The following is a 121,680-nucleotide window of genomic DNA, read 5'->3' as shown; positions in this document are numbered from 1 at the left end:
GTTATGAGTCCTTTTTAGCTTACTCTTCCCATTGGTAACAACCACAAACCCCACGCCCACCGGAAGCCCAGAGCCCAGCCACACCCACGTGAATACAGCCAGTGGGGTTTCCAGCAGAGGGTTTATCAATTAAGTCAATGAGAAAAGACCCTCTTGTGTAGCAAGTATTATCACGTAACTGAATAGCCCCCTCCCTCACACTGTATCACAGGAAGTAAAATGTAAAGTTACAAACTTTCTCAAAGACAAAGCAGGAAAGCTTGGTGAAATACATAAATGCAAATGGTGATGAGCTGTCACCCCAGACCCGTCCGAAGGTGTGGATGGGTAAGACTGGCACGCCCACACACGACGAGTGTACAAGACGTCTGGATACGAGGTGTTTGGAAAACAGTTTGGCAGTTTCTTTAAAAGCTAATCATAGATCTGCCATTGGAGTCAGGCCTGCCACACCCCAATCCTATACCCAATACGAACTGTCTACACACAGGGTTACTGGTACAACCATGGCTGCTTTGTGTGCCACAGCTCAACTGATTAACTGAAATCGCCAAGAAGCCATCAACAATCTACATCACGTCTATGGAACGGAATATTACGTGACGAGAGGGAGCAAACTATCAGTACCTAAGACAGTATGACCAAATCTCAAAGTCATCCGTGCTGTGTAAAAAAGATAGATACCTCCTCAAAGGAAGAACCCATGCTAGCAGAGTCCATGCATAGAAAACGCAGAAGAAAACCCAATGGCAAAAGCAAGGTAGTGATTTCCTGGGAACTAGGATGGAGAGAAGATGGATTCCTGAGGGGGAGAAGGGAAGTTTAGGAAGTGATATAAATGTTTGTTATTTTGCTTGGTATCTTGGTGAGAGTTTCATGAGTCATTTGTCAAGGGTCATCAAATTATACATTTTTAATTTATGCAGTTTTTTATACATTAGCGAAGTTGCCTGTAACACACACACACACACACACACACACACACACCTTTTCTTTTTTTTTTTTTTTTTTTGCCAGTCCTGGGCTGGAGCTCAGGGCCTGAGCACTGTCCTTGGACTTTCTCAAGGCTAGAGCTCTACCACTTGAGCCTGAGCACCACTTCTGGCTTTTTTCTATGTATGTGGTACCAAGGAATTGAACCCAGGTCTTCGTGCATGCTAGGCAAGCACTTTAACCACTAGGCCAAACTCCCGGCCCACACACACACACACACACACACACACACACACACCTTTTCTTCTCAACTTCTGGTCTTTGGAGCTACACAAACCACTGTAGTACTGACACCCAATCTGCTAGTTGGCTCTCCCTCAAACAGGAGCCTGGGCTCACACAGCAATACTGACCACAGGCTTCTTTCTTGTTCTTTACCTTATACCTGTATTGCTCATTGGTAGATTTTTGGCACACATGTGACATAAGGATCACGGCATACTGCCAGGCATGGTGGCACACACACACTTGCAATCCTACCGACTCAGGAGGTTGAGAGAAGCACCATGGTCTGAGGCCAGCCAAGCACACAGCGTAAGACTCTACCTACCTGAAAAAAGTCAACTAACAGCCGAAAGGTCTGGGAGTGTGGCTCAAGTGGCACGGTGGGTAAGCTTGAAGTCCTTAATGCAAACCTCCTGCCACCAAAACCGAAAAATGCGTGTGTGCACACAGGCAATGAAGGAAGGTAATTACGGTCGCTGAAAGAGAGAAAGCAAACACTTGCATGCGTGCTCTTTGGCAGGACATGCAACTGCCACTTCCTTCCACGAGTGAGCAGGGGAACGGGGGAGGGCTGCTGCCCCTTTGCTTGATCCCAGGACTCCCAGGTCTCTTATTTTAGGAGAATCTCATCCATTGAATGGAACTTCTAGTGTTTACAGCACATTATTTTTTTTTTCTTTAGTGAGTCATGGGGCTTGAACTCTGTACCTGGGCGTTGTCCCCGAGCTCTTTAGCTCAAGGCTACTGCCCTACCCCTTGAGCCACAGCCCCACTTCCCATTTTCCAGTGACTAATTGGAGATAAGAGCCTCCCATTCTTTAGTGCCCAAACTGGCTTTGAAACCTGATCCTCAGATCTCAGCCTGCAGGTAGGATTACAGGCGTGAGCCACCACTCCCGGCTAGCACATTACTTTTAAACAACACAACTTCTAACTGCAACAACAACCAAAAACAAGTGCTTTCATTCAAGGAAAGAAACAATAGACCCTGTCACGGAAATGGAAGAAGTCCTGGTTGTGTTGGGCTGAAGGATCAAAGGGTAAATATGTCAAAATACTTTCTGTCTGAAAATGGACCACTGAAGCCGGCTGAGACTGGGGGGAGGCAGGGAGGCGGGAAGAAGGGTCAGTGACAGAGTGCAGTCAAGGCGCTTTGCAGGCATCTGAGGACGGTTATGTTAACACGAGACTCCCTTGGAGGGGTGGGGGAGGGAAATGGGGACAAAAACATGAGAAGGGGCACCAGTGTGTGGGAAGTAATGCACCTTCTATCTGGCTAATATAACTGTAACCCCTCTATTAGTTACAATTAGAATATGTGGGGGGAAAAAACAAAACCCCTTGGTACGACTGATGGATGCGAATAAAAGTGTGGAGGTGGCAAGACACTTGTCTCCTAGGCAGAACCAACTGCGAGAAGGATAATTTCATCATGTTTTATTTTCAACGTAGGTGTTGAGCTTAGAATTTCCATGTGAGATACAACGTCAGTGCACCCTTCGAGGCTTCAGAACCACCACACTTGACAGGGGAGGAAACGCCGCCCGGGTCCGATTGTGACTTGCTGGTTAGACAGCTCATTTTAAGAGCTCGGCTTCACACTGCAGAACCCTATCACCACCTCCTCATGCTGCCATTTTGCTTATCAGACAAAGACATTACCCCGGACGAGGATTTTCCTGAGTCTCGAGGACAATTCTCAAGGCAACAATGATGTATGTTCAGAACAGGAGCGGAGAACAGGCAGGGGTTTCACTTAAAACAGAGAATACACCAGAAATGGGGAGGTGGGATAAAACGACCTATCAGATAACTGTCACCCTAAAAGCCCGTCAATGCTCAGGAGTATTGGGGAGCTCCTGGCTCAAATGCTTCCACTCCAGTCGCCTTCTTCTTCCTGGCAGGGCCGGGCCCTCAAAGTGGAGAAGGGTCGGGCCAGGGTCCTGAGGCAGACCTGAGACAGAGCAGCTTTGAGGAGGGAGGGTTTATGCGTGCTTCCCACCCCAGGGGTGTCAGTCCCCGCCACATGCTCCATTGTCTCTGTACTTCTGTTGGCACAGTGTGCCATGTTGGTGCAAAGGAAGCCGAGGTGAGCTGCTCACCTCATGCAGCCAGGAAGCAGAAAGAGAGGAGAAGGGGCCTGGGCCATATCCCAGCCACGGGCACGCCCCCAGCGGCCTGCTCCCTTCCTGGAGGTTGTGCCACGCTATGCAGCTCCACACCCTGGTGACATGAGGGTCACTTCAAAGGGAAGCCTGGGGAGGACCTTCCAGCCGCAGTCAGAATTCATATCCCAGAGTCCACCAACCACCTCCAGATCGGCCAGGCCAGTCCCTTCCCACAGCAGGAGTGCTCTGTGTCTAGCGTTTACCTCTCTGGTATTCCACAAGGCTCTTTAAAACATGGTGTGCATGGTAGCATTAACAAATAATGGCTGATGTGGGAATCCATCTCAATGCCTCAAGATTTAAAAAAAAAAACCAAACGATGTTTCTTTTTCTTATAATACAAGTTAAATTTGTACAAGTCTGTAGGACCATGTCATCGATGCGTCTGTTTCTAATGGACACACAAAGTCCTCAAATACCCAGGAAATGGTGCCTCTTAGAGAAGACACTGCTTCCCGATGACATCACGCGACTGGGACCGGCTCAGGTGAGCGGGGGGCTTCCCATCTCTACTGATCTGGAAGACCAGCAGCCCTTGTGGGGTAAAGGAATCATTTTTTTCAGCAAACTATCTGCTCCTCCAACACTGTTTCAGTGGGTTTGATATTCAGTTCTTGGGCCTTTCATTGCCCACGAGCCAGAAAACCCTTCAGCTTCAAGTAAGAAGCTTGGTTCTGCGAGAGGTGGGTATCCGGTGTTCCACTGCTCTTTACCCTTGCTCCTGGGTTTGGAAGCACCAAGTGGGCTTGCAGTCGTACCCCAAAGCCCACACACAGTCTTCCCACTTTCCAAATGCCTGTCATACACTAAGGTCTTCTTTAAAAGTTAGCACCTCTCCCGCTTATTCTTTCTCATCAAGACATTGCTGGCCCTTGGCTCACACACGCTTGTAATCCTAGCTACTCAGGAGGCTGAGATCTGAGGATCACGGTTCAAAGCCAAGCCAACACATAAGTCCATGAAACTCTTACCTCCAATTAACCACCAGAAAACCCAAATGGCTCAAGTAGTAGAGCGCTAGCCATGAGCTGAAGAGCTCAGGGACAACACCCAGGCCCAGAGTTCAAGCCCCATGACTGACAAAAAGAGAGAGAGAGGGCCGGGAGTTTGGCCTAGTGGTTGAGTGCTTGCCTAGCATGCATGAAGACCCAGGTTCAATTCCTCGGTACCACATACATAGAAAAAAAGCTGAAAGTGGTGCTGAGACTCAAGTGGTAGAGCTCTAGCCTTGAGAAAGTCCAAGGACAGTGATCAGGCCCTGAGCTCAAGCCCAGGACTGGCACAGAGAGAGAGAGAGAGAGAGAGAGAGAGAGAGAGAGAGAGAGAGAGAGAGAGAGAGAGAGAGAGAGAGAGAGAGAGAGAGAGAGAGAGAGAGAGAGAGAGAGAATTCAGTCATTATCAGTAAACTCTTCATAGCGTCGCCTTCCGGCCCCTGATTTTAACCCTATTCTTGGTACTCCCTGTTCACTGCGCAGTCGTCAGGCACACAAACCCACCAGCTATCAAAAGCCTTCTCCAGATGACTTCCTGCGGCCAGTCCATCCTCTGAAAGGGTGTTTCTGTTAGCACCAGAAGCAACTGCACCCAGTCAGATACCATCAGATCTGGGGAGGGGCTTGTGCCAAGTTCAGCAGAGCTGGAGGCCCTGGGGTGACTCGACAACAGGGGCCCCCAAGTCACGCAGCACCATTTATGGAGAAGCAGCTGGATGTCAGGGCTCAGCAGGCCTCGGAACTCGGTCGTGAGGGTGGGACCAGCGGCAGGGCTAATGTGCCAAGCAAAGCCAAGCACTAGTTGCTCACCCTTGCAGTCCTAGCTGCTCAGGAGGCTGAGATCAGAGGACCGAAGTTCAAAACCAGTAGAGGCAAGAAAGTCTGTGAGGCTCTCGTCTCCAGTAAACTACTCATCAAAAGCCAGAAGTGGTGCTGTGGCTCAAGTGGTAGGGTGCCACTGCAGCACAAAGCAGCTCAGGGACAGCGCCCAGGCAGGAAGTTCAAGCACCAGGACTGGGGAAAAAAAAAAAGTCAAGTAATGGTGGAAGCCAGAGAATGGAGACTGAACGCACAGCAGTCTGCGCTGCAACACACCTGCCCCAGTGGGCGTCTGCTTTCCATTTAAATGGAGGTGGGGAGCAGCGGGGGCAGAGGGACCAGGGTGTGTGGTTATTAAACAGCCCAGGGGCAGGTCTGCTCCGTGGTAAGTGGCGGTTTGGCTGTTGTGGGTTTGGCTGCCTGACTAGAGGTAGCTTTGTCTCCTGTCACAGGGTGTTTGCCCATTCAGCCTGTCTTTCCTTGACTTAGAGCAACTGCAGAAGAAAACCGCTCACAGCAAGGAACACACATACAAAAAAAGGGTGTGGTGACAAGCCTTTATCCTGCCTTCCATGTGCCATGTCCCAGGCGGGGAGCTGGTGCGGTTTTGTGGGTATGGGTGAGGGAATCCTCGGCCCCGGGGAAGACCTCGTGCCCAGGGAGAGCTGGTGCATGGGCGGCTGTGCCGGGACAGTGCGGCCCAGTGCCACCACACAGCCTTGCAGGGCAGGGGGGCTCTCAGAAGACCCCCGACCGGTGGCCTGGGTGACGGGGCCACACACAGACTGAGCCACGGTGGCATTGGTTGTGTGGTGCATCTCATCACTCCCAGGCTTCGGGCCAAAGGGATGGATTTGGCGTCAGCAGCCAGCTTTCTGTTTTGGGTGTTATGCCCAGGCCTCTCTCGTTTGGAGTCTGCCCTTCCTCGGGGCTGGCTAGGGTCTGTCCCCCCACACCCCGCAACCCCCATCCTGTCCTCTTTGGGCTCCACTGCAGACCTGCTAAACTGAAATCTGAATTCCACTCAACAAGGCCCCCTCCCCTGGGCGACGCACACCTGCACTCCACCACCCCCCAGTAACGAACGGTTTTTATAATCCATTCAGGGCTTTAGACGATGTCTGGTGTATCGAGAACATCTTCCGGGACGAGGGGAAGTATGGGTAAGAAGATGCAGACACGGGCCCCATCCAGAGACAGACAGAGTTCCAGCCACAGATGGCATCCTCTCAGAGGGTACAGAGGGTGAGCCTTGAGCTTGTGCCTGGAAGGAGAGGCAAGGGAGACGGAGGCACCGGGGCGGCTGCAGGATGCCCTGCCGTCCCCGCTTAAGAGCCCAGAGCTTCCCTGGCAGGAGCTCAGCTCTTTCCTCCCCTTGGAGGGAGGCCCAGTAGGTGATGTGCTTGGGATGGACCCTCTTCATATCGGCAAACGCTCATCGCAGGAGCATGAGCCAGGCTGGGCCTGCTCCAGAGATGACGACAGCCCGGGCAGGCAGCCGGGAGCTGGCCATCCTCTATGGAGGGCTAAGTCCAGGGGTGCTGGCCAAAGGGCTCTGTTTACGTCACCAAGTAAGTTGGAGGGGAAGGGGCACCCGGCGCAGGGTTTTCCGGGTGTCGAGACACGCCCGGCCCCAGGACCCCTCTCACTTCCCTGCGGCCAGCCAGGCGTATGGCCCTTCAGGGGCGGAGGTGGAAAACTGGTTTCCGTCACCATCCGAGTATTTTATATATAAAGGGAATTTGACAGCCCCCAAATCAGTATCCCGTTTTAGAAATGAGCAAATTGGTCTCTGACTTGTCTCTGAGTAATCTTCTGAAAGGGCGCAGATCTTGCTTCCTGACATTCATCTTGTTAAAGGAGCGGCACGCTGGTGTCCCCCATGTGTGCACCACGCTTTACGAGTTCAGCCGTGAGTGTGTAGATGTGTACAGACATGTAGATATGTATATCTCTGGCCCTGTACATGTTTTCATACATGTTTGCCACTCATAGATATAACCTCCAATATGAGAGAAAACAGGAGAGACCTGAAGTGGGAGATTTCTGAGTGAAAGGCGAGGGAAGGGGGCAGACAGATGGAGACGTTCTGGGGCCCCGCTGGGAGACCTGTTGTCTCACAGCCTTGCAAGAGTCATCACAATCTCATCAGCACTTGCGAGGCTATCCTGAAGTTGGTTTGTCAAGACTTTCTTTGCAGAGTACAATGGATAGTAAAAGACACAGGCTCTGTGCTCTTCTGAAGCTAAAATGAGAAGCTCAGAGGAGTAAGATTGTACCTAAGAAGGCAGGCCTTGCCTGGCACACAGCCGTTACTTAATATTGGCCACAGGAGGGATCCGTCCTTGCAGAGATCTGGGGATACCTCCAATTCAACAGCACCGGGAGGGTGGAAGTAGAGGACTACTCTTTCCTCCTTATCGCATAAGTGGGTGAATGAACGAAACAAAGAAGGCATCGTTCTGTACTGGCTAAGGAGCAAGAAAACCCATCAAAAGCAATGATCCATGTTCAAGCAATTCTGTTTTATAAGCAAAAGCCATGGTGGATTCTTCCTGGGATGCAAAGCCAAAATGGTGTCCTTCCCGAGGCAGTTTGTCACAGAGGGCCCGGGATCTCTGCCTGCAGGTGCCCGAGCGCTCTGCAGAGCATGGCCAGGCCTCCCGAGGCCCTCTACCCTCACTGGCCCGTGGGACCCGACTTGCCTGAGCACATACAGTGTTTTCCTTGTCCTTGGCAGCCTTCAGAAAACAAGTATGTGAGTACAAAGCAGAGAGCTCCTTTTGAAGGGCCCATCAGGGAATGGGGTGCAGGCTCCGGAGAGCCTTCTCTTTGGATTGTGACAGCTGCTCTCTTTTGGGGGTAGGTTTCTCCCACTTGGACGCTTCCCAGGACTCCAGTTCACAGGCTTTCTAATCCCCTCCTGCCTGCCAAGCCGCGCTCTGCACAAAGGTGAGGAACAAGGGAGACATTGAGACACGCGCTCCCCCCGGCCGGCCGCTGGACGAGCAAAGCCTGCCCACGCAGGCCCAGTCTGCTCCCTCCTCTCCAGGCAGCACTGGGGCGCTTCCCCACCTCTGACCCCGAGGCTGAGCCAAGCCTGGGCACAAGTCCCGGGGGAGGCCCAGGCTTTCACACCTCCCGCTTCCCGCATGAGGAGCTGGTCAGGAGGGAGAGGGTAAGGGCGCTTTCCCAACGACCCACTTCCACCCTCTGCAAGTCATCATCCTTTAAAATTACAGAACGGGGCCGGGAGCTTGGCCTAGTGGTAGAGTGCTCGCCTAGCATGCACAAGGACCCGGGTTCGATTCCTCCGTACCACATACATAGAAAAAAGCCAGAAGTGGTGCTGAGGCTCCAGTGGTAGAGCTCTAGCCTTGAGAAAGTCCAAGGACAGTGCTCAAACCCTGAGCTCAAGGCCCAGGACTGGCAATCAATCAATCAATCAATATTACAGAATGAATGAAAGAGGAAAGGGGAGGAAATGCAATCATACAGCTTGAGGTATAAGAAAACTGAATGAAGAGGTGAGGTTGGGAGGGATGGGGAGAAAGATGAAGGGGAGACACTGAGGAAGACCCGTTTGACTCACATACTACTCTGCTGGCTGACTCCTTTGTAAACCTGAGTAAAGGTATATATTTAAATCCCAGAATGAAACAGGGACACATTGGGAGAAGGTGTTCTGTGTGTCTGCTCTCTGAACTCAATCCAGCCACTGAGTTCCCCAGTCCTTCCACAATTGACAAAGGAACCTGACTGTCTCTTTGCCCTGTCTCCAGGGACCCTGCTGTGTGCACAGGGCTCCATCCCCGTTCCAGTGACAGGCAGACACGGTTGCAGAGCTCTCGACTCAGACGGAGTTCCCAGCTCTCAGGTGGCTCCTGGACCCTCTGGGAGAGCTAGACATTCCAGCACAAAGTGGGTCCCCCTGAGGGGGTGGTGGAAGATGGATGAGAGAGAGAGAGAGAGAGAGAGAGAGAGAGAGAGAGAGAGAGAGAGAGAGAGAGAGAGAGAGAGGGAGAGGGAGAGAGAGAGAGAGAGAGAGAGAGAGAGAGAGAGAGTACACAAAGTAGTGCCCACAGGTCTGGGCCCTCCCTACACACGCAGCACGGCAGCTGTCACATCGTGATTTCGGCAGTCCCTGACTACCTGTCTCCTCAGAAGGCAAAGAGTATAACAAAACCCAACTGGCTTCAACTGGCGGGCTGAACAGGTGGTTGCTCAAAACTCGCGTGTGGAGTATGCCTGTGCACGTGCACGCGTGTGCCGTGTCAGTACCGGGGCTTGAGCTTGGGACCTAGGCACTGTGAGCTTTCTGCTCAGTCAAGGCTGGTACTTCTCCTTTGAGTCACAGCTCTACCTCTGGCTTTTCCCTTAGAGACAGGGAAGTCTCATCGCGGGCTGGCTTTGCACTGTGATCCTCAGAGCTCCGCTTCCTGCATAGCTAGGATCAGATGTGAGCCACTAGCACCCATCTGTGTTCGAAAGCCACCTGAAACCTTTGAATATATTTGGATATATTCCCTAGGTCAACTCCCGACTGACGCCTGCATTCGGCTATCTCTACATAGCCTTCCATGGTAGCAGACATCCGGATGTCTGGCCCCAGAGATGACCACGCACCTCTGGGGAGGCTCACAGTGAGAGTGTGGGTATGCAGGGAGAGAGGAGGGGTGGCAGGTAAGGAGATAATTCATACTCCTTATCTTATCTGTCAACACACTTTCTGGTCTCAGCTACTCTACCAGGAAGGGGGTTTCTACAACCTGTTTCTAGAATCCAAGAATCTCGGGCCTGAGACACTTTGCAAACATAGTCTTCTGTGGCTCCCCTGAGCCCCGTGGGGAGTGAGAGTCTCAGAGCAGCTCCCAGGTTAAAGAAAGTTTTAGGAGGCTGAATGTTGGATCGCTGGCCTGGTCTTTGCCACAGTAGATGGTCGGAGTGATTGTCCGCTGAGCTTCTCATCTATGGCCCTGACACCTTCGGGAATTCAGAACCAACCTGAATCTGCAAGTCTGGTCTCCAGGTGATCCCCAGCTAGCTTCAGGATCAAAGAATCAACATCAAGGAATAAATGAGGAAAGTATCCTCTGCATACCCCTGCTACAGCAGAAAACAAATCTGATGCTCTGCAGATCTATAAAAGTTTGTTTCAGCCTATTGCTCATACATACACACACACACACACACACACACACGCGCGCGCGCACACACGCACGCACTCACACATGCATACATGCATGCACACACCCTGAAATGATGTAAGGAAAAGGATAATTTCTTACTCATCATGTTCCCCAAAGCCCTTTACTCACAGGAATGTTCAGAAAGTGTCCATCTGGGGCCCTCCGCTGCTTGCCTCCCTTTTCTGGGGTGGACATGGCAGGTTCCTTCCTTCTTTCCATCCTCATTGCCACAGGCTGTCCACACCTCCGGGGAGGGCCAGGGCCCTGGGGCCTGCAGCCTCCCCAGGCAGGTCAGAGGTCCCGGGAGGTGTTTTTTCACTGGGGCTTGTCCAGAGTTTGGGCCAATCCCACTGCGTTCCAGATTCCTTAGCTGAATACTTGTGGAAACGGAAATGTTTCTACAGGGAAAGGCAGCATTCACTCTCTCTCTGCAATAACGCTGTCTTCTCTGGTACACTGACGGGGTGCCATTTCTGCATAAGGTAACAGGCTATCTCCCCCAAAGAAACATGGATTTGAAATGTACTAGGGTAAAAGAGATGTGCGATAAACCTCTTCATATTCTCTAACGAGAGCTGGAATCCATGAACCATCGGAGTAAACCAAATATCACCTTTTCCCTTAAGAAAAGAATAAATAAAAGTACCATTTTGGCAAAACAAGTAGGATACAGGCTCAGAGAGAGGAAAAGGTCGTCTTGGATTAAAGGCCATGAGGACAAACATAAAGGAAAAGAACAAAGACTCTGTGTTGTTGAGGTAAATAACCACTCAAATAACCCAAAGAACGAACTTCAACTCTAACTTCCCCAAAGAAAGGCAAACCGCAAAGACCTTGGCGACTCATGGAGAGAATTCCTTCGTGAATGCGAGGCCTGTATGAGCTTCATCTTTACACAGAATAAACTCCAGGTCTGAGAGATGTGTGCTTTGACGGCAGACTCAGAACACGGGTACACTTCTGCTCTGTCTTTCCAGCTGTCCTTGGTTTGCCCTCCAGGGCCAACAGCCCGCTGACCATTTTTCTTTGGCCAGACAGAAACTCTCCAATCCTAAGAATGCCCAGGAACCAACAGTCCTGGGTGGTTCCTAAGCTCATTTCCTGTGTTCAGATGCTGGAGTGGAATCCCAGCCTGGCCTTGCTACAAAGGCTGGAAGGTAGGAAAGGTGAAAATATTCTCTAAAATGGTTCCAGGTTTTCTATTTACTGGGTAGACAACAAGCCAGGAACTGGGGGGGGGGGGAGCTAGCTGGCTGGCAGCGATTTTCTAAGAATTTCCAAACGGTGGAGCAGGGCCCCAGGGAGGGAGATACCCGGACTGGAGAGAGAAGGGGGAAAGTAAGTGAGGATTTATGGGTGCCCTTGGCAACTTGAAGTTGGAGGAAACAGTACAACCAAAACTAGCTTGCTGCTCCGGTAGGAAAATTAGCCAATGATGGTGCCAATTAGAGCTGGGAAAGGTAGAAATTCCATGGGAGAAGCCAGCTAGAGGGAGAGGGCAGAGGTGCCGATGGATCCTCCAACAGCCAGCCAGGACCCACGTGTGGGGAGAGAGACAGGGAGGCAGGAGGAAACGGCTGGAAGGCTGAGGAAAATCTCCGTTCTCTCTGGTTTATGGTGTTGAGGAGGAAAAGTCTTTGTCTACAGGAGATAAAAGAATATGTTGGGAATCTTATAGAGCAAGGCTTTGAGAAGGTAGAGCCAGAGGTGAGACACTGCCAGTTGAAATAACCCAGTATAGAAGAGGGAAAGAACTTGGGCTCTGACACTGCCTGTATGGGCACCATTAGTAGAGCCTGATGGCGTGTGTAGGCGTGTGGATCACTGAAAAGATACACAAGCGTAGACCATCGACCAAGGATCCAGAGAGAAACCCCGAGAGGTGGGGCGGTGTCAGGAATCAGAGAGGCAGTGACGAGATTCACAGAAGACCCTGGGCTCCAATGAGCACAAGGAAGAGCAAGGCTTACCTTGGTGTCGAGTAGGGAAGATGACAACAATTACCTCTGAGCGTGGCTAGGAGGCTTCAGTGAGCTGGCATACAAGGTGGCCAGCATGGCCCTGTCAGTGAGGACACCGTCACGGCTGAGCACATAACTACAAGAACTGCCAAGGGAGACAGCAACCCCATCTCCCGGTGCTGCTCTGGGAGGAAACTCAACCAGACAGTCACATCTTGTTTGATTGGAAAAAAAGAAAATTCTATATCACAGTCAGACCTATTTTGAAATAAAGAAGAGTAAAATCCCCGGTACCGGATATTTCAAGTATAGCGTAAAGGACATCTATGAAGTGGAATTGAGCACTGGGTTAAAATATTAGGGCATCACACTGCATCTCACGACGGGGAGGCATCTTCACAAGGTGTGGTTTGGGTTTTTTTTTGGCTGTTTGGGGTTTCTCCCCCCTTCTTTAGCTAACAACTTAACTCTTGAAGACATTTGATTGCTTTGCTTTCCCCAGCAAGTCAGTGAGAAGGAATTTGCTCGATGACTCCCCACCTCAAAACTCCACAGCTGTCAAAGGTTACCAGGAGCATTACAGAAGCATTTAAATAAAAGAAGGCCCCTTAAGATGAGACCACTGCGTTAGCATCCCTCAGCCAGAGGAGGCGAGACCCCACCCATCCTCACATGGACAGAATGGGGTGCTTTCCAAAAGTAAATTCTATTCTCATCGAAACCAGCCGAGATGCTCAGCCACATTTCGTGTTTAAATAATCCCTTGTGCACATTCCCTCACTCGCTGTGGAACCCAGCCTCGCCAAAGCATCCGACCCCCTCCCCACCACGCCCTGCCAGCTTCTCAAACATCAGATGCTCTCCTTCCTATGACCTACCCCCCCAGGAAGAGACAACTTGAGGGACTGTGAGAAATAAACTTGACCAGTCAGGGGTCAGTCTGCAGCCTGTGCCGCAGGAGGAGCAGTGGAGAGAGAGCCCCGGTCCTGCCTTCAGTGAGAACTGGGGCTGGCTGTGGCTGTCCCCGCCCTTTCCAGACGAGGATGCCCAACGAGCTGTGATGAGAGGTTCCTCAAAGTCAATGTGACCCCGGGTTTGGAGTCCTCAGTATCCATGGACTGTGCTGGGGGCCCCTCACTTTTCCCTGGGACCTGACCAAAGGGCAAGATGGCTAGAGAACCCAAAGGGACCCTAAAACGCCCATGGCGATTATGGCGAAGGGATGACAAAGTGATGAAAGCCCCACGTGAGTCGGGTGGATGGAGTCCTCTCCGCCTGGTCCGTTACCCTCGGAACTGCTCTGACGCAGAGCCGCTGGCTCAAGAGAAGCTCATGGGCGACCACAACCCTGTGCTTATTCGACAGACACTCTTCAAGCACTTGCTATGTGTCGGGCCTGTCCTGATGGCTGCAAAGACACACAGCTCGGCACTGCCCTGTGGAAATGATCACATCTAGACACTGCCCTGTGGGGATAAGATGCCAGATTATCCCGAGCATGGGCCCAGCGTACCTTGTAGACAGAAGCAGAGTCGCGGAGGCACCAGGCTGTGGCAATGTCCACACCCCATCTGTTCCCAGGAATGCTAAGAAAGAGAAACACCAACCACAAACATTCCTGCAAAACGATTACCAAGAGCAACTGGAGAACACCCACCGGCGTACCAGTTCAACCTCCCTTCCTCCTCAGCCAGAAGGAGGACAACACCAAGCTAGAGAACCAAGGGGATACAAAGTCCAGTGAAGATTTACTACTTCAGCTTGCATAACAGCTCTCTGACTTCATCCACGGCTCTGGGTAAAACTGCAAAGCAAACAAAGCTGGCCTCAACCACCCCAATATTTGTGCCACCACAACCTCCGGGACACCGCATGCTCTCAAGCTCCCTGAAATCTGTCCCAAATCTTGCCATAAACCTCTGCATGCCACTAGACTGCTGTCTGATCATGAATGCAAACAAGGCCCACCCTTACCCAGGAAGCCTGGGCGCCCCTGGCAGGTTTTCCACTGAGACAGACTGGGGTGGTAATGGAAGCAGCAGGGTTTGGGGCCAGGGCGGCCTGGTTTCCCAGCCCAGATCCACCACTTAGTGATTTGTGACCGCAGGCAAGTTACTTAACTTCATTTAAGCCTCAATGTTCTTGGCCACAAAATGTGGGTTATAATCCTTGCCCAATTGTCTTTTGAGAAAGACTAAGCACAAACAAGCTCTTCACTCTTATCCTTCCTCATCTTGCAAGGGGAACCGAGAAAACACAGGGATAATAAACTCTAATAAAAACGGGCATTGGCGGGAACCCCTCAAGGAAGGGAAGAGGATGCATCCCCGGCAGGTGGCCGTGGACGTGGCCTCGCTGGACTCCCGGGCCAGGCACAGAGCCCCGGGACTCCTGAGGAGGGCAAGCGTGGCCTAAGAGCCATCGCATCTTTCCTCTGGTGGAACCGGAATTTAGGCCCTGGGTCCTGGAGTGTATGTGCTGGATAAATACTTGACCCTGGGAGACACACTTCCACCCTTCTCCCTTTCACTTTTTTTTCTTTGAACTCAGATAAGGTCTCCCACTTTAGCTTGGAGGGGAAAGGGCACGTTTCAGATCACCACCCCCCCGTTCCACCTTCCGCCTCGTGGGGATTGCAAGCAGGTGCCACCAGGCCCAGCTTGGTGTTTGCTAGTTTGCTTTGTAGATAGTGTCTCGCTAACTGCTGCCTGGGCTAGCCTACATCCGTGGCCACCCTCTCTCCACCTCCCGGACGGCTGGGACCACAGGCATAGCCACCACACTCAGCCCAGCCAAGTATGATGGAATTACTTCTAAAAACCCCGAATTCTAAATAATCTGTCTTAAGCATTAGATTATTGAAGAGGGGGAAAAAAACAGGAGGTGGCTTTATTTGCGGAGTGCTGGGATTTACAGATTTATTATTTTGTTTGGTCAGTCGTGGGGCTTGAACTCTGGGCCTGAGCACTGTCCCTGAGCTCTTCAGCTCAAGGCGAGTGCTCCACCACTTTGAGCCACAGCACCACTTCTGATTTTCTGGTGGTTTACTGGCGCCTCACAGACTTCTGGGCTGGCTTTGAGCCAGGATCTTCAGGGCTCAGCTTCCTGAGTCACTAGAACTGCAGGCATGAGCCTTCAGACTGGCTCCCCACAGGGATACAGCTATTGTCCAAGGCCCCAATCCATGTCCTAACTACACTCCCCTCAGCCTTCCCACTTATCCACGCCCCAGCTCTTACAGACCCTCCGCAATCAGGAAGAACAAATAGCAACTCGAGCCCCGGGTCAGGATCGGTGGGCCACGGGGCCTACCGGGCAGTACAGGGGGCTGGACTAACTGATCCGAGACACGGACCCTCTCTGGACCATGGCTGTCAATTCAGGAGCTCTGAGAAGCACACAACCGCCACAGCACCTCCAACCCCACGTCCCTCCTGGAGGACAGCCATGTCTGCAGAATCCAGACCCTGCACTTCCAATCCTAGGACCAGGGCAGAGCTAAGCCCCACTGCCCCCCAAAAACGACTTCCCCATACAAGAAAGTGGATTCTGGTATCACCTCAAAGTCTTTGTAAATATGTTTGATGCAAAATAGCACAAATGACTGCAGTGGGACAATCGGTGCCTTTGCAAGCCAAAGGGGCCAGGTAATGAGTCACTTGGGATGTTCAGAGATGTGTCTCTAATAAGGGAAGCAAAGGTAGCTGGGAGAAAACCATGGCTTGGAAATGTTCTGGAGACAATGGAATCTCTGAAGCAACAGGCAGAAAGGTTTTCTGAAGGACGAAGACCACAAACACAATGTGATGCCTTGTTTTAGAAAGGGCAGCTGCAGGAGACGAGAACGGGAATACAGCACGTTTCAGCTTTCTGGACTTGGGCGCAGCATTTCACATAAAAGCTCGTGCGATTTTAATTGCTAACGTGGACTGAGTTGGCAGAGAGGGCCAGTCCCGTGGGCAGAACGTAACGAAGGATGATGAGGGAAAGGGGAGGTGCCTGGCCAGTCTCCAGCAAGAAGAGGTGCTTCGCGGCCTGCCCTGGGGTCAGGGCTGGCTCAATCCACATCCAACTTCACATTCCAATTAATAAAATGTGCCAGGGAGAACAAAAGACCCCTGAGAATTATCTCTAACGACGACTTGGAAAGGTGAGCATTGGCACACCCCATAGAGAAGAGCAGAGCAAGAGAGAGCTACGTGATTTGACCTCTGAGAAACACACACCTTTAAAAATGAGAACTCTACATATGCATGCATGTGTGTATGTATATATATATATATATATATATATATATATATATATATATATATATATATGCAAGGGCAAAGCACAGCCCGTATAAATGCTACCATTTCTTTTAGGAAAACAACAGCTTACAAGCGTACTCGTGCACACGAGTATCTTCTGCCAAGAGAGTGGAAGAGCATAGCCAAAAAGCCCAAACTAGTAAAGCCCAACCTAAGAAGGAAAAGGGGAAGCGGGGCTGGTGGGTCAAAGGAAGGAAGGAAGTTCTGTGCCAGTGTCTTGAGTGTCTGCTGGACACAGCCCTGCGAGGCTCCAGTCCACCACAGTGGCAGCAGGGACTTGGAGAATGTGGCCGGCTCTGATGGCAATGCCTTGAAGCTGCGTAGCTGTCAGAAATGTCCACATAAAGGGGGGGGGAGAAAATGATGGACAAATCTACATGAGCCTGGGTGGTTCACCATCCATCCAACACCTGTCACAGGCAGAGCGGCCCAAATTCTGCCATGAGAAGAGTGAAAGAGTGACGTGGGGATTAGAAAAGAGATGGGGCCCTCCAACCATGCACTGATGTCATCCCCACTGACCAGAGGGCTGTGGTGATGTACACATGCCTGGAGCTGGTGAATTCTCCCCGTATGTCGAAGACAGAGGGCTCTCCACACAATCTGCAGTGCACACCATGGAAGAGCGGGCGCATCACAGAAGGCCCCCCCAAGGAGACTCACAGGATGAGGCCCCGACGTGCCCAGCCTCCAGAAGAGTGGGTATGTTTCTCAAGGTTCTTAAAAAATGCAGGTACAAAGGCCTCACTTCCCAGGCTGTGATGTCCCATGGCAAGGCCCAGAAATTTGTTTCTTCAGTTTCTCTGGGTAATTTTTAAAGTGTTCCTCGGTTTACCCTTCAAGGGACAGCTCTATGAAGCGTATCTGGATGGCATCCTTAGCTGGTCCCTCGACGCCCAGACCAAGGGACCCCTCGTCTCCAACATTAATGGATGGGGCCGGGAGTGTGGCCTAGTGGTAGAGTGCTCGCCTAGCATCCATGAAGCCCTGGGTTCGATTCCTCGGTACCACATACACAGAAAAAGCCAGACGTGGTGCTGTGGCTCACGTGGTAGAGCTCTAGCCTTGAGAAAGCCCAAGGACAATGCTCAGGCCCTGAACTCAAGCCCCAGACCAGCAAAAAAAATTAAAAAAAAAATACTGGGTGCCAAGATCAATCTACACAAAAACCCCACCCCAGCTGAGCCTGGGAGGGAGCTGACCTGGCGAGGTCAGGGCCCACGGATTCTGATCCCACATTCCTGTTACAGGAAGGCGGAGCTGATGCATCAGAGCCTGTGTCACTCAGAGAAAATGAAATTACTAAAAAAAAAAATAGAGATTTTTTTATTGCTGAGTTTTAGAAAGAGCATAAAGTGAATCCCTCTATTCTTATTAAACAGGGATAAACGCTTGTTTCGTGTATGGTAAAGCATCTTAAAACTTGAATCTTGTCATTGGCTCGATTCTCATGATGAGTGCTGGAAAAAATGAGTAAAAAGGGTGGCTTCTCTGCGTGCTCTGAGGGCATTTCAGAGTGGAGGGCCAGGCATATCCCTTTGAGGATGAAATCCGAGATACCCAGAACTGAGCTCAGGACTCAGCTCCTCCCTGGCAGAAGCACAATGCCTCGCCAGGTGCAAGGGAGAAACCGAACACGGGATTACGGATGACCTGGCCACTTTAGCTCCCACCTTGAGTCCAACAAAGTGAAATGCAATCTGCGCATCCAGGCCAAGGAAGTGGGGCAGCGTGGGGGACGGGAGGCGGCGGGCCACTCCGGTGCAGGAATCCCAGTCTTTCAGCATCAGGCTCGGCCCTCCTTCTTCCTGTGCCAGTCTAGTCTTTGAGAACGTCGGTGCCTACTGCATCTCTCAGAAGTGTGGATCCTATCTTCCTAGCAGTGGTTGTGCCTCCAAACCATGTCCAGTCTCTCAGCGTTGCCAGAGTTGGAAAGATACCCACAAAGTCCTCTAAATGAGATGGGGCGCTGTGACACACCTGTAACGGGAGTACCTCAGGAGACGGCGATGGGGAGGACGGCCGTCGAGGGCCAGCCCAGCCCAGGGGAGGTCCTGCCAATGAAGACCTGAGCACATGCACAGGAGGTACCCACCGAGGACTGCTTACAAACCACGATAGCTCAAATGGTTCTTTTTAAATTTACTGTTTAGGGGTTAAACACATTCCCCCCACCAAAAAAAGATAGTGTCATAAGTGACCGTGTCTTATTTGACATATTTGTAGAATCACATAGAGGTGCAACGAACATGTGGGACAAAATTCACTTCTGTTGCACTAGCTTTAAAAAGTAATTTAAATAAGATCATGGAAATCACCGTCTTCGGGGAAAACAATGCTCCAGGAAATAACGCTTCACTAGAAATTTTGCCCGAATGCAGTCATTCACACCTGTAATCTCAGCTGCTCTGGAGGCAGAGGTAGGAGGATCTCAGTCTAAGGCCAACTTCAGCAAAAGCACAATACCCCATATGAAAAAGGCGCTAAAAACAGACAAAACAGCTAGGGTGGGGCTCAGATGATAGAGCACTAGCCTTGAGGAAGAGAAGCTCAGGGACAGAATCCAGGCCCTGAGTTCAAGGCCCAGGAATAGCAAAAGGAAAAAGAAAAAGCCATTTTTCATTCAGAGCTTACATGCTTCGTTAAAGGTGGGTATGGTAAATCAGGAAAGACACTGTCCCATGACACTGAGTGTCAGAAGTGGTTACATGTTCAGTAGGTATCACGTAATTAGTACGTCGTTTCCACTGTGCCAAAAGTCCCAGTGGTCACCCTGTGTCATCTCCACGTCTGGGTTTCGTTGCATTCCCTACCCACTGGTCTGGGTAGCCACCAGACAGGCAAGGGACTCCCAGGGCGCTGGGAACATGCTCTTGCTGGGTATGCCTGCGCGTGTTTCTGCAAGAGATCAGCCTTGGGTCCCCAGCCTCTCAGGTCAGTCCACTGAGGGCCCCAGGAGAACCAGGAGGCCACGCTCCTCTCTTCTGCCCTTGAACATCGGAAGTGCAGGCCCCTGGGCCTGCTGACTCAAGGACTTGTGGCAGCACTGCTCCAGCCCGTGCCCTCAGCTCCCCGGGACTGACACTGTGGCTTCCCTGCGGGTCAGCCTTTTGCTCTCAAATTGAATTACGTCACTGGACTCTCTGGTTCTCCAATTTACAGATGGAAGGAAATGGGATTCCTGGGCCCCACCGTGGTGTGAGCCAACCCCAAATACATCTTTGATATGTCTACACAGCCAGTTACTTCTGATTCTCTGGAAAGCCCTAATACATTATAGAAGGCAACTGTTTACCCTATCATGAAGAAAATGAAGTCATCTGAATCACAGTACTCCAAACAGAGTGGGCGTTCCCACCCATTATGGTCCTGTGGTTGGCATGTCTGAGGCATGAAATCATGTGGGGTACATGCTAGATGGCACTGGGGGGCCAGTACGACTGTCTGTACTGTGCAAATCACATCTGATGCACAACACTGATCTCCACTCACACGTGATCTCCTGGCTTCTGTAAGTAGCCAGAACATGCACTCAGTGAAACCAATTCCTTCATGTTGGAAAATATCCAAAATGGTTGTCTGGCATGTGATGAATACCCAATTGACTGAAGTCTGGGTTTCCACTAGTGAGCATTTAATAACGGATTTCTGAATAACTATAACACAGAAGTCATTAAAGTTTCAGAACATGAATATAAAAGAAAACATAAACAAAAAATATCCATGTATATTTAAGCAATAAGTATATAAAGGAAAACTTCCATGTATAACCAAGGAAATGTGCTGGATAGGAGAGGAGATCTGACTGGCCACGGGGTGTACATAATCACCCAAGACTTCCAGACTCCTAAAAGACGTGAGCAGCATAAGCTAACTCCCCGCTCTCACACTGAAGGCGCGATACCCGCTCAGATTTTAATGGAAGGAGCTTCTCAACATGCTGACACAGTGGTCCTGACAGCATGGCGTGTTGTCTGGCCTGTCTCTTTTGAGACAAGGATCTGACTCTGTAGCCCAGGCTGGCCTCGAACTGGCTGTCCTCCTGTTTTGGCCTCCCAGCACCATGAGTACAGGGATGAACCACTACACTTGGCATTGTGTGAGCCACCTAAGCACAGGGTGGAAATCCTGCCTACCCTGGCCTGGCCTGTCACTTTACAGGACCAGGGGCTCCAGACCACAGACGCGGGTAGAGACAGAGCCGGGGAAGCGGGGAGGCAGGGAAGGGTGGAGCTGGGCCCACACTAGAGGCTTTAGAACAGAGATGGGTGCAGGGAGCTGTTAGAGTGCTGGTAACAGGGAGAAGCCTGGATTAAATGAGCTAAGTTCTCCACACATATTACCGAGGAAAAAGTAGAAAAGATGAATAAGGTGGGGGAAAGGGAGAGAAGGAAAAGGAGGGGAAGTAGAGCGAGAGAAGGAAATAGGGGAGGAAGCGGAAGAGCTGCGGAGGGAGGTTGTGTGAAGGAGGAAACAGGAGGGGCGGCCAGAAGCACCAGGAGGTGTCCTCCAGCCGGGCTCTGCGTCATCAGGGCCACCACGGCCACACGCGGGTTTTCCTGCCTGTGCACTCGTTCTCTTGAATTAGGAAGAGGGACAGCCTTCTGGCTGGGTTCTTCAGGATCTCACCATGAGGAGAGGATGAGGATGAGGGGTCATCCCAGCTATGCCTGGTGTGGGAATCCCAGCTCTTGCTGGCTCCAAAGTCTGAGTTTAAACATAGGCAAAACTAAACTACATTGGTTGGAGTCTTGAGAGAGGCGGTCAGAGAGTGGCAGGAGGAAGAGTTTGCAGGGCTGAGAGTTTGCTATGTAAGATACACCAACCTTTCTGATTATGGCACATTCGTTTTTCTGCCTGCACTTTGTACTGAAATTAAACATGCAAATTAAAAAATGTCTTCCTAAAAACCCACTGTGCACACTTTAAGATATTATGGACTCTCCATCTGTAATAAACCAACCCAGGATGTGCTCAAGAATAACGTGCTTCCTAGTACAGCTCCTGGCACGTGCCATGGGGCTCCGGCAACCGGGCGCGCCGCGTCACGATCCTCCCCACCTCCCCGTCTGTCGGCTGACGGTTGTAATATAAATATATATACGTATTTTTCCAAACACACGAAGGCTCCGTCCGGCCTGCACAACGTGGAGAGCACTGGAACACCGACCCTTGCCCCGCGTCTCCACTGTGTCGGGGAGGATGGGGCCCTGCGGGAGCCCCCGCCCCGCCCAGGCCCCCGACAGCCTCCCCCCGCCGCCCCAGCCCGGGTGCTCCGCGCGGGCCGCCGTCCCGCTGGAAGGGCACCGCCAAGCTTCAAGTCCCTCGGGGCCCGGACGGGAGCGGGCGCGGGGCGGCGCGGGGCCCCTCCGGAGTGGTTTCCCGGAGGGCGCGCTGATCGTGGGGAGAGCGCGGCTCCGAGTGCGTCCCGGGACGGGAGCCGACGCCCACCGAGATCCCACAGCCGACGCGGGTCGGGAGGGGGGCAGGGCGTCCAGCCCGGGGCCGAGGGTGATTTGCGGCTCCCCGGGTCCCGGGAGCCGGGCGTCTGGTCCGGCCGCGGGGCGGGCGCGGCCGGGATCCGAATACGCGCGGCGCCCCCCAGCGCCGGCCGGCGGGAGCGAGGCAGCCCGGCAGGTGTCCCGGGCGCGGCCCGGCCACCAGGACGAGCCTCGAGGGTAGAGAGCCCAGCCTCCCGTCACCCCAGGCGCTCCCCCTGCCAGCGCGGGGTCCAGGCTGCGCGCGAGGCGCTGGGCGGGGAGGGGGGCGCCCGGGCCGGGGGCGCTGGGGGAGGCGGGGGGACGCTGGGGGAGGCGAGGGGGCGGGGGCGCTGGGGGAGGCGGGGGGCGGGAGAGCGCTGGGGGAGGCGGGGGGGGGGCGGGGGGGCTTTGGGGGAGGCGGGGGCGCTGGGGGAGGCGGGGGGCGGGGGGGCGCTGGGGGAGGCGGGGGGCGGGGGGCGCGTGCGCGGGCCCCGCGGAGCTCCCGGGCCCCGCCTCCCCTCCAGCTGGAAAGCCGCCGCCGGGGGGGCGGGGGGCGCCCCGCCCGCTTCCTGCCCGCTCGCCGCCCATTGGCTGCGGGGCTCCCCAGGAATGCCAGCGCCTCCTTTAAAGCCGCGCGGCTCCGCGCTCCGCCAGCACCGCCGCAGCCCGCCGGCCAGCGCGCTCTCCCGGCCCCGCCGCGCCGGCCTCCCGATCCCCGATCCCCGAGCAGACACCGATCCCCGGCTCACGGTAAGCCTCCCCGCCTGCCCGGCCCGGCTCTCCCGCGGACCTTCCTGGGCACCACCTGTGCCGGCCGCGGGCCCTGGCTTCCCGTGCGGGGTCGGCCTCGGGGGGCGGGCGGGGGGACGAGTCCCGCGGCCGGGGAGGGGGGCCGGGGCCCCGAGCCGGGCCCAGCCCCCAACCCCGCGCCTCCCTCCAGACCTCCCTCGCTCCGCGTCCCGGCTCCGCGCTCCCGCCATGGGCCCGGCCTGGAGACTCTGCCTCCTGCTCCTGGCGCCCCTGTGCGCCGCCAACCGCATTCCAGGTGAGCGGCGGGGCGGAGGGAGCCCGGTGCCCCCGCGCCCTCCTCCCCGGTCCTGACGCCCTCCCCTCCGCCCGCCAGAGTCCGGGGCCGACGGCGGCGTGTTCGACGTCCTGGAGCTGGCGGGGGCCGCCCGCAGGGGCTCCGGGCGGCGGCTGGTCAAGGGTCCCGACCCGTCCAGCCCGGCGTTCCGCATCGAGAACGCCAACCTGATCCCCGCCGTGCCCGACGACAAGTTCCAGGACCTGGTGGACGCCGTGCGCGCCGAGAAGGGGTTCCTCCTGCTGGCCTCGCTGCGGCAGATGAAGAAGACCCGCGGCACGCTGCTGGCCATCGAGCGCAAGGACGGCGCCGGCCAGGTGTTCAGCGTGGTCTCCAACGGCAGGGCCGGCACGCTGGACCTGAGCCTGCGCGCCCAGGGCAGGCAGCAGCTGGTGTCGGTGGACGAGGCCTTCCTGGCCACCGGCCAGTGGAAGAGCATCACCCTGTTCGTGCAGGAGGACAGGGCCCAGCTCTACATCGACTGCGAGAAGATGGAGAGCGTGGAGCTGGACGCCCCCATCCAGAGCATCTTCACCCGCGACCTGGCCAGCGTGGCCAGGCTCCGCGTGGCCAAGGGAGACGTCGACGACAACTTCCAGGTGAGGGGCTCCGGCTGGCCTGCCCAGCACCCAGGCTGGTGATGCCCCCCCGGTGGGGGGGGCCTGAGAATCTGCGTTTCTGATAAGCATGGTCCGTCCATGAGGAACGATTTTACTCCAGCCGCCTGTTAGTGCTCTTGAGAAAACTGTGATTTATTCCGAGCCTGGTCCACTGGCTCTCGTATGAGCAGGCAAGGGTGCTTTGGGTAGAGTCAGTCGTCAGTACCAGTCTGATGACTGGCCGGGGTGAAGGTTAACACGGCCACTAATCTGCTACCTTAGCTCCTCCTTGCCTCATCCGTAGCCGTGGCTTTGAACTCCCACATCCAGCCCTTCTCCACCGGGGAATATCGTATTCTTCACACTTAGCGTCCGTTCCGCTTCCTGTGCGCCCAGGCAGGCCTTTGAGAAGGGAGGTCTTGGTAGAATACGAAAGGCTTGGCAGGAGATAGAAGAGTTTTGAAGCTGTTTGGCACTTGATGTTGGTGGGCTGTTTTGGTTGTAAAGGGATCTTTTAAATGGTGCAGTTTACAGCTTCTGGGACATTTGCTGTGTGCTTTCTCCAGCACACAGTTTTCACACACACACACACACACACACACACACACACACACTCCATTTTACAAGCCGTGCCCATCCTCTGCCCACAGGGGGTGCTGCAGAACGTGAGGTTTGTCTTCGGAACCACCCCAGAAGATGTCCTCAGGAACAAAGGCTGCTCCAGCTGTGAGTACCCTGGTCGTGTTTAGTCCCTGGGAGGATTCTACCAATAGAGCGATGAGGAATGTAAGCGGACTTGACCTTGACCGCAGGTAGCATGGTTAAGGGGCAGACAGGAGTGACTTCAGAGTTACACACACACACACACACACACACACACACACACATCCTTTACCACACGAGAAATGTCTTTTATAACCCAGAACTGGAGGGGCGGCTGGCCGACCAGCTGGAGGGATCGGGGGTTTGACGTCCCCCGTCCCCTCTCCTGTTCACTGCCCAGCAGCTGCCAGTGTCCTGCTGACCCTGGACAACAACGTGGTGAACGGGTCCAGCCCCGCCATCCGCACCGACTTCGTGGGCCACAAGACGAAGGCGCTGCAGGCCGTCTGCGGCCTCTCGTGTGAGGAGCTGTCCGGCATGGTCCTGGAGCTCCGCGGCCTGCGCTCCATCGTGACCACGCTGCAGGACAGCATCCGCAAAGTGGTCAGTGGCCCCGCCCGCCCGCCCCCACTGACGGCCCCGGCCAGGCGGACCACTGACCAGCACGCTCGCCTTTTAGACGGAGGAGAACAAAGAGTTGGCCAATGAGCTGAGAAGGCCCCAGTTCTGTAAGCACAATGGCGTCCAGTACAGGAATAACGAGGAGTGGACCGTGGATGGCTGTACCGAGTGCCACTGCCAGGTGAGAGGCCACCTCACACACACAGTAATGCTTGAACACCAACCAGAGACAGCAGAGGCTGGCAGACGACATCTGTTCAGTCCCATCCTTATCCACCATGACATAAAGCCAGATCTGCAGCGGAGAGGTGAAAGTAGCCACACCACGCTCGATGTGCCACAGGCTGCCACCACAGTGCTTTTCTTTTTCTTGGATGTGTAATTAGGACATTTACAAACTCTTCTTTAAACTCTCACGTTTATTAAAGGCTTAATTTCCCCCCTCCCCCGCCCCCAGCTAAGTATCTTAAGAGAACAAATCTACTTAGACATCTGAATAATTGACTCGCCTTAGTTCAAAGACCAAGTGTTGAATGTCAGGTAAATCAGACCTGCTCAGAACATGCCTTTTGTTTCCCCACCCCCGCTTTCTATTCAGCCCTGGCACGGTGGCTCTTCTAACACAGCGCTGACTGTTCAGATGGCTAGGGTGTCACTGTCCACCTAGCTCAGGTGACAGTGCCAGGGGGTGGGGCTCCCGCCACACCTGTGAGCCGAGTTGGGTATTATCTGGCTAATCAGACAAAGAAAAGCTTTGCTGCAAACCACGGGTTACAAAGAAGGGCAGCAACTTCATTAAATTCCCGTCATTCCCCAGTGTAGTCTAAAGGCGATTCTAAGAGGAGAGAAAAATGCCCCTCTAAACTGTAAAAAGGTGGAGGTTCTAGCTGTTTCCTGTGAGTCTGGTTCCTGATGTAGACTGGTTCTTCTTGCATAACTTCTTCTCCGTGCTCTTAAGAACATGCCGAGTGCCTGGCAGGGGCTCTAGGAGAAGGGAGTGCTGTCACCAGAGCTCCTACACACACTGGCTATCCTGTGGCTTGTGATGGAAACGTGCCTGTCATTCGTAAGCTTGTGTCTGCAGTATGCCCACCTAGCCACTTCCTCCTCCCTCTCTCGCCTCGCAGAATTCGGTTACCATCTGCAAGAAAGTATCCTGCCCCATCATTCCCTGCTCCAACGCCACGGTTCCTGATGGAGAATGCTGCCCGCGCTGCTGGCGTAAGTGCCTAAACACGTACCTATGCTTCAGTGACTTGGTTTCACACACCCTGGACATGTAGGCACAGCACGGCTCCCACCCCATCCCCAGCATGTGTCTTCATTCCATTTCTTGCTTTAGTCAAAAAAAAAGCACATTATCCACAAATGTTAATTATCCATCTAGAATGTGGTATCCATAACACTGTTGATGGCCTGTGCTTAGGCTATTGTACTTTGCAGATAAGGGGTGAGTCTGTAGCAGAAATAGGCCTAAGTTGACAGCTTTTAGAACTAGATTGTGACAGTGCAAAGGGAAGAGAATCTGCCCAGCAGAAGGAGTTGGAAGGTTTACAGTGTGAGCACTGGACCTGACTTGGGACCTGGAGGTTCTGCCTGTGTGGTAATCAGAGAGGAAGACTGTAGCATCACTGAGTGTCGGGGGACTGACAGAAACTGGGCATTGCCTTGTCACGCGGTGCCCCAGCCCTAGGTCTTACACTGAGACAATATTCAGTGTAGTAGGCACAAGTCATAAAAGTGATCTGTTACAACAGACAATAGCACACGCATGCACACACACACACGCACGCCTATGAGGTGTTGGATATGACAATCACCTTGGCTAATAGCCACATCATGTTTATTAGTATATGCAAAGCATCTTCATCCAACAGTGTTCACTTGTTAGTCTACTTCAATAAAGGTAAAAGGGATGTCAGTTTTCCATGCTCTGGCAAGTGCAGGCCTGACGGGGCCTCCGGTGACCCTCCTGTCTCCCCGCAGCCAGCGACTCTGCAGATGACGGCTGGTCTCCTTGGTCTGAGTGGACCTCTTGCTCGGCGACCTGCGGCAATGGGATTCAGCAGCGTGGCCGCTCCTGCGACAGCCTCAACAACCGCTGTGAGGGCTCCTCTGTGCAGACACGAACCTGCCACATCCAGGAGTGTGACAAGCGATGTAAGCGCTGTGGCTGCTGCCAGGAGGAGGGCGGGGGGGGGGCAGGGGGGAGTAAGGACTGAGCGTGCGGGTTCTGGAACCTCTGCGTCGGAATCCCGGCTCTACCCCTCAGCCTGCACCCTTGAACGCAGTGTCCCCCACCGCCCCTCTTCTGTGTAGTGTGCTTTTGTGCGGGTAGTTCTTGGTGAGATTTTAATTAAGCGTTTTATAGATCGTGCCACGAAAGCAGTGAGCACAGGAGGTGGCTTATGTGGAACCTGCAGGTCGTCTTCTGCTGGTGCTGGCATGTGGACTGGCCGTGAGCCCGTGTCCACGCACGCGGGGCTCGGCTCTGTGGAGCAGGTTGAGGGTGTTTCCAGAAGCTTCTGGGGAGGGCTTCTGTGTGTCTCCGGCCACACCCGCACCCTTGGTGACCACCAGCTTTATGTGTTAGTCAAACAGGATGGTGGCTGGAGCCACTGGTCCCCCTGGTCATCTTGCTCCGTGACGTGTGGTGAAGGCGTCATCACGAGGATCCGTCTCTGCAACTCCCCCAGCCCCCAGATGAACGGGAAGCCATGTGTGGGCGACGCTCGGGAGACCACAGCGTGCAGGAAGGAGGCCTGTCCCAGTGAGTGAGAGCCTGGCAGGGCGGTGGGAGAGGGACGGAGGAGAGGCCCTGCCTGCTCGGCCTCCTCGAGTGGGACACAGAAAGTCATCTCAGACACGCCGCGCCACATGTCAGGGTAGCGGAGCTTTCAAACCCCTCGGGGGAGTCCTCCTGAATTTTTGCATGGCATTAATTTTCCTGCAGTCAATGGAGGCTGGGGCCCCTGGTCGCCGTGGGACATCTGCTCCGTCACGTGTGGAGGAGGGGTGCAGAAACGCAGCCGGCTCTGCAACAACCCCACACCCCAGTTTGGTGGCAAGGACTGCATTGGTGATGTGACAGAAAACCAAGTCTGCAATAAGCAGGACTGTCCAATTGGTGAGTCACGTGGCCCTGACACTTGATTTCACTGAGTGATGCAGGTGGGGTGCGTGTGTGTGTGTGTGTGTGTGTGTGTCTAGATCCCCAGTGGTGGGATGCCTGTGAACGCAGGTAGGCAGCACCATCTCAGCCCAGCCTGGCAGAGCTGGCAGCCGGGACCAGTCCCTCACTGTCTCCCACCTTCCTCAGATGGATGCCTGTCCAACCCTTGCTTTGCCGGGGCCAAGTGCACCAGTTATCCTGATGGCAGCTGGAAATGCGGTGCCTGCCCTGCTGGCTACAGCGGAAACGGCATCCAGTGCAGCGACGTGGACGAGGTGAGGGAGGGCTGTGACCTGGAGATGGAAGGGGGGCGAGCAGGCCCTGGGCGCCTCCACGCTGCAACGCTCGCTGAGCACTGAGCACACTCTTGCTTCCTCCCTAGTGCCAAGAAGTGCCCGACGCCTGCTTTACCCACAACGGAGAGCACAGGTGTAAGAACACAGACCCCGGCTACAACTGCCTGCCCTGCCCGCCACGCTTCACAGGCTCTCAGCCCTTCGGCAGGGGCATCGAGCACGCCATGGCCAACAAACAGGTAAAGCAGACTCAGCTAGCAGGCACCAGAGAGAGCCGTCCGTGAGCGAGAAAGCAAGCAGCTAGGGAGGCAGCGGCCACCCCTTCACAGAGCAAGGCAGGGTGCACATGCACGGCGTAGCCCGAGAAGCATCTGAAGGAGCCGTGAGTGGCCAGGCGCCGGGCAGTCGCCACCTTCCATGCCCAGCCTGATAGTGCCGTTTCACACGGGTCCTCAGCTACCTAGAGATGGAGCAGTGCAGCCCTCTGGTTCTCCTGGTGTCTGGGGACATCCATGGGCTGCGTGCCAACAGCAGCACGTTGTACCCACAGGTGTGCACTCCCCGCAACCCCTGCAAAGACGGGACACACGACTGCAACAAGAACGCCAACTGCAACTACCTGGGCCACTACAGCGACCCCATGTACCGCTGCGAGTGCAGGCCGGGCTATGCCGGCAACGGCATCATCTGTGGCGAGGACACGGACCTTGATGGCTGGCCCAACGAGGACCTGGTGTGCGTGGCCAATGCCACCTACCACTGCAAAAAGGTAGGCGTACTCCCAAGCCACCCGTCACCCGGTCCTGAGAATATGCCAGGGCATGTTCCTGAGAGGTGGCATCTCCAGAAGGCAACCGGCGCCAGTTCTCAGCAGTCGCCCATCATTTGGCTTGCGGAGTCTGTCCCCGTGTCACTGCAGGCCTAACAGCTGTCACGTGTGGCTTTTCTTCCCCAGGACAATTGCCCCAACCTTCCCAACTCAGGGCAGGAGGACTACGACAAGGACGGGATAGGCGACGCCTGTGACGACGATGACGACAACGATAAGATTCCAGACGACAGGGTAAAGACCCAGCACCCCACCTCTGCCCTCATAGCCCGGCATTTCAGCAACAGCACTGTGGGGGCTTAGCAAACAATAGACCCTACTGACACCCGGGAGGGAGGGTTTCTCTCTGCCAGACAGCTACCTTGCCTAACACCTGCATAATTCCAGCCACTGCAGGGGCTGAGACCGGGAGAATGGCAGCTCTAGGACACAGATGTTGCCGAGAATTTTTAAAAGCTTTTTCCTTTCAGTCTTTTCCTCCCCTTGTGAGAGAGAAATAACAAGTATGTTCCAATGACCCTGGGATGATAAAATGACATTTTATACCTCACCGATTCATAGCCAACAGCCATCCACTTTCTGTCATTTAACATAAAGTGTCAGCCAGGTAGAAAGCGGTTCGTGCTGGACACACTGTGCATGTGGTTGGACATGGCAGCCGGTGTCAAAGACAAGCAGTGCAGGGTCTCCATCTCTCTTCCCTGCAGGACAACTGTCCATTCCATTACAACCCTGCCCAGTACGACTACGACAGAGACGACGTGGGAGACCGCTGCGACAACTGCCCCTACAACCACAACCCAGATCAGGCGGACACCGACAACAACGGGGAGGGGGACGCCTGTGCCGCTGACATCGACGGAGATGGTAAGGAGCTCCCAGGCTCCGCAGGCACCGAGGGCCTGGAACACGTGACTGTGCGGTCTGCCGGAGCTCTCCTGCTCACGAGGCCAGCTCTCACATGCCCTGTTCTCTGCAGGCATCTTCAATGAACGCGACAACTGCCAGTACGTGTACAATGTGGACCAGAGGGACACAGACATGGATGGGGTTGGGGACCAGTGTGACAACTGCCCCCTGGAGCACAACCCAGACCAGGTGGGTGATTCCTTCCACACTCTCAGGTCAGCTGCTGGAATATCCTGGCTGGCCTTTACGACAACTGGTCTAGGAGTGGAGTCCAAACTCCCCAGTGACCGAGGCACCCATGTCCCCATACCAGGGACTGTGTGAGCATGTACTGGGCTCAAAATGTACTCTGTATCTGCAGCATCTCATAGATCCTGTCCTCTCCAAGAAAGCCTACTTGACTCAGTATGACCTACCATTGTTGAGATAAATCTCACAAAGCAAAGATCTGTAGTCACTGCAATCATATTAACCATGTGTAGGACTAAGATGGATGATCCAGAAGCAAAATACCCATTTTCGTGGCTAGTGTTCAATCTAGCCACTAAGAAATCACCCAGCAAAAAAGAATTCCAAGTGCACATTCTAAAGCTCATTTCTCTGTCATTCTCAAAAAATGTCTAGCATTACTGACAGACTAACCTTCACCATGCCAAGGAATGCATCAGACAAATATCACATGAGAAATCCAGTTTCTCCCTGCCTCTACCTGCTCTTAAAACGTGCATCAGGTCTGGGGAAAGCTTTGTCGACCTTGAGGATCATATGACCTCATCTATTTTGGGTCTGAGTCTTACCACAAATTTTTCAGTATCATTTAATCTCACTAGATGACTCTGGGATTCCTCAGATTATAATCAATCTTGCAACAAAATTCAACCATCCTGTAAATAAAACTACACACAGTATACACACGTCTTACAGAGAGCACAAATACCAGCAAGAAAACAAAAATCCGGTCTATAGATATGCATTCTCTAAGCACCCCATGCATGCTGAATAATTAAGCACTACATTAGATGGAAATACCAACGTCTCCTTACACTTTTCACATCAAACAGGCCCTCACAGTTGTGCTGGTCAACACTGGCGGCTCTCTTCGGGAGCCCAGAGACCCCCATGGGGCTGGGAGCTTCCCTGGTGGTGTGCCTACGCCACCCTTTACACGAGCCGCTCCACCCCTGATTTACTCTGTCTCCCTCTGTCTTCCAGCTGGACTCAGACTCAGACCTCATTGGGGACACCTGTGACAACAACCAGGACATTGATGAAGACGGGCACCAGAACAATCTGGACAACTGTCCCTATGTGCCCAATGCCAACCAGGCCGACCACGACAAGGACGGCAAGGGGGATGCCTGTGACCATGACGACGACAATGACGGCATTCCAGATGACAGGGACAACTGCAGGCTGGTGCCCAATCCCGACCAGAAGGACTCTGACGGTCAGTCCCTGCAGCCGCTCCTGAAAGCAAAAGGTCTTTGGGAGGTTGGGACACATGACCTTCGGAGGGAAGAAACCAAAATAAAGGGAATATCTCCCAGGGGACAAAGTGACTGAAGGTCAACTGTGATAAGGCAGTGGGCACCGACCTCGGACACGATGGCATTTCAGAGTTCCACTCAAGTCTCACCTTTCTGATCTTAGGTAACGGTCGGGGCGATGCATGCAAAGATGACTTTGACCATGACAATGTACCAGACATTGATGACATCTGTCCAGAGAATGTTGACATCAGTGAGACTGACTTCCGCCGATTCCAAATGATTCCCCTTGATCCCAAAGGGACATCCCAAAATGACCCTAACTGGGTGGTACGCCATCAGGGCAAAGAGCTCGTCCAGACTGTCAACTGTGATCCCGGCCTCGCTGTAGGTGAGTCGTGAGTGCTTTGATCCGGTGGCGAAGACCTGTGGTGAATGAGCCAGTCCCTGGACTGCTGTTGAATCCGCCTCTGTGGGCAGAATGGAGAAGTGCCTAAAGGCTGCAGTTTCTAACGGGGCTCTGGCCTTGTCTTCCAGGTTACGATGAGTTCAACGCCGTGGACTTCAGTGGCACGTTCTTCATCAACACCGAGAGGGACGACGACTACGCCGGGTTTGTGTTTGGCTACCAGTCCAGCAGCCGGTTCTACGTGGTGATGTGGAAGCAGGTCACCCAGTCCTACTGGGACACCAACCCCACCAGGGCCCAAGGTTACTCAGGCCTGTCCGTGAAAGTCGTCAACTCCACCACGGGCCCAGGCGAGCACCTGCGGAATGCCCTGTGGCACACAGGAAACACCCCTGGCCAGGTAAGAAGGGCCGGGCCGGGCACAGGTGTGACGGACAAGCGGGGACACTAGCCTCTGACGAGTCTTAGTTATGAAACTCCCAGCATCCCCAGCTGCAGCCTGAAGCTGAGCTTCGTAAAGGGGAGCTCACTGTGACCCAGCTCCCTTCAAAATCCAAGGCCCTTTCAGCCTCTTCCGACAAAAGCCTTCCTTTCCCTTTGTTTTCTGCTGTACAGTCATTAAATGGCACACTACACACAGGAGGAGCCTTAGGGGAAAAACCATCCAGGTCTGCTGGTTAGTTTGCAGGGCCTGGTGTGCGCATCGTCTCCTGAGGGGACGCGTTCACCCTTCTTCTTTTCCCTCAGGTACGCACCCTGTGGCATGACCCTCGTCACATCGGCTGGAAAGACTTCACGGCCTACAGATGGCGGCTCAGCCACCGGCCAAAGACAGGCTTCATTAGGTAAGGCCAGAGTGGTTACATCCCACGTCCATGTCTCACCAAGGGGCAAAACGATGAGACCCAAAAGGAACAAGGTCACTCAAGGCATGTTTTCTTTTTGCTACAGAGTGGTAATGTACGAGGGGAAGAAGATCATGGCTGACTCCGGCCCCATCTACGACAAAACCTATGCTGGCGGCAGGCTAGGACTCTTTGTCTTCTCTCAAGAAATGGTGTTCTTCTCCGACCTCAAATACGAATGTAGAGGTAGGAACACGTATAACAGCGCTAAGTCACACTACTAATATGAAAGACGACAACTGCAGCCATGACTGACTGGAAGACTCCTTTAGAGATATCTGCACTTTGCATTGGAGGACACAATACTGGAAAGGAAATAATGGCTATGAATTGTGGCTAAAGAAATCCTGAGTCCTTATCAGCCCACTGAACTTGCTTAGCAACCGGTGTATTCTTCAGACCTAATGCAAAGATGAAAGACAAGCAGGTGCACAATTTAGGCCATGATAATGCTTTTCTTGCTCAGGCTTATCGTCCTAGCTATTCAGTAGGCTAGGATCTGAAAATTACGGTTTGAAGCCAGTCTGGACAGGAAAGTTTATGAGATGCTATCTCCAGTTAACCTCCAAAAAGCTGGAAGTGAAGTTTTGGCTCAAGTGGTAGAGCACAAAGCAAGCAGTTCAGGGATAGAGCCCAGGCCCTGAGTTCAAGTCCCAAGACCAGCAGAAAAATAAAAAGAGATTGTTACTATGTCTGGGCAATCTTAAATGTGTTCCTAGAAGAGCAGAGCAGACAGGCTGGTGATGTAGCCAAGGTCTGCACTTCCCTGGATTCTATCCCCAAGCAGCAGAAACAACAACAGAAGAAAAATCGTGGGTTTTTGTTAGTTGATATTAAGATTGTGCCCTCCTTACTTAGTGTTCACTTGTGTGTTTTTTCCTATTTGTTTAACAGATTCCTAATTGTCATGCGCTGATCAGTCCTGATCACACCCAAGGCTGGCATTGCACCTTCTAGAAGCAGGGACCTGCAGACTCCCCCAGGCTCGTGTCTCCTCACCTCCCTTCTCTGCTTGCATCCATGTGGACTCCAACGCACAGAGCCTGCCTCAAGAAAATGCAAACACAGAGACTGGGCCTTCAGCCTCTGGTGAATGAGAAGGCCTCTTCCAGGAACATAATTACTTTGGCTTGCTTTTGTGCAAACAAAAGCATCTCTCCTCTTTCCATCGGAAAGATGCCTTCTCCACTCTGCCCGTGTCACTGAGCTGCGTGTTCCCGAGAGGCCAGCTCTGAGCAGAGGACCCAGGCGTGTCCAGGCTCCTCAGAAGCAAGGCCTCATCAGAATTAGCAAACAGACTAGCCCCTGATCTTGACATCTCCCCTCGGGAACAGTGGGCAGGGCCAGAGCACTAAGGGGAGGATGATAGGAAGAGAACATGGAGGACCTGTTACTTGTTCGGTACTGAGTCATTCGGGGGAGACCGAAAGACTGGATATTATGATGCTGACTAGTGTTAGCTGACTATCCCATGCAAAGAGGCTCATAGAGAGAAACAAGGGAGGGAGGGAGGGAGGGAAAGACTGGCTTCAGACCTTCCTCCCAAGTCCCCATCTGTACCCATTGCCTATTGGAGTCAGATGATTATTGTTATCAGAAGACCAATGCAGAGCTGGGTGCTGTTCAGTGCCTGGTCACAGTGAATTATGGATTCTATTGCATATATACCTTGCAGATGTAGCAGGAAAGTAGGAAAACCCATTCCATCTCAGTGGGCTCAGCCACCTCCAAGAGGGGCAGCGTGCTCATGTTTCTATGGTTAGAAAGGCACAAAGTTATCATCAACCTAACTAAAACATTCCTTTTCTTTTTCTTCTGTTATCCTAGAGTTTCTGATTCTCTTCTGGACTATAGTGTGTTTTGTTTCTTGGGGGATTTTTTTTCTTGATTTTTAACAAACACTTTAACAGTATAAAATATTTATTTTCCCCCTATCCTGGAGGATCTAACTGTCTGAAGTATGTCATGGAACAGGAAGAAGTGTAAGGACTGTCCATATTGCCTTGGTTATGAGTCTTTATGACAGTCTTTATGACTGTAAGATTGTACATACAGATTATTTATTAACTCTGTTCTACCTGGAATTAGATTTCATATAGGAAGTGTGTATGAACTGGTACCTGGGTGGGATCAGCAAATCTTTTCAATGCCACCGCCTGGAAAACCAGCCTCCCCTCGGGCTGAGAGTGACCCCATTTTATCCCGTTTTGTCTTTGCCAGTGGAGCTCGCTGGTTGTCTGCAAGAGCTCCCGGCGGCTAACAAAGCCGTGACATCTTAGTCAGGTTTTGCCCATCCCTCACTCGTAGTTCCAGGAAGAAGAAATGCATATACACCTGTTGTTTTTTGTTGTTGTTGTTGTTTTGTTTTGTTTTAGTTCATTTTTCCAAAAGAGAAAAGAAAACAAAGGTGAAACTTACATACAAATATTACCTCATTTGTTGTGTGACTGAGTAAAGATTTTCTGGATCAAGTAGAAAGAGTTTAAGTGTCTTTAAATAGACTGAAAGCTACTGTAGTAACTCAAAAAGGCAATATTGTACATAGTATGAAAATTTCTGTGCAGAATAATATTCCCAGGAAAAAGCATTGAAATGTTAAATACAGTTTCTGAAAGATTTTTTTTCCTCTTTCTATCATCTTGTACACTATTGCTTGACTTTTATAAATTATTTTCTCATTGCTATTGGAATAGATCTCAGATTGTGTAGATATGCTATTTAAATAATTTATCAGGAAATACTGCCTGTATAGTTAGTATTTCTATTTTTATATGTTTGCACACTGAATTGAAGAATCGTTGGGTTTTCTCCTTTTTTGTGTGTTTTGTTATTTTTTTTTTTGCTTTTTACTCCCTGGTTTTTACTATTTGTTGATACCATTTTCTAGAAATGTGCTTTTTTGTACACATTTTTATCCATTTTACATTCTAAAGCAGTGTAACTTGTATATTACTGTTTCTTATGTACAAGGAACAATAATAAATCATATGGGAATTTATATTTATACTTCCTGTAGCCATGTCTATTTTGTTCTCTGCTGGCCTTAAGAGATATGATTTAATATTATTCTTAGATCAATAGAACACACACAAAATAAAATTACAGTAACATAACATGTAACAGTCACAATTCCAATATGATTTAGAAAGACTTAACTTGTTCAAAACTAGTCTTAGAGCCTGGGTATTGATGGCTTACTCCTGTAATGCTAGCTACTCAGGAAGCTAAGGCCTGAGGATTGTGGTTCAAAGCCAGCCCAGGCAGAAACGTATATGAGACTCTTATCTCCAATTAACTACCAAAAAGCCAGAAGTTGTGGAGTTGTGGCTCAAATGGTACAGTGCTAGCCTTGAGCAAATAAGCTCAAGACAGCGCCTAGGCCCTCAGTTCAAATCCCAGGACCATTATTATAATAATAAAAATCCTAGGCTTACAATAGACATTCGTCAGATTTGTAGAATAATCTACCGTAGCTAACACGTAGAAAAGAAAAAGGACATCTTAAGTTCTGAGTCACAAAAGAATATAACGGGGTGCGGGGGCTCACGCCTGTCATCCTAGCTCCTCATTCAGGAGGCTGAGACCTAAAGATCACGGTTCAAAGCCAGCCCAGGCACTAAAGAACGTGAGACCCTTATCTCCAATTAACCACTAGAAAAACAGAAGTGGGGCTGTGGCTCTAGGGGTAGGGCAGTAGCCTTGAGCTGAAGAGCTCAGGGACAGCGCCCAGGCCCAGAGTTCAAGCCTCCCCCACCGAAAGTCATGGACTTTCTGTCTCAGCTGGCCTCAAACTAGGACCCTCCTCATCTCTGCCTCCTCCACCACAGCGGGAATGACAGGCATCAGCCACCACTGTCCAGTTTGACATGTAACTCTGGGTCCTCTTCTGACCCATCCATGATGGCTCTGGCAGGACAACTCAACTGCATTCTGCAGAGCAGCTTAGGTAGACAGCATGTACAGGAGAAGAATCACCTTTGCAAAGGTGGTAACCGACTCTACCTCTGGTCAAAAGCAGATGATATGAGAAAAATGGGAAATTTGGAAGGCATGCATAAATGTGGATGTGCAATTAATTGAAGAGAAAGCTAGAGGGTTATAACGTCTGAATCGTTGAGTTTCAGATCAACTAATCGTGAATGCAAAATACTGGACAACTCATATCCAGTTTTAACTAAAACGAAACCTGTGAAAGTAGTTTTGCACGGTGACTTGGAGACCTGTTGGCATTTTGGTTTTGTTTTCAATTTTTGACAAAGGTCTGGCTTTGAGGCCGGTTAAACACAAGAAGAATCTTCCTCCCTCGCTGACCTTTTTTCTTTCTTGTTCTAGACACTTCTGTCTGGGCATGATCACCTATGAATGGAAATTGCCAGCTCATTTTGCAGGCCCAAAGTAAAGACTTAAGAACTAGAAAGTATCTGTACCAGTTGTGGAATTGTCTGAAATAAGACACCATTACTCTTAGAATAGTACAACATGGGAGTTCCAGGGAGAGAATTCTGATGAATTTTTACACAGAGCAGAGAAAGTGAGAGAATACACCAAAGGAGACAGTGTGTTCCAAGTGGCCTTCAAGTTAGCTGATGAACTGGCTTGTTAACAAGGTTATGTCATCACAATTTAAAACCTTTTTCCTCCTAAGGAAGTTCATTGTCGTGTGTCTCAGGACTGACAGACTGAAAGTGAGTAAACTAGATCCTAGGAGAATTTTCAATAAAGATGGAGCCATTAGGTTTGGGGGTTTTTTTTTCTGTTTTTTTTTGTGCCACTACTGGAACTTGAACTCAGGGCCTCACACTTTCATTGGCTTTTTCATACAAGGCTCAGTACTCTACCATTTGAGCCACACTCCCTATTCAAGTATCAAAAATATCAAAGAAATAAAATAAATGAAGAGAATTCAAATGTTAAACTCATATTTGAAGAATGGTCTCTACAACGTATTCACTGAACTCAAACAGTTCAGAAAAACAATGGAACTTCCAACTTTCTTGAGAGCACACCTAGTGAGTCTTTAAGAGTCTTCACATTCTTCCACCACATGTTTAGTCTGCTGTTCATCTGCATATAAAATAACCAAAGTTAAAATGTAATCAGAAATGTGCACATTATTAAGACAAATAATTCAGCCTACTAAGCATTAAATCCTTTCACACATTATAGCATAAAAGCTAGGCATGGTGACTTGTGCCTACAATCCTAGCTACTCTGGAGATTGAGACTGGGAGGACAGCGAAGACCAGTCAGGAATAAAGTACCCAAGGCCTCATCCCCAACAACAAAAAAGCTGGGTCTGTGTCATGAGTTTGTCATCCACGCTAGATGGTAAGCACGAAAAGGAGAATCTCAATTCAGGCCAGTCCCAGAAAAAGTGAGATCACAATAGCAACAACAACAAAAGCTAAAAATCTGGGGGTCACATACTTTAAGACTAGAGTGTAATAATAACAAGTACATTCTTTAATATTCATTAAACAGTCATCACAAGCTGCACATAAAGTTTATAGATAAGAGCTAATGTCTTCGTGGAGCTTTCAGCTCAGAGAAAACATGCTGAGGTTTTGTTTTTGTTTTTGCCAGTCCTGGACCTTGTTCTCGGCCTGAGCACTGTCCTTGTCCACAGCACCATTTCCGGCTTTTTTCTATGTATGTGGTACTAAGGAATCGAACCCTGGTCTTTGTACATGCTGGGCAAGCACTCCACCACTAGGCCACACTCCTGGCTCAACATGCTAAGTTTTGAAAGATAGCTATGCATATCAAAATTAGTACTTTACCTTCTACTAAGTTTCTGGGAAGGGAGTAGAACTGAAGTACATGTTTTATTTAGGTGAGGCAAGAGTTGATTGGCATTTGTCTCTCCAAAGAGGGAAGCAATACAAAGCCACACAGAAGTGGACAGGTGACCCTCCTACAGGAGACAGCTTGTCCTCCACTCGGCCAGGCCAGTGGTAAGACAGTGTATCTCAGCCCAGACACTGCACTGAACACTGATGTGCTAGGTGACTAAAACTTCCAACCAACAACTGGGCCTCCAATGCTCAAATCCAAATGCAGAAACACAAGCAATTCAGAGGAGGCAACAGTAACGAACACAACTCTACAGAAATGAACACTAATAAAAATGAGATGGATGAAACGTCAAACAATTTTTAAAAATGATACTAAATTGAAAGAGGACAAGAACAAATGCCTGAATAAATTCCAAGAACACTCAAAGAAGGAGCCGAACGAAATAAGGAAGATAATACAGGACATGAAAGAAGAATTTAGAAAACAGAAATTCTGAGGGGAAAAAAATAATTCTGGTAAGGTAAATATAAGCAATTCGATTTTAAAGACTTTTCCAGTAGACTGGATCAAAATTAAGAAAAATAGTATCAGGATTCAACAAGACAAAGTGGATGTGTTGGGATAGTCAGATGAAGATTTAAAAAAATGAAGAAGCATTCATGAATATGTAAGAATAGCACTAGCTTTGTTAAAATGTGACTGTGAGTCACTGAGCAGAGCATGGCCACATGGAATGGACCAGAACTTTGGGAGTGGGCATGTACATACATAAATCTGTGGGGCTATGGAGGAAAAGGGAAAGGGCAAGAAAGGGGAAAAGAGAGCCCAAAGGTGAATAATTTGGAAGACCGTTCGCATGTATAAAAACAGAACAACAAAACCTGCTGAACGAGTTTTAGATAGGAGAGAAAAGGAGAATCGAGGGGTGTGGGTGAGGCACACACTGTAAACACAGGTGGGAATGCCCCCTGTGTAACGAATGCATGCTAAGAAAAATAAACTGTACTTCATGGTAGAAAATCTCAACCTCGATCTTATAAGAACACATGGTCGTGTGTTTGCACTGCTCCTAATCCTTCTGCCTGTGACTCTGCGACTTTCATGCCTTACACCTTCCTGTCCTGGTGCACTTGAAACCATAACTTCTTCATACTGTGACAATCCCAAGAATTACTCCTCCAACACTGTCACCAGGCCTTACCTGCTGTTGCTTTCTCTGTAGGGCTGAACTCCAGGTGTTGGTCCTCTGAAAAAAGCCTCACAGGGACATCATACAGTGGGTCATCCAAGAAGGAAGGCCTTTTCAGTCTCCCAATGCCAAGAGTCTTGGACATAAAATAGTCTGGTGTGTTATCACTAAACTCATTCTTGGAAAGTGGGAGACAGGTTATATCCTCTGCTTCGCAGGCCAGAGCCTCTGACACGCACCCGTCCAGGGCTTTATCCAGATAGTAGCCCTTGCTGGCTGCACAGCGAGCAATCTCACACACGTCTGCATCTTCTCCCTCTGTGTGGGGGCCCGCTGCACCCGAGCCTTTTAAAAGCTTAGGGAGGATGGGCCGGGAGGCCTCGGGTGGGACGTCCTCCATGACTGTGTCTTCTCTTTCAGGAGGAGGCCCGGTGATGGCTTGTCGTATCCACGTGCACTCATCCAGGAGACACTTTAACTGTTGCTCAGAGAGAAGCGGTGTGGAATCTAACTGATGAAACAACCCAAAAGTTTTCATCGTCAATTGGCTGAGTAAACACGCTTATTTTCAGTAAGCTTCCAGTAACATAATTACTTGGAGAAGGCTTATATGTAATTACAATGACCTTCTGTGTAAACTAAGGACAATGCACGCAAGCAGGAAAGCCGTTCATGACAGTGCTGGTGAGTGCAGGGAAGATGTTCAGTCAGGAATCCCTGGAGAACAATGTGACTGTCACTGGTGCACACTTGCACCTGGAGTTGGGGCACAGTGCCACTGGAGAAACACCTTGCTAACACCTTCTTCCCACGTAAAAGTAACTTGAAGTGAAACGGAAACTGAAGAAAAGCACCTCTGACTTAAAATTAAAATCCTGGGAGAAGGGCTTTTCCAGAAGCGACGGTCTCTACGCACCTCCCAATGTGAGCCTCGCCACCACCCCAGCCTGTAACTCCACGTCTGTCCAAGCTTCCATCAGACAACGCTGCTGAGACCGAGGAGGAAGGGCGGGGGGGGGTGGGCATCCTGGCAGGAGCAGCTGCTTGGGGGCTCCGGCTCCAGACCAAGGCCAGGGGCATCCCAGGAGCAGGGCACTGGGAGAGGCACTTGCTCCACACATTCACCTCTGCTGGTAAATGCCATCAGAGCTGAATGTTTCAGCCAAGACCTTAAGGATTTTAAGTCATGAGTTCTTTCCAGTGATATTTTGTGGGGGGATGGGGGTGGTTGTTGTTTGTGGAGCTGAACCTGATCAGGGCCTGAGCACTGTCCCCAAGGCTCTTTTGTCTTCAAGGCTAGCACTTTCCCACTTGAGCCACAGCGCCACTTCTGGTTTTTAAGTGGTTAATTGGAGATAAGTCCCATGGAGCTTCATGCCCGGGCTGACTTCGAGCTGCAATCCTCTGATCTCAGCCTCCAGAGTGGCTAGGATTACAGGAGTGAGCCGCCAGCCCCCAGCCCCCAGCTCAAGTGATATTCTGAAGACAGACAAGAATGAGTCAAATGAGAACATAAAGCCAGGTTCTAAAAGAATCTTCCCTAATGGCAGGCAACTTGAGTTGTAACACCCTCCAACACCAGGAGTGTTAAATAGATGGAAAGATAGCAACAGTGATTTCTCCTCCTCTAACAGCATAGCATCTCCCTATTTGTTTGTTTGTTTGTTTGGTTGGTTTTGCCAGTCGTGAGGCCTGAAGTCCTGAGTGTCTCTGTGCTCAAGGCTAGCACCCTACCACTTGAACCACAGTGTCACTTCTGGCATTTTCTGTTTCTGAGGAATCAAGCCCAGGGTTTCACGCATGCTAGGTAGGCATTCTACCACTGAGCCAACTCCCATCCCAGCATCCTCCTTGATCTATGTGACGGGTGATCACCTGAAATTCTCCAAGAAAGCTTAATCATTGCTTGTAACACGCTGCTTGGAAACTACACAGTAAGAAATAACTAAATATTCTGCATATAAAAGATACTATCTTCAAAAAGCTGTCATTGGACCCAGTATAGTTAAGTATCCATTACCATATAATGGCTTAATGCAGCCGATAAAAACAGCACTGAAGTAAGTTTTGTGTTGTGTTTTCAAAATTATATTTCACTTACCTATGCTAAAACATGGAGACATGTGCTACTGTTGAGTTTGAAAATAATAAATTGAAATTGGGTTGGCGGGTTTTTTTCTTGGTGATTACTTGGAATTCACAATTTCAGGTGAGTCAACATAGACTTCGTACGTATGTCAAGAAATAGCAGTTAAATTACCTGCAAATTCTATGCAAGTTCTCACCATATTGTTTGGTAGTGGTGGCGCTGTCTTCTGGACTCACAGCTTGCACTGTGAGAGTAGGTGCTCTGTCGCAGCCCTCTGGGTTTTTGTCTAGGCTGGCCTGCCAGCAATCCTCCTATCCACACTTCTACATAGCTGAAGGAGAAGGAGTGCACAAGTTTTCTGCCTGACTCAAATCCTACCTGGAACCAGTACCCACTTCGGGCATTCAGGAGTGGTACTCTATCCATTATTCAAGAGCACGTCCAACACACTACAACATAGCCCCACTCAACGGAAAATGAAGTCAGACGTTGTAAGGCACATAGGTATTTAATACACTCAAAGGTTGCTTACAGCCCCATGGGATTTTAGAAAGCGCCTACTAAGTGTCATCCTCACCAAAGGCTCATCATGAAAAAGACACACTTGAAGAAAACAAAAAAAGGCCCATGCATTAAAGTAGAAGAGAAAGGCTCACGGAAGGAGTAGCATACCACTGTGAATTCTTTTTTCAGTGCTGACCTGGCCTGCGCTGGGGCTCTGACCACTGTGGCTCATTAAGGAGCCAGAAGCCACAGGCTTCGTCCAGAACGCGGCTGACACTCCTGAGCACTGAGTCCTGGAGGTGAACCTTTCACTGTGCGGCACTGTCCAGAGACCATCTGTTTAAACATGCTCCTTCAAGTCCAACTCGAGCCCCATCCATATTTTCTCTTTGTATGAAGTCTCCCTCCTCCCATCTTTACTTCACACCTCTTTCACAGACCTTCTTTCTTGTCGTGGCCAACCCACATGTGGTTTCACAGGCAAAGAGTAAATGTACAGACTTTCTTTCATCGGAAAAGAATACCGTTTTCATGCATTTGTGTTGGTCTTTCTGGCACTACAGTTGACGTACTTATTATTCTAGGCTAAACATTGCTCTATGCGTATTACCTGTGTTGACTTCATTATTGCCATGAATCTAAGATATCAGTATTCCTGTTATTGCCATTTTGTATGTGAAGAAAATGAGAAAACAAGAAAATAAAGAGCCTGTCTAAGATCTGGGTCCAGGGCCTATGTGCCAGGTAAACTGTCTCTCACTGAAACTGAGTTTTCCTTCCACTGTTTTCCAAGTGTCTTTTGCCCAACTGAAATTCAGTTTCTCTTTCTCTTAGAAATAAAGAAAAATAGCCAGGCATGGTAGCTCACACCTGTAATCCTAGCTACTCAGGAGGCTGAGATCTGAGGATCAAGGTTCTAAGCCAGCCCAGGCATAAGACTCTTATCTCCAATTAACCACTAGAAAACCAGGAGTGGCGCTGTGGCTCCAGGGGTAGGGAGATAGCCTTTAGCTGAAGAGCTCAGACAGCACCCAAGCACAGACTTGAAGCCCTATGACCAACCAAAAAAAAAAGAAAAAGTACATATGTGTGTGTGTATACATACATACATACATACATACATACACACACACACGCGCACACACATACATACATACATACATACATACATACATACATACATACATACATAAAAATAATTTTGGGCCGGGAGTTTAGCCTAGTAGTAGAGTGCTTGCCTAGCATGCAAAAAGGCCAGGGTTCAATTTCTCAGTACCACATGCATAGAAAAAAACCAGAAGTGGTGCTGTGGCTCAAGTGGTAGAGCTCTGGCCTTGAGAAAGTCCAAGGACAGTGCCCAGGCCCTGAGCTCAAGACTGGCAAAAAGAAAAAGAAAAAAATCTTTCCTGCAGAGTATTTCAGTTAACTATAGACTTTTTTTTACTAGTACTGGTGTTGTGGTTTATGAAAACTTACACAGTATCATCCCTTTCAGCTCATTAAAAACCCCACAGCTGTCACTTCATTTCAAGGTGCCCACTGCGGACATTCTCCACCCAGATAAAGGCAGGCTTGGTGGAGGAGCTAAATCTGACAAGGAGGGCAACGCGGCACTGCTGGAGATGGAACCAGACTGTAGAGTCTTGCAGTGCGCCTGCCTCCCGCCTGTGCAATACGTGAAGCTTCTTCAGTCATTGAAAGTAAAATCCCCAGGAAGTGGAACTGAGGCTCCAGGGCTAGGGCGGTAGCCTTGAGCTGAAGAGCTCAGGGGCAGCGCCCAGGCCCTGAGTCCAAGTGGAACTGAGGCTCCAGGGCTAGGGCGGTAGCCTTGAGCTGAAGAGCTCAGGGACAGCGCCCAGGCCCAGAGTCCAAGTGGAACTGAGGCTCCAGGGCTAGGGCGGTAGCCTTGAGCTGAAGAGCTCAGGGACAGCGCCCAGGCCCAGAGTCCAAGTCCCACAACCGACAAAATAAAATGAAATATAAAATCCCTAGTTACTTGAGCAACAGTTGTTGACAAGGCCATCCAGACTATGTCTGTAATGAAAACCACCTGAAAGGGCACAGCAACGAACCAGCAGAGGCACTTCTGTTCTTTGATCTTATGTCCAGTATTTCCTCCCTACACAGAGTTTCCAAAGATCCATCATACAAGTCTAATATGATTATCACAAGGGAGAAAGGGGTGGCACAGCAGACTGTCCCCAGCTATTAGGAATGAAAGCAGAAATGTGATCGTTTTCCACTGCTCAGCTCAGCCCCAGGATACACCAGGGCACTCGCGGATAGAACCATCTGAGATGTAGGTTTATGGCTCTCAGTCTCAACCACTGCTGGTGGCACTGACGTGCTCATTCATTTTGGTCAAGGGTTTCGGAACTCTTTTCTAAAAAAAAGAAAAAGAAATAGTAGGGCTAGGCTGTAAAAGGACCTAAGCGGTCATTTCATGGTCATTTCATACGGGAGATGAAAGTACTGACGGACTTCTTGGAGTCCAGAGCTGAAAGCTAGCGGGGAAGTGAAGTCCTGTGCTCCACCGCTCTTCTCGTGGCTCCCCGTGGCCTCCTGCACGCCCACCTGAATGACCTTCGCTGCTTTTCATCACTCCTCAGCTTACATAGCAACGTGGACTCCGGCACTGTGGGTGCTGGGTCCTCTAACAAAATAACTTCTACGGTCAATGCCAAGCTGATGGACCTACTATATCAGGTTGCAGTGACCCATCACCTAGGGTGAGAAGCACATGGCATCCACACGGCCACCCAAGCCCATGCTTCCCGGGGAGGTACAGGTAACGTCCCAAGAACGAAGCGGGGATGGGACAAGGACCACTCAGGAAGTCTCTCGTATTGCTAAATAATCAATGCAAGGGCCCTGTCACTTAATTAAGTTCTGTCATTATTTAAAGTACTGATAAACTTCACCCACCTCAAATCTGAGCATCCCTCTGAATAGCTGAGGTTTTGTCGTCGTCATTTAGTAGAACAGTTTGTCAGAAAATATTCACTTGTAGCTAGGCATAGAAGGCACACCTATAACACTGTCATTTGAAAGGGCAAGGAAGGAGGACTGGGAGTTTGAGGGCAGCTGGCCTACCTAACATGACCCCAACCTCAAAACAATGGACAAATCACATACACAAAGATTCACCTGTGAGCAGAATGATGAAGGCATTTCAGTTGGACTACAAAGAATCAGAAGAAGCCTTTAAAACCACAGTGGGCCAGACAACGGTGGCTCACACCTGTAATCCTAGTGATTCAGGAGGCTAAGATCTGAGGATTGCAATTTGAAGCCAGCCTAGATAGGAAACTTCATGAGACTCTTAGCTCCAATAAACTCCTCAAAAAAGTCTGGAAGTGGTACTGTGGCTCAAGTGGTAGAGCATTCACCTTGAGCAAAAGTAACCTGCAGACAGTGCCCAAGCCCAGAGTTCAGGCCCAAGGACTGGCAAACAAACAAAAGCCCTAGAGAGGTAAAATAACTGGTATGCATTTCCAAGTCTGCACCAATTACAAAGGATTTATAGAAATCACAGGCTGATATAACGAATGATTGTTGTCCTTAATGTACTATGTTGTCTCTCATCTCCTTTGCTGTCCCTTGGTTATCTCATATTGTCATAGTATCTCACTTTGTTATCTCATATATTGAATTTATTTGTATTTGGTTATTTGAAATTTGATAGGGAAGGGGGAAAACCAAGACGGGTGGGGGGTGTGGGGGGGGAGGGAAACGGGTACCAAGACATGTGAAAAGGTATCAATGTATGTGAATTAATGCACCTTCTATCTGGCAAATATCATGTAATCCTTTTACTAATTACAATAAAGAAAAATACATTTTAAAAAAAAATCACAGGCTGGTTCTTGCTTCTGGCAACTTCCCTCCCTACTTCATCTACTCCAGGCCTTCCTCCTCCCTCTGAGGCAGGTGCATGGTCTCAGAGCTCCACTGGGGACAGGCAGGGCCCTATGTGGCACAGAGCATCTGTCATACTCGTAACTAAAACCGTCAGTGGCCATCTGGCCAGAAGAGAAACTGACCTGCGTTCAAAAAGGAAAGCAAGGATCCTTGCCAGAGAAGCCATGAAGGCCTGAGGGCTGGCCGCGAGTATGAACGGATGGGTGAGCTGGTGCCAGGCGGGAGCTGGCAGGACCCGAGGGAAGACCAGCAGCAGGTGTGCCATGGGTGGAGGTGAGCAGCTCTGATGGGGGGTTGAAGGTTCATTAGCATGTGCCAGAGGTGACCACAACAGCAGGGCCAGACAGCGCCACCTTCGCCTGGCCTCCCTCAGCAGCGGGGTGAGAAGACCACACTGCCCTGAACCCACAGGGATGGTTCTCTGCTCTGGCCTAGGTGCTGGAGCTGGCATGGCCCGGCCAGGATGCACTCTCCACTGTGACGGGAGGGGTCTGCAGCACCCCCAGTGTTCAAGGGAGGATGCCCAGGGAGGAAGACAGTGGAAGCAGGAGGTGAGATTATCAGTTCCTAAAGCTCCCAATTTTGCCATTTGTGGGACCACCAGGCCCTGGGGATTGCTGGCAACTGGGGCTCTCTGTAAGCAGTGAGTCCACTTGAGCCAGATCCCCTTTGTTCTCAGGGCCAGAATGGCCCTTCTGTCACATGTCTACCACTGCCTTTGCTGCAGCTAGGCTGAGGTCCAGCCTGCAGCAGAAGGAGTCCAGCAGACCCCCATAAGCCCATAAAAAACAAGCTTGGCTGGGACATGAGGTGCCCAAATTTGCATAAAGAGACAAGGAAAGAGCTCCAGATGGCCTACCAGCCAGCACCCGTGGGGAGAAGCTCCTGCTTCCCGCTTTCAGCCTTCACTCTGCAGAGAGGGTGAGCCAGGGGAAGGCAGGACGGGGTCAGAATCAGGAAGGTGCTCAGTGAGGCACCCTAGCCCTGCTGGAGACCCAAGCCACTGCACCTTCTCTAGGGAGCCAGCTGACACCTGAGGAACTGCTGTGAGCCCACGGGGCTGCTGAGTCTGACTTGAGGTCACTCGCATCTTGCACTAAGGAAGAAGTGTCTGTGGAGTGACAACTGGGGCGCCATTTTGGAAGTGTCTGTCCTGGGGCTGGGGTGAGCACAGGACTGTCAAAAGGAGGACCTCATCTAAAACCACATCGGTGGAGTGCATCCAGCCCTTGTGTGGGAGGAAAAATGTGCCCAGCTGCATCAGGTCAAGAGTCATGGCGCAGACAGCCATTGGTGCCAAAATGGAGTAGACAACAGGACACGGCCTAGAAAGCTCAAGCAAGACCTGGCCTGCCAAGGACCCAGTACTTCTGAGGTCTGGAGACACGTGCCTCCGTGTACCATCAACGTCAGCCATCCGTGGGGCAGCTCCAAGAGCAGCCTTCTGGGACTGAGCATTATGGGGTGGGGTGATGAATGGCCCTGGCTTCACGCTCACGCACACGCACGGCTCTTTGCCTGCTCCTTGCCTCTCTCCTCTCCCCTCTGCCTAAGGCATCTGAAGACTTCCTGCTTCCTCGATGCCCTGTCCGTGGGAGCACTTCCTCCTCAGTAAGTACACGCCAACTGTGAAACACTTCCTGTTGCCCTCACGCCAAAACTCCCCTCCTAACACAGCTGTCCTCATACTCTCCCAGGGTAAGTAATCTAGGAACGAGCTCACATTTTACAAGAGCCCCTCTGAATCGTAATGACGTAACCCTGAGAGGGGGTTCCACGGTGAAGCCATCCAGATGGCAGCAGATGTCTGGGTAACACCCCGTCGAGCTCCTCAAATCAGGCCACTGTGGGTGGGGCTACTTCCCTAGCTCCACAAACCATCGGCACCGTCAACTCACATCAGATCTAGGGTTCCTAGCCAGTGTGAACCTAGTGCAGGGTCACAGTCCACATCTGACACGCTGAGGATGGAGTGACCTGCAGCATGTCCCGGGGCTGAGCGATGTTCCTGAGGCTTTGCCCTGTCTAGACATGTATCTGAAGCATCTAACTGCCCCATACATTGCGCACAGCACACAAAGCCCGACATAAACACGAGGTCCCCCTGTTAATATTGTTGCTCAGTGAACTGTCCTCTTTCATTTGCCAATCTCAATGTGAAATCATGCGACAGCCAAGAATAAAAATAATGTACTGCAAACAACAGGTTCCAAGTTATGCTATGATACAAATGTTGTACGTACCAAACCAAAAAAAAAAAAAAAAAAAAAAGCATTTGATAAACTGGATGTAGACCAGGAGGCTCTCAATCACGTGGTGTATATTCCTTCTCAGAAATGTCACACACTCCACTTCCCTTCCTCTCAGGAGGGCCGACCCTGGGCAAGTATCCAGTAGTCAGATGCACCGGGTTTAGGCCAGGCTGACAGCCCTGGTCTAACTACCACGGACCAAGATTGCTGACGTACACTATTCCATTTAACACACCCACCTAATGGATGCAGACAACTGGGAAATCATTCACCACATTGAGACGATAAGACAACCATGGGCCAGGACTGCAAAAAACGAAGGCAGAATACAAAACCAGGCCTCTTCCTTCTCCGCTGTCTTCAAAGCGATGTTTAAAGAATTAGTTAAGCTCGTTTCTTGTGGAGCGGTGCCTGACATGATAGCATGGTAGCAGGGCATCATGGTACCGTGACAGACCCTCTCCCACACTGTTTTACATGTACAGATGCTAAGAGTGGGGGGCACTTTGCCTCATGAACCTGAGGCAGATGTGTGAACAAGACGACCTTCCCACTGGGTTAGAGTCACCCTCCGTGTCCCCTAACTGGAGCTCCAGCTTCCCCCTCTGCAGCACTCTCTGCCTCTACTTTCCAGGGCTGATTCCGGGCTCCTCAGCACATGCGTACACAGATGGGTGTGGGTTCCTCGGTGCCCCCTGCCTTTTGCAGTGACACTCCATCTCCAGAACCTCAGGGGTCCTCATCTATTCCTTTACTGGCCAGTAGTCCAAAGGGCTGGTCCTGCTTGACCTAACAATGCCTTTCTCTCCTGAGGAATCCTCAACCACGGGAAGTCTGGATCCCAGTGAAAGCCAATACACAGCATGCTTGAAGAAACAGGAATTTCGGGGTACTCTCCACTCCACAAGCAATGTCTTGCCCTACTTCAGTTAACACTAGCAAAGATACTCCCCCCTAAGCTTTATGGAAAAAAATTCTTCCAATTCAGAAAAATATCAAGTGTAATTTTTTTTAAAAATACAGAATTATGGGTCTTCCACTGTAATATCCACTGTAAGTCTGACACAGAGGTTTAATTTGGTCTACTGGAAATAGAACTGAATAGGATTCATTCTTGATTGTGGTAAAGTTTAATTATGGAAATCCACTTGTGTATTCATACATAAAACCTCACAAACATGACAGAAAACCTTCTCTTTCCATGAGCATTTATAGGGAAAAGGCTTCTCAAAAGGTTCCTTATTAGTAGTTATTCAAATAAATAAAATAGGGCCCCTATCTTTCATGTGCATATTTTCTGGTCATGTTGTCTTAGTTTTCTCTTTAGATTTCCAATGATGGGCCAGGAGCAGCTCTAGACTCTGTACTGGACAGAGTGCTGGGATGCTCATTTAGATGGACAAGAGACAGTACAGACAGACGGTTCAGAGGACGCTTAGGACGGCAGCTGTTGGAAAGAAAAACAACATGACTATGCTAAAATACCCTAACTGAAGAAACAGACAAAGGACTTTAAACCTTCTGACTGTATAATAAGAAAAATATCTCTGGAAGTCAAATAACATATAATCAGCCTTGTTTCTGTTTAAATGCCAAATTAATGTTATTACTTCACGTATGTGTGGAATAAAACACAATTTCAGGGCTGGGAGTTTGGCCTAGTGAGTGCTTACCTAGCAGGCATGAAGACCTGGGTTCAACTCCTCGGTACCACACACACAGAAAAAGCTGGAAGTGGCACTTTGGTTCAGGTGGTAGAGCTCTAGCCTTGAAAAAGCCCGTGGATGCCCAGGCCCTGAGTTCAAGCCCCAGGACTGGCAAAAAACAACAATAACAACAAGAACAACAAAATTTCTCCCCAAATCAGGTAATAAAAATTAACTTATGGGTTAAAGCTGAAATCTAAATTGTAAATGGAAATACAGAGAAAGAGATGGTGCTTTTATTTGATAACAAAACCTCCCCTACTATGGTTAGTTTTTTATTGTCCTAAGTCTTCCCATACCAGCTAGACTTTCTAAAGGCTAAGACAGATGCTAAGCTAATTGGCCAATTTGACAAATCCATTCTAATCTGTTACTAAAATGTATTGTTGAGGTGAATTACCCAGTTAATTAATTAAGCTAATTACTTAAGTCAGGAGAACGCATGATCAATCTGTTAAATTTAATTTTACAGACAGGTACCAATGGCTTACACAAGTAATCCGAGCTGCTTTGGGGGCTTTGACCTGAGGAACACAGTTGGAAGCCAGCCCAGGAAGAAAAGTCTATGAGACTCTTATCTCCAATTAATCTTAGAAAAAGCAGAGCTGTGGCTCAAGTGGCAGAGCACTGGCCTTGAGCAAAAAGAGCTCAGAGACAGCACCCAGGCCCAGAGTTCAAGCCCCAGAGCAAAAAATAATAATAATAGTTTGACATTTATAAGTTACCACAAGCCTATATAATCCATAGTGAAGTGATTGTGGATTAAAACTAACAATCTTTAACTGAATTCAGTGGAGATGAAAATCCTTAGATAGACTTAATTTAATAAACATAAGAAGTCGGGCATCTGTAATCCTAGCTACTCAGGAGGCTGAAATCCAAGAATCTGGGTTCAAAGCCAGCCAGGCACTAAAAAAAAAAAAAAGGCCGTGAGATACTTATCTCCAATTAACCACCAGAAAACCAGAAGTGGAACTGTGATGGCAACACTGAGCTAAAGAGCTCAGGGACAGTGCCAAGGCCCAGAGTTCAGGTCCCATGACCAACAAAAAAATAAAATAAACATAAGAATTTGAAGATTCATTAGGGTCTGAAATACTGTTTTAAAACTCCAGCTATCATGTACTATCATCCTAAATTAACATTCATTTTATATTATGTCCTAAATACTAAAATGCTGGCTACATCATCTTTATATAAATTGAAATAATACTTGGTTGTCAGGTTGCCAGATAAGAGTATACAACAAGTAAAATAATGACAATAATGTGTGTGTGTGTGTGTGTGTGTGTGTGTGTGTGTGTGTGTGTGTGTGTCTCTGCTGGTGCTGGTATTTGAACTCAGGACCTGCATTCTCATTGGTTTCTGCCAGCATTCTACTTGAACCACAGCTCAATATCAGGCTTTTTGGTGGTTAAATGGAGATTTAAAAAAAAAAAAAAAAGTCTCACAGACTTTCCTGGCTTCAAACCACAATTTTTTTGTTTCTTTTTTTTTTTTTTTTTTGGTCCATCATGGGGCTTGGACTCTGGGCCTTGGCGCTGTCCCTGAGCTCTTCAGCTCAAGGTTACTGCCCTACCCCAGGGCCTGGGTGTTATGTCTCTGAGCTCTTCAGCTCAAGGCTACCCATTACGCCATTTCTAGTGGTTAACTGGCGATAAGAGTCTCCTGGTCTTTAGTGTCCAGGCTGGCTTTGAACAATTCTCAGATCTTGGCTTCCTGAGTAGCTGGGATTACAGGTGTGAGCCACCACTAGCTCAAACCACAATTCTTAAATCTCAGCCTTCTGAGTAGTTAGGATTACAGGCATGGTGCCTGGTACCTGATGCCTGGTTTGAAAAAAAACTTTTAAGCTGGGCTACTTGGCTCAGCCTGCAACCTAGCTACTCAGGAGGCTAAGATCTAAGAATTACAGTTCAAAGGCAGTCCAGGCACTACATAGCCCATGAGACTCTTATCTCCGATTAATCACCAGAAAACCGGAAGAGGTGGCACTGTGGCTCAAGGGGTAGGGCAGAACTTAGGGATAGCACCCGGCCCAGAGTTCAAGCCCCATGACTGACAAAAAGCAAAGCAAAGAAAAGTAAAGCAAAAAAAAACTTTTTTTTGCCAGTCCTCAGCCTTGAACTCAGGGCCTGAGCACTGTCCTTGGACTTTCTCAAGGTTAGAGCTCTACCACTTGAGCCACAGCACCACTTCTGGCTTTTTCTATGTATGTGGTACCGAGGAATCGAACTCAGGTCTTCGTGCATGCTAGGCAAGCACTCTATCACTAGGCCAAACTCCTGGCCCACAAAAAACTTTTAAAACCTGGATAAACCACTAATATTCCTAAAGGATCTGAAACCTGCAGGACCCCAGATTTGCGAAGACAGCCCCTTCACACAGGCCCCTGCCTTCCTCTTTATTCTCTCACAGCCACCACCATCACGTTCCCATGAGCTCTCCCAGCTCCTCCTGACAGCTCGTTCCTCTACCTGTACCCCAGACATCACCATTCCTGCGTACGCAAGGCCACTGCTTCAGCATTCTCCCCACTCTGCCTGACATCACCAGTCTATGTCCTCTATCATCATTCCACTCACGCCATGTTCTTCTCCTGAAGCATTTCTACTTCTTATTCCTACAGGATATAAAAGAATTCTGAGTATATTGTTGGGACTATGGTACAAGTTTTGATGGCTGATCAAAGAAACAACTAGAATCAATGCCATCCATTCATGCTAGTATATTGAATCCAGAGCCTCTGGCTAAGGGTCCCACCACAATCAATTCAATCCACCTAAAACTGTGTTTTTCTTTACTTGGCCTAGAACCTTCAAAATCCATTCTGATACATGTTCCTCAGACGTTCTGATCAATATTAATTGGCAAGCTTTGACAACTATTTTTGTATCGCCCCCGCCCCCCGCCACTTCCTGGCTTTGACTTTGTCACTGGTATTCTGAAGCTGAGAGCCAAGTTTAGTTATAGCTCTAGGGATGGGAAACAAAAGGCACAAGAGAACTAACTTGCCTTACAGATGATGGCAACTGCGTCAGGAGGGAAAAGTCCATCCAGACAGGGACAGGCTGGTCAAAGAGGCGCACTGCTTCTTCACCCAGCAAGGGTGGTGTGATGGACTCCAGAGACTCCGGGCGCACTGATCACCAAGGCCCACCAGAAGTACCCAACCTTCTTAACTTAGAGGGCCTGACTGTGAACTCAACTGACACCGGAATTGGACAACCTGCATGACAACATTGGTTTTTTGAACCCTTTCAACCCTGAGGTTCTTTTAATGTCGTCATAGAAAGTCCTTACTTTTCCATCCATGCCTAGAGAGGAGAATTTAGGAATCTAAGGCTTGTACGCCCCCCTTTTAAGCCATGATGGACTGTTAGAAACAGTCACCATATTGCCCCAGTCCTTCGATTCTTCCTCTCTTCACAGTTTTTGATTGGAAGCATCACATGGTTTCCAAAAGCCTTCCTACAAGGTGCTCTTTATGCTACAAGTCACCAAATGATTTTTGCTGATTTCACTGGACTGTTATAGTATGCCAAATGCTCATTTTTTTTTGCCAGTCATGGGCCTTGAACTCAGGTCCTGAGCACTGGTCCTTGGACTTTTCTCAAGTCTAGCACTCTACCCCTTGAGCCACAGCACCACTTCCAGCTTTTTTCTATGTATGTGGTACCGAGGCATCAAACCTGGGTCTTCATGCATGCTAGGCAAGCACTCTACCACTAGGCCACACTCCCAGCCCCAAAGGCTCATTCTTTTAAGCAGCTGGATTTCTTACTGTTCTCAGCCCTGCCTAAACCAGACAACCAAGTCTAGTTTGCCCAAATTTCTCTGCAGTTCTATTTCCTGCAACCATTCCCAGTGTCAAATTGCATATCCATCAGGATTCTCAGAGGCAACCACAACAACAAAACTGAAACTGGCTGCTCTGAGCAGAAATGGAATTGAAACAATGTTGGAGAGTTTCATATCAACAAGGAGGCTAAATAAAAGTACTAGAAAATGATCAGGAACAAAACAGGAGACACCCCAAGGACTCCCTGAGGAGAATCATGCAGATGAATCCAAGGCTGGATTCCACTCAGCCTTTGAGCTAGCTAGTTCAGCTGACATACCAAAACCATGCCTCCAGAAACAGAGCAAAGGAAATGCTGTCACCTGCCCCATTGCTGTCATTCTCCCAGTTGTACCCTCTGGTTCCGGCTGGGTCTCCCTGCAAGTCTAGGGCTGATACAGGTCCTATCCTACTGGCAGGTGGGATGCTGAAGAGTGGAACATCCCACTTCTAGTAAGAGGCAAGCACTGAAGGCTCCCACAAAGTGGGAGCTATCCCAAACAAGAAGAGGAATGAATCATATGATAGGCAAAAAGAAAAAATCTCCAATATCCTCTAATGGTGTTGTTTATATTTATCGGCAAGCATCATAGCAGAAGAAGGCAGAATATTAGGGGAGCTGAAGTTGGAAACATTTCCTTACTAAAGGAGAAATAGATGTTTCAAAAGTCTCACTTATGTGTACATCTGGCAACTATGAATGTCTTACAGTGAATATTTTTAATAAAGAAAGAACTCCTTGATTTCACCACAAGAAAACCCAAGGATGATACTCTAGATACTTTTTCTTTTTTTTTTCAGTCCACAATAAGGCCAGTTTTAAGAAATGTTAAAATATCTGTTAATATTCTCCCAGGAATTCCACAAAGGACTTGAGGAGAACATTTGTTCTCAATCTGGGTGGATACAAGCATGGACAAAGAAAGAAATTCTTACAATAACTTAATTCCATATTCCCTCTGAAGCATGTTTGAAGCACACTTTAGCAATGTCATATTTAACAATCTACCTTCTAAGAAGTGTGAGCAAGAGAAAAACAGTAGAAGCACAAAGAAGAATCTGGTGAGGACTTGGTGGTCTTCAAATATTTTGACCTTAGTGAGGAGCAGGGCATGCTTTTCTCTGCATTAAGAAAGCAGAGGGTGTTGTTGCCCGCAGCCCACTCCTATAATCCTAGCTACTCAGGAGGCTGAGCTCTGAGGACCAAAGCCAGCCTGGGCACAGAAGTCCATGAGACTCTTATCTCCAGTGAACCACCAGAAAATCAGAAGTGGTGCTGTGGCTCAAGAGGTAGAGCAGTAGCCTTGAGCTTTTGAAAAGCTCAGGGACAGTGCTCAGGCCCAGAGTCCAAGCACTACCACAAGGAAGGGAAGGAAGGTAGGAAGGTAGGAAGGTAGGAAGGTAGGAAGGAAGGAAGGAAGGAAGGAAGGAAGGAAGGAAGGAAGGAAGGAAGGAAGGATGGAAGGAGGGAGGGAGGGAGGGAGGGAAGGAGGGAGGGAGTACAAGAGGATTTCCAGCCTTCTGGTGCAAGTCATCTTAGCACCGTACTAAGTAATTTATCCTCATTTAGATAATTCATTCAACTATGTGCATTCTGATGATAGACATCTAAGAAACAAAAGTGCTTAACAAAAGTATGGCTATGTGTTATTATGTGTGCATATGACTTAAACTAGCAGATGCGCTCCTTATAGAAATTTTAAACTCCATTGTTATTTTTTGTTGTTGCTCTAAGTATAAAATCTAATACCAGATTAAGACCCAGTGTTACGTATTACCCAGTGTTACCCAGTGCTGAAAGATAAAATCATACCTTCAGATTTTCATTGCTGTTTATGAAGTTAAAGGGATGTTATAAAGTAAGAAGGCATACTGGGAAAAGACAAGAAAAATGGCTTAAAATAAAAAGGTTAAAAATTTAGCAAATTCTCTTGTTTCCAACTAACACCAAAGACCTAAGTGCACAGCTTTACCAGAGGCCACTGCCAAAACTACACAGCCTGTGGGGGGTCCACAGGAATTTAAGAGGAATGCCTCTGAGCATTGGAGGTGCTGAACCAGAAAAGGCATGTTTCTGACTACATATTTTAAAAATGTTTCTAACACAGCTCTCCCGAGTGTGCCTTGCTGGCCCTCACCAGCAAGCAAAAAGAAGGCTAAGAGACCACAATCCTGGTCTGTCATTGAAATAATCTCAGTTGAACTTAATTAAAGCAGTCAAAATAAAAATGAATTCGAAGTTGGTATGCCAAACTCTGCAATTATGTCTTTTAAAAGGTTGAAGGCAGGGACTATTGGTACTTTGCTACACAACTGAATTATGCTCTAAGGTTTCTCCTGAGCACTATAATTTTCAGGAATGTTTTTCCCTCCCAATGGTCCTCCGGTTCTTCCCTCACGTACACAGTGGTATATGGGGAGTACCTTTACCATTAGACTTAACTGTGTGAATGAGGGCACTAAGGTCTGATCATCCAATACCATGCTCACAAGTATACTGCAGGTATGTGTAGAAACTACTTTTTGTATTAATTCCTAGTAATTCATGACGGTGAAAAAATGAAGAAAAAACACTACAACTTAGTTACAAAACTGTCATTTCATATTCACCTAAAACTGAAAACAGCACGTCAGTATTACATTGCCATTAAATAGTAAGTGCCATCTGGGCACTGGCAAGACCAGTCCCTTGGTGTTTGCCATCCCAGGACCCGGGAGACTTCCAACCAAGAGAAGACGATTGAAAAAATAAATCCCACATGAAACAGCAACTCAATGAATGCTAAAGTGTCAACTTCATGTACAGACATACGGCCTCAAATTGAAGGCTAATTAAGAAATGGAGCCATACAGGAGGGAAGTTGAGATCTAAGGATCACAGTTCAAAGCCAGCTTGGGAAAAACGGCCCATGAGACTCTTATGTCCCATAAACTATTCAGAAAAAGCCAGAAATGGTTCTGTGGCCAAAGTGGTAGAGTGCTAGCCTTGAGCAAAAGAAGTTCAGGGACAGCACCCGGATCCTGAGTTCAAGCCCCAGCCCCTTAAAAAAAATAAGAGTGACAAAAGCATAGCTATGGCCATGGAAATATCACTTGTCCTTGGAAATTCCTATTAGCAGTTTATTCAGTGTTGGGGGCACTTGACTATTACCCTTCTACTGTTGGAGACCAGAGGAGCCTTCGAGGAGATAATTTTCTGCCTGTTCTGTCAAGCCTAACAACAGTAAGTGAGGTCTCACCCGGCTGTTGTTTTTGGAACCTGCAGTAATAGTACACACACAGGGAGCCTTGGAGCTGGGAGGAAGAATGTGGGCTAGTATTTAATTCAGCCTCCCAATGCACAGAGGAGGGATTTTCATAGGTTGAGGGTCACACCCCAGTGCACACGTCACCAGAAAGAAAACTTGGACATCTCTTCTGCAGAGCTCTGAGCTTTACCCAGTCAAGACATTTGTTAACTGCTATTTGACCGTTGCTTTAAATCACTCGTTAGGAACATAAGACTTCTCAATCCCTCTACCTCCATTCTGATGGCAATGTTTTCCTGGGCTGGCTAAGCTCCGCTGCAACACAAGAACGTAACAAGAGAGATAGAAACATACCTTGAGGAAATATTTGTATGGCCATCTTCTCATCTCCTATTCATTAGCTGAGCCTTCCTCCTCTCCCAGCCCTGACATTCTTTTACCCCAGTTAGGTACAATTAAGTGACACTTAATAAACTGTCCAAATGATGATACTTCAGTGTCTCTACATCCAACGGGTAATGACAGGAATTAAATAAGAAGAAAATTAGGTCTCCACCGCTACTCACTTCCCACAGGAATGCTCAGAGGGAGATTTAGCAAGTAGTATTAACAAAGAATACCCGGCATGAAACTAAGTCAGGAGAGCCCACTCTGTCCCCCCCTCTCCGCTCCCCCCCCCCCCCCCGCCCAAATCCCCTTCTCACCTGGAACCACAGGGAGCAATTTAGATGTCATCCACTAGGGGACTACAAAGAACTTTAAATTATGTATCACGTTGATCAAAATGTTTCAGTTCTTTTGGACAGGTATCTTTAGCGACACAGGCCTCCACCAGCCATAGAGGACAGATGAAGGAAGATCACACGTCACATGCACAGAATTCACTTTCTTGTAAGGCTGGAGGTGCGGCACAGCACCAGCCTAGCTAGTGCAACGCTCTGAGTTCAAAGCCCCTCCGCGCAAATGGGGTGCAATGCATATTCCCAATCCACACTGAAGAAACAATCATTCCCATCCTCCCTGGACTGGAGGAAGCAGGGGGTTACTCTCTGTGGTCCCCTCAGCTTCAGGCCCTCCACTGGGTCATCAGACACCGCTGGTGACTGTCACTGTCACCAGTGGGTAAGCCCACACAGTGCTCTGGATACCCAGCACCTACCTCATCACCCGCAGGAACCAGTTGTATAAGCAGGGGAAAAAATCACCAAAACGATTTGGCTATCGTTAATAGAGTATATGGAATTTGCAAGCAAAAAGCACGATGACTACTACCATAAAATATGACATAAAAAGATATAAAACCAATTTAGTCTTTCATTTGACTTTCCAATGAAAGTCATTTTCCTGGCATACCTGGTGAAATGTTATTTTAGAGGTTCAGTGAACAAGCCGTGAGTCGTGGCTCTAAGTCTCTGCCACTTCACAACTCAGGACTTAAAGCCAAAATCTTCACTCCTTCCTATGCTGTAACAAGTGGAGCTCCTGTCCTGTGAGCCTCCCGTGAGGCTCCTGTCCCGGAGCCTCAACAGAAAGCACAAATGCAAAAGTCTGGACAGATCATTTATTTAGCTTCTACTGTAAATTTCCTGCAGCCTACAGACCTTGTAATTTGGAAATATTCATAAAATAATTGAGCAGTTCTTGATTATAGGTTACTATAAAATGTAAATCATCCCAGGAACAGGATGTGGGCTGGAGCCCTGAAAATTAACCGTCATTTTTTTATTTTGGTATTTTGTCTAAAGCCTCCAGTTCTACTGTCACACTCGTCAACATGAATGAAACTGATATGAGTCACCCATGCACCATGACGCCATTGCTATGTCATCACTGCACAGCCCCGCGAGGGCTCCTGGTGGAGAGAACACCTTAACTTCTGATGGCTGTTACTATGAACCAGCACAACAAAGGATTTCATGCACGTCCCCCACACACTCCATTACTTCCCCATTTTATTCTTTTTAACTTGCTTGTGGTCCAAGAAATAATTTCTGAGCCCAGTGATAGGTATTTATGAAAGGATTTCCAGCCAGGCTGGCTCAGTGCCACCCTGGGTGGCTCTCACTAGCCTGTTTCTACCTGAGGTCTTCATGTTTAATTGAATTCTGTCATGGCAGGGATCTCCCAAAAAACGGATGCTGTGTGGTACGGGAGTGCACAGACATGCTTCAGCCCTGCTGTGACACAGCTTGCAAGTTGAAAGTTAGAAAGTCAGTTTTCATTTCTTGGGAGAAAACAACTCAGTAAAAGAAAACCAAAGAAAACCTAAAACCTTATTTTTAAAGGAGACATGGAAGTAATTTCCAAAATGACTGAAATTTTTGCTCGACAGTGGAAAAGAATCAGAAAGTAACATCAAGACCTACTGAATATAAAGTTAAAAATTATAATTACATTCTAAGGTATTCCTTTGGTAAACTGCATAAATTGGCATTTGTTGTCATTGCAGCTGTGAGCTCTCATGAAGCCTAGTACCCAGGCCCCAAGCTCAAATCCCAGAGCCTGCACACACACACACACACACACACACACACACACACACACACACACACACACACACACACACACACACACACGGGCACAGTGCAGGGCGTTGCTCTCTTCTTATAAGTCTCCAACCCTAGAACTCATCAGAGGAAATCAGAGTTGTGTTTTCCAGTGTTGGAGTAATCTGGAAAGTATTTGTACACCCCACTCCAGATAAGCATGCCCTCAGTGGAGCTGCACTGGGTAAGCTGGGTGGTGTCAAACCCTGAGGGACTCAAAAGAGGTGGCCTGGGAAACTTCATGAAAAGTAGAGCCTGCTTTCTGACTCAAAACAAGTCTGGCAACCACACACAAAAGACGAGCCAACACCTGTCAGTCTCAAATTTGCCTTACTTTATTCTAGAACTTCTGGAAAATCCTACGCAACTTGTCTACTCTGTTAAGAAACAACAGGCATTGGTCAGATAGATGCTCATCAAAGCTGAGCACATCCAGGGAGCAAATCCTGTAACTCACCACATGCTCTCAACATCACAGCACGCACACCCTCTCCAAGTCCTGCTGCAGTTTACCTTTCTGCAGAAATAGTCTTTTATAAGCAAGTTACTTAAGTTGGATCTCAGCTTCAAGAAAATCAGTATCACATTTCCAACTTCCAGTTTATTTTGCTATGATTGGAAAATTCTGCAAAGCTAAGGAAGTATGCCAACCATAAATTAAAATAACTTCAGAAGGGACAAAATGCAGCTACAGTGTGTGTATAAGCAAAGCCTACAAAGGCTCTAATGTCACAAGGCTGGTGAGTAGCAAACTCTGGTGACAGTAATTTTCCTTACTGGAAACTCTCACTAGATGAGCCTGTGAAAATTTTTCTTACACCTTTAGATTGCTCATCAGGCTTTAGATTTTTTAAATAAAAAATGTCTGAAATTTCCTTATAATTTCCTTGTAATTTCCAATAACTTGCTTGTGGCCTCTAAAAACGATGAGAACTGCACTACAATAGTTTCAAATTTGGAAGCTTTTAAGCTTCTGAAAGCAAGTACCAAAAAATGAACTTTGCAAGGAATATGTTTTGAATTCATAACTATATAACAAAACTGCTTCTCATTGTTCAGGAAACTGCTTTTCAAGACCTGCAGCCCACAAAAGATGAAAATAAAGTCATTTAATTCCAGCTGAACATTGTTTACATAAAATGTAGTTCTCGTTCAGCCACCAGCTTGCTGACTGGTTATGAGAAAGCTACCTTCTAAAGAACAAAAGCAACAAAAGCTGCTAGGGGACGGAAGAGTAGAAGCTCGTGGGTCAAGTGGGGTTTGGTCAGTCTACACTGACCTTTGTCGCCTGTCAGCAGGTTCAGGGTCTATTTCTGGCATTTCAGGCGTGGGCACACCCAGTCTATGCCCCAGAAGAGACTCTGGCAGGCCCTTTCCATCCCCTCCCAACCACATGCTCCACTGGCACATGAACTCTGATGCTGTCCACAGATAAACCACAGGGCATGGGACATTAATTTACAGTAAACACTTTAGAACAACAAAAAAAAGGCTGAAAATACTTCTGTACCAAGGATGGGGTGAGACATATCAAACAATTTTAAGGCATATTTTCCAAAAGAGCTATGCTTAAAGTTTCTAACAATTTCCACTAAGAACATACAGATACAGACTGGTATACTGGTTTTAAAAATACTGACAACTCCTTCGTGCAACACCTTAACAATAACAATTACATTTTTAAAATACTGAATGGCATATAAAGTCTGGAATTAAAAAGTTGACTTGTTATATGCTTTTGCCCTTGAATTAATACAAAGGCATTCACCAAGGGACAGGAGTACAGCTTAGTGATAGAAAATGTATTCAGTCAGGGCCAGGAGTTTGGCCTAGTGGTTAAAGTGCTTGCCTAGCATGCACAAAGACCCAGGTTCGATTCCTTGGTACCACATATATAGAAAAAGCTGGAAGTGGTGCTGAGGCTCAAGTGGTAGAGTTCTAGCCTTGAGAAAGTCCAAGGACAGTGCTCAGGCCCTGAGCTCAAGCCCAGGACTGGCAAAAAAAAAAAAAATGTATTCAGTATACACAAGTCTCTGGTTCTTTTGGTTCTGCAGAACCAAAAAGAATAAGGAAATAGCATTAAATCCACATAGAATCTGCTATGAAATTGTTACCTAAAGGAGAAAAAAAAGGGAGAAGAAAGAGGAGAAGAGGATTAATTAAGAGAAGGAGAAGGAAGAGGGGAAGAAGAGGAGGAAATCTGAAGTTGCAGCAGTTGAAACTTCCTAGACCATTTTACTTGTGGTCCCTACCTTAATAGGCTTTGTGCGGCTCATGCTACATGCAGTAAGTGTATCTCCTTTAGGTGAGCTCCCTGCACAGAATGCTCCCGCTGCTCTCCAGGGACGTCATCGGCAACGGTCGAGCAACACTGACACAGAGGAAGGAGCGGGAGACCTTACCTTCTCAGCACGAGACGAGGAACAGGGAAGAGCTCAGAAGCTACACAAGGAGAGAACCCTACTCGTGAAACAGCGCACTTCTACCAGTGCCTTCCAGAAGTGGTAGGCAGGGGGAGGCAGGGGTGGGTGAGGGGGAGTAGATGGTTTGGAGCCTATGGGAAAAGTCCCTGGATATGTACACTAGCTACTGAATTATGAAGTCACAAAACAAAGCATGTCAAGGCTGCCCCTTAAAATCCTCCAGTTATTCAAGCCACTAAACAATAATGGCTATAACTATAATGTGTCTTTATATTCATTTACTCATTCTAATGGTCCTGGGGCTTGAACTCAGGGCCTCATGTTTGGTAGGCAAGCACTCTACGCCCTGAGTCCATTGTGTGCTATTTAAGACATCTCTCTCCGTTTCTCCTGTCCATCCTCTGCCCGGGAGCCACAGTCTCCTGATGAATGAAGTTCTGGCCTCTCCCCTTGGACAGTTGCCTTTTCAAACCATTCTGATCAAGCCAGTGTCCCTTCTGTCTTCCCTCCCATGGTCACTGAGCGAACACTTGCTGAGGGCCACGCCTGCTGACCAGTGTCAGTGCCAATGCGAGCTACTTACTCATGCAACATTATTATTATTATTATTATTATTATTATTATTATTATTATTGCTATATTCAGCCTGTGGAGGTTATATCTGATTTGCAAGTAAGATCTTTCTGAGTTGTTCTAAACCAGTTGGATCCAAGTTAGAAAAGCCCTTTACAGTTTCCTCTCCGTTTCTAGACCCATGGAATTCACATCATCCAAAAAAGCTCGATATAATTAAATGTGAAATCAAATGAAGCTAGAGACTGAGAAGCCAGCTCAAGTCTTGACACAGAGATTGAAAGAAAAATGAAGGCAAGAGGACACGCATACTGCCATAAATGCCAGCAGCTAGGCAGGCAAACTGAAAGCTCTGGACTGGACCGTCTCCCTGGCTCCCTTCCAGCTCACCCCATCCCCACCCCATGCTGCTTTCTGTAGCCTCTTGTGAAGGAGAACTAGGCCAAATGGTGTCATTTTTACAACAGCTCAGTGCTACTCAAGAATGAAGTACAATGCCCAGTCCTTAAAAGGAAGACCAATAATACCCTTTTAACCTAAATAAATGCTTTTCAGGGCAGACTTGAAGCAATGTTTTGATTCTAAATGTTTGTTACATTCAGAGATAGTGCTTTGTTATATATTTTGAACTACATCTGTGTTTATAGAAGCCAATTCTACCTACAAAACACTAAGGAATGTTGAAACAAAAAACTGACATGTGTAGAGTAAATTATCAAAAGGTTTTATTAATCTAAACATTTTCTTCCTTTTTTGTTTAAGTCTTGGGTCTTACCTAGTAGGCTTCTTTTCCACTGGATTTAAGTAACTTTAGAAAGCAAAGGAAAAGTAAACTTATCGGTGACATTTCTTATTTTTTCTAAGTCTTCAGCACACTTACTCTGTTACAACGTTTAATAATAATTAACTAGAAGAAAGTCATCAAGCAAACACTATTCTCTTTCTTACTGGTTCAAGCATACCTGTGAGAAAATCTGATAAGTCTAGAATTTAATTTCAAAAGGATCTGATTTATTCACCTTAAGCTCCAAGATGGTTATATTCTGGGTGGCTTTGTTTACAACGAAGGTAATAATTTATTTGTACAAATTGCTGAAAATATGGCACTCTAGAGTCAAATCACTATGGGTTTCATGACAGGTACTAAGACTAATTATCTTTATTGCCCCTTTAATCCCAGGTGATGCTTCATTGAAACTTTGCCCTTCTAAGAGATATAGATTCCTAACTTAACCACATACATTAACTTTTAGATTATATCTACTAGAGTTCTGTCCAGCTGGGAATCATTTTTCTTTCCACTCTGATTACCTAGTTTTAATACCATTTAAGGTTATAAAAATATTATTTAGGCTGGGCACCTATAATACTAGTTACTCAGGAGGCTGAGATCTGAGGACTGGGCAGGACTTTTACCTCCAATTAACCACCAGAAAACCAGGAGTGTTGCTGTGGCTCAAGGTGGTATTTTTTGACCAGCCATTCAGGAGCCTGCTCTGCTGGCATCCTCCTAACAGAGTATGTGGGGGGGGAGTGGGGGGAGTCATCTTCACAGACCACTAACATGTCTGAAAACTTACCAATCACAAGGAGGGCTCTGCACCTAGTGGAAAGTTGGGCAATCTCCAGCTTTCAGAAACACAGCAGACTCTAACTTTTAAATTGACTCTTCTTTGGCTGGTGGCTCATGCCCGTAACCCTGGCTAGGTAGGAGGCTGAGATCTGAGGGATCTCTCTGTTTGAAGCCAGCCTGCACAGGAAAGTCCATCAGACTTCACCTCCAATTAACCAGCAGAAGCCAAGCTGGCAGCACGGCTCCAGCTCCATGCAGGGAAGTTCAGGCACTACAACTTTTAAGTCACTACATCTTTTAAGCTGTGTAATATTTGTATTTTTTCTACAGAACAGGAAGGGGGGAAAGAGAGAGGGAGGGAGGGAATGTCCCATTTCCTGAGTCTCATACCACGTTACAAAGCAAGAAAATTAAGAAAAAAGACTGTCTTATTTGTTGTGATTGAATTCTAAATCAATGCCCAAGTGAATTACAAACTGCTTTACGAACTAATTTCCAACTCCAAGTAGGCAACAGAAATATCAGTCCATCTAAGTCAAAACCCTCTGGAGTTGCTTTCCTAAGGAAAAGGGGGGCGGTTGGTCTTTATGTCACCAAGAAGAGTTCTCCTTTCCCACCAATCCACTCTGTTAAAGTACAAGATATTTCTTACTAGAGAGGTAGCTGATAATTTTATCTGTTGGTAAAATGCAGGGTGGGGGAAATCATTCATAATAACTAATAGACTTTTCTTCTGCGCTATAATGTTCAGGCCTAGACAAAAGCAGCATTACAAACTTCTGTTGGTAAAATAGCTGCTTCTTTTTCTCTGGGGTACAAGATAATGATTATACAAGAAAAACAGCTCATTCCCTTTTTCACTTGAATTTTGCCATTTCCACAGAGAGGTCACAGGCACAGTGTGGAAAATGAAGCCCTTAGAAAAATCTCCCATGTTAATTACCTCCAGTAAATTTCAACATCAGCAATTTGGAGCTGGTGGGTCATCAAAGGAATGAGCCATGAAGCAAGAAACGTCACATTAACTACCTCTGTCCATCGGTCAATCCCCGTTTTCTCAAAAATGAAAATGGAGAGCTACAAGGAAAAACCTCTGTGTAACTAAAGCATTCATCCAGCCCACTTTCTGCTACAGTTAATACACATGGCAAAGGGACAAGCCAGGGCTAGAAAAGTAAATGTAGCTTTATAGTTTGTAAGCTACAACTTACAAGTACTTTTATTACTGATAAAAAGATTACTTTCCAAATAAGGTTATTGTGTTCATGTCTTCAATATTATTTGCATGAATGATTATTTTTTTTGCCTGTTTGCTCAGACATTCATCATACAGGAAATACTGGAAAGTCAGGGGCAATAATTACATCAAACTATCAATTGCTTAATTTGTTCAAAGCAAACAAATAGTCATAGAGAAAGCTTTACAGTATAAATAAAACACCAAGACAAAAGGGCCAATTAAAGCACACTATCAGGGTGAAAGACACACGGAGTTTTAAACGTTTGAAACTACACATGAAGAACCCCTGTCATCTCCCTGGCTCCACATCTGGCTGGTGTCTCCCCAGCGTCCAGTGGCACTACAGAACCAATCTGTGTCCATTCTCTGGAACTGATGTGGAAGACCACAGTAACAAAGAAGACATGCCCCCCCCTCTTCACAGCAGGGTACAGAGTCCTTTTTCTATCCAGAATTCCTGACATTCCATAAGTTTCCTTTAAAAATAGAAAATGCTCTTTCCATAGTAGGAATGCAGACGAGCAGAAAATACCCAACGATGCTTTCATGAGAAGGAAATTTGCTGGCTCTTCTTTCAACGTCCAGAGCATCCTGCTCTTTGGCTCCATCCGTAATCTTCTATACGGCTCTCCACTATACAAGACACTCAGCGCTGTGAAGACACATGCTTACAAGTCAAAGAAACACAGGGGACCCTTCAGGAGAAAATAGGAGGCTTGACTCTGCCTGACCCTGATGCCTGCCTGCCCCTACCTGAGAAACAATGGATTTGAGTTTGGAAGTGGAGCAGTAGAGTGCTTTCCCGACAAGCACAAGACCTAAATGAATTCAAATCCCAGTCCTGAGGGGGCAGGGAAGAGGACCTGATTTGACTAGTAATATTTAAAGACTATAATTCACTGACTTTAAGGAGAATAATGTTACATAAATCAAAAGGATTATGATTTTTAACATGACAAGACAGTGTACACTGAGTTATTATGAAGAGAACAGTTAAAGCCAAGAGAAGAAGGTTTTGCAAGTGTAGACAGAGAGTACAGGCTCGACTCCTGGTCTATGTGAGGACATGTACAAATCTTACGGTATTCAATCTTAGCCGGCTTGGGAGGGAGAAGAGAAACACAGGCTGGTCAGGATTGGACTGTGAGAGCCTTCTAATTCACTCCACAACATGCACCAAGCCCCTGTTCTGTGCCAGGGTAGTGCCAGGCAACTGTGAGTTCAAATGGACTCAGTTTTGTCTCTGCCCTGCTGGCACTGCAGTTTGCAAGGGAAACAGGAGATCGCACAAGTAAAGCCCACCAGTGCCACCTCCATCTGTGTGTTACAGCAAAGCCACAGGCTGGCTGACTGGTCTGAGCTCAGAAATGCCAGCAATAAGAGATGTGGTTTGCCGGGTCCCGGCCAACAGGCAGTATGGAGTTAACATAATGGGACGCAGGAAATAATATGAGCAGAATTTCTGAAGAAAGAGAATGGGCTGAGGTCGAGTCCAATGTAGACAGATGGGAAACAGTCGCCCACCAATTGCAAATAACAGTATCATCAAGCAAGGCTGGTGGCAGAGGAAAACAGAAGGAGCCAGTGAACTTCAGATCTGAAACTGATTTTCTAATGAACCCTATTAGTACAATTTAAAAGAGGTTCTGCCCATACTGCGTATCCCATGAACATTTGCTGAGGCTGAGAACCTTTCGAATACAACCCTTCTTTTCTTCTTCAACTCTTCCTGAAAGTCCACTGCAAGTCCACTGTCCGCACGTACTTGAAATGGACCAGTGCTGCAAGCACATTTCAACACCAAAGGAATAGGAGGAAGAAAGTTCTGTCTCAAGTTCAGATCTTCATTTCACTAACAATATTTCACTGTCAGACTTATTGCAAGAATTTAAGGGGAAAAAAAAGGTGCTTCCTATGATGAATACCAGACATGCACTTTCATCACACTTATCCGCTTAATTCATTCATCAATTTCATTTTCTTAATGATAGACCGCAACCCAGGAGGTTGCAGTGACCTTCTGACCCAGGTCAAGCAGGTCACAGAGAGCACGGGAGGCTGCTAGGAAATAAGCTCACGCTCATTATCATAATAACTGTGCCCACTGCAGTACGATGCCTGCTTGTTGAAGAGCTCTCCCCAGAATTCACCATGGAATCTTAAGAAAATCCTTGTCTCTATTTTTCATTGGTCAGAAAAAACTTAATGATATAAATATAGGAAACATAAGCAGTATGTGGTCCAGAATGTACTGTATTAGAAATAGACAACGGTTTTTTTTCTTTTGGGTCATGGGGGTTGAACTCTGGGCCTGGGCGCTGTCCCTGAGCTCTTCAGCTCAAGGCTATCGTCCTACCCGTTGAGCCACAGCCCCACTTTCCATTTTTTAGTGATTAATTGGAGATAAGAGTCTCAGTGTCTTTTGTGCCTGGGCTGGCTTTGAATCGCGATTCTCAGATCTCAGGCTCTTGAGTAGTTAGGATTACATGCGTGAGCCCCCACACCCAGCTTAGACAATATCCTTATAATATTCTTTCTTTAAGCATTATTGTGGACCTAGCCTTTCTGTATACACCTAATTCAGGGGCTAATATATCTAGAGATTTCAAGTAAATGTCAGCTGTCATATCATGTATCATATCAAATTTTAAAAGTACATTTTTAAAAAACTTTTTTGCTAGTCCTGGGCTTGAATTCACGGCCTGAGGACTGTCCTTGGGCTTTCTCAAGGCTAGGGCTCTACCACTTTAGCCACAGCACTTCTGCTTTTTCTACATATGTGCTAACAAGGAATTGAACCTGAGTCTTCGTGCATTCTACCACCAGGCCAAACTCCCATCCCCTATGAGTACGTGTTATAGATGGATACTGGTGGTTCACCCTATAATCCTAGCCACTTGAGATACTGAGACCTAAGGACAGAAGTTCAAGGCCACCCTGGGCATACAAATCCAAGAGATTTTTATTTCCAATTAACCAGGGGGGGAAAACAGATTGGGGATCAAATGGTAGGGTAGCAGTTGTAAACCAAGAGCCATATTAACATAAAATCATGTGTGTAAATATATATATATATATCAAAATGAACTCCAAAATATGGAAACAAGAAACCTACCTCTCTTCTTTTTTCCTTTTAATTTAAAATATATATATATACATATATATGTGCACGTGATTCTGTCTTCTTTTCCTTATGGATGGTATATTCATGTGTATGTCTTCAGAAGGGTTGGGTTACAGAACTTGAGGGAAAAAGGATGAAAAAGTACAGCAGTGGAGCTCACTCGACACTGATGAAAGGGATGTATATAACCCGTGGGTGGAGACAGGAGGGAAGGATGGGAGAGAATGCGGGAACAGAAGACACTGCACAGAAGAAAATGGACTCCTTCCCTGACTCATGGAATTGTAATCCCTCTGCATATCACCTCTGCAATAAGCAAATTAATTTTTAACAATCTGAAGAACAAGAGGGAGAATCCCTGAGCCCAAACCCTGGTACTAATACATATACCGCAAAACAGCATACTTCAAAAAGTAACAATAAAACATATACTCTAATTGTAACAGGTTATGCCAGAGTATCTTTAGATGAATTTGTAATCTACTCTTATGTGTAAGATACTCAAGGATAAAAAGGTTCTAAATATATATTTATAGAGACTAATCTGAAAACTATGATGTTAGTTTTCATTTTAGAAGTGAGCCATATTCTTCCCTGAATTCAAACCTAAGCCAAATATTCACTACTCAATTCAAAAGGCAGCTGGAAAAAACTATCCTTGAAAAACAGGCAGGGAAAAAAAAAGTCACCTCCTGCAGAGAAATAAAGGTGTTGAAACAAATCAGTTGATTCTTGTTTTTATTTTATTTTTTTTAATTTTTTATTGTATTTAATAAAAGGGTTACATGATATTTGCCAGATAGAAGGTGCATTAATTCACATACATTGATTCCCTTTCACATGTCTTGGTACCCATTACCCTCTCCCCCACAACCCCCCACTCTGATTCTTGTTTTTATTAATGTCTAATCATTTACAGGCCATACTTTATTTGCATGAAAGCACTTGTTCATCAAGCTGAAAGATGACTAGTCACTGCTTTCTGAACATTTTATTCTAACTCGAGTAAGGTAGCAAAATGGTAAAAAATACAAAATAAAAATTCTTTAATATTTGTGTCTTTATGTGCTTGAAAAGGAACTTTAAACCGAAAAGTTTTATTGTTTTTATCTTTCAGTTTAAGTAAGATGAATTAAATACTTGGCAAAATAGAAAAGTAGATGATCTTTTTAAAGTTGGGTTTCTTTGAACACATACACACAATCAAAACTGTGTGTGGGGGATGGGGACTGAGGGTTTGTGGTGTAGGCTACACCACCAAGGTAATGTCTAATTTGGCTGTGTGTGAAAGGAGCTGGAGGCTCCTGCAGACGACTGCAGACTGCTTTTATTCACTTCTGCTGCCCTGCTCCTGGGCACAGCCACCACGCTTTAACGCCACCCTCGTAAAAGCCAAGGGAGAAAGTTTATTTTTCCCAAGGTTCAACAGAGATCTCTTGTGCTTGCTGGAGGGCAGCAGATTCCTGCATTCATGGATATTTTTAATAAGCTCCAACTTTATTTCAGCATGCTAGAGATATTTTCCACAGGTTTTGTTAAAAACCTGTGTTGACTTAAAATCCAAATTACAGGGAATGCCACATATCTAAATTACCCTTATGCAGAACAAATACCGCAAAATTTTTTCTAATGTACCCTTCTCTGCATTCATTTAATTTAGATAATGCTCAATGGGAAAATAACCAAATAGCTCCCAAAGTTTCCAGAGCTTCTCCTGCCTAAGCAGCTGACCAGCTTCGTGCCAACGAGTCACTTTGCCTATGGGTACCACCTGGTACGAGCTCCACATTTCTACATTTAAAAAGAAAGAAAGAAAAGAGGAGAGGCAAAGCTGGGAGTGTGGCCCTGGCTGGCCAGTGAGCAGCTCCAAGCCCCTCTGTAGGACCTGGGCCCCTCCAGTCTATGCGGAAGGCTGGACATCGAGTCGTCATGGACATGCCCGTGCAGAGCGCACTGCTCGGCCGGCTCCCCAGACTGCACCTGTGAGGGAAGTGGTACAGAAAGCAGAAGACGGTCACTGGTTCTGGAGCAAGGTGCTTGGCACTGTGGACTTCCCGTGCCCAGGAAATGAGTCAAATGGCACTTTGAACACATTCAAGCAGAAATCTAGAGCAGGGAATTGAAACACATGAGGCATATTTGGAGACGCAAAACTTTGTCACATAGGATGGTGATGATAATAATAATAGTAATAATAATAGTGATAGGGATAGATTCAATTCAACACGCACCACATCTCAAAGTAAAGTCATAGTAATCTTTCCAGATTACTGACGAGAGTGGTGATTTGGATTTCTAAAGACCACACATGACTGAAGTCCAAGTCTGTGTGATCCAGTGTCATTACTCTAATTCTCTCCCTTCGTCCTCCCTTCCTGGACAGGACTGGGGTTGCATGCACGGTTGTGACTGTGAGTACAGGAGCCTGTGGCCCTGCACCCCGGAGTGTCAGGCCATGCACATACTGCAGCTTCTCCTGCACTGTGTCAGTGAGCCACATGGCACCTGCAGTGCAGGGACTGATAACTGGCATGGACAGGGGGAGGGCTTGCAATTGTAGCATGTGCAGACCCACAATTGAACCCTGCCCCCTCCAAAATAACTGTCTCTAAAACAAAGAAATAATGAACAAGGGTTCTAGCAACCTTAGAACAGAGGCAATTCAGTGTCGTATGTGCAATCACCTTCTTCAGGCACACAATGTGGGTTGACTGTAATTCCTCATGGATAAAACACACACTTATCTCTCTGTAACACTCCATGCCCAGCCCACAGTGCCCTCCAGGCCCAGTACTGTCCCAAGAACTGGACCGAGAACCATTCACATCACCCAGCACTCCTTGGCACCCACCTTGCATTAGCTAACCGCCAGCCACAATTTGTCTCTGATACATATTTTATTATATATGCATACCTTAAAGGTGTGGTTCAAATTTGATTAGGCTTAATTTTAATACACTAGGAGTTTAAAAGAAGAAAAGGACACAGTCATAGAGCCAGGAAAGCATTTGGTAGAATTTGATGCAAACACCTGATAAAAAGAAAATTCTTAGTAAATTAAGAACAAAGAAAAAATATCTTTTGCTGGATTTAATTTATTTAAGTATAACAAAAATCACACCTAGCCAGGTGAGATGACGCACACCTGTAATCCTAGCTATGAGGAGGATGGGATCTGAGGAGCGAGGTTCAAAGCCAGCCCGGGCACTAACGAATGTGAGACTCTTATTGTCAATTAATCACTAGAAAAGGGGAAGTGTGGCTGTGGCTGCCGAGGGGGGAATGGCAGTAGCCTTGAGCTGACAAACTCAGTGACAATGCCCATGCCCAAAATTCAAGCCCCATGACCCCCCCAAAAAAATCACACCTAACGGGAAAACATTAAAAATACAGCCTCTAAAATTAAGACCATGATGGGCAAACATGAATGGCAAAGCACCTGCCTAGCAAATGTAAACATCCGGGGCTCAATCCCCAATAACAACAACAATAGCAAAAAGTTAAAACTAAGAATGCCACCCTTGGGCTGGGAGTTTGGCCTAGTGGTAGAGTGCTTGCCTAGCATGCACAAAGACCCGGGTTCGATTCCTAGGTACCACATACATAGAAAAAAAAAAAAAAGCTGGAAGTGGTGCTGAGGCTCAAGTGGTAGAGCTCTGGCCTTGAGAAAAAGTCCAAGGACAGTGCTCAGGCCCTGAGTTCAAGCCTCATGACTGGCAAAAAAAAAAAATACAAAACAGAATGCCACTCTCACCACCCTCCTTCAACAGTGTCATGGAGCTTGTAAACACTACCAGAAACAGGAATGCGATGAGGATGGAGAGGAGCAACTAGGCCCCTGCAGGCAGGATCATGGGCATGAGTGAAAACATCCACCAAAATGAAACCCACGCTACAAACTGACCCTGCGCCTAGGAGCCTCCAGAGCGTCCACAATGTAACACGCGGTCTACTTCGTGTCTCTCTGGGTACATGAAACGATGCCTCTCAGTGGTAGGGTGTCCCCCACACACTGGGGGATCCCATGTGACTCATTACGTATGGACATCATGTTCTCCTTCAGAAAGAAATGAGAGGTAAGAAAAAAGATGTCGTCTCATTTCCCGAGGCCGTGCTCTGGGAGACGGCTCGGCACACCATCCATCTTGCTGCCGTCAAGGCCATTTTGGTGTGAATGGAGGGGGTCATATGCTGGCTCTGAGATCACTTTTAAGCCCAGTAAGGAAATCCCTTTAGCTGCTGGACTTGAAGCCAGAGGAGTTTGGCAGCTCTTACACGTGGGAAACCTATTGAGCGGTGAATAGAATAATTGTTCCCAAGCACCGTGCGTCCTGGACACAGAATGCAGCTAAATGCTCCAAGGAAGTCACATTGATCTCCCCGCTCGCAGACCATGCTAAAAATGGGAGGGGGGGTCTCCTCAAAACATCATGAGCATATCCCAACAACAAGTGATGGATTAGATATCCAGAGACTCAGCACTCCAGCTGGGTGGATGCAGCCCTGATACCCACACTGACTGACAGCACTAGATGCTGGGAAAGCCATACATTAACTGTAATAGCATTACCAGGAGTTCTCACTGCTAGAGCACTGTGGTTCTTCTCACTCAGTGACTTACCCACATTGATGATGAATACATACAAAGTACGTTTTCTGGATTTGGAAAAGAGAACAAAAATGTAGGGAAGTGATTGAGACAATATGAGTTCTGCCCCCATTGTCAGAAACAGGAAGTCCGAGGCCAGAGAATGCACTGGGGACGTCCACAGAACCACAGAACCACAGAGCCGAGGACACTGAAGGCATGCACTGAGGAAGTCCACACGTGGAGCAGAGCCTGTGCCGAATAACCAAATGAAACATGTGCACCAGGATGCAGGACTTGCAAGGAATGGGGCCCAGCGCTGAGCAAGTAGCTCAAGTGGGAGGACACATGCCTAGCCAGAGGGAGGGCCTGGGTTCCATCCTCAGCACCACTAAAAATAAGTAAAGACCCCGCCTGGGTCTGGGGTGTAACTCAGTGGTAAAACCAGAAGGCTCAAGCCCCAGCATTACGCCACAAAAGAACACATACGCAGATTCCAAAACTAGCTGCATAGCTGACAACATAAACTGATACCAACCTGAGTTTCTGCATGTCTGAAACTATATCTTACATACTGCTGGACCCAGTGATACACTGATGTACTACTGCTGCCTACACAGTGTTTTTCACCGTACTTGTACTTGCCATTATATAGCACTTACATTGTTTCATACCTTTTTAAAACAGTAACTCTATATTATCAACTTCTAACATGTTTGAAATTTCTAGAATCATCCAGTATTAGTTTTGTCATTTACAAAAGCCATAAAGATTTTTTTTTACCAGTCCTGGGGCTTGAGCTCAGGGCCTGAGCACTGTCCTTGGGCTTTCTCAAGGCTAGAGCTCTACCACTTGAGCCACAGCACCACTTTCAGCTTTTTCTGTGTATGTGGTACCAAGGAATCAAACCGGGGCTTTGCGCATGCTAGGCAAGCACTCTACCACTAGGCCACACTCCCGGCCCCAAAACCATAAAGATTTCTTAAACTATCATAATGGGAATCAGACTCTATTTCCCCACTTGGCATTTTGTCATTAAAGCATACATTTGCAGTTTGAAATTATCTGCAAAATGTGCAAAAGTACTAGAGAAGGTTATGACATAAAGGAAATCACAGATTCGGTTTTTTTCTAAATCGACAACTACAACTCAACATGAGGGGTGGGGTTGGACGGAGAAAGGGGAGCAGGAAAGGGCGATGAAAGAACCAAGATCAGGACCAATACTGAGAGCATGCTGGCTAATGAGGGCCCACAGCCCTGTTAGAAATGGACTGAGTGTCTTTGTCCTGAGCTTCCCAGCAGACAGTGAAAAAGGATCTCGTTTAGGTGGAAGCCCGGGACTGCTCTAGACGTCCTCAGGGAATGAATTGTGCTTCTAGAAACCACTGGACTTCTGAAGTGAAGGGGCCCAATCCTGAATACCAACACCGAACCATCTTAGCTCAAAGTGTGATTAACTGAAAAATGAAAAAAATATAAATTACATAGAAAAATAAAGTTCCAATGTAGTTGCTGGCCTAGTTTCCAGCCCCTTTTCTTTTATATGAATGATGGATTTGTCCATCATTTTCTTTACAGATACTTCTATTGTAAATGTTGGTAAACATCTAGATATATGCAGCGTTAAAGTCACTGTGGCCTGACATTTTTATGTGCTTACAAAGCACATTTGGTTCCAACTGCTTTTATTCGAAGAAATGTGGTCTGCTGAAAACCAAACTCTACATATTTTATTTTACAAAAAAAAAAAAGTAGGGGGGATGAATGGCAGCTGTAAGTATCAACCCCTACACGTTTGCTTTTAACACAGCTTGGAAACTAAAGCCTAGAGCATGCACTTGACATCTCGTAAGGGGGCACGTCTGTGACTGTGATGGAGAGGACACAGCAGGCAGGCTGGGCCCCGGCCCGCACCACTCTCCCTGAGCCCAGGAAAGGACGTTGGGCCTGGCAAGGAAGGCTCCAGAGGCAAATTCACTTTCACAGAGCTCTCTGTGCTGTTGGCCTCCAGCCTCAAGAATGCAGAAATAAATTCCTTGGAATTTAGCCCCCAGAGAGGCAAGCAAATGAAGTTAACCATGAGCAAACATTTATATTACTTTCTGGTTTGTTTCTATTACCTTCCAAAACGAACTGCAATCTAAAATCTGCTATTAGAAGAGTGCATAAAACAAGACATTCATCTATATTTTTTCTGGCTTTTTGGAAGGATAAAAACTGCAAAATCTCTTATTTAAAATCACGTATATTTTAGCACGCAATTACAGACGTGTGGAAACAAATGTTTGATTGTTAAAATATAATTTACCCCAACTCTCCTGTTCTACATTAGAGTCGCAATGCCTTGTGGGGATGCTGGGAGGTAGGAGTTCCTGGCCCAGTCCGTGAAGGGCAGGAGACAGACAGGGAGGCAGAGTGTGCAGCACCAAAGGCAGGGCTGCTCCTGCTTGTGTTTTGGGGAAAAGCTCAGCTTGGGATATCAACACCTCCAGAGAGCTGTTTCCTAAAATGTTGACCCAAATACAGCTCTACTAGCTGACTCTTTATCAGATATTCTCAGCTAGAATCTTAAAACCATTACCAAGTAGGGTTTTTTTAATAGGAATGGAAAACTCGTTCAATATTCAAAAACCAACACATGGGCCAGGGGTGGTGGTGGTGGTACATACCTATAATCCCAACTCAACAGAAGCAGAAGAAGGAATTCAAAGATGAAGGTCATTGAAAGACCTTGTTTCAAACATATATATGAACATGAAGTCTGAGGTTCTAAGGACATGGCTCAAGAGTACTTGTCTAGCAAGCAGAAGGCTCTGGGTTTAATCCCTAATACCTTCCCCAACCTTACACACACACACACACACACACACACACACACACACACACACACTTTCTCTCTCTTTCTCTCTCTCTCTAAGATCAGCAGCTTAAAGAAGGGGAAAAGCTTCAATTGATGCTTATTTTTTAATATATTGTTGTTATAGAGGTGATATACAGAGGGATTACAATTGCATCGCTCAGGTAATGAGTACATTCTCTATACAGTCTGTCCTATCCCGGTGTATTTTAGATCTAATCCCCACATATCAGAGAAGACGTGCGGTTTGTCTCTCTAAGCTCCACTTACCTCCTGATTTGTTCCATTCCCAACCATTTCCCTACAAATGACATTGCTTGGTTCTTTCTAATGGCTGTGTAAAACGTAAGGAGGGTCTATGTTTAGTTTCTGAGGAACCTCCGGACTGCTGTTCAAAGTGGTTGGACATTTTACATTCCTGCCAGCAGTGCAGTAGGGTTCCTTTTTCCCCACATCCCCAACATTTGTGGTTTGAATTCACAATGTTGGCCAATCTTGCTGGGTGAGACAGAATCCCAGCATTGTTTTGATTTGTATTTCCTTTATGGCAGGGAAGATAGGCATTTCCTCATGTGTTTCTTTGCCATTTTTAATCTCTTCTTCTGAGAAGTCTCTCCATAACTATCTTGTACATTTAATTATTGGCGTATTAGCTTTGTGAGGGGCTAGGGTTTTTTTAGCTCCTTATATATACTGGATATTAGGCCTCTGTCTGATGTATTGCTGGTAAAGATCTTTTCCTGGCTTGTTGGCTGTTTTTCTAGTGCAGTAACTATGTCCTTAGTTGTACAGAACTTTTTATTTTGATGTATTCCCACTTATCAAATCTCTCTCTTATCTATTGTACTCCTGGGACTCTATTCAAGAAGTTTACACCTATGCCTATAAATTCTATTTTTTTTTTGCCAGTCCTGGGCTTGAGCTCAGGGCCTGAGCACTGTCCTTGGACTTTCTCAAGGCTAGAGCTCTACCACTTGAGCCTCAGCACCACTTCTGGCTTTTTTCTATGTATGTGGTACTGAGGAATCGAACCCGGGTCTTCATGCATGCTAGGCAAGCACTTTAACCACTAGGCCAAACTCCCGGCCCCTAAATTCTATTTTTATGTCTATAAGTTCTAATGTTTCTCTTACTCTCTCTTGCAGTAGCTAAAGAAATGGACAACTATAACTAAGCTGTGATTCTCAAGTTTTGGCTGACATAAATAGCTAAAAATACTGGATAAATAAGTAACTGTCCAGTTAATAAAACTAATTTCAAATAAAAGTAAAACAGAAGGATTTCTGTGATCATAGAGAGAAAGTAAACATGCTTGATATGCTACTCAACTTCGCCACTTATTTCCCATGGGACCCTAGGAACCCCCCCCCCCCTCCCCTTGTACCAGGTACCAGGTTTCAGCCTACCAGAGAATCCAGTCTAGGCGCTGGCAGGATCACTAGGTGGCGCCTTGGCTCTACTTTATTGTGAAGGCACAGTTCTTCACTGTCTAGCAACGTTCTACATACAGGTGCCTGGCTTTAACATAGAAACAAATGAAACAAACCCTCTTACAAATATATATATACATATATTCCTCCTTTGGAGTGGAGTCGTGCAACTCATTGTGAACTGGGACATCGATTCCTCTGGGTCTTTAGCAGTGTCGATTCCACGGTTCCAGTACAGAGCCAAGATAAACGGTGTCCCAAACACCGTCTGAATGCACACAACTGCATCCCTCCTGCCCTAAATCTACCTGAGAAATGACATCGTCTAACAGGACTAACATGCCTGTAGTCCTTGCTATTCAGGAGGCTAAGCTAGAGGATTGTGGTTCGAAGCCAGCCTAAGCAAGAGAACTCATGAGACGGATTCTCTTACAGAACAGATTCTCTTTCTGTGCTGCAAATGAATTATGGGGTATTTTCACAATGTTTGGTTAAAAACACAAAGAATGTTGCCAGGAGACTCTCCACAGCACGGGAATGGGGAAGAGCGCCCAGGAGAGGGGTGCGTGTGTCCTCGGCTGGGGTGCCTCTGCAGGGCCTCACTGTGTTTACCTGAACTCCACACACAACAGTCTATGTGGGAGATGCAATTACAAATCACCCTTCCACTCTAAGTATTATAATTATGCTCCCATAAAGTGTGTTTCTGCATTCTTATCTGCAAATTACCCACGCAAGAGACATCTTTTTACTAAATTTTAAAAGGACATAGAATTTAGACTAGAAGAGAACACAGATTTCTTCAGGGAAAAGAAAAGAGTTGGATATGATTTACATCTTCAACTCGACATCCCAAATAAAGGGTTGAGACCCATCCCATGAAGCAAAGGAAGCTCACGACCCTCAAGCTCACCACTAGTTACAAAGTGTAGGATACTTAGGACTTAGCATGTCAGAATATGTGCTCCAACAATTAATGCCTATGAATTAAAGCAGGACAGACTAGGCTAATTTATGGAATGCTGTTGAAGAGAAAATCCTGGCTAAGCGGAAGGAATGGAAGGGAATGGGATGGAGGATGGGAGGGAAATTAAAACAAAAGATGGAGCAGATAATTAGGATAGAAGAGGGGAGAGAAGAGGAGGAGGAGGAGGAAGAGAAGGAGGAGGAGAAAGAGGAGGGGGAGGAGGAGGAGGAAGCAGCTCAGCCCCCTTCCACTGCCCCAGCCACAGTGGGCACTGCAGGCCTTTGTGACCCCATACAAGCAGAAGGGCCAGACCATGTGCCCTCCACTCATTTCCCAGTCTAATTTATACGGAAACCAGAGCTGTGGTGCCCGAGGCTGCAGAGCCTGGGCCAGAGGGAAAGTCTTCACAATAGCAGAGCTGGCGTGCGCTGTGACACCACAGAGCGCCGACCCGTTTTCTTTCAGCGCCTTTGGAAGCCATCAAGTGCTATTCCTGTTACCAGGAGCAGGGAATTTTTAAGTCTTGCACTGACTGCAAACAATAGGGTTTCACAGCACTTAACAAACCTCTGAGCTCTGCGACTTCCAGGGCTCTGGCTGGAGGGATTTTATGGTCTGGTGGTTTCTCAACAGTTAAGTGTATATGCCACAAAAACACAGCACAAAAATAATTTGAAAGAACCATTTTTGTGCTCTCACAGAAAGGTTTAATGAAGGAGCCACACTCCATGATCACAGGCTAATTAAAAGATGCGTCAGCCTACTTTGCTCTCAGGCTTAACTGCCCCCCACACACACCCGTCTGCGAAGAACTAGCTGGGCATGTACTTGTTGATCACGTTGATCTATTCCGAAATGGTTTTTTGTTGTTGTTTTCAAAAGACCCTCCAGAGAAAGAGGTAAGTACCTTCAACTATGTAACTCCAACCCTGCTAAATCAGAAATAGAGTGGCACAAAGAAAATCACGAATGCTGCTTTCCCTACTGACTGAGCCGCATGTGGGAAGCTGGGACACAAGGGTGGCAGGCAGGACCTAAGGCTGGCGTGGCACATCACCTGCAGTAACAGAGGCAGAGACGGCTGTGCCCACGGCCTCCAAGGTTGTCCTTTCTAAGATCAGAATCACGCACAGTGAGTTGTAGCCATGAGCCCCCCAACAGCATACAGGGACTGGCTGTGGAACACAGAAAGAACACGTTGTAGTTTTACCACAAAAAAGGCAGAAAGGTAAGATGTTCATTATCACCGGAATTCATAGAGCCAGCGTCAAGAACACCAAAGTCAGAAGATCAGAGTCAAAGAATGATGAAAGTCAGTGCTCTAAAACTACCCGGACTTACCCACACTCAGCAAACAGTAGGGGCAAGTGCCCTTAACTTGAAACGGCATTACTGCCACAGAAATCGCTGTGCCGTACTTCAATAATGCTCAACAAAACTACATCTTACTTCTTGCTCTTTGAGTTTGAAGGCCTCAGATATTTGATTAATTTTTCCCTTACATCACCCAACTTCTACTAAATATACTTCATCAGTATATTTACTGCTCTTACCTTCTCTTTTTGGCTTGGGGACACTTGTTTTTGAAGAGGAAGGGTTTCACAGAATTAAAGGCAACACTAAACAGATTGCATATGTGACTGACTGTGAGTTTCTCCCCATGGAGTGAGCTGGGTATTGCTTGATCAGAAACTTAAAATTTTTGTGCTTTTTCTTTTGACACTTTAGGGTTTTTTTATTGTGCTTGTTCAAAACCAAGTGTAGTAAGTTCACAAATAACCCAGGTTCATCATATTCTTCTAGTCAAACTTAATATTACTATATGACATTCACACCCAAAATTATGACCTTGGATATATTTTCTACACTGTGGAAAGCCTTTTCTAACAAGTATTTAAATCTCAATCCCTGTTAAGACCTAAGAGACCACTAACTATTGGACTTCCCTTGAGTGACCAGCTCAGAAAATGTCCTAATAAAGAATCTTAGATTTATGTTGATTTTGAGTTCTCATATAATGTAAAAATAAATAAAATAAAAATAAATTGCTACTGCTCAATTAATACTAAATTTAAATATTATAAATAGACTCAAGGGAAAACTTACATTGTTCTATGTTTTTACTTGTCATTCCTTATCTAAACCTAAGAAATGTAGGAAAGAAGACTAGCAGTAAACTTCAAAGCTAGCCACAGGAACTTCACCAAGAACATAACTAAGTGATGATTTCCTTGGCATTACTTACCAAAACACAGATGATATGGGGATGATATGGGGATTATAGATGAAAGCATGCAAATACTTAAGATAGCATTTCAGAAACCACAAAGCAAGCTTCAACAGTCAGCATACACTAATAAATAATCCTCTGTAAAAAGAAGATGGGAAAACAGCACCTCACAAAACTTTAAAACTGGAGAATAACAGAAGGAATATTCTGGGAAAGGCTAAATCTGTGGCACATATGACAAAGGGTCTAGGCTCTACATAGATAGAAGACAGCTTTTCAAGAGAAAAACAAGATAGGCTGGGGGCATGGCTCAGTGGCAGAGCACTTTCCTAGCAAATACAACTAGCTCTAAAGAAAGAAGGAAAGCACCTTAATTTTTTAAAAAATTTGGCCGGGAGTTTGGCCTACTGGTAGAGTGCTTACCTAGCATGCACGAAGACGCAGGTTCGATTCCTCAGTACCACATACACAGAAAAAGCCGGAAGTGGTGCTGTGGCTCAAGTGTAGAGCTCAAGTCTTGAGAAAGTCCAAGAACAGTGCTCAGGACCTCAGCCCCAGCCCAAGACTGGCAAAAAAAGAAAATTTAATGTGGACGATAAAAACTACTAATAGGCTGGTGCCAATGGCTCCCACCTATAATCCTAGCTACTCAGGAGGCAGAGGTCGAGGGCTGCCAGCCCAGGCAGAGGCTTCCCTGAGTCTCTGACCTCAAATAAACTACACAGGAAAAGGTTGGAAATGGCGATGTGGCTCAGGTAATAAACACTAGCCTTGAGCACAAAGAGGTTCGGGGACAGCATCCAAGCCCTGGGTTCAACCCTCAGGACCAGCAAAACAAAACAAAACAAAAAAACTACTAATAAAAATTTGAAACTATTGCCTGTATTCTCTACTAACCAAAGTCCATAAATTATATCATCTTTAAACTATTGATTGGCAGAAATCTAAGAATAATAGCAATGCAGACTTATATAGAGCACCCCGGAACACATTAAACATTCTCTCTGGAGATAAAGGTGGCAACTCCTGGCCAAACTCTACCCATATACTCAAGAGAAACTCTACTCAGGAATAGATCCTAAGAGCTGGGATGGCAGCACACACCTCTAATCCCAGACACTGGGGAGACAGAGAATAGTGGTCCAAGTCTGGCCTGGGCAAAAACAAGACTACGTGTGATACAAGCTAACTAGCAAAAGGAGTAAAGGCCATGGCTCAGATACTAGAGATTGTCTAGTGAGCACAAGGCCTCGAGTTCAACCCATAGTACCACCAAGAAAAAGACATCTTAAAATAATTAAACAGGGACCAGGAGCGTAGCCTAGTGGTAGAGTGCCCCCCCTAGCATGCTCAAAGCCCTGGGTTCAAGTCCTTGGTACCATATACACAGAAAAAGCCGGAAATGGTTCTGTGGCTCAAGTGGCAGAGTGCTAGCCTCGTTACCCAAGGACTGTGACCAGGCCCTGAAGTTCAAGCCCCAGCACCGGCAACAACAATAATAATAATAACAATAATAATAAACAATTAAATGCATTAAAAGTATATTTTCTGCATTTTGGTTTACAATAACTAAAAAAGACCAACTTCATTAAGAATGAAATTGTTGTTTGTAACAAAAAAAATACATGAAAGCACCAAAAAAATGCATCAGGAATTAAAAGGTTTAGGAAGTAAATCACAGAAAGAGAGAAAGTATTAGCAGCACCCCTATCCTACAAAGGACATGTCCCTTACACAACTAACTATAAAGAGCAGGTAGGGAGGAGCTCAGTGACAAGTAAGAGAACATGTACTGGATGCAAAGGATTATGGAAGGTCATTTTAAGATAACAGTTCCATTCCTATAAAGTTCTACATGATTCCACTTCAGATTTTCCTTTGCTCTATGGTCAAATGTCCTCCTGTTTTCCTTTAAATTGCACAGACTTATTTTACATTCTGATAGGCCCCATTCCAGACTGTGCAGTGTGTTGTTCTACTCACGCTTGCGCACAGGGTGTGACAGGGAAGGGAAACGGGAGGCAGCGCCTTGCTGCGCATTTGTGGTCCTCCCATTCTCCCCAGATCTAGATCTCAAGTGCATCTTTCCCAGGCAGTCTCTTTCCTCCTACCAGAAGCCAGGAGTTCAGCCAATCTGTGCCTACCTTCAGCTCGACATTCAACTTGGTGTTTCAGGTCCTAGAGTGGCGTGATCTCATACTCACACCTGACTTCACGAGAGTGTACAGTCAGACATTCTCACGACACTTTCTTTTCCACTCTGCCCACATTCAAAGCAGAGACCGACATAAGTGTCGCCCCACCCCACCCCCACCCTTCTCCCACGGAAGTTTTGTCTCTGTATGGCCTGCTAGAACCCTTGTTTCCAGCCTTTGGAAATCAACAGATGCGGGACAAATACTAGTTAGGACACAGTCATGAAAACCTTCTTCCCACAGCACTCTAGCTGGTTGTGTTTACAATGTACCCTAGATAACTTTTGAAACATCATTAATTCTGGAATGCTTCACTAACACTCTCCGTGAGTTATAACTCAGCTGCACGCCACTTGTGAACCGTTAGGTGGTAATATTTATTGCAAGGAGTCTTGACGGGATTCCTGCATCGAATGACACGGAAACACTCAAGGGCACCATTACCACACACACCTGTCATCACAGAAGAAGAAGCCGTGCCTCCACAGCCTACCAAACACGTTGTATGAGCCCAGGTCATTATGGTCTTCAGGAAAACAATTACAATGGTTTCTACTGTTCTAAACAATGACACCAAAGAGCAGAACCAGTTTTTTGGGCCTTACTTCACGAAACACATTAGCAACGCATCCTGCTCAACCACAAGCATGCTGATGTTTTGTGGAAGTTCTACACAATTTGGAAAAGATGTGTATTGTGGGGCTAGAGGTGTTGTTCAAGTGGCAGCATGCTTGCCTAGCATGTGCCAGACTAGGTTCAATTCCCAGTTTAAAAAAAAAAAAAACCGAAGGAGGAGGAGGAGGATAAGAGCTTAAAGCTTTTAGGATGAGCCTTACATTTGTGGGTGGCCACAAGTTCTGCCTGAAAGTTGGCTGAACCACACAGATGTAAATTAGAAAGACTGAATTTATTGAAAAGTCCTCAGCCTGAATCGTCAAGAATTGTGAGCCTCTACGATTTGTGGGCCTTTGAAAACTCATTTAGCTATTCAGTTCTTTGGTTTCTAATCCACAGAACTGGCTCACACGGTGGAAATGATTCTTCGCATGTTTAAGAACTCGATAAATACACACATCCTATCCATTCTGACCCAGGGTCTAGGTATTCTTCTAGCAGGTTAAATGACAAGAGCATGTCACATAAGCAGAAGAGCACAAGGATTTGTCTGCTGTAGCAAGCCACATTCTTGCCTCAGTGCTCAAACAACAGGCTTAGAGTGCTAAACACTCATGCATTAATAAGCAGTTCACCAAACAAAACCAACCTCTGGGGTCTCCAGGAAACCAAAATAGAGAAGAATGTGGAAAGAAACAGAAGACTTCAGATGATGGAAATAGTGAATAGAAAGGCAATAGAGACCTAAACCTTGTGGTCAATGCATCTGAATGACCAGGACCGTGGAAAGCTTTTCTTAACACTACTTACTACCTATCTTGGGAGACTATTTTGTCATTAATAAAGTCAGTCTGTTGATTCTTCTTTGAAAATGCAAAAACCAAAATTGAATCATCTTGATTTGTGAAAAGTAGAAATGACAGTTTCATTATAGGCATTTTATCATACACTAAAGTTTAAAGATGTTCTTTAAAAAAATACTTATTAGCATAGTAAAGCATTAAATACTTCAGAAAAATTAAGACAGAATGCAAATTACCACTATTTATTTCAATTATATTAATTATATTTATTTTATTATATTAATGTTTTTAAAAAATCTCTAAATCAGCAAAGTTACAAAATATCCTCAATTATGGTTCCTCTTGGCTTCAGAGAAAAGGCAAATTTCATAGAAAGTAGAATATAATTTAGTAAGATAAACATATGTTTACTATATATTATCTAAATAGCATATATACAATTATCAATTATATTTCAATTATATACCAATTCTATTTCATAGAATTGAAACAAAGCTATTTTCAATTTTTGTTTTGGGAGGTTTTGTTTGTTTTGCCAGTTCTGGGGCTTCAACTCAAGGTACTGTCCTTGAGTTTTGTTTTGTTTGTTTGTTTTTTGCTCAAGGCACTTGAACCACAATGCTACTTCTGACGTTTTCTGTGATGTGGTACTGAGGAATTGAACCCAGAACTTTCGCATGCTAGGCAAGCACTCTACCACTAGGCCACACTCCCAGCCTTTTGGGGAGTTTTGGCAGTCATGGGGTTTGAACTCAGGACCTGAGTACTGTCCCTGAGCTTTTACATTCAAGGCTAGCACTTTGAGCCACAGCGCCACTTTCAGGTTTCTGATGGTTGTTTGGAGATCTTGAATTTTATGGCGTTTTCTGCTCAGCCTGGCTTTGAACCATGATCCTCAGATCTCAGCCTCCTGAGTAGCTAGTATTATAGGTGGGAGCCACTGGTACTCGGCTATTTGTTGTTGGTGGGGTTTTTTTTTGGGGGGGGGTGTTTTTGCTGGGCCTGAGCCTGGGCTCTGACTCTGAGCTTTTTTTGCTCAAGACTAGTGCTCTGCCACTTGAGCCACCACACCACTTACAATCTTAAGTTTTTATTATGTCTTGTACCACACATTTCCAAAGCAGTGGCAAAGCCCATGTGCTTAACATGTTCATGGTCCTAACACAATATTAGCTGAATAAATACTGTGTGAGCTGCTTTGGCATTCCTTTATTTAAGAGCATTTGTTTCCTGGTTTATTTGGCATGGTTTTCCTTGGGTGTTAATTTCTGAGTATTCTAAAAGAATAATTATATAGGTTAAAAAAAACACTAATCACACAGGAGTCATCATTGTACTTACTACTCAACTGTCTACCAGAGAAAAAATACCAACAATTTTAAGGTCTACAGATAATATGCAAATGCCACCGTCCCCACAGCCACTTCAATGCCGCAAACACACAATCACATCCCAGTTATGTTTACAGGTCTAATGGCTGTGCACAGGTCCAAAAGGTTGTTTGAACATTGATTTTAATTACTGGCAAGGCTGAACATTAGTGCTTATGATGATTTACTCTTTGTCTAAATGTTTGACTACAATTCATTGAGGCAATAAGTAATAGCCTTTTGTATGTACCAATATCATGTATATTTATAAACAGTACTTTTGTCTACTTACAAATGTGATATGTCTATATTAAAGAAAGCCAGGAAAATAGTGAAAAACACAAGTAATTACATAAAATTCACCCATAATCCCAACACATTTTTCCCTTTAAATAGCATATGAAATAAAAAGTTAACTTCCTTTCTTCTCCTCCCCATCCATCTCACCTTGACTAAAATAATTATCATTAAATTGTTGGCCTCAACTAGGTGCTAGTGGATCACATCTATAATCCTAGCTACTCAGGAGGCTGAGATTTGAGGATCAAGGTTGGAAGCCAGCAGTCCGTGAGATTCTTTTTTTTGGGGGGTACGGGGGTGGTCAGTTGTGGGGGGGTAGTCAGTTGTGGGACTTGAACTCTGGGCCTGGGCGTTGCCCCTTAGCTCTTCAGCTCAAAGTTATCACCCTATCCCTTGAACCACAGTGCCACTTCTGGTTTTCTGGTGGTCAATTGGAGATAAAGAGTCTCATGGACTTTGGTGCCTGCACTGGCTTTGATCCTCAGATCTCAGCCTCTGAGTAGCTAGGATTATAGATGTGAGCCACCTCGCCCAGCTAAAGATTCTCATCTTGAACTCACCACCAAAAAGCTGAAAGTGGTGCTGTGGCTCAAGTAGTACAATGATAGTCTTGAGCAGAAAAGCTCAGGGAGCCCGGAATACGGCCTGATAGTAGAATGTTTACCTAGCATTCATGAAACCTTGGGTTCAATTCCTCAGTACAACATACACAGAAAAAGTCAGAAGTGGTGCTGTGACTCAAATGGCAGACCACTAGCCTTAAGAAAGCAAAAAGACAATGGTCAGGCCCTGAGTTCAATCCCCAGGACTGGGGAAAAAAAGACTTCTATTCTAAAAAATGTCACAAAACTTCAAAAAGTAACTTTCAACAGACCATGTAAGCCAATTAATACCCAATACTTATGAAGCATACAATAGCTTTAAATAGTCTATGTTATAAATAACAAATTCTCACGCAAAAATAACCATGCCCACACACAATCACTAGCAAAACAACACAGGTGATCTAGAGCTACCCTTGCTTACAAGGTAGTCTGCTAGACAGAAGATCCCTTCACGGTCACACAGCAGACGACTGAGAGACCGAGACTGAGACTGGGGCTCAACTCCTCAGGCTCCCAGATATTTATGAAGTACAGTGACTTTTGTAGAATTTGAAAATGGCCACGCGGTATACACTATGAAACCTTCAGCAATTCAAACATAAAAACAGGTAGCAGCTTAGGAAGCCACGTTAAATTGTAACCCCTTGTAGAACGGTCTGAAGTTCAGAAAATAATTTTTTTAAAAAAACTGAAAACGAGCAAACAAAAACAGATAATAGCCTCTGAAAGAGTTGACCATAAGAAATAAAATTGTGAAATGAAACTTTATATGGGAAAGCCCAAACATTTGCTCATGAACATTATTGATTACAATACATTTATCACAGAAAAACAAACACTACTTTCATGAAAAGCACAGCCAGCTGAGCTATTCAGAGCCACCCATCAGGGGCCTCTCTCTTCCCCATCCTCCTTTAGGAGGTTGTACTCACTGCCTCCACATTCTCACCTACAGAATTAGGCCAGAACTCACCTTAGAGGGTGACCATTAGACCATATTAGCAATGCACTTGCAAATACATCTGGCTCAGCGCTGGTACTCAATAATTGCTTTTTCTGCTTCCGTTTTTTCCCACTTAGGTAACCATCAAGCCTTAACAGTTAGCATACTCCTTTAAATGACCCTGGATTAATATGTTAGATTTCTTAAAGAACTCAAAACTCAAATAATGGTAATGCCATGGTTTAAAAGTAGTGACATACAGATTGTCAAGGCACATGATGGGCAGTGTGGGACTAGCAGTGGGCCTGCGGAATACAGTATAATAAACTGAGGCTCTGGTGAACAGCACTCAGCTCTGGATGACCATGGCGGTCACACAGGACGGCATCTTCCCAGTGTGTCCGCTCATGGCAAAAGGGGTTCCTTTGGGTTTGTTCTATAATGGCATTAGCTCATTTATAACACAAATTTGGGGGGGGGGCGCAAACCTCTACACTGGCAGGCTTTGCCTGATTGGCTAGGAAGTACCAACTGTTTTCATAACCATTCAAACAGCACACTGTTTACAGGATCAACATCACATCCATGCAATACCACGTGGAGTTTGCAGGGTCTCCTCATCACCACCACAACACAACAACCAGCTTCACCACATCAACAAACTCATAGGAGGACAAAAATCCTCTGAAAACAGATTGTACTATGTATTAACAAAAGAATAAGTAAAAGGAATCATACACCACAGATAGCAGCACACATCAATAATCCCCGCAACTCAGGAGGCAGGTGCAGAAGGTCTGAGACTGCCAGACCAATCTGGCCTGGAACCTAAGAAGACTCTGCCTTGACAATACCAAAAAAGAAGCTTTCTTTCTTCATCAGTAATTCTAAGTCTTTAAGCTAGAAGCGAGAAAGCATGTAATAGTCTCAAAGGGCATTTAGGATTATTGAAATTAATGGCAAATATATTCATAATTCTGAACAAAAACCAAGTAATTAAGCCATAAATAGATAAGGATGGTTCTACTGACAGCCAAATTTTTCCACAGACACACACACACAAAAAAAACCTTTATGTCATTTTCAGACACAGACCTTTAGGGCAATGGAACATTATTCTCATTTCAGATAGCATTTTTACCAGGATTAGCATGTTCTATAAATCACTAAAACATAATACCACCTAAGACCCGTGAATCATATTTTTAGCTTTTACTTCAGTTCTTAATGACAAATTCATGTCTGATTGACACAAAATCAATCATGAAACGGTGAAAGGAAACTCCGACTTTTTAGTGCCTCTGTCAGCCACTAGAAAGCCTGGACTTGAAGGGACTCACCGCATGTTCTTGATTCTTTCGCAGCTTCTCGTCGATCTCCTTCAGCCGGTTCAGCTGATCTCGTTGCTCTTTGGTGTTTCGCAGCACCTTTTCTCCTGGGGCTATTCCCGTACTTTTTTCACCATCAGGGTTAGCCTCCTAATTTAAATAAATCAACAGATAAAATTCCAGGCTGGTGATCGCTGCTCTCTCGGCGCCCCCCATAGCACTGTGGGTCAAGTGTGCTTCCCTCACAGCACACTGGCCCTTCGGAGCCCTTTACACCTCTAGGATCTAGTTGTTATGAAGTAAGGGTGCGTGGTCATCCAGAAGGCACCCACACAGACATGCTGTCTGGGAAGACAGTGGGTGGGTATGTTACAGATGGACAATGGATGGAGATTTAACAGTGACTGATTAAAAAAAAAAAAAAAAAAAAAAAAAAAAAAAAAAAACCATCTGGATGGGGTGGGGAGTTTGGCATGCACAAAGACCCGGAACCACATACATAGAAAAAAGCCAGAAGTGGTGCTGTGGCACAAGTGGTAGACCTCTAGCCTTGAGAAAACCCAAGGACAGTGCTCAGGCCCTCAGCCCAAGCCCAGAACTGACAAAAAAAAAACAAAACAAAACAAAAAAACCCCTCTGGATTATTTTATCCTGTTCTATTTTTACTTACACTCTCTGTGATTCCTGAGTTCCCATAATGAATCTGCATAACTTTCATAAGCAGGAAAGTTACTTTTTAAAGACAGAAAGAGTCTTCACCCAGAGCTGTTCTTTGCTCTGAAAACATTTTTCTCCAAACCTTCTCTCTAAGTATAGGCCTAGAAGTTCGATTTTTCCTCCAGCATGGCTATCATAATCATTGAGAAAGTCACCTTCTCTTTCCAGGTTTCAGTTTCTTCTCAGAAAGTTTTACTCCATTCTAGCAGCTTGTAAGTCTTTACTTCCCTTCAGTTGGTCTCAACAGAAGGGTGTGTGATATCTTTCCTTAGTCAGAGCCTTTGAGCCACCATGTCATTCAAATATGTGATAGAAGCAGGGCCAAAAGCTGGAAGTGGAGCTGTGGCTCCAGTGACAAGCATTCCCCTTGAGCAAAAAAAGCTAAGGGACTGCACACTGGCCCTGAGTTCAAGCTCTAGGACTGGCATTTTAAAAAAGCAAACAAAAAAAAAACAAAAACAAAAAACACAAAAAGAAGGCACCATAAACCAAAGCAGCCACTGACACTGGCGAAACGCCCCCCACAACCGCACAGCCTAACAGCTCAATGACACGGGGCTCTGTCTGTGGATTCACCCCTGCGATACACAAGGATAACTTTACAATGCCTTCAGCAGACGCTCTCTGTGATAGACACAGTATGTCTAATGAAGCCACAGGGCAGAATTACCCTTGAGGCAAATCTGGATTTGTTGATTTTTACTAATTGATTGCCCAGAGATCCTCTGTTCATTCTTAGAAAAGTATCTCTGGTAATAACTAAGGTCACAGGGGTCTGTGAAGTCAAGTTCAAAGAGAATTGCTCCCAACTTCCTATTATTTGATATGCAAAGAAGACATGTATAAGGGCTGTAACAGCCAGCTTGCCTGTGTTTTCACATTAATAACACTCTCCATGATTAATTTTTGTGTAAGATCTATCTAGTAAAGATATGAGACTCAGAAAATATACCTGGAATAGGTTAATAAAATAGAGTCGCAAACGAAAGAAATGTTTTGAAATGAGGTAAAGGAAAGGACTCATGGACAATTACTGTATAATTCTAAATTTACAATAAAGCAAGGAAAATTCTGAAGAATAAAAATAAATAAATAATAATGCTCTCCATTTCCACAGGTGGCTGACCTTCCTGTCCTCAGGTGGGCCAAGCTGCCTGGCTACATAAGGGGGTAGGGGAGAATCTTTCAAACAGACTGCTTCTATCATGTTAGAATACAGCCATGAAATGGAAAAACTGATGACACTGAAGCCCAACAGAAAAACAAAGAACTACAAACTTCCAAACAATCTGTGAGATACAGGTGGCAAGAGCATCTCCTAGATTCAATAGTCAGGCTCTGGTGACAAGGACCTCTGATGTAACTCCTTGTATGTCTCAGTACAGAAATCTGTGCTCCTATGGCACCCTTCCAAAGGCTTTAGAAACCTTAGAACTAAGCAGATGCTCAGTGAGGGTTCTCTACCTGTGACTCGCATACATGGGAAAAGTCCTAATAACATGATGAAGGGATATATATATATACACATATATGTAGATATGTACATATATGTAGGTATGTATATGTACATACACATATAGAATTAGCCAGATGCTGGTGGCTCATACATTTAATCCCAGCTCCTCAGGAGGCTGAGATCAAAGCCAACCCAAGCAGACAAATCTGAAGGACTCATCTCCAATTAACCAGCAAAAAGCCAGAAACAGAGGTATAGCTCATGCGGTAGAGCACCAGCCTTGAGTGGAAAAAAGTGCAAGACCCTGAGTTCAAGCCCCAGCACTGGCACAAAAGAAAAAAAAAGATAAATACATGCTTCCTTAGCAAATGTTTGTTTTCAGTAGTCTTAAATTATGTAAAATGGCTTCAACATTTCAGAACAAGAAAATGAACCAAATTAGGGAGGCCCTTTGTATTCAATTTAAATTAGTCTAAAAACAAACACCCCTTGTTAGGGAAAGCCATTTCTAAAGACTTTCTGCTGACCAAAAAAAAAAACCCCAAATCTAACCATGAACTACAATTGTAGATTTAGTGAGACTGATGGCATTTACATGAGCCAAACAGAACAGAGGTGATTATTGAATCCAGTTGCTGAGGACTTAAGAAACAGGCTGCTTATATAATTCTATAGCTTAGACATTTTTGAGGAAAGCTGAGATCTAATATGTCTACAAATAAGAAAACTTGAATTATGGATCCACACTCAATCTTAGGTGGGATTTACAATTCGTGGAGTTAGGAGATGGATATGGGAAGGTACCACAGTTAAACCACAGAGCTCAGGAAAAAAAATTGCTTCAATTAGTTTTCTTTTGCTAAAATGAAATAAAAATTTAAAACAGATGTAAAGACAGCAGCCACACAGCATTATTAACATTACCACAATTGCAATAATATGACATTTTTTCCATTGAATGTGACCATGTGCTTTGTGTTACACAAAGAAAATCAGATAAACAAAAGCCAAATGCTTTTTTTTCCTACACTATCTCCATCAAGTTAAGCATCAGGCCAACCCATCTATATGAAAATAAGCTAATCAGTGAGCTCAGAAGGAAAAGAAGGTCCCCCTCTGCTCTTTTCTCAACCAACACCTCAGTAATCTCCCAGCCACAGCTCTACAGTCTGTAAGAATATTCTGCAATAGTATGCTCCTCATCATAGGATTCACTGTCTGGTATTAAAGGCCAATAAGTTAGACAGTCTGTATGCTTTAGCCTGTTCCAAATGCTGTCTTTTCAACACAATATGGTGGGTGGACACTGCAGTGAAGTGGAGAATCTGCATCCCACAGAAACAGCAGTCACTGCACTTTCTATTCAGTAGAGCAGGCCCCAAGCAATGATTTTGGTCTAAGGTCACCATATTTTCTTTGTGTTCCCTGGTTGTGGAAATTGAACTCAGGACTGGAGACCAACCCTGAGCTCTTTTCCTCAAGGCCAGTACTCTACCACTTTGAGCCACAGCTCTATATCTAGTTTTTAGGTGGTTAACTAGAGACAAGAGTCTCTTGACCTTCCCCAGCTTCAAACTGTGATACTCAGATCTCAATCACTTGAGTAGCTAGGATTACAGGTGTTTGTCACCAGCATTCAGCTATATTTTTCTTTTATTTTCCCCAATATGAGTTCACCTAGCTACGTATGCATATAGATATTGAGAGAGAATGACAGGGCTGGGGCTTGAATTCAGGGCTTCAAGCTCCCACCTGGCTTTTGTGCTCAAGGCTGGTACTCTACCACTTGAGCCACAGGTCCACTTTTCAACTTTTGGCTGATTAACTGGAGGTCTTCTGAACTTTTCTGATTGGGCTAGCTTTGAGCCTCAGATCTCAGCCTCCTGGGTAGTTAGTATTAAAGGCATATGTCACCAGTGCCCAGCATAGCTACACATATTTTTAAACATTTTGTGAGCTAAAGAAGACCCATTTTCACGTTCATTTAGATTTCATTTCAGCAAGCTCTACCTGGTGCTGGCTGCAGTCTTCAGTGTCTCTGACCCTTTCTGCCCCCTGCTCCAGTTCTTCTGTCCCTGTCTGCACTCTCTTGTTATGCTCTGCTCTGAATCTCTGCAACACTTGACTTACAGCCCTTGTGCCAGAGACATATGACCACACTATACAGCTTCACAGTTACCTGTGCAGAAGTATAGGAAAGGAGTTCCTAAGTCATGTATTCTACCAATTAACTTCACCCGCTGAAGTCTATGCCTGATAACATGCTGAGCACTTCATACTAATCTTCAGCCTACCTCACTTTATAAATGAGGAAGCAGAGGCTTAGCTAAGAAGGTAATTAATGTCAGGTCCACAGCATTTGTATCCAAGTTTAGGGGTGCATTTGGATGGGATGGAGGTTCCGGCTCTGTGTTCCAGAGGATGTGTGAGAATACTTCAACCCTGCTGCTCTGAAGAGTAAGTCAGAGCACTGCGCCTGGTCCTCTCACAAGGACTCCAAGGACGCTGAGGTGGACCCTGAGGGTGCTGTCAGCGGCCAGCCTGCTTTTAAGGAACATCCGGACTCTACTCCTCCTTCTGAGATAGTGTCGACTGGCCTACAACGAGATCCCTTATCCTAGATAACCTTGGAGGGCCAGGAGCATGGCCTAGTGGTAGAGTGCTTGCCTAGAATGCACAAAGACCTGGGTTTGATTCCTTGGTACCACATACACAGAAAAAGCCGGAAGTGGTGCTGTAGTAGGGCACCATTAGCCTTGAGAATACCCAAGGACAACAGTGCTCAGGCCCTAAGTTCAAGCCCAGAACTGCCAAAAAAAAAAAAAAAGGATATTTTGGAAATCAGAATTATTATTGTGAGGTATTGATATTTAAATCCTTTGAAAGGTCAAGAAAATCCCAGCCATCTATAATTGCAGAGCAAATGATCTGGAGATACTTTTATCACCCTCCTCCAAAACATGATCTCATAAAGTACTGAAATAGTGGGAGGTCAGGAAAGAATTCTACTTTGCAAAGCACTGCTACTCTCTGTACTCCATACTTTCTACCACCTTTGTAAAAGAATAGTTAAGGAAATTACTAAGAGAGGAAACACATTCCTTTAAAACTGTCACAGGAGAGCAACTTGGGAAGCGGGGCCATGAGGATCAAAGTTCAAGGCCAGCCTTTAGCAGGCTGAGATCAAGAGGATTGCAGTTTGAGGCCAGTCCAACATATTCGAGAAACCTGGTCTCAACCAGCAGCTGGCAAAGTAATACTTGCCCATCATCCCTAAAACAGGCAATGGTGGCCCAAGAAGAATGACCAGTGCAGAAAAAGGGCTAGAGGTATGGTTCAGCAATATAGTGACTACCTACCAAGTACAAAGCCCTGAGTTCAGGGCCGGAAGAGTGGACTAGTGGTAGAGTGCCTATCCAGCATGCACAAAGACTAGGGTTCGATTCCTCAATGCCACATACTCAGAAAAAGCTGTGGCTCAAGTGGTAGAGCTCTAGCCTTAAGAAAGCCCAAGGACAGTGCTCAGACCCAGGACTGGCTAAATAAATAAATAAATGGCAGGGGAAGTGCCTTAAGTGACAGAGTACTTCATGCACCAGGCTCTGGGACAGTACCAGAAGAAAGAAGAAAAAACTCATAGCAGCCATCAGCACAGAAAATAGCGCTGCTCTTGCATTTAAATTAAAGGAGCTGAAAAACTTGGCAGAGAAAGGAAGAGTGACTGCTCTGCCAGCACCAAGTCCAGAAAGAATGAAGAAAAGAAGACGCTGAGATGACTGGGAGCTCTGTAATCTCCTTCCCTCCTTTCTCAGGACGACCAAGAGCTAGCTTTCATCGTAACAACGCACTTACAGAACAAGGATTTCCTCAATGACCATAGCTCAGCAAATTACCAACAGGAGGAAAATGAGCCAAAATGGAAGCAGCCAGACGATCCACAATTACAGCAGCTGTCACCAAAAAAACAAAACAAAACAAAAAAAAAACCCCAAAACTGGGAAGAACTGGGTGGAATTGGTGAGCACGAGAGCTAGTTTATCCAGTCATCATCTGCCGTCTTCATGGTCCTGAGTTGAATATACCTGGGCCTTCTGCCTTTCACGCCGTGGAGAGACTGCAGACAGCTCTTGGAGTTTTGTGTCAATTTCAGCCAGCTGCTGGTGCTGGCTGGGTGCTAGTGTATAGCCTTCTCCTGGGACCAGGCCCCCCGGCAGATCACCCTAGGAAGACAACATTACCAGGTCACTCTGGGCCACATTTTCCCCTCAACACCCAAAACACACCATTCGGACTATGGACACACAGCTCAGACACTCACATATACAACAAAGAAATACAATAATTGTGTTGGGATAGTGAAAAAAATGTGTCATGGTTTTCATATCTGCTAATGCCCTAATAAAATATCTTCTTACATTCTGTGTGGCAGTTTTCCCTTGGAATACATTGGCCTCACAGCCTTGCTCTCTAAACAATCTCATGTTCTTCTTTAGAAAAAAGTTTGTGTGAGCCAATCGTGGTGGCTCACGCCTGTCATCCTAGCTACTCAGGAGGCTGAGATCTGAGGATCAAGGTTCAAAGCCAGCCCGGGCACAAAAGGACCTGAGACTCCTATCTCCAATTAACCTCTAGAAAATGGGAAGTGGGGCTTGGCTCAGGGTAGGGTTGTAGCCTTGAGCTGAAGAGCTCAGGGGCAGCGCCCAGGCCGAGTTCAAGCCCTACCACCCACCAAAAAAAGAAAAGAAAAGAAAAAGAGTTTGTGTAGGGCCGGGAGCATGGCCTAGTTGGTAGGGTGCTTGCCTAGCATGCAGGAAGGCCCAGGGTTTGATTCCCCAGTACCACGCACATTGAAAAAGCTGGAACCCAGGATGTGATGAGGACACCTGCTCAGCCATGTTCATCTCTGCACTGTTCACAATAGCCAGGCGATGGAAACAACCCAGATGCCCCACACAGAGGAGTGGATACAAAAATGTGGCAGATAAGATACAATGGAGTTCCACAGAGCCAACAGACAAGATAAAATAATGGCATTTGCTGGGAAGTGGATAGATAGCTCTATGCACCTTTTGTTCCTTTGGTCTTGGCTTATCTCACTTAACAGATCTGAGATAAGCCAAGACCAAAGGATCGAAAGGTGCTTAGCCTTCTTGATATGTGGGCATTGGATCCAAACAACACAAGAGCAATGACTCCGTACTCAGGCAATCCAGGTCACTGACGTGAATCTGGAGATATAAATATATCTATATAGATATACATTCTATGGACATATATTGACATATAGATCAATGTGTCTCTATGACATACAAAAACTCAGCTTAATTTTAATTTTAATTACATTCTTAAGTTTCTGTGCCAGTGATTGCATATAGAGAGAGATTCCTTTCTTGAATACTTGGTTGCTGAACATGACATTTGTAATATGATGTAAAAACTTAGTGTTCATAAAAACTTTTTTTTGTGGGTCACGGGCTTGAACTCTGGGCCTGGGCACTGTCCCTGAGCTCTTCAGCTCAAGGCTACCTCCCTACCCCTTGAGCCACAGTGCCACTTCTAGTTTTCTGGTGGTTAATTGGAGATAAGATTCATGGACGTTAGTGCCTGGACTGGCTTTGAACTGTGATCCTCAGAGCCTCCTGAGTAGCTAGAATTACAAATGTGAGCCACTGCACCCGCAACAAAAACTTTTAACCTTAAAAAAAAAGATAAGTATAATAATTTTTTTAAGCTGGAAGTGGTGCTGTGGGACTCAAGTGGTAGAGCTCTAGCCTTGAGAAAGCCCAAGGAAAGTGTCCAGGCCCTGAGTTCAAGCCTCAGGACTGACAAAAGAAAAGAAAAAAGTTGTGTCGGGCTAGGCCTGGTGGGCATGCCTGTAGTCCAGCTACTCAGGAGGCAGAGACAGGAGAATCATGGTTGGAAAAAGTCAGTGAAACCCTATCTCTAAAACCCCACCAGGCATGGTGGTGCACACGTGTACTCCTAACGATGTGTGTGGTTCAAGAGCCGCCCAGGCAAAGCATGACAGCCTATCTGGAAAACAAGCTCAAAGCAAAAAGGGTTGCAGATGGGGCTCCACTGGTAGACTACTTGTCTGGCAAGAACACGGACCTTGATTCAATCCCAGTACTACCAAAAAAAAGAGGGGGGGGAATGGATGGCGGGTGGACAGGCAAGCAGATCTAAACCAACCTGAAGTTATTGTTTTGCGTTGAGTATAACTAATCATATACAATTCTCATTTTAAAGATATCCCCCCCCAAAAAAACACAAAAAAACACAAAGGAAGGGAGGATATAGTAGCAGATAACTTCCTAAACTGAAGAAAGATTCAAACCTTCAAACAGGAAAGACCTACAAGATACTGAGCAGGAACAAAGATACATTTAAAGACATACATAAATAGAACAAGACAAGATGTAGGGAAAGGGCCTGACTCTACAAGAGGATAGGATGAAGACTGCAAGCTGGGAGGGGAAAAGGCAGGTATACTGAAGGGTAAAGCGAATTGAAACACCATATATATATATATATATATATATAGTGTGTGTGTGTGTGTGTGTGTGTGAGAGAGAGAGAGAGAGAGAGAGAGAGAGAGAGAGAGAGAGAACCCACCAAACGCTGTTTGAAAGGGGGCAAGAGGAAAGGAATAGAAATAGGATGGAAGAGGTAAATTTACCCCTTCAAAGTGCACTGTTTGAATCAATTAAAGTATCACAGAGAAACCCCTTGTACTACAAATCCGTATTCATTCCAAGTTAAAATAAATCAAATAAAAATATATACATATATATTCAGTCTTTACAGCCACAGAAAAAATTGTGACTTCTCCAAAAAAGAAAACCCTACATGCTTCCAGAAAGACAGGATCTTGCATCTAAAATTCAGTTAGCATTCAAGCTGTCATTCATGTGAAGGAAAAGAAAAAATAGAAATAGCCAATTGCCCATGGCTCGTGCCTATAACCCTAGTTACTCAGGAGGCTGAGATCTGAGGATTAAAGTAGAAGCCAGCCCAGGCAGGCAAGTCCACGAGACTCTTATCTTCAATGAACCACTCAAAACACCAGGAGCTGTGCTGTGGCTCAAGTGACAGAGGGGAAGCTCAGGGAGAGCGCCCCAGGACTAGTAAAAAAATAAGCAAACAATTAAATATACAAACACTCAAAAATTATCCACATACCACCACTTCTCAAAGAAAAACTGTTCAGGGCCCGGGAGTGTGGCCTAGTGGTTAAAGTGCTTGCCTAGCATGCATGAAGACCCGGGTTCGATTCCTCGGTACCACATACATAGAAAAAAGCCAGAAGTGGTGCTGAGGCTCAAGTGGTAGAGCTCTAGTCTTGAGAAAATCCAAGGACAGTGCTCAGGCCCTGAGCTCAAGCCCAGGACTGGCAAAAAAAAAAAAAACTTTTCAAAAATAAGTCTAGACAAATAAGAAAATATTTATACAAATAATTAGTTGAGTCCAGATACCAAGTTAGTAACATAAAATGTGTGGCCAAATTTGGTTCAGAAGGATTCAAAAAAAAAAATAACTTGCTGTTTCGAAGGTAAGAAAGGAGGATATTCTGTTTGCTCACCAGGAATTCAATTTAAATAGAATTTACTATTGACAGAGTTTTTCCCATGAAAATCTGAATGCCTATTTTCTCTCAAACCTTTGGAGATTCTGGCAGCCTGGCCAAGGATCTCCACAAAGGAATCACGGAGCAGGGGCTGGCTCTGGTTCACTGGGGCTGCCAGCCCCATTGCGTGCTGTGCACTGTGAGTCCTTTCTAACCTGTGTTCCAGGTGAGGTTCTCAGCTGCAGAAGCCAAGACAGCGGGTCTTGTTCTGTGATTTATTGGCGTGCGTTCAGGACAGGGGTGTGAAGCAGGCAGGCACAGAGTGAAGCAAAGACAAGGTCTCAACTCCACTCTGACCCCAGGAGAGCACCCAGAGTAACCCCTTCCTGAGGTGAGGAGCCCGGGGTGGGGAGTAGTTCCCTTCTAGCTCAGTCTGTGCTGCCTCCAAAAGCCCAGGGAACCAGATGGCCAAGATCAACAAGGCAGGAGCAGAATGGTGTGTGGTGTGCTTCAGGAGTGCTGAGGACTACCCTGAAATACCATGACTCCATGTGGGGAGACGAAAGGAGACACATTCACTCAGCCTCTGTGACGAGGCCAACACCCTAACAAAGCGTACTGTTGTCATAAGTGATACATACTCACTCCCAAAACGACTTAACATAATCTATGAGGATCCATAACAGATTTACCAAGAATGAATTTGAAAACATCAATTTTAAAAACAAATGTATAAAACAGGATTTTTGCTGGGCACCAATAGTTCACATCTGTAATCCTATCCTCTCAGGGGGCTGAAATCTGAGGATCAAAGTTCAAAGCCAGCCCAGGTAGGACAATCCATGAGATTTTTCTCCAATGAACCAGCTGTCCACAGAGCTGTAGCTCAAGTAGAACAATATCAGCCTTGAGCAAAGTCAAGTGAGCCAAGTGACAGCCTGAGGGCCTCACTTCAAGCCCCAGCACAGGTACAAGAAAAAAGATTTTCTAGGGCTGGGAGTTTGGCCTAGTGGTAGAGTGCTTGCCTAGCATGCATGAAGCCCTAGGTTCAAGTCCTCAGTACCATATATATAGAAAAGCCAAAAGTGGTGCTGTGGCTCAAGTGGTAGAGCTCTAGCCTTGAGAAAGACCAAGGACAGTGCTTAGGCCCTGAGTTCAAGCCCCAGGACTGGCAAAAAAAGAAAAAAGGAAAAAAAATGTTCTAAACTCAGAAAATAATGTCCTATAACCTAAAAAACTAGGAAAGTTGTGCCAAGGGGCTGGCAAGACGATAAGAAATTCAAACTTATGCGTACATACCTCAGCTCTGGGCAGCTCCGAGTCTAAGTCCTTCAAAAGTTCCTCCAGCCTTTTCTTGTCTTTATCAGCCATGACAACAGGGTCTCTTGAGTTTTTGACCAACTGCAGAATATATTACTGAGATATATTAAATACTCAAAACAATCCATAGTTCAGGAAAACAGAAATGAGACCTGGGGCTCCCACAAAACAGATACACTAACTGAATTGTAAAGGGTCAGCATTTTATATTTGCTGGTGATTTTCAGCTTGCATCTTTTACAGGCTAGATGGCCAGTCTCCAAGCAGAGGCATTTCCACTGGAAGAAGGCCCTCGTTACCCACTTCAACCAACAAAAGCAACAAAACACGAACAGGACCAAGCTTCTCTCTCTTTAGATGCAGGGGTAGATGTGGATAGGTGTCGATGTAGATATAAAACCATTTAAGTTTCAAGATAACACAAGGCACTTAAAGATTTGATCGTATTATTCAAAGGCTAGCAGGAGTCAGGTGTAGCTGCTGGCTGGGTTAGCAAGAATGTGGATATGGGCAGATTCTCCTGCCCGGGGAAAACTCAACAATAAGTTAGCATGCAGTGGGCCAGCACAGGAGATAAAGGAGGTTTCCTGACCACTGCAGGGACATACAGCACAGGAAAACAAGATGCCCAAGGCCAGGCTGCCAGGGTTGAGCTGACTCCTGAATTCAGTCTGCTGGAAACAGCAGGGCCATCATGGAAAAGGTGTTAGACCTCAACTGCAGAGATCACCTAATAGTCTCCTCTTGTGAATGCCACACACTCATAGGTGCGGCTTTCTGGTGACAAGGCCCCCCGGTGCTTGCCGGGCGCCATTTACTCCCCCCACTTACATTCCTCTTCTAAATGAAGTCATAGGCTTTCTGGCCTGATATAGGCGCCCCTGTGCCTTTGGTTAGTCTGAGTCAGCTGCAGGACCTGCAAGGCCACGGGTAAAGCCTAAAGCAGGGAGCTCCCCATAGACAGGAGGTCCAGAGGGAAACGGACCACCGCCTGTCATCTTCAGCTCACCCATGCTGCTCTGCACCGAGCACTAGCTGCCCAACCACTTTCATTACCTTAAAATTTTTAAAAACCCAGCCAGGAGCTGGTGGTTCAGGCCTGTAATCCTAGCAACTCACAAGGCTGGGATAGGAAGAGTGCAGTGCAAAGCCAGCCCAGGCAGGAAAGTCTATGAGACTCTTATCTCCAATTAATCCCCAGAGAACAAGAAATGAAGATGTGGCTCAGAGTGGTAGAATGCTCACCTTGAGCAAAAAGAGCTCAGGGACAGAACCTAGGCACTGAGTTCAAGCCCCAAGACTGACCAAAAAAAAATCAATAATAGGGAAACGCTCTCCAAAGCTAAATTTTTCCAAGTACAATAAACCAACTATATCTAGTGGGGAGCTAATGCTAGCATGAGTTACAGCTGGCAAAGATAGGAAGATAGGAAAGTAAAGATAGGCGGGAATGGAATAAAAATAGAAAACAGTGGAGACAACCATTGGCTCAGAAAACTTTCTGTTGAATATACTGATTCATTGTGCATTCACACATTCTAACTTAAAAAAAAAAAAAGGTAGCTAGAGAGATCCTGAATACACAATTGCCATTTTTGGAATTCTTTCAACCCCACAGGCTGCCTCCTGAGTTTCTAAATCATACCTCAATGTTGCGCTTAATAAAATCCTGGCTGTGTGTGTCCCAGCACTCAACCGTCTCTGTGTCCGAGGAAGAGTTCTTTGCTGCCTTGATCAATGGCGCATTTTTTCCCACATCACAGGTAAAATCTAGTATTTTAAAAATTCAGATTTGTTCATAATTACAATTGTGACTTACTAAAAATTTGCTTTACATATATTATATGTTAAAATATGTAAGAAATTACACAGAACAGAGACAATTTTTAAATTCCAGATCCTAAACTTATATGGAGGAGTTTTTTTTCTTCAAATGACGCTACCATAACTTCCAATGAAGTTCTCACTAAACTTATTATGATTTCCTACATGGAACTTCCTGCTGCGGTTCCTTGGGAATGATTGGAAATACAACTAGAGCTCTAAGTCCTACATGTGCAAAATATCTCTGTTGTTAAGAGGATGTAAAATGTATGTTTAATTTTGTCTTTATACGAAACAAAACTTTCTCTAAGGACCACAGTCAGTGCCTGCTACGCAGTTAATTTACCCTCACTTTCTCAACAACAAGCCTTCTGTCTGGGCCAGTCTTTACTAAGCAAAGGCTGGCTGCGATGGGGTGTCTGACGTCTGGATGTCTGCAGACCACTGTTGCCACCGCTGTAGCCATCTCCTTAGTCAGTGCCTCTGACCTTGGGTAAAAGGGTAGACTAAACTTGAAACATTCAAAACCCTGAGTGGTCAAAACTGGGCTAAGAAAAATATTCAGAGACTTGCTCCCACAACTAAATATAACGAAAATAACTTGTTCCCAGTGTTTCATATTTAAAGCTTTTTAAATATCATGTGAGCCCACCATTAAAGTACCTGGACCCCAGGCCTCTTATTTTTTCTAATATTTTTTGTTGTATTTAATAAAAGGGGTTACATGATATTTGCCAGATAGAAGGTGCATTAATTCACATACATTGATACCCTTCCACATGTCTTGGTCCCCATTACCCTCCCCCCACTTCCCTGTCCAATTTCAAGTAACCAAATACAAATGTATCCAATATATCAAATAACAAAGTCAGATATTGTGACTATGAGATAACAAAGGAACAGCAAAAGAGATGAGAGACAACAGCACCTTAAGGACAGCAATCATTCATTATATGGCTTTTGTTTCAATATCCTAGAGGTCCATTCAAATTAGCTTCATACTATATGGCCTTATGTATCAAGTTTTTGCTCTATTGCAAATCTTTGCTATTAGAGCCCAAGGTTTCTACTGCTTATGATGAATGAGGGAAACCATTGAGCCTAAGTTCCTTTGAGTCTGGCTTACTTCGCTTAATATGATTTTTTCTAAGTCTTTCCATTTCCTAACAAATGGGGCGATGTAGTTTTTTCTGACAGCAGCATAGAATTCCATTGTGTACAAATACCACATCTTGTGGATCCACTCATCAACTGAGGGACATCTAGATTGGTTCCATATCTTTGCTATGGTGAATAGTGCTGCAATGAACATTGTTGTACTAGTGGATTTAGTATGCCCTAGTTTCTGGATGGTTGGGTAAATGCCAAGTAGTGGAATTGCTGGGTCATAGGGATGCTCTATGTTTAGCCTTTTGAGCAGGCCTCTTATTTTTCTGCATCCCCAATGCCAGGCACATGCCACCACATCGAGATTCCTCCCCTGAGATACAGCCTTCTGTACTTTTCTGTCTGGAGAGGCCTGGAACCACTCACTCCTGATCTCAACCTCCCAAGGTATAAGCCACTGACACCTGGCTCATATATTCTTTTTAGTTTTAATATATTCTGTGTATATGCAGTAAATTTCATATATACTTAGACAATATGACATTAAGACAACAAGTTAACTAGGCACCAATGGCTCACGCTTATAATCCTAGCTACTTAGGAGGTTGAGAACTAAGAATCATGGTTCAAAGCCAACCCTGAGAGGAAAACCTCTCAGACTGTTACTTCCAACTAATCAAAAATAAAGGGCGGGAAGTAGAGCTATGGCTCAAGTGATAAAGTCCCCAGGACCCACCCACTTGCACACACACACATACACTGAAGTTAAATTCAGCCTTTTATTTTTTTGTTAGTCATGAAGTTTGAACTCAGGGCCTGAGCTCTTTTGCTCAAGGCCAGTGCTCTACCATTTTGTACCATTTCAGGTTTTCTGCTGGTTAACTGGAGGTGAATCTCAGGGACTTCCCTGCTTGGGCTGGTTTTGAACTGTGATCTTTAGATCTTAGCCTCCTGAGAAGCTAGGATTTACAGGTGTGAGCCACCAGAGCCTGTCTAAATGCAGCCATTTCTATATCTATGATGAAGTTTCTTTGACATATTCTACTAAATTGGGGGTGGGAACACTGGATTACCTCTGGTCAGATTATTTCTCTAGAAATGCCTTCCTTCCGCTCTCGTGTTGCTGCAGCTGCCCGATTCCTACAGTGATTCCCCCATGCTTTCTGGTCAGACAGGTTGCTTGGACCATTGAGAGTCACCTTCCTTTAATTGTGGACTTGAGTTCCCTTAAGCAAAGACTTATCATTGCTCTTGAGAACCAAAGAAAGCAGTCTATCACCAAGATCCTTTCCATAATTTCATTTTGCTTAAGCCACATTTTCATGGTTACTTACATCATGAGTTTTTAAAGTTCTTTATTATACAAAATTTCAAACATCCAACAATAGAATAGAAGCCAGGCACTGTGACTCACACCTATAATCCCATCTACTCACAAGGATCTGAGGATCATGGTTCAAAGCCAGCCCAGACACTAAATTAACCACTAGAAAATGGGAAGTGGGGCTGTGGCTCAAGGAGTAGGGCGGGTAGCCTTAAGCTGAAGAGCTCAGGGACAGTGCACAGGTCCAGAGTTTAAGCCCCAGACTAACAAAAAAAAAAAAAAAAAAGAGTAGAATGGAATGAGTGCATAACAAGTGGCTTTGACAAGGACCAACTTGTGCCTGTTTATGAGCCACCTCAAACCCCATCTCCTTCTCGAATGAACACATCAGATTGTTCCATCCACAGCCATTTGTGAATACAGAGAGTATTCCCGTGATCCCGCATACAATCACACAAATTACTACATACCCTGGTTGACCTTCTGGATACGGTTTTCATAATCTTCTGGAGGGACTTGAGTGTGAAACACTGAGAAAAAATGTTCTTCATCCTCATTATGAGAAGGACCTAGAAGTTTAAACAGTCACTGTTCAATATTCACAAAAATAAATATCTACACAGCCTTTTTAAAACAGATCAGATCTGTTATTTTAATAGTCTTCAATCACATGATTTAAATAATAATAGTAAGAATAATAAGTCAATCCAGGCACCAGTGGCTCACCCCTGGAACCCTAATCAGGAGACTAAGATCTGAGAATTGGAGTTCAAAGCCAGCCTATACAGGAAAGACCACTGAACTCTTATTTCCAATTAAACTCCAAAATAAAAATTTTAAAAGCCAGAAATGAAGCTGCAGCACAAGTGGTAGAGCTCTACCGTTGACCACAAAAGGCTCAGGGACAGTGCCCAGGCTCTGAGTTCAAGCCAGAACCAACACAAAAATAAAAGAATAGTATTACTGTTGGTACAAATATGGTCATCTTTGTATCTGTCATCCCTTGAAATCAACCACAGAAGTGAACATGCCCCAACAGCATTACAGAACAGAGCGGGCTGGGGGCTGGAAATGTGACTTAATGGTAGAGTGCTTTCCTAGCAGGCAGGAAGCCCTGAAGCCCTGGGCTTGAATCCACAGTACCATACAGAGAGACAAAGCTGGAAGTGACGCTGTGGCTCTAGTGCTACAGTGCTAACCCTGAGCAAAAGAAGCCCCAGTTCAAACCCTAGGACTGGGTGGAGGGGTGGGGTATGAAAAGAGAGAAAGAGAGAAAAAGACAGAGACAGAGACACAGAGAGACATAAAGGGGGGTAACGCCCAGAAAAGGTGCACCTGAGCACAATACATGCAATACAAAGTATACACATTGTGAGTAACTAGTAGCTGGGATTTTCTTTTTCTAATTTTAGACCTCCAAGCTAAAGACTTCAAATATATTATCAGTCATTAAAACAGAAGATCATATTTGAGCGGGGTGTGATGGCTCATGCCTGTAATTCTTGCTACTCAGGAGGCTGAGATCTGAGGATCAAGGTTCAAACCCAGCCTGGGCACTGAAGACCATGAGACTCTTTTTTTTTTTTTTTTTTTTTTTTTTTTTTTTTTGCCAGTCCTGGGCTTGAGCTCAGGGCCTGAGCACTGTCCTTGGACTTTCTCAAGGCTAGAGCTCTACCACTTGAGCCTTAGCACCACTTCCGGCTTTTTTCTATGTATGTGGTACCGAGGAATCGAACCCGGGTCTTCATGCATGCTAGGCAAGCACTTTAACCACTAGGCCAAACTCCCGGGCCCGACCATGAGACTCTTATCTCTAATTAACCACTAGAAAACTGGAAGTGGCACTGTGGCTCAAGGGTAGGGCAGCAGCCTTGAGCTGAAGAGCTCAGGGACAGCACCCAGGGCCAGAGTTCAAGCCCCACAATCGACCAAAAAAAAGAAAAACAGGTCATGTCTGAAAGAAAAGTTAGGAAATTCTCACAATTAACTTTTTTCCATTTCTGTTTGTTTTTGTTTTTGTGTGAGTCATGGGGCTTGAACTTTGGGCCTGGGCGCTGTCTCTGAGCTCTTCAGCTCAAGGCTATCACCCTATCCCTGGGCCTAGGTATTGTCCTGACCTCTTCTGCTCAGGGCTACCGCCCTACTCTTGAGCCAAGCCCCGCTTTCCATTTTCTACTGAAGAGTCTCAGGTCCTTTTGTGCCCAGGCTGACTTTGAACCTTGATCCTCAGATCTCAGCTTCCTGAGTAGCTAGGATTACAGGCATGAGCCACCTCGCCCAGGTTTTTTTTTTTTTTCTTAATACATACATATATTTGCTTTCAGAACCAACCACTCTCTAGAAGCAACAATCAAACCAGGTATCAGATGTTGCGGTATTAGTCTTCAATAGAAGCTATCAGGGACCCCTGGAGACGTGGTTGATTCTGGGACTCAGCAGGAAATGCAGGAGAAGAGTCAGGGTTATCCTGCAGCACTGGGGTAAGGAAAGAACCCCACAATTATGGAGACACATCAGAGGTCACAGGAGCCCCCAGGAGAGATACCAAATGCCAAAGCTGAAAAACATGGGCAGTAAAATAAACAAAGCAGTATTAAATTCTAACCCAAAGTGTAAAATCAATATCCACATTCAGTATAAATGAATGGCTGATTAAACATGAGACAATACATGAACCCCCATGCAGAATAGTTCGAAATAATGTATGTAAGTACCTTGCTTTTGAGGAAGAAGAGGATATACCTTTCCATTCCTTAAGTGGGGCATCACATAAAAACCTTCCTTCTGAAATGTATGGTATAGGGAAGGGGAAAACAGAGTAACTTCCCAGTGGAATAAGCATTCTGATGTAATGTGAAGAAATATCACTCTGATCCGGTAGTCTTCCTCCCTAACATAACCTCAGCCTAACCAGGAGAAAATCCTGAGATTAATTCCAGTGTCTGGGCATTCTACAAGAGACCTGACCAGTGCCTCCAACTGTCATGCTCATGAAAAATAGGCAAGACTGAGAAAAGTCACAGACAAGATTAGACTAAGGAAGTATGTAACAGTAAAGTGCTAACTTCAGAAAGAAAATGGGGACTGTACATCTTGTGGGTGAGGATGGGAGGGAAAAACTGAGAGACAGCAAGGAAAGGGATGACATTGTCCAAAAAGAAATGTACTCTTAGCCAGGCATGGTGGCTCACGCCTGTAATCCTAGCTACTCAGGAGGCCAAGAACTGAGGGTCATGATTCAAAGCCAGCCCAGGCACAACTTGTCCAATTAACTCATCTCCAATTAAACACCAGAAAAGTGGAAATAGAGCTGTGGTTCAAAGTGGTAGAGCACTAGACTTGAACAAAAACAGGCCCCACAATCTACAAAAGAAGGAAGGGGGAGGAGGGGAGGGGGAGGAAGGGGAAGAGGGGGAAGAGGAGGTAGAGGAGGAGGAGGAGGAACTAAATCAATGTACTCTTTACCTAACTCTGTTGTACATCACTGTTATACCAACAATTTAAAAACTAAATTAAAAGGAAAAGACGGAATAGAGGTGTGGCTCTAGGGGTAGAGCAGCAAAAGGAGCTCAGAGACAGTGCCCAGGCCCAGACTTCACACCCTAGGACCAGCAGAAAAAAGAAAGAGAGAAACAGAGGGGGGGGTGGGGGGGAGGGGGAGAAGGACAGAGAAAACCCTGACAGGAATAAAGTGGACTCTGGTGAATAACAACCTCTCAACATTGGCTCACTAGTTGTAACAAAGGAACCACACTAATGCATCCAAGTTTTGTGTGAGTATACAATAATATACATATGTACAAACATTAAGGTTAGTTACTATGAAAACTCAGTCTATGGGATTTTATACTAGTAAACTTCCATGGCAAGTCAATACTTTAAGATCTCAGGCCACTAACTGCAGAATGCCAGAAGGAATTGAAATTGAGTCAGAAATATGAAATAAGTAGAGGATAGTCAGAGGTCTGCCTCTAAGAAATTATTTGAACAAGATGGTTTGTCCAGTGAAATTCTTCAGATTTTTACAGAATAATCCTCATCCTCTATAAACTGTTTCAAAGCATAGGAATAAACAGCTAAGTTTATGAAGTTATCATAGCTGACAAAGCAGGCACATGTACATGCACCCCTTCACACTACCTCCTCCCCAAATCCATAAACACACGCAGGTATTTGTACACATACACACATGCGCATACACACTGGTCTCATTCTATAGACAAAAATTACGGATATGGTCATTTAAATTAGTACTACAATAAAAGAAAAGTCTTCGATAATGAAGAGGATTTTGACTCAGGAATAAAAGATTATATCAGCATTTAAATCTATTAATTAAAAAATATTAAATAAGATATGGCCAGGAGTTTGACTTAGAGGTGGAGTACTTGCCTAGCATGCACAAAGACCCGGGTTCGATTCCTTAGTACCACATATATAGAAAAGCCAGAAGTGATTCTGTGGCTCAAGTGGTAGAGCTCTAGTCTTGAGAAAGCCCAAGGACAGTGCTCAGGCCCTGAGTTCAAGTCCCAGGACTAACTAACTATATATATATATATATATATATATATATATATGTAATAAAGTTGTTAAAAAAGAAAAATCTCTAATAACCTAAACAGATTATTCAACTCTAAAACAAGTGCCAATCACTCATGCCTGTAATCCTAGACACTCTGGAGGTTGAGACCTGAGGATCACAGTTCAAAGCCGACCTGGGTAGAAAATTCCATGAGATTCATCATCAATAAACTACTCAGAAAAGCCAGAAGTGGTGCTGTGGCTCAAGTGGCAGAGGACTGGCCTTGAGTACAACGAAGCTCAGGGGCAGCACCCAAGCCCTGAGTTCAAGCCCCAAGACAGGAAAGAAAAAAAAGGGGGGGCGGGAGTATAGCCTAGTGGTAGAGTACTCACCTAGCATGCATGAAGACTGGGGTTCAATTCCTTGGTACCACAAACACAGAAAAAGCCAGAAGTGGTGCTGTGGCTCAAGTGGCAGAACACAAGCCTTGAGCAAAAAGTGTCCAAGAACAGTGTTCAGGCCCTGGGTTTAAGCCCCAGGATGCCAAAAAATATAACACACACACATACTTATATATCACACAAGTAATGCTAATCTCATTAAAAATACAAAACTGGGCCGGGAGTTTGGCCTAGTGGTAGAGTGCTTGCCTAGCATGCACGAAGAGCCAGGTTCGATTCCTCGGTACCACATACATAGAAAAAAGCTGGAAGTGGTGCTATGGCTCAAGTGGCAGAGTGCTAGCCTCGAGAAAAGCCCAAGAACAGTGCTCAGGCCCTGAGCTCAAGCCCAGGACTGGCAAAAAAAAAAAAAAAAAAAATACAATACTATTGGGGGAGGGCACGTTGGCTCACACCTGTAATCCTAGCTACTCAGGAGGCTGAGATCTCGGCCTCTCTTATCTCTAATTAATCTCTAGAAAATGGAAAGTAGGGCTGTGGCTCAAGGGGTAGGGCGTAGTCTTGAACTGAAGAGCTCAGGAACAGTGCTCATGCCCAGGCCCAGAGTCCACGCCCCACGACCACCACCAACAACAAAAAAGACTATTGCAATTGAAGGCTGCCACCTATAGGTGGCAAATTACACTGATCACAAAAAAAAATACTGGAAACAATAAAACATTCCTACTTGTCCATGGATGCTAACAGAAATATTTTCCCTAAAATCTTGGGGCTGGCTATATGTAACAGTAATCAAGTTTATTTTATTAAAACTAGCAAATACAGTTTAGTGAGTGCATCAGATCCAAGCAGCTTCCTCCTGTGCTAGAACAGTAGGAATACAACACTTCCAAAATTTAGTATTCTGTCATCAGATTGGACTCTTGCATTCCTACTTTTCTGTCAGACTTGCAATGAAAATACGCTGCTAATAACGTGTATTAGCTGATTTAAAAGTTTCCACAGGAGGGGCCAGGAGTTTGGCCTAGTGGTAGAGTGCTTGCCTAGCATGCACGAAGACCCAGGTTCAATTCCTTGGTACCACATACATAGAAAAAAGCCAGAAATGGTGCTGAGGCTCAAGTGGTAGAGCTCTAGCCTTGAGAAAGTCCAAGGACAGTGCTCAGGCCCTGAGCTCAAGCCCATGACTGGCAAAAAAAAAAAAAAAAAAAAAAAAAGTTTCCACAGGGGCCGTGAGTTTGACCTAATGGTAGAGTGCTTGCCTACCATGCACCAAGACCCAGGGTTCAATTCCTCAGTACCACATACACAGAAGAAAGCCAGAGTGGCGCTGTGGCTCAAGTGGTAGAGCATTAGCCTTGAGGAAAGCCCAAGGACAGTGCTCAGGCCCTGAATTCAAGCCCCATATTTAACCAGATAGAAAAGCTGATACCCAAATGACTACATTAATGCAGAAAATAATAATAATCACAATAATCTGTTACAATTTAAAAAAATCTAATGTAAGGGGGAATATATGTCAACAAATATCTACCCAATATGTGTATGATGTAGAGTCAGCAAGAAGGTTCATTAGAGATTACTGGCTTAGGCTGGGAGTGTGGCCTAGTGGTAGAGTGCTTGCCTAGCATGCATGAAGCCCCAGGTTCAATTCCTCGGTATCACATACACAGAAGAAAGCCAGAGTGGCGCTGTGGCTCAAGTGGTAGAATGCTAGCCTTGAGAAAAAAAAAATGGGACAGTGCTCAGGCCCTGAGTTCAAGGCCCAAGATTGGCAAAAAAAATTATATATATATATATATATATATAAAATACATACACATACACACACGAACACACACACACACACATATATATATATAGGCTTCTCTATGAGAGTACAGTGAGCAAAAAGAAAAAAAGCAGCAAGTGACAGAAAGACAAGGGTGCAAGGTCCCACCGACTTGGAGGGAAGATGGGCCTGGGCATCAAGTAGTCCTGCTATGCTAGAGGAAGACTGGTTTGGGGGGTTAACAGATCCGGGCAAGTCCAAACTAACACCCACAAATTAATCCACAAAACCTCTCAACTTAGAAGACGGGCTACGCAAGAATGACCGTCATGGGAGACCCCTGGTCTTGGCTGTCCTGGTGAATTCCTTTCCTGGGACCCCTACTATCTAGCTCTCTACATATATATATATAGAGAGAGAGATACATGGTATGATCATTCCCGGCTCTTCTAGGTTATGATAGGATATGACATGGTACAGTCATCCTCACCACGCCCCGGGGCTCCCGCTCCCGCGGGCTGCAGGCGCAGGGCTGAGGAAGGCCATTCGCCTGGAGGTCGGCCCAGGAGGCTCTCCTCTCCAGGGACCCACCCAGGCCGGGAGGCGGGCGGGGGAGCTCAGGCCCAGGACTAGCACCGGGAAATAAAGGCTAAGAGCGCCTCGTGGGAACGGGCCTGGGAGATCGGCCCTCGAGCACCGCGACGACGACGACGACGACGACGACGACGACGACGCCGCCGCCACACACACACACACACACCCGCGCCTTCCGCCTGAGAGGCCCTTCCCGGGGGCTCCCCACCTCCGACCTCCGACCTCCGCGCAGAGCAGCTGGGAGGTCCCGCCGGGGTCCTCGTCAGGCAGACAGGGGTGGACAGGGATGGGCACCGAGCACGACGCTCCCGGCTCCCATCGTGCTCAGCCTTCCCGCTCAAACATGCCTTCCCATAATGCCCCGGGCGCCGCTCGGCCAATGAGGCGAGCCGGAGGGGGGGCGCATGCGCGAGCGGGGGGGGGGAGGGGGTGGCGCATGCGCGAGCCGGGGAGGGTCCCAAGCGAGGCCGTGCAGGATCCCCGCGCGGGAAGCGGGGAGCAGGCGCCTCGCCTCCACTCACCCGGTGCGGCGGCGTCGGCGTCGGCCGTCAGGGACAGAAACTTCCTGGTGTTCTCCACCTCCTCGCTGCTCTGCGGGGCTTCCCCAGTGTTTGCGGACTAGTAAAACACAATGAGGCGTCGACAGCTGCGCGGCGCTTTCTGTCCCGCCGGCCGGGCTCGGGCCTGAGCGCCGTCCCCGGGCTGTCCACCCCTGGAGCCCCGGCGCCCGTCCTCGTGCGCGCTGGGCTCCACCCCCAGGCCACGCCCCGCCCCGCCCCGGCCACGCCCCCGGCCACGCCCCCGGCCCTCGCCGGCTTTCACTCCAGCACCGTTTCCAGCTGTGCACAAGACGATGTGCATTTGTGTCTCTTATATTTGTATTCCATTAGGAAAATCCGCTGCCACAAAACTCTGTCAACAGGTTTTCCCAGGCGGCCGTGAGGTGAGTGATAATTTTCAGTTTCTGTGGGACATTTTTTCTAACTCACGAGCAATCCAGACACGCTAAGTTTGGAGCTGTTTTGTGGTTTCTATTTAAACTCTGTTTCAAACGGGAGTTTAAAAAACACAACCCTGCTTTGAGCTTCCATAAGGATTTAAAAAAAAAAGACTCACTGTCCCTGCTAAACTTGATACAAATTATTTCTCTAGTTTCATTTTAGATGCTGTTTTCTTTCCATTGTAATGGAGTTCGTAGATACAAAAGCATTCTTATTCACTTTATTCTAAATTCATTTAAATGCTCAGGAAGTCTTCCTCTGAAGTCAGTCGATAATGAAGGATGGCTCATTCAAAACAACAATCTGTTATCAGGTTCCTTGCCGGAAGAATTTAAATATGAGGCAAAAGCTCTCTATCAAGACAGTGCCAACCTCTTGTCAAATTCAGCCCCTCAACACTACAGATAATAGGAGATCCATGGAGAGCAAAGAAAGCTGAGCAGGCATCAGGAATTTGTCAAGATAGGCACAAAAGGAGTGAGACCCAAAACGCAAGCTTTCTGAAAAGCCCTTAACCAGTACATGAAACAGCGAAACTACCCAACTGGTTTGCGGCTAGGGTTTGGTAAAGTAACAATGCTAACCAGATGCATAAAATTCCATCTCTCTCTGTCTCTGAACTGTAAGTTCACTGGTGAAAAAGAACACATGCCTAGTTGGTGAATCTAACCATCACACTGCCTGCTTATCCCAGTGATGAAGGTCCGGACCCCATCTGACAAAGCAAAGCTGAACTATGGGGGTGATCACTTTGGAGAAGCTGGATCTAAAATGCCACAGACCAAGTTATCCTCTCCAAGTCCCCTAAAATAAGCCCCTTACACTACCACAGACACAGAGACCCCACCACCACAAAACGGATCAGTAGAGGCAGAGAACGTTCACACTACCACAGTCCATACCTTTTTTTCATTCTTAAAGGAAGTCATTTCTGTCAGCATATGGTTATAAAATTCCTACCTTAAGTTCTTCCCACAGCTTTATTCTCATTTCTAGACCTTGCTTCTTGATTTCTTTTTCTCTACATTGTCTTTTTGCCAAAACTTTATCAAGTCTTTTCATCTTATGAATAGCATCTTGAAGCTGAGAATGGGATTCTTCTGATTTAAGATCACATGCACAGTCTGGAAGGTAGAAACTAGTTTTAAGGTTGGTAAAATCACAAGGTCTTTCTTTACTTTTACTCTGTTTTTACATTACTGGATGTAATGTAATATTTGCTGATGAAAATAAGTACTACATAGTGGTCATGTGACTAATTTAATTTTCAAGGTATCTTCTGTATCTTTTCATGTAATTATATAAGAATTCCATAGAGGGGCCGGGAGTTTGGCCTAGTGGTAGAGTGCTTGCCTAGCATGCACGAAGACCTGGGTTCGATTCCTCGGTACCACATACATAGAAAAAAAGCCAGAAGTGGTGCTGAGGCTCAAGTGGTAGAGCGCTAGCCTTGAGAAAGTCCAAGGACAGTGCTCAGGCCCTGAGCCCAAGCCCAGGACTGGCAAAAAAAAAAAAAAAAGAATTCCATAGAATAGACATCTATCTTAACTTAATTAGGATAACTGAATCCTTTCAAAGCTCTAATAAATTATACCACTGGGCTTACAAGTGGGTCTCTTAAGATTTTAAATCACAAATTCTCCTTCATTCTGTGACATAGTGTGTGTGCGTATATATATATATAATATATATATTATATATATAATATATATATTTAGCAAATAGAAAGCATGGCTGGGAGATCCAGACTCTATTCTAAAGCTGCTTCAAACTGAGTAAAAGAAAAGGCATGTGTTGGACCAGGAGTATGGCCTAGTGGTTGTGTGATTGCCTAGCATGCATGAAGTCCGGTGTTCAATTCCTCTCTACCACACACACAGAAAAAGCTGGAAGTGGTGCTGTGGCTCAAGTGGTAGAGCTCTAGCCTTGAGAGGCTCAGGAACAGTGCCCAGGCCCTGATTTCAAGCCCGAGGACTGGAAAGGAAAAAAGAAAAAGGCATGTGACAAAAGAATTAGCTACAGTAACAAGCAGGGGGAAAAAAATCATAGAATGTGAAGCCTTGAGTGCTAAACACACTCACACACAGAGAACCAGTTCAGTTCTCAAACTGCTGCAGTAGCATACTTTTCTCCAACACAACCTTCTCAGTGAAGTATAGGCAAAATTGCTTCATGTCTACTTCCCACTTCGCCCACAGGATATTAAGATTCTGTGCGTTATCTTAAATTATAAACCTACTAATGATTTTACTTTGTTAAAATATCTGAGGATGAAGCAGATGTCCCTGAGAGACACCAACTGCTTCTTCCTCCTGCTAAGACAGCAGCCCAGTGCAGATGCCGGCACACTGGGAAAGCGACACGTCAGTGCAGTGGTGGGAAGTGTCTTAGAGAGCCCCTGAAGGCTCTAAGAGACACCTCCATCCCAGAGCTCTGCAATCAATGGGGCCAGAATTAAGTTAATGCCATAAAAACTAGCTTTCAAAATGTAATGCCCTCATATTGAATGGGATTATCCCTTAGGAAGCATTCATAAATAATAGGATGTATTTTATCTGCCAGTTTTAGTAATTGAAATTATCTATAAATCAAGCTATGAGATGTAAAAATACTCCCTACTTGACTAATATAAAATGAGTAGAGTAACAGTTTCTAAGTGACATATTTTGTTATATTTATTTCTAAACATAGTTAAAGGTTCTCAATACGCTTATAAGTTTAAAAAGAAAAGAGCTAGCTGCTCTTTGTAGATGTGGTTGCTCACATCCTAACTACAGGAGAAGCTGATACCAGGACAATCATGATCTAAGGTCAACTGGGGTAAAAACATTCACAAGAACCTTTATCAATCAATGCCTTCCATTCCAGCTCAGACCCAGAGTACTGGGATTCCAGGCCAGTCTGAGCAGAAAATCTGTGAGACTCCCATCATTTCAGCTAATGGGGAGCCTACAATAGGCAGATCCTATCTCTGAAGCCTAAAATAAGGCAAGGCCCTGTTTCCCAAGAAATCAGCAAAAGTAAAGACTGGAAGTATAGCTCAGCAGTAGAGCATCTGTCTATGTTCAAATCTAGTACTATCAAAAAAGGGGGGGGGGGGCAATTTTCTCACAAAGAACCATAGCTATTTTTAAAACTGTAGCTATTTTTGCCATAGGTTTTCTTCTTAGCTAATGCCTGTAATGTTACTCCTTTGAGTCTGGCATCTGAGTTTCCACCTGTCACTCCCCTAAGGAGTGTCCTACCTGAACTCTCTACGGTAGTCTGCTGTTGAGCCATCTCTTCATTCCACTCCGCCTGGGCCAGTTTCCCTTTCTCAGAGTAGTAAGCCCATTTGTCCATACTGCTGTGTCTGTGTTCTTCTGCAGTGCTGTTTTCTGAGCAGTTCTCTTTGCCAGAACTCAGTTTGCTTGCAGTCTCAATCTAAGAATAATTGTAAAAAAAGAAAGATTACGAAAATAATAGGAATATTTGAGCAGTGGAAGCAAGTCGACATATGTACAGATAGTAGCACTGAAGTCTCTAGAAGCATGACACTTTTTGTTGTTTGTTGTTGTTGGTTGGTCGTGGGACTTGAACTCTCAGCATAGGCATTGTAACACTTTTTAATTAAATGTAAATGTGGGCCTTCTCATCAAGAGGATGTACTTTTATGTGCAGGAGGCCTTGTTTTAGGAGACACAGCATCCAGGAAAACACTGAAGGCTAAATGGAATGGAAAAGTGAAGGCAACACGTGCATGAAAGTGAAATGAGTCGATAAGGTTCACAAAAAGGGAGACTGCCAATCAAAATTAGCATCACTCAAAGGATAAAACCTGTCAACACTGCCTTAGCACACTATACCCTCTAGCCCGCCATTTTCCCTTCTTAATAAAGGCCTAATAAATCTTTACCCCTCTTATTCTCCTGTCTCAATAAATGTTTTGACCAACTCATGGCTTCAAACCTCCAAGACATTTTAGTTGCTTTTATTTTTGTATATAGTTTTTCTATTCCATTTTGGCTTCCTTCTACATTTTAGAAAAGCTCATTCTGAAAAGACACAAGTTTAGGGGTCAGGTGTTTGGCCTAGTGTTAGAGTGCTTGCCTAGCATGCATGAAGACCCAGTTCAATTCCTCAGTACCACATACATAGAAAAAAGCCAGAAGTGGTGCTGTGGCTCAAGTGGCAGAGCTCTAACCTTGAGGAAAAACCCAAGGACAGTCTTCAGGCTCTGAGCCCAAGTTCAGGACTGGCAACAACAACAACAAAAAAAGACAAAAGACACAAGTTTAGCACAGGTGTGCCTTCCTGAGAGAGGACAAGAAAAGATATCCAAAGGCTGGGAGCGAAGCCTAGTGGTAGGAGTGCTTGCCTACCATACACGAAGCCCCAGGGTTCAATTCCCTGGTACCACATACTCAGAAAATGCCGGAAGTGGTGCTGTGGCTGAAGTAGCAGAGAATTAGCCTTGGGCAAAAAGTGTCCAAGGACAGTGCCAAGCCTCTGAGTTCAAGACCCAGGACTGGCCAAAAAAAGAGAAAGATAAAAAGAGGGAAAGAGGAAGGGAGGGAAGGAGGGAGGAGGGGAGGGAGGGAGAAGAAAAGATGTTCATGACAGGCCACAAGGAAAGAGGAATCACAGGACTAGAAGGGCTGTGCATGCTGTGAGCATCACACAAGAAGCCAACGTAGGCCAAGGGAGACGTGAGACCTCTGGGAGAGACACGGCCACTGCCCTGCTGATGAGGGTCGTCAGCTTCAGCTCCTTTGCTATTGCGCACGGCGAGGTCTTGTGTTCCCTGGAAACCCAGATGCTCAGTGCTCTACCACAGCAACTTTGCAGCACCCTGAAGATCTGCAGGCCAGGAGACGAGGGAGCCCGGATTTACACTGCTAGGAACTGGACCAGCATCTTGGCTGGACACAGGATAGGAACCCAGCAGAACTGAACTGAGCTGACAGTTCGGGACTCATGGCCAATGTAGACCTCGGGACAGTGATCAGCTACATCCCATGATGAGTAGCTTGTACACAAGGCCTCGCACCTACTCACAATCACCTAGTGATGTAGGCACTGCTGTTCCATTTAACAAAGGAGAATACAGACACAGAAGGAAGTGAAACTAGAGACAACTTAGCTCATAAGTGGGCAAGCCAGAGAGAATCAAGAAACGTGAGGAAAGTGAAGATACTGTAAAGAACTGATGGACTCTGTGGAAAGAAAAAAAAATCCAAAAATTAAAGATACATCATTAAATTAAAAAAAATTTTTTTTCGCCAGTCCTAGGGCTTGAACTCAGGGCCTGAGCACTGTCCTTGGGCTTTTTCAAGGCCAGAGCTCTACCACTTGAGCCACTACATCACTTCGAGCTTTTTTTTTTTCTATGTATATGGTACCAAGGAATTGAACCCAGGTCTTCATGCATGCTAGGCAAGCACTCTACCACTAGGCCAAACTCCTGGCCCCATCATTAAAATTTTTTTGCCAGTACTGGGCTTGGGCTCAGGGCCTGAGCACTGTCCTTGGGTTTTCTCAAGGCTAGAGCTCTACTACTTGAGCTACAGCACCACTTCTGGCTTTTTTCTATGTATGTGGTACTAAAGAATCAAATCTGGGTCTTTATGCATGGTAAGCAAGCACTCTACCTCTAGACCAAATTCCTGGCCTGACCCATCATTAAATGTTTAAGGCAAATGGATTGATTAAAACACAGAGCCAGGGCTGGGAGTTTGGCCTAGTGGTTAAAGTGCTTGCCTAGCATGCATGAAGACCCAAGTTCGATTCCTAGGTACCACATATAGAAAAAAGCCGGAAGTGGTGCTGAGGCTCAAGTGGTAGAGCTCTAGCCTTGAGAAAGTCCAAGGACAGTGCTCAGGCCCTGAGCTCAAGCCCAGGACTGGCAAAAAATAAATAAATAAATAAATAAATAAAAATAAAACACAGAGCCGGCCTGGTACCTGTGGCTAACATCTGTAATCCTTGTTACTCAGGAAGCTCAAAGCTAGTGTATGAGGCTCTTATCTCCAATTAACTGCCCAAAACTGGAAATGGGGCTGTGGCTCAAAGTGGTGGAGCACCATCCTTGAACACAAAAACTTAAAGACAGCATCCAAGCCTTGAGGTCAAGCCCCAGGATGGAAAAAAGCAGATTTGATATAGTTTTTGCTCTTGTTCTTGCTGTTTTGTGCTGGTCCCGAGGCTTGAACTCCGGGTCGGATACTATCCCTGAGTCTTTTTGGTCAAGTCTAGTTCTCTACCACTTAAGCTACAGCTCCACTTCAGGCTGTTTGTTGGTTAATTAGAAATAGAGTCTCATGGACCATTTGCCTGGGCTGGCATTGAACCTTATGTTTAGATCCTGAGCAGCTAAGATTACAGGCCTGAGCTACTGAAACTATCAACAAGAGTTGATATAGTTTTAAGAAGGAATTCAGAACCTGAAAATCTGTGTTAAAAAGCATAGAAAGTTAAATGGTTAGAAAATAGTTTAAAAGAAAAGCAATGCACTCTCTCCTGCAGACAGTGACCATGCTAAGGAGGGCCCTGGCTTCATCAGTTGCTGAGATGGAGACACGCAGATCTTTCCTTACCTTGAAGGAGCCTGGCTCAGGGGACAGCACCTCTAAGGAAGTATTGGAACGTCTGTTCCCTAGATGTGTTCTCGAATTGGAGGCTGGCCTCGAAATTCCATCCAAATTTCCCTTTATGATATCCATGGATATCTGAAAGCAGATGGAAGCCAAGTGTAAAGCAGGTGCGGTGGCTAGCATCGGAATGTTCTAAATGCTTGGGTCGCTTTGGTGAAAGAAGGCGAGGCAGATACTTGGTTTCGTCTTCTCTCCTCAGCTATTCTTTTTTTACAATGTTGAATATTTCACTATTCTGTTTTCATACTTACTGGGTGAGGTAAATCAACCAGCCTCTCCAATCTCCCGCCCCGACCTGGCCCCGCCCCGGCCCCGCCCCGGCCTAACCCCGCCCCGGCCTGGCCCCGCCTCCGGCCAGGCCCCGCCCCGGCCTGGCCCTGCCTCCGGCCTGGCCCCGCCCCGGCCCCGCCTCTGGCCTGGCCCCGCCTCCAGCCAGGCCCCGCCCGGACTGGCCCCGCCCCGGCCTGGCCCCGCCCCGGCCTGGCCCTGCCTCCGGCCTGGCCCCGCCCCGGCCCCGCCTCTGGCCTGGCCCCGCCTCCAGCCAGGCCCCGCCCGGACTGGCCCCGCCCCGGCCTGGCCCCGCCCCGGCCTGGCCCTGCCTCCGGCCTGGCCCCGCCCCTGTCTAGTCCTGCCCCGGTCCCTCCCCCGGCCTGGCCCCGCCCCGGCCCCGCCCCGGCCTGGTCCCGCCCCCTCTAGCCCCGCCCCAGGACATAGCCCGCCCGCTCATTGGCCCCGCCCGCTCTCCCCGACAGCTTCCAGAGGCTGACGCGCTGGGCTCCGCCCCCCATGCGGGACGCCCGGGGACCCCGTCGTGCGGTCACTCACCTGCCCAGCGGGGACTCCCGGCACCAGTCCGGATAGAAGCGTGTCACAGACACTCGCGGCGTCATCCGCTCCGCGTCACAGAAGAGCCGTCTCTCTCGTCCCCGCAGACAGCTGTCGGTAGGCAGAGCCGCCGCGGCTCCACCGCCCTCCCGCCGTCGCCCTGGCAACCCCGCGCACGCGCGCCCCGCGAGTCTCGTCTCGCGATAGGAGACTCACTGGCCCGTACCCCGCGCGGCGGGCCCGTGGAGAAGGCCCCGGGGCTGGCGTGGAGTCCTGTCGCGCCGGCCCGTCGCTTCTGGTGAGGAGCTGCGGCTCGAGGAGGGGCCACGCGAGGGCGCCAGGGATGCGGCTGGGGAGGCCCTCGCCAGCCGCCGCTCCGCTCGGCAGGCGCTGCACCACCTGAGCTGTGCCCCAGGCCCTTTGCTTCACTTCTCGGGGACTGGAGCTGGCTCGAGGAGGGCGCAGAGCCTTCCTTCTGGGCCTGCCTCCTGCGGAGCGGAGGTGCCACGCGCGCACCAGGCCCAGTGAAGAGAACATCGCGATTTATTCCATGTCCTCTGGGCCTGAGCTCAGGCCTGAGCCCCGTCCTTGGGCTTTCTCAAGGCTGGAGCTCGACCACTGGAGCCTCCGCACCACTGCCGGCTTTTTCTGTGTATGTGGTGCGGAGGCGAGCGCCCTACCACCAGGCCACACTCCGGGCCCTGCCGGTCCTCTTTTACACAAACTGATCTGAGCTCTCCGAGTTTGCCGCTGTGCGGTGAGGGTCGTGTGTCACTTAGCCCTCTTCCCCCCTGCGGACCCAGCGGGTCCAGGGCCCAGACCACGGACTGGCACTGACACGAGTAGGTCAGCGACTCCAGTGCTGTTGAGGGGGCGGCCACCCCGGAACCCTCTGGTGCAGTGACCTCCGAGAAGCCCCACAGAGCCCATGGACGGAGGCCAGGCCCGAGGACTCCACGCAGGTGTGACCCCAGAAGTGGGCGGTCACATCCGTTCACACAGCAGATGAGAAACGTGCTCAGAACAGACTTGGAGAGGGGTGGCCTCGTGGTGGAGTGCTATGCACAAAAACCTGGGAAAAAGAAAGCCAGAAATGGTGCTGTGGCTCTAGTGACGGAGATGCAGCTTTGAGAAAGCCTAAGGACAGGGTACAGGCCCTGAGTTCAAACCCCAGGACGGGGGGAAAAAGGACTGCCAGGCAGCCACATGCAGAAATGATTTTCCTGTTTCGGCGGAGATTAAGGAAAGGCCAAGCCAATGAGCACAGATGTTTATGAGTTCTGGGACAGCCTGTGCCACCAGACAGTAC

General features: G+C 46.7%; 2 protein-coding genes and 1 long non-coding RNA gene across 3 annotated transcripts; 2 read left to right on the top strand and 1 right to left on the bottom strand.

Annotated features, from left to right (window-relative positions):
• The first annotated feature begins 22,808 nt into the window (after positions 1-22,808).
• Thbs1 (thrombospondin 1) lies at positions 22,809-36,049 on the top strand. The gene is made up of 22 exons (XM_090318629.1): positions 22,809-22,887; positions 23,078-23,182; positions 23,261-23,820; positions 24,471-24,546; positions 24,824-25,026; positions 25,103-25,225; positions 26,172-26,265; positions 27,031-27,204; positions 27,638-27,814; positions 27,998-28,171; positions 28,364-28,491; positions 28,599-28,751; positions 29,063-29,281; positions 29,468-29,575; positions 30,049-30,208; positions 30,321-30,439; positions 31,463-31,697; positions 31,901-32,128; positions 32,275-32,546; positions 32,894-32,991; positions 33,098-33,237; positions 33,946-36,049. Exons 2-22 carry the CDS (start codon positions 23,116-23,118, stop codon positions 33,951-33,953), a joined length of 3,516 nt encoding a protein of 1,171 aa, XP_090174755.1. The 5' UTR covers positions 22,809-22,887; positions 23,078-23,115; the 3' UTR covers positions 33,954-36,049.
• Positions 36,050-37,953: 1,904 nt separating this feature from the next.
• On the bottom strand, positions 37,954-120,538 carry Fsip1 (fibrous sheath interacting protein 1). Its single transcript, XM_090318630.1, has 12 exons — positions 120,372-120,538; positions 119,490-119,621; positions 116,160-116,337; positions 113,875-114,038; positions 112,435-112,531; positions 105,096-105,194; positions 102,016-102,140; positions 100,350-100,451; positions 95,566-95,703; positions 89,323-89,460; positions 40,049-40,547; positions 37,954-38,115 (listed from the first exon to the last, which is right to left on the bottom strand). Exons 2-12 carry the CDS (start codon positions 119,613-119,615, stop codon positions 38,069-38,071), a joined length of 1,713 nt encoding a protein of 570 aa, XP_090174756.1. The 5' UTR covers positions 119,616-119,621; positions 120,372-120,538; the 3' UTR covers positions 37,954-38,068.
• On the top strand, positions 112,680-116,808 carry LOC150046658 (uncharacterized). Its single transcript, XR_016532624.1, has 2 exons — positions 112,680-112,856; positions 116,575-116,808. It is a non-coding gene; the product is annotated as an uncharacterized LOC150046658 (long non-coding RNA).
• Positions 120,539-121,680: the final 1,142 nt, after the last annotated feature.

Source organism: Megascapheus bottae, chromosome 25 (assembly GCF_031878675.1).
Source record: "Megascapheus bottae isolate mThoBot1 chromosome 25, mThoBot2.hap1, whole genome shotgun sequence".
Taxonomy (NCBI): domain Eukaryota; kingdom Metazoa; phylum Chordata; class Mammalia; order Rodentia; family Geomyidae; genus Megascapheus; species Megascapheus bottae.
The sequence above is the reverse complement of the archived record's forward strand: the minus strand, read 5'-3'. Positions and strand labels throughout refer to the sequence as shown.

What these genes read in the sequence shown, in the direction of transcription:
- Fsip1 (XM_090318630.1), bottom strand. Translation starts at nt 119,615, where the DNA reads ATGGATATCATAAAGGGAAATTTGGATGGAATTTCGAGGCCAGCCTCC. An exon ending in CTGAGCCAGGCTCCTTCAAG is followed by an intron (nt 116,338 to 119,489) that starts GTAAGGAAAGAT and finishes AATTATTCTTAG; the next exon opens with ATTGAGACTGCAAGCAAACT. An exon ending in GAAAGAATCAAGAACATGCG is followed by an intron (nt 40,548 to 89,322) that starts GTGAGTCCCTTC and finishes TTGTTTCATCAG; the next exon opens with TTAGATTCCACACCGCTTCT.
- Thbs1 (XM_090318629.1), top strand. Translation starts at nt 23,116, where the DNA reads ATGGGCCCGGCCTGGAGACTCTGCCTCCTGCTCCTGGCGCCCCTGTGC. An exon ending in GTACCGAGTGCCACTGCCAG is followed by an intron (nt 25,226 to 26,171) that starts GTGAGAGGCCAC and finishes CTCGCCTCGCAG; the next exon opens with AATTCGGTTACCATCTGCAA. An exon ending in CCAAAGACAGGCTTCATTAG is followed by an intron (nt 32,992 to 33,097) that starts GTAAGGCCAGAG and finishes TTTTTGCTACAG; the next exon opens with AGTGGTAATGTACGAGGGGA.